Below are 140253 nucleotides of genomic sequence, written 5' to 3' on the forward strand. Positions count from 1 at the left end.
AGGTTAAGAAACTACCCGTTTTGTATCTTTCTGCGTTATTGTACATGTTCTGTGTTTCACATTCTAATCAATCCAGTCCCTTTTGGCCACTTATAATATCTTTATAGAAGTGTTGTGTTATATTTTTGTCATTTCTGCTGCACTCTTGGCTCGCTCTTGAAAAAGAAAAATTTTTAACGCCAGTGAGGGTTTTACATTCATAATTAAACAATGTATAAAAGCCTCTTTGACAGAATCTGATTGCAGCTTCTCATGATAGGAATCTTTCTTTCTGGCTTTAAATAGCTTTATATCATTCACGAAAGAAGTTTCTGACGTATGTTTCACAGATTATTTGCCAACAAGTCATTTACAACCGTTACAAACACAGACACTTCTTTTTATTTATCATCGGGGAAACAGCGGGAATCATTTATGGCAGGCTGGCAGCTCCAGTTGTGAAGGATGCTGGTGGCTGGTGGTGATGGTAGGGGGTTCGGATGGCTGTTCGGGAGTATGACATGACTCCCGAGTGAGTCAGCATGATCTAAGACTGGGGGGGTCAGAGGATGTTGAGGGTAGGAGGCAGACTAGTCGCATGGAAACTCATTATAAGCGTTTGCAAAGCGGGTCAGAGCTGTGCAGCGTGCAGTCTTGTGAATGAGGAAGTGTTTGTGCTCTGGCCGCAGGGCTCGAACTGCTCCTATATCTGCCAGACCTCCACCACCCAAAGGTCTATCACCCAGGCTCACCTCCTTGCTGCCCCTTCTTCATCCAGCCCCCGCCACCCACCCCCTCACACAGTCCCCTCCCTTGCCATCTTTGTGGAGGTGCGCTGAATATCGAAGAGCCAGAAGCTGCATGGCTGGCTTACAAAGGATGCTCTCTTCTCTGTCTCCCGCACTCCGCGTCCTGTTCTGCTCTACATTCTCCCTTTACGCCAGGCTCCCCGTGCCCTCCTCCTCCTCCTCCTCCTCTTTTTCTCGTCTCCCTCTCAGTCTACGAGCTGCTTCGCTTTCTTCTCTGCACCTCTCGCTCTCCTCTCCGTTTCTTCACCGTCACCCCCGTGACTCTCAGCCTCCAAAGCCTCCTCGCCGTATTTGTTTCACAAAACCTTCCATCTTCTCCTCGCTGCACCGCCTCCCCTCCTTTCTCTCCGTCTCTCTCTCTTTCCAGAAAAGCATCTATTATTAACACACACCTCTGGCTCTCGCCAAAGACTGAACCTCGGTTCAGGCCAAGCTCCTCAGCATTTTTAATCACCCGTAATGAGCGAGAAATAATTTAAAAAAATAATAAATCAGTGCTTGAATGCAGCGTGTTTGGGTGATAGCGGTTCATTTATGTCCTCCACAGTCTCCGTGCGGCTCTTTCTTAACAGGTTTTCCCTACGCAAGGCTTTTTTATTAGAGGCACACCAGCACATTCATGTATAGCAAGTATGAAGAAGAAAAAAATCAATCAGGCAGCATGAAACCACCAAAATACACCGTGAATCAGAGCTCGTATTGCAAGGGGGGATAATGCACTTCATGTCAGTCCTGATATCACGGAGTCGTTACTGTAACTGTAGAAATTAGTCATGCGCAAGTTCCCACTGCGGAGGTTGTGTTTAACCTCTCCTGCGGCAGGATTTTTTTCTTTTTTTTGCAGAGGCTGCTGTCGGAGGGCACAGGCACGGCGCTGCTGTCAGATGACTGAGGAGATACGCAGGCGAGGGGCGTCCCCGGTGACAAACGTGGCCTCTTTTCATCATCCGCTTCCCTCCTCTCTTTGAACAAATACAAAGGCTCAGAGCCAACTACTACTCTGGGCTGCAGAGCTCCAAGAGAACTAAGGGATTCAGCTATTATTTTGTCCGGAAACAGGGCTCTAATTGCAGGGGAAGATGAACCAGAGAAGCTGAAAATGAGATGAATCTACCCCCTCATTTTTATTTTTGTGGTGTTTTTTGGTTTTTAAATCACTGGTTTATTTATACTGGTAAACATCAAACAGAAACAACAGCAAAAAACCAAGAGCAGACGTCCTCCCAGTCACCGTTTCTCTTACATTTCATTTGATTTACATTGGTTGTCATCGGCGTGACACGGTCACTTCAGTAAGTTAGGGGGGGGGAAAAACACAAACAAAGCAAAAACATGAAAATGAATCATTCCCCTGGATCCACGCGTAACAACAGATTACTTCCCGCACCTTGTCACGCTGTGGGTGTTGGCTCAATCGTCGCTCAAATCAGTCGTGACAGGAATCCTATCAGAGTTGAGTCTTCGTGTAATTACGTGATAAAAATGTATCGATTCAAACCGGAGGGCAGTATTAGGCTGAGTCGACTTGTGCCACACGCACGCACACACACGCACACACACACACAAGGAAATGCTGCATTGTGCTGTGTCTGAGGGTGGGCTGGGTGGGGATGAAAAGATAGAGGGCTGTCAGTCTACTACATTCTTTTCCTACACCTCTGGGATGTAAAGCACATTCGTAATCTCTCCAAAACCACATCCAAAGTAATTAAGACATGTCACTGTCTGCAGAGCTGGAGACAAGAATCGTGTAGTCTACAGAGATTGTATCACTTTAAGTAACAGGCAATGAGATTGTTAAGTATAATAACCCCATCCCCTGTGCGATGCTTCTGTTATAATACAGTATTGTCCAGGTTACTGCATTCGATACCACATGAACACTTATGGTCGTACTGAGATATATAGCATCTCACACAACTAAAACATGTTTTGTTTTGTTTTGTACATGAAGTTCGATTTATACATTGTTGTGCCTTTCATCAAAGTTTGATCAAACTCTGTTATAAAGAAGACTTTGATAGGTTATAAGGTAGAAAACAAATGTGAAACTTTTCCCGTAAACCCTGTGTCGCCTGCCTTCTCCCAGATATACGAGAGAAGCCTACAGGTCCTTCAACAAAGAGCGCAAAAGCTCCGAAACAACAACACAAAAAACAAAACAAAAAAAACCCCCATGGCGTAAAATCCTGTCTGCTCACCACGGGCCACAAATCCAATCCAGCAATCCGAGAGAGCGCAGGTAGCAAAACTTCAAAATCATAAAGTGCTCTCCAGAAGCCACTCAGACCTCGAGAGCTTGTCCCTGGCCCGGCGAATGTTTGTTGTGCTCTCGAGCTGCGGCAGCTCTCCGCTCATTGACAGGCTGCGTTTGGAGCGCAGGCTGGCCCCGGTTTTTGGGTAGGCCACGTAGCAGCGCTCCGCGTACGACTCCGCGTTGAACGAGTGCCTGCGGTTCACCCTCGCCCCTCCTGCGGGAACAGTCATGTATTGTCGAGCGACTTGATGGGGCCGCGGCGCCCTGGGGACGGCAGTCAACTTGGTGGGCTGGCCCGGTACGGCGAGAGTGACGGCTTGGGCCGTTTTCACTTCCGACGAGTTATTCCGGTTCATGTTGTCGAGCTCGACATCTGCTTCAGCTCGGCGAGCCTCAGAGGGTTTTGTCGGAGCGGTCGAATGCTTGGGTCTCGGAGTGCCCGGGGAGGCTGGGTGCCAGCTGTGACTTCCAGCTGATGTAGAGACCGTGCAGTCGGGGACGGACGGTTTCGTGGATGCCACCACGACAGGCGGTCGCTGCTTGGCTGGCTCCGGGGCAGGCAGGGCGACACGGAGGCAGTCCTTGTCATTCTTCTCTGGCCGCAGAACCTGCTTAGAGAGGGACTTGGGAATCCCACAGCCCTGTAGCTGTCCATCACTGCTCAGTGACCTAATATCCCCCATCTCTAGCGCCTGACAGGAGACAGGGAGAAGGCGAGAGCGAGAGGAATGAAAGCAAATTATGAGACACGCATTTCAATACAGACAGAACTAATAAGGATTAAAAGAACAAAATGTGAGGAATCGTCGCCCGCTGACCTTATCGGCATCCCCTTGGTTACACACCCGATAACGCACAATGAGGAAGATGATAAAAGCGAGCACAGACGCCACGATAATCCCTCCGATGATAACCACAATGGTACCACCGAGAAACTGGGACTGCATGAAATGGCATCTCAGGTACTGCGGCTCGGTGGTAAAGTGGACGCAGCCAATCACCCTGGTGGCGGTCAGCGAGGTCACCTGGTCGTCATAGATGGCCAACACGCACAAGTCGTAGTGCGTACCAGCCGCCAGGTTGTTTACTAAGATGCTCTTACTGGTCGGGGGTATCATCCTGTAAGAAGAAGAAGAAGAAGAAGAAGAAGAAAAGGCTTTGTGACTGTTCCGACATACTTTAGATTAGAGAAGGCTGAATTAAAGGAGACAGAGCAAATCAGATTATCAGCCTTATTGTTTTGTAGGGATAAAAATGACATGACAATCATTTATCTCTCAGGGGGCTATTTACGATCTGTCTAAGCGTAATCTTTTGTGACATTTGATTTATTCTCTCAAACATCATTACAGATAAAAGGTTGCTCCGGTAGCTGGGGACACGCGGATCCCCCCGTTTGTTCACAACATCAAGATTACAGGACGGGACGCAACTCTTTAATGTCTCTTTAATTCCGCGGCCGCGGCTGAAACGCCATATGTGTTCCTGACTTTGAAGTTCATTTAGGGAGGAAAAAAAAGGGTGGCAGTGGGGTATCTTGCGAAATGATCCTATCATATCACGGTGATTAGCACAAAATATGCGGTGAAAGGGTGCAGAGATGAAAGTATCCTGTGTACGCCAGTTCCTCAGATGGGCATGTGTGAAGCCTCTGATGCTTCTTTTTGGTAAAAACTGTGGAAGACTAGTCTTTCATCTTCCTATGAGTCCGCAGCTTAGTGCTGACATTCTGTTTTGATTTTGTTGATTAAGCATTATCAAGCTTTCGCACGTCGTAAATGACACACTCCAGCAAGGGGAGATTACGAGTCGAAGAATGAGAAGTCAGATACAGCGCATTAGTCTATCTTCCCGATAGGATTAATAGACGCCACAAATAATCGCGTCGACAGCCAGGTCCATTCCTTAATGACTAAACATCCAAAGTGATTTAGAGATTCAAAGAACGCCGTGAAGGTAAAACAAGGGCCGTGGAACGCATACATATGCTTAGATTCAGCTTTAAAGTTTGTCGGGCAGTAAGAAAAGGAGCTTTTTCTTCTTCACATCTGCTCACCTGTACACCAGTGAATCATCGTACGTCCCATTATATTGGATCTGAAACATGCGGATTCCAGGAATACTCCTGTGGAAGTTGAACTTGACCAGAGCTGAGGTCGAGGTGGCCTCAGCAATTACTACTTTCTTCTCCTGGCTCGTCTTTGCGTTCCCCAGAGGCACCCCTCCTGCCTCTGCCCCCGTCTTGGTCACCGTGGCGATATCTGATGAGCCGGGGTCACGCTCCTGCTCCTCGATTGTGTTATTGGTGATGTGAGGGAGTTTGGTAATGACCAGCTTTACTGCACCGTGGGCCTCTCCGGCTGGGTTGGAAGCCACACAGGTAAAGGAACCTGAAACAAAAACCAAACAGATTAACTTTCTCCTGCCTTAAATTCATCACAATGTACAAATAAACCATGTGGGTCAGAAATGTGTAATAGAGAGGTTGGCAAAGAACCAATTATATATATTATTAGTTCCAATTTCTTCTGTTGAATCTATCAGAAAATGCTAAAGATGATACTTATTTGTGCAACAACAACATCTACAGAAGATGAACAAGTCATAACCTTAAGAAATAACAGGAAAAATCAGCAAAGACCTGTTAGATGCATCTGGATGTTCAGCTAATCCATTTACTGTCCAAGCCATTTCTGATACACTTCAGTGGAAATGTGACTGCCAATAAGCCCTTCTTAAGGAAGGGAAATGGGGAGAAAAGTCTGAGGTTTGCCAAATTACACAAGAACCAAACTGAAAGTCAGTGGCAACAGGTCTTATGGAGTGCCAAATCCAAATTTGAAAAATGTGGCTCCAATTTTTGACAATATAGAGGAGGTCAGGAGAGAAGTACAACAGTGACCGTCTACAGCCATCTATAGTAGGACCTGTACACCTCCAGGACACTGGGGCGTGCAGCTCAGCTGACCCTTCTCACCCTGGACACAGTCTGTTTGACCTGCTCCCCTCAGGCAGGAGGCTCCGGTCCATTCGCACCAGAACCTCTCGCCATAAGAACAGTTTCTTCCCCTCTGCTGTTGGACTCATGAACAATAACCGTATGACTGTTCCCACCACTAACACATGACCCTACGCTGTGTTCACTGCATCATGCCATGTTTGGCACTGATCACCACCTGCACTCATGTATATATCTATCTACTTAGCACTTTTAATTCTTATTCTTATTTTTGTTTTTATGTCTATATAAGCGTTATATGACAGTATGTTTGCACTAAGTACCGCAGCAATTTCCTAATGTTGTAAACCTGCTCAACATTTGGCAATAAAACCCTTTCTGATTCTGATTCTAAAACATCTCTAAAACATGGTGGAGGCTCTGCATTTAGCCACTTTTGTGGATCTTCTAAACATTTGTGGATATATAAATGCAGAAAGGTACCCTAACATTCTGATCCATCGTGCAATACATGAGCCGGTGCAGTAAAAGCATAGCTAAACAGAAAAATACACACAATAGAACACTATCAGTCATGGAAGGACCTCGACATTACTGAAGCAGTGTGAGCTAATCTTGACAGAGAACAGAATAAAAGGGGAAAAAAAAAACATCCAAAGAAGAGCTTTGAATGTCCTTCAAGAAGCCCAGAGAACTATTCATGAAGACTACTTAAAGAAATGACAAGAAGTCGCGTAGAGAGTTCAGGCTGTGTTGAAGAATAAAGGTGACCAAACATTGACTTTCAACTTTGTTACAATTGTACAAACTCTATTAGTTCCTCATAGTCTGTATTTCCATATATAATTACACTTGCTTCACTAAGTCACTGCACCTGTTTCCAATTTTCCTAACCAAATATAAAGAAATGAGGAGTGGCTCAAGACATTTGCACAGTAGTGTATATTCTCTTGTGCACTGTGATCATTGTACAACTTCCTCGTCTGCTTGGTGTAACGGTTGTGCAGACAAACCAGAGTGGTCACAAACAAAGCACAGAGCCATGCATACTCTCTGTGTTTCTGAATTATACATTACTCTGACCTTAGAGGATCCTCTGGCTCTGCTGATGTGAATTATAACACCAGAATAAACTGAAATGGAGGTAGTGGGATATTTTTCACCTGCCTTTTTGTCCGTTCTTTCCATCCTGTACAAATTTATGCTTGGCTATATTTGTTTTTTACTGACTTTGTGTAAAAAATTCTTTGGATACAAGGCAAAAACTGCAGTTTTTCAAATGGTCCCCTGAGGCTGACTCCAAAAGGCTAGTCAGTGATAAACTCCCATGCTGAAATGTGACTATTTCCAGCAAAAACACATCAAATAAATTGAATTTAAAAACAAACAATCAAAGGTTACAAAAACAGTTCAGTCCTTCTAGCTGATTTCCACATTCATGATAACTGTGCAGTTTTCAAATTGTGCATTTTTAGGGGTCAGTCTGTGCGGACAGATGGTTGCCAAGACAGGCGGATATAGCCAGCAGCTCTCTACGAGGCTTCGCCGTAAACAATTTAAATGAGTGAACTGGACCAGACTTGATGTTTATGGTGTTGGTGCTTTTCACTGCGCTCTTAATGCAAATATCTGACAAATAAAAGTGCTTTCTGTGTGCCTAATTGGACTAACAGATCGTCCAAGAAGTCTGTGCTCCGCGAGTCAAATTCTGGTATTTCATTTTTATGTTACTTAGCACTAATTACCAGATATGCGATCTGTGCAAAACACCCATCCAGTCTGTTCTCTCAACAGTAGCTTTTACTTACCACCCCCCTCCCCTCTTATTTATGGTCACTTCTGGCTTCAGACTGGAAACATTGGAAAAACATCACCAAGCTCTCTCCAAAGGAAAACAAACTCAGCCTTCCAGCCCTTATAGACTAATTAATACAAAATATCTAATCTTTCTAGTGTTGTACTTGAAAAGCTTCTGCTTTGAATCAGGACAGTTCTAAGGACTACCTCGGGATAAGTACCCACTGTGGAAGTCCTGAGCAACTAGATATCAAATTCCAAGTTTTTTTTACCTATGCAGCACTAACAGAAACTCTAAAATGATGTAATAGTCAGCCAGCGGCTGGTAATACAGCGTCACCTCTTGCTGTGGTTTTTTATTTTTCTTTCTAATCCTGTTTCGGTCTCTGCACGTTCTGTCCACATCGCTTCACCGTGGTCGACACCTCGTATCAAACTGATGAACATTGCTAGTGAAGATTTTTTTTAACATTTCGCTTTGATGAGTCCAAATCACATCATGTATCTTGTGTTGCACATAAGCTCAACACAGCCTGGACTCCACTATCGGTTCACCTCTCTGAGCTTTCGTGCCATTTTTAAGGCTAGCGTGGGGAGGTCTGTGTTTCATGCCAAATGTTTCACCAGCTGGAGTTTATAATGGCAGTAGCTTTTGATAGTTTTGCTTGTGTGTTTGATCAGTCAACACTTACATCTAGACTAGTCACACAGCACGACCCGTCACTCCAACTTCCTTCAAAGCTAAAGCAGAGACAGTACTTACACCGGCACAAGGAGCTTAAAAAGGACCTTTAGCTTCGGCTGCTGGCGATAGTGAATACGAATGTGTTTCAAGGTGTTAGACACTGTTTCTGGAAAATTTCAGGTATCTAAAATGTTAATTGTTAACAAGTAAAAGTGTCAAAACACATTTCTTTGCAAACAGATGCATATGACAGGAACTTTGCCACGAATCAGCATACAGGCACGTCTCCACACTCAAAACTTTATCACCCGGTGTAGGTAAATACTACAGCCTTCCATGCTTATGTGCAAGCAAACAACTAATTCCGCTCCGTCAACAACATAAAAGCCCAGTCAGTGCAGTGTAAACAGACCGGAGTCCTTGACAGTGCTGATTAGGATGTCCAGCGTGCCGTCGGTGTGGACTACAGCCCTGGAGGAGTTGGACATAAGGCGTCCATCAGGTGCAATCCAGTGGATAATGGGGTCAGGGTCGCCCCTAGCCTTGCAGCGCAGAGTCACACTCTGACCCTCCAAAGCTCGCAGCTCCTGAGGCAAAGGGAGGAACAGGCAATCAGAGCGAGAGCTTCTTTGAACACCAATTAGATAACGACCCTGATCAAAACTGAAAAACACAAATTACACACAGAAGTACTTTTGTGCTGCACGGTGTGGCTTTGATATTATTATTAATGCCGTTATTGATGATGTTGCGTTTCACAATCTCATTCCCCGCGAATGTAATCAGCAATTGATCATTGTCACGTTACTGAATTAGCATTATTATAACGGGAAGATCATCAATGAGACAGCACATCGCAGCTCGTACGCTTGAGTCCAAATATAAGTTAATTTACTCTGCAATTATGCAAAATAGGTCTGCTGAATGTAAATGAGATGATATATCTGTAGTTCTTTTGCAAGGATTTGATCAGATAATTTTGTTTGGATGCATGAATCAAGGATTGAATCAGCTTCCACTGTGTATTGAGAGCTGCACTGCGGTTCCATCGCTAAACTGCAAATAGCTTTATTAAAATTGAAAATCTGACCAAAGAACTCCTCTAAAAACACCATCAGGTGCTGCAGTGTGATTTCATTTTTTAAGCACTTTATTTGTTATGATTTGCGAGCTGAGTGGCCCAGATGAGTCCCACAACTCTTGTAAGAGTTCTCTGAATCACAAAGCTAATATTTGGTGTTACAGTCAAAGGCAGCAAATAGTGCAACCTTGGATTAACTAAGGCACATTACGATGTGTGGCTCAGAGTGAAGCACTACAGAATATTGCGTCTTAACGGTCCACAGCTTAACTCGAGGACGTACCTGAGAGTACCTGGTGATGAGAGGAGGCTCGCACAGGAACTCCTCTTCCGAAACAGTCCAGAAATAGCGTCCGGCGAGGTGTTGCGGTGAAGCACAGGTCTCCAGATCATCCTCCCTCTGCAACCTCCGCAGCCAAAGAAGCTCACAGTTACACCTCAGTGGGTTCCCCCCAAAGCTCAGTGCGAACGACGTAGGCCCCATTTTCCCAGATGTTGCCAGGACCCCGGCTCTCTGGAAAATTGGATCAGGAGGAAGCTTCTGGAGCTTGTTGGAGGTCACATCCAATCGCTTAAGCTTCTGCAACCCAGAGAAGGTGCCCTCTGGGATGTAGCTGAGCATGTTGTGATCCAAATTGAGCGTATGGAGATTGGACATCCTCTGAATGGCCACCCAGGGGGCGCTTTCCAAGTTGTTGTAAGACAGGTCCAGCTCCTCCAGTGCTGTCAGGTCATTAAAGGCCCCGCTTTGGATGTGGGTGAGCTGGTTGTTGTTGAGGATGAGGTGGTGCAGCTTGGACATGCCGCTGAAGGTGTCGTTGTTGATGCGGGTAAGCCGGTTGCTGTCGAGGTGAAGGGCTCGTAGGTTCTCCAGATCTCTGAACGCGTGAGGTGCGATGGAGCCAATAGTGTTCCGAGACAGAGTCAGATCCACCAGCTTGGTCATGTTTGCAAAGTCTTTGCGTTTGATGCTGGTTACAAAGTTATCCCCGAGACGCATCTCCACCGTGTGCCTGTCAATGTTAGGGGGCACAAACAGAAGCCCCTTCTTGTCACACAGCGTGGCCAAATTAGGGTTAAGCACCTGGCAGACGCAGCGTTTGGGACAGATTTGAACTTTGTGGGCCTTCACAGCCACGCCGAGGACGATCAGATACACCAGGAGAGACTCCATTTGGCTTGTCATCAGGTTGATGCGCCTAAAAAATGAACGAATGAGAGACAGAGATGATCAAGCCGTTTGTGAAAATGGCAACGAATGCAAACCCTGAGATCTATAATTCAAGCTGGGCAAAATCACATTTAAAATAGGAAAGAAAAATGGGCGATCCTGCTCTGCAAAGTTAAAGATTTTCCACTAGGCTGCAAACACTATTACTGTCAGCTCATAGCTTTCGTTTTTATAGCGCAAAGTCTGAGCAAGAGGCTAAGCAAATCGATGCCTGAACAAACAATAAATGCTGCACCATTAGACATGAAACTAATTAGTCACCTGCCGACTTGAGAGTGAAACATCCCTGGTAGTCATGTAAGATTTTTGTGACAGCTCTCCTTCTAAGCCCCTACTCCTCTGATCATACTTTTTTTTAAATATATGATCATGCCAGTCCTTTTATGTTTGTGCACAGAAGGATAAAAGTCTAGACTGGCAGTCCAGGGTCTCATCAGAATCATCCTGATATCTCCCAGGATCATATCGCCAATAGGAAGGGATGATTGGGCCCTGTGCCTCAGTGAAGATGTGCTATGCCTTGTTATTGATTTTCTCTCTTCTCTCCCTGATGCTGCTCTTACTTATGACACAGCTGAGATGTGGGGGGAATAAGGAGGGATCCATTTGATGCATCCCGAGACATTGTCGGGGATATAGCATCTCATAAAAGTAAGACTTTGGAGATCAGATGTACCAGAGCAAGAGTGACAGAAGTCGAACATGGTTTTGGTTGAACATGCAATATTCAGCCCTCTGCGTGTCCAATTACAGCACACAGAAAGGGACACCAATCAAATCAAACACAGAGAACAAGAGATCCAATCCCACAACCTGGGTGAAAATCCAAAGGCCGACCTTTAAATGCAGACGAGAACGGCTGATTTATGATTACAGCTTCCTGTGGTAATGCCTCTATTGTCCGTGTTGGGACTCTAAGAGTGTGCAGAAGAAAAAAAAACACTTAAAAAAAAAATCCAGCCTTAGCAGAGAGGCCTGTCAACCGAGTGCCTTCATGTTTCAAAAGATTCTGTTGCACTGGAGCGGTGACACACAACTCCCAGTGTAATAACCTTGATAGAGTGAGAATGAAGAAAAGATCATAGAGTAAAGAAAACAGCAGACAGGACAGGTGTGATACCCTGCCATGCGAGGGCATGCGGTGCCATCCGCTGACAGCTGGGTAAAACGTATTACAGCCCTAACGAGGAGGCAGGAACCATTCCTTTTAAAATGGGCCATAATGGGAAGGGGAGGAATGATATTGTTGGAGACAGAGAGCGAGAGAGAGAGCACGCTGGGTATGACATTTCCATGAACGCTGCTGATGAAGCAGCGGCGAATAAATGTCTTTTTCTGACCCATTTTTACACGGGACAACGTTACCAAATCCCACAAGATGCGTGCGGGGAGCCGCGGTGCACCGATCTGAGCTGGCGAGAAATGGACCGTGGGATCATTATTTAATGTTGTCATGACTCTCTTTAAAGAGAGCAGATGACTTCACCGTGAAGCAGTGCTGCGAAGCCGTGTGTAGTGCTTTCCAAGTACGCGTGCGAACCGTCTACTTTTTATGTGCGCGCACAAGCGTGAGAGGACAGCCTGCCTAAGTGTGTTCACGTTGGTGTGCCAACCACCTTCTGCTCTGACTCTGAATGGTACGGCCTCTGGTTGTGCAATGAGGCAGAGAGGACCTGCTACTTCCAGACTCGAATGGCGCTCAAGACACGATATTGATTCGCTCTGTGGAGATGAGGCTTCTTCTTTCTATTTTTTTTTTTTTTTTTTCATGGCTGAAAACTCAGCCAAACGTGAAGAGAACGGTTGCAACGGTAATCTCTACAAAATTTGTTCTGTGAGGACAAAAGGACAGCCGCTCGCTGCTTAGATGGGCCAGGAAATATCTCTTACTGTCTCCTCAATTTGCATTTAATTACTGGTCTTCCACAGAGATTTGCATAACAGGTTCACTCATCAGGTACACGAACAAATAAGTAGATGATCAATCAATGTATTCATCAATCCCACACTTCATCTTCAAATGTCAACCTACCCCCCAAAACCTCGCAGAAAATCATTATCCACTAGGTCGGCCTGTTCATTATAGTGGAGCGACTTGGGAGGGCCACAAATAAACAAGAAAACAGATAATCTAGTGATGCATTAACCATAATCTCCTTCTTAGTCAATCAAGTGTTCGTTTACTACCTCCAAGCAGGTCTTTTCACCCTCGGAGAACAGAGCAGACTGACAGCACACTCCCACACATAAGCAAACGCACCAGTGGGTGGGGATTTGTGCCTAATAGAGCCAGATCACTACACAGCAACCCCCCTTCCTCATCCCCAGCTACAGAGACACATTCATGTGCAGCAGCAGCAGCAGTAGCAGTTAACAGTAGGAGAGGGTATCTATAGCCTCCCTGGGGTAGCATTGGCCAAGAAAAACCTTATGCAGCACGCTGCATGCCAATCCGGCCGGTGAGGTCATGGGGGATATGTTTTCAGATGGTCTAACTTATGCTGGAGCTCATGTGAGAAAGCCTCTGCAATCCGCGTCTGGGCAGGAAATCAGGGAAAGCATCCCTGCGAGGAGGGGAAGATAATGAGATGAAGTCTGCCAGCGTCTCCACGCAGGTCGGCACAACGGCAACGGCGGTGGCATCTCGGTTCGCGTCTCACCTGAGTTGGCCGGTGGGAGGTGGTGGAGGGTGTAGAGGCCGAACATTTGCTACACTGCCAAAAATATATATATATAAGCTGTGTTGTGTCAAGGAGGTAAACTGATGCTGCAACGTGACGGTAAAACGGTATCGACAAAACAGTGAAACAGCTCCTCATCCTGCCTGCTTTTATGAGAGCAAATGGAGCCGCAGCATCTGCTGAAGTGGATCATATTTTGACTGAGCTGGTAGAAATTCTATTTTGTCGGGTAAACGCTCGTGTAGGTAAGAGCAGCAGACCAAACATCGATGCTGTGAAGCACCATCCAACTCGCTAACACATATGAATGTGGCCATGTGCTGTGACACCCTGGCTTCCTTTCGTTTTTCTTTTTTTTTCTTACAGAGTCTGCAAATGTTAGAACGTGATAGCTCTTTGGGTGACAGCCTTGATGCCATGGCAACACCGCAAACGTCAGTTTTAGGGTGAGATGTAATCAGTGGCTGATTTTTTTTTTTTCTTCTTCAGATAACCTAATATTATTTAGAACAAAGAGTCCTCTCCGAAGGAAAAGGACCTTGACAACTCTTTTGCTCGAAGGCCAGAGCAGACCCACTGTAGCATTTCTGATGAGGAGATTGTGCACTCAGCTAATTCTGGATTGAATTGGATTTTTTTTTTCCCAGTCTTGCACGTAATAAAAGCCAAAATGACTTGATGGGGAAATCTGATGCAGATTAAATGATTTCTCAGCCCGTGAGTGCATGTCTATCCATCCACATGCGTGCCAGACGGACGGCATACTAAGCAGACCCAGCTGCATCAACAGAAGTGCAGTTCATCAGCATTTACATCGCCTTCTTGTAATTTTTCCCCCTTCATCACAAGAAATTCACCTTGATACACTAGACACCTCGTGACCGCGGCGTATAAGCACTTTGCATATTCTTCTTTGAGCATTTCACTGAAGCAGGTGACAGATTTTAAATTCCGATCACCGATTTGTGATCTTAATTCTTGCACCGTTGCGACGTGCCCTGAAGTGATGGGCTTATGACCTGGGATTGTCTTCTGGTAGAAGGGGAACACAGAATCCTCAAACACTAAGTCTGAATATCAATGTGGCCTCCTCAAGTCGAATATTCTGCACGATACATAACAGGCAGGTGTGCAGATACTCACATCTGTCAGTTCCAAAGTGAATTTCGGGTAAAGGAAGTGCAAAAACACTTCTATTGGTGACAGCACGACTCCCTCGTGTTATCATTTACATGTGTGTGAGGGGAAGGGGGGCAGCCATCAGCCATAATGAGATCTCCGCACCTTCTGACTCATTTTCCTTCTTTCAAAGACCCCCAGGATACTGGATTTCTACCTCATGTAGCAGCACTAGCCAAATTTTTTTTAAAAAAAAGCTTAATAATGCATAAATCTCCTTTACCTTATTAAGTTGTGTAACCATAAGGCATCTCTCACATACTACACATGTGAAGCAGGTGTGCAAGTTTGTGTGAGCCATATCTCAGTTTCAGATCTGGATGCAAGCACTTCTCCAGTGGGGGGAAAAAAGCTACACAAAACCTAATTTGTGGGGAGACAAATTTGGGTCAGCGAGTGTGGAGCCGGTCTGCAGAAAAGCCCGGGTGCTGAGGAGCCACACATCACTCCTCCTCCGTCAGTGAAAGGAAGCAGCACATAAGCACCAACATTTGAGTGCATTCACAGAGCACAGAGAGCAAATAGAAGCAGCAAAATGAGGCGTGGGCCTTGTTTCACTGGTGTAGCAGTTACAATCATGCCTCGGGCACTCATGAATAATAAGATACATGATAACTAACACTCCTCACTAGACAGGACTATTATACCTCATCCTTTATAAAAAACAAAATCACTAGGACCATTTCCCCCATAACACCTCCTCCTCATCCCACAGACTTACATCCTGTTATCAGTTTAGGCTCATTTAGACTTTATCACAGCTTAATTACTGATGAGGAATTTGCATATCACTTATGGGTTTGACCAGAGCACACCAGAGACAAATCTCTCTAAAACACACAAGAAAACACAAAACACATGCAATAAATCAGCTTTTTCCTGCACATGAATCACAGCCACCACGGCCATTATTCTCAGTTTCACCTATATCAGGGGGGAGGAAAAAAGCAGCACCAAACACATACAAGTGGATACTAAAAATAAATTTAAAAAAATGTTCCTTGGCATGTGAGGAGATTTTTTTTTGACCTTGCGGTACAGGTCCTGGGCTGGTGGGGTTACAGCCACAACCCATGTCACAAGGGAAAATCTGAGCGCATTCAGACGGGTCCTAAGAGAACTACTTCAAGTCAATATTTCGCTTCTTGAAAGACAGACTCTGCAAAAGAGTTCACACGCTCCAATTCACACCAAAAGCAGCCTGTAAAATACTGGTTTTTATTATTTTACCTTGTAGCTGAAACATGGAGCCAAGTCAAAGGAGGGTGGGTTTGAGCTTATTTCCTCCCAAGGGGGCTGGCGGCATACCGAGAGTGGCTTGCCTTAAAAAAAGAAATGTGCTGCCTGGAGATAATTCAGGTGTCCCGAAACACGCGTCTTGGTTCCTACAGCATGTGACGGCCTGCGAAACCAGCGATGCCCTTCAAGAAATCCATAACCAGCAGATAAAGGACGGCTCCTTTGCGATCCTGTGTGAGCGGTAAAATGTTACTCTTATTCCCCCTATCGAAAAAAAAGGACTAGACCACAGGCAACCCCCCCAAACAAACAGGGGAAAAAAAACCCACACACAAGCTGAAGGGTCCCGGCGCGGCTCTGAAGCTGCAGCTGTATAGGGATCGTCTCTACTGCGCATCCGCCTGGATGCAGCTCCAGAAGAGAAAACGCCTCTGTAGCTTTGTAGCGACGGGCAGCTTTAACATCTACAGCAGCGCTGTGAGCGACTGCTGCTTCCGCTGCTGCTGCCGCTACTGTGCTCAATCCGGCCAGATGTTCGTATCGCTTTCACGGGCTTTCGCTGGCGACGCAGGGTTCAGCGTGAGTTAATCCAGATTGATTGAAGGGTTGCTGTCGTAATATATCCCCTCCCCTACCCCTTCCCCTCCTTACTGCCCCCGGACTACTGTCAACCACCGACCCGGCTCCATTTCTGACCAGAGGTGTTGTGCTCGGAATGGTAATCGGTGCGCTCTGAGCTGCACAGAGACCATTTGTGTGCACAGACAGATGCAGTGCCTCCCAGCCTATCTCATAGGCAGGCATCATCATTTATTCATGGAGACTGAACTCTGCTGCACGAACGTTGAGTAGATTGAGCTTCTGATATTCTCTAAGAATTCAATTTGATTAAATGAAGAAGAAAAAAAAATATGGGGCTGAGATGCTGATGCAGATTCAGACATGCAGGACATGAAGGCTAAGAAAGCCAGGCAACAACAAGCAGCCCGTAGGCTTAAACAAGACTGGTATTGAAAAATCCATCCATTCCCTTGGATCAAACCTCTGCTGCTGCAGGTGCTTCTAGTGGGTGAACGCCAAAAATAGGCTATAGCTGAACAATGCTGCATGTATTACATAGATTATTGGCAAGAAAGTGTTGAGTTGGCTGAAAGAGAAAGGCCCGGCTCCCCCGTGGGTCTGCTTGGCGCTGGACCCATCCCTATCTGATGCAATGATCCTATGGCCTTTTGTGCAAGTTGGCAAAGTAGCCTATATGTGCACAAGTGTATTCAAGTGCAGCAGCACTTTTGCTCCTGTAAGAACAATGACCCATACCACCCCAGGGCCTTACAGCACTTTGAAATAGGTGTTTGTTGTCATCCAAAAGAATTACCCTGAGGATCTCTACTCTAGATCAATAACTCCATCCAGTTACAACACACCCACTTGAGATCAATATGAATAGCCTAAGTGGTTTAAGCATTCACTGTTATCCAGAACTGGAAGGGCATGAGCTTTTTGGACCACGTGTGTGTTTGTGCACGAACTGTACATGTATGAAAACATGTCACACTATGACTTTATTGTCTCGAGAGATTTGCAGAATCAATGCATCCTTGTGAGCATGATTCATTTTTTTTAAACCAGCCACATCAAGAACATGTTAGCATTTTGCTGGTGGGAAGTGTTAATGTCAAGCTTGCATCATGAGCTCACAGTTGGTGATATGAAATGACACTGACATGTCTTAGGCTTTTTGTGATGCGTTCCTTTACTGTTGTGATTCAGACTTTCCTTCTTCGCTTTTCTTTCTTTCTTTCACTGGTGCATGTCCCTCAGGAACCGCTGGTATGTGAGGCTGTCCGCCCGCTCGCCGGTCCGGCTCTTTTTCTCCAAAAACAGGACCACGGTGTCCAGTGGAGGGTCAGCGATGCTGCGACTCGACAGGGTCTCTGTGATCCCCAGCAGCTCGCGCACGCATGCAGAGATGACCTGCGGGGTACACGGCGGGATTTAAGAAAGCACGCTTAATGTTTACATTATCTAACCTTATTTAATAAAGTTGTCCCACTAAGAGGGAGAGGACAATCTTGTATAACGGGGAGAAAGGTTACAGGGTTACACTCATAAAAACTGATGTATCAAATGACTTACAGGTCAAACCAAAAAATAATTATGACTTAACAGCGTGTACACGCTTCTTTGCCGAGACTGTTTTTCTCCATACCACTCATACCACAGTTTATGCTTCCTGGGAGTTTAGCAGAGTTGAATGGCACATTTAGCCAATTTAGTTATGACCCCAGAAATACAGATTAGAAAAAACTGTCACTGTAACTGTAAACAGCCTATATTGGATAGAGCTGATCTGAGTGTGTTTTCTGGCAGTGATGTTTACAGCACACGCTTTAATTGGATGCCGCGCTGCTCTGAGAGAAAAAAAAGAAAGAAAGCCAAACATGTGCTGTTATTTTGTGGTGCTTCCAGTCAACTTGTAGTAGTGCATACTGCAGAGATTTCTAACACAACTGAAGGTGGTTATAACAGTTATTTTTTTACACTGTTTTCTGGCTTTTTATGTGTTATATCGTCGAAGAAAGATATAACGCCTTTATAACCTCCCAACACATCTTAAGGGAGATCAATTACACCTTTACCCATGTTTTGACCTTTATAAAGGGGATAATATATGTATGAGTAATCCCTATGAACCTTTAGAGTGCTCTAGACTTTTTCTGCTCTTGGCTCTGTACAATGGCAGTGGGACAGGATGTTCTCAGTATGGCCATCCGAGGCCTTAGATGATAGGAAAGATGGATGCAGTCACTGTGATATCAACTAGAACATTTTCACCCTCATCATGTTGGTGTTTTGAAGCCAGCTGTGACTGAGAAACCAACTTATCACTGACAATTTGTCAGGCAACTTCCTCGAAAATCCTCCTTTCTTACTTTTACACAGAATCTTTTTTACAAAATGATCTGAAACAAGGGACTGAGTCCTAAAACTCATCAGGAAAGAACTGCTACATTCTATTTTCCCATAGACTTCAATACAACTAAAACCTTTTTTGAAGCTGCCCCCTTTTACTGGTCATTTGCTGGTCATTAAAATATATAAGATTAATTGCATTAAATAGTTCATTTTTTAGACTCAGAAGCTGTCTCAATCTTTGATACTATCTACACTCAATCAATCAGCCAATTAAGTGGCAGCAATTTAATGCATTTTAGGCATATAGACATGGTAAAGATGACCTGCAGAAGTTCAAGCTGAGCGTGGTTGTTGGTGCCAGAAGGGGTTGGTCTAACTCTTTCAGAAACTGCTGATCTAATGGGTTTTTTCCTGGACAACCAGAGAATGGTTCAAAAAAGAGAAAATATGGACGAAAATGTTTTGCTGATATAAGAGGTCAGAGGAGAAGGGCCAGGCTACTATGAAGCTATGAAGGTAACAGTAATACCAAACTCATTACAATAGGGTGCAGAAGAGCATCTCTAAATGCACACCATGTTGAACCTTGAAGCAGACTGGTTACAGCAGCAGAAGACCACACCAGGTGCCACTCCTGTCAGCTAGGACCAGGAAACTGAGGCTACAATTCCCATGGGATTACCAGAATAGGACAACAGAAAACTGAAATTTAAGTCTTAGGCAAACAGATCTGGCTTCCGAGCTAGGCAGCCCTACCCACCTGCTGCTCATACCATTTGTTTACAAGTGCCAGCCATTCAGAGGAAAGATGGCTGTTTCAGAGAGAGAGTGACCTTAAAGACTGTACTAATACGCAGTATAAGATAAATAGGAATTTGCGTAATCCGCGAATGCTTTCGAAGAATCTAACAACAAAATTATAGTGCGTTAACTTAGCATGACAGATCCCCTTTAAGTGATGTGTCACCAACCCTTTGTGTTTTTAAATGCATAACCTGACTCTATTAAGCCATATATCAAATTTTTATATATAAATAGGGCAAGGTGATAAAAATGGCGTTGCTTATTTAGCATCTCGTATTACTTACTTGGCAAGTTCTAGTCAACAACTAGAACTAATGCCTCTTTTTAATACCTGCATGTGTTTAAAATCTGTGACTCCCAGTCTTGGCAAGTAGATGCAATTCACGTAAATAAGCTTTCTTCCACTTATGAGGTTGTCCGTGAAACATGCCTGCGACAGAAAGACGTAATAAAGTGAGAAGCTTAAGAAGTGAACTGATTCAATGGAGGCTAACTAGCTTCTTTTTTCAGTTTGTCAATGTTGTCACTTAAGGTGACAACACCTTAAGGTTTAACTTACTTTATATTGCGGAAATCCTAAAGACTCAATCCATCTCGCAACATCATGACAATCCCACTGTAGGAACTCCATGTTGCCTCTAAGCGTGTTGCCATGGAAACTGTTACCTGGCACCAGGCGTTAATAAGCGTTTACTTCGAAACTTTTTATAAAATCACTTTTATTTTTATTTTGTCCTAAGAAAGTACCGGGCCTTGTATTTACGGCAAGGGACATCTTTAACACAGAAGTTTGAAAACAGTTTTCTCCTTATCCTTTTTTTCCAGGATCAATCAAGTGTCACCGACGGCTCAACTGCTATGGCTTTGTTTTCCTTGCCACAGCCAATCAGTGTCTCGTCATTTAGGGTGGCTGGTATACCGCGCAGAACGATTGGCTTTTAAGTTAAGTATATCCCGCCCACACTGAAAGGAATCGACGAATGGTTGCGCGCGCAGTTTTCGTTGATCCACACATCATCCGCATTGGTTCTCCTCGTTCACATCCACACCAGGGAAAGGTTGTAGATTGGCGAAAAGCGCAGCTTCGTATTCACCGATCTGCCCTCTGGAACGCTTCTCAAGCTCAAGTTCTCTTTGCACTCCAACGTCTCCTGGGTCGGTTGAAGGGCTTCGGAGCAGGAAAAAAGGCACTGCACTCTCCACAATGGCGGCAATTCTCCGATCCCTTTTAAATAAGAAGGTAGAGTAAAATAATGAACGTGCAATATACAACTGTTTGTTTGGTTTATGCACCAAACTCGGCTAACAACCTGCGCTGTTAGCTAGCAAAGTCACACGTTGTACACAGTCCACTCCTCCTTTTTGCAAGTACATGGCAATATATTATATATATATTGGTTAGCTAACACCAGGCTTTATTTACATCACGTGGACAGATATGGCACGTCAGTGGATCATTCAGACGTGCCTCTTGTGAGACCTTGCACAGACAGCGATTTAAAAGCTCTAAATAATGGTCTGATATGTCATTTCTCACAGGCCCCCCTCCAGCTGGGTCGTATGTGCTACTCATCCTCCTCAGTGGTAAGAGCCATCACTCAGGACCTTTTATAGCTTAGCAGTGGTTACGTGTCATGCGCTAAGGGCCGTCTCTTCTGATTGTCAGAAGAGTATGCTTGTTTACTTTTGTCAGATTGTGTTACAGCATGACATTTGTTTATAACAGAGTAATATTTGCCTTATTGGAAAAACATATGTGTGTGTGTGTGCGTGTGTGTGTGTATTTCGGTGAAGTTTTTCTGATTGAATTAGCATAATTTCTAAATGATTTTATTTATCACTTCGAAGTGAGTCTTGGCTAAGAAAGCACAGGATGTCAGACTAAATTCCGAAGCCTTCCACCAAAACCTCAAAAGAGGCAATTCCTTTGCTCATTACAACATTCATTTCTTTGATTATGTTTATTATGCATGTTTTTAATATTTTTTGGCTAGTGTTTGAAACCTCAGTCAAAAGTATATCCATCACATCCAGTCAGAGACATCAATTTTTACAGTTTGAATATTAGCTTTTAAGACATCAATGTCAAATGGCCCGTTAAAGGATGCCGTCCACCCCATAGAAGAAAATGCAAAGTGGGAAAACTGCAGAGAGGGAAGTTATAATTACTTTTAAATGTATTTTGCAGCAAAGAGCATTGTGTTGCAAGTCATCATTAACAATATATCACTTCAGGAGAGTGGTTGGCTCGGTGTACATGGAGGTCAATATTTGATCACCTTTATTCTTTAACACAGCCTGAACTCTCTTAGGCAGCTTTCTTGTAATTTCTTTAAGTAGTCTTCAGGAATACTTCTCTAGGCTTCTTGAACGACATCAAAGCTCTTCTTTGGATTTTGGCTACCTTTTATTCTGTTCTCTGTCAAGACAATCCCACACTGCTTCAATAACGCTGAGGCCGGGCTCTGGGGAAGCCAGTCCATGACTGATGGTGTTCCATTGTGTGTAGGTGTGTGTTTGCGGGGTTTTTCTTCCTAACCTTTCTAACTTTTACTACATTGACAGTTTATATGGGATCATTGTCATGCTGAAAAATGAAGCTTTTGCCAATCCAAAGCTTTCCAGTGTTGAATAGTGGAACAAATCCTGATGGTACTTTTCTTAAGGACATACTGTTCATCTACTGCTGTAGATAATGTTTAGGCCTGCCACTTATTCTTTTGTCTTCCAGTTGTTGAGTTTCCTCTAATTTTTTCAAGGGAACAGTTCGCAACATGCCAAGATATGAGAAGTTTTGGGCTAATGGCTCTTTAAGAATCACCTTGTAGGTGCAAAAATACTATTTGATGCCAGTTTTATCAGTTTTTCATTGACTCCGCTACAGAAGTAGGAACAAATTATGTGTTTTTGTAACAGGCTACGAGTAACATTCTTCTGGAAAGACTGGACTGTAGCCAGTGTATAAAGAAAAACTTTGTAAGAGTTTCAAAAAGCCCGGAGAACTATTGCTCAAGACTATTCTAAAAAAAACTCAAATAAAATGAATAAATAAATAAATATGTCTCTTCGGTAGCAAAATATAAAGAAAAGTGGCTCAGGACTCTTGCACATTTTATATATGTTAAAGTTTAATAGATTCCCGGTGGTATTTTGTCTTTTTTTTTTTTGCTCAAACTGAAGCTGTCTATTAGGGCTGGGTATCGTCACTGATTTCTAGAATCGATTCAATTCTGATTCACAAGGTCCCGAATCGATTCGATCCACGATTCGATTTAATTCGATTCGATTCGATTTGAATCTGGGAAATTTTGACAGTCAGAAATATTATAATTTATTATAATTCAGATCAGCACATTTACAGCAGATGCCTTTGTGTCAAAGTAGCTGAAGATAAAACACAGAAAAACATGAAGGCGATTTTCCTGGCCTGGGATTTTATAAAAATATTCTGCAGTACATCAAAAATGAAAGAAAACCATTAATCAACACATGAACGTTACCTCTGAAGTTACAGCAGTTTTATTAGAGACACGGCTAAGCGTTTTGCATTTTGCATAATTTTAAAAAGTTTAAATTTGTTCAGTATTGAACGGCAGAAATTAGGTTTTCTTTTCGGAAGTATATAAAACGAAAAAAAAAACGTTGGCCGACAGCGCTGTAAACAACGGTAGACTTGTGCATAACAACCAAGCGAATAATGAAGAAAACAGATTTTTAGACGGGAAACTGTTCTTGAAGTACAGAGAGAAAGAGAGAGAGAGAGAGAGAGCTGTGCATCGTGGTCGAAGCAAAACAGTAAAAGTCAGAGTGAATACATGACGATGTTTATGTGAAGCGTAGTTTGGATCTTCTTTTGCTGCTGGTTCGGTCAATATTGTTTGGAGAGACATCAAACTAACAGCTTTAGAATCGGCGCATAAAGGGCGTGAACACAAAGCGCGGACCCGCCGACAGATCAGAATCAGCGAGCTTTCAGCCCGACTGTGAGAAAGGCGACATCTAACTGATTCTGATCCGCGGGTCGCGCTGTGTGTTTAAGGCTTTGTGCAGAATCCGTGTTCCTGCTCTCGTTTACTGTCTTAGCTGTTTGGTGGTTGTTGAAATTTTGTGAGATTTCACCAGAGATTCTGGCATTTCGGGCAAAATAAATTTATATTAAAAAATCGATTCAGGATTTTAATGAATCGATTTTACGTTATCCAAGCCAAAATCGATTTTAATCGATAAATCGATTATAAAAACCCACCCCTACTGTCTATTTTTCTGTCAGCCGACTGCTGCAGTGCTAATGGATATAGACCTTGACTTTTCCAGTGCATACGCACTGTATACTAAAAATCTATCTTGAGTTAGGAGGAGGAATGGGATTGGAACACGGGTAATGTAGCATGGAAGATGTACAGCTTTGCTTGGAAATGTCTGAGGCAAACTTAAATTAAACAATTCAAAATGAAGCTGTAACACAGCTGAGTGCGTGCAAAGTGAAGTAGAGCAAAATGCCTTGGAAAATAACTGCATACGTTGTGGTGATGAATGGATGCGATGGCGACTGATGCATCCACATTGAATCATATGCTTCTTTGATCGTCTAGCCCACCACCAAGCTGTTCATCGATGGCAAGTTTGTCGAGTCCAACACGTCTGAGTGGCTTGACATCCACAACCCTGTAAGTATTCATAGATGAACTGTGCCCAACCTGCACAGAGGCTGGAGTAATGCGATCTGGCTGCAAGTATACAGTGTAAAATTTGTTGTAGCAACTTGTGAATATCGGATGGAATAAATAAGTCCTGATTTGTCAAATTTTAATTGCCTAATATGTAAAACGACAGAAATCTGAGCCCAGTCTACACAACCCGTCATGTTTTATATCCTCCAAGAGACGAGCCTAGTGTATAGCTTGTCAGATACAAGCCTCTTGCAAAACAGTGATGAACGATTGTAGCATGAAAAGATATTCATCTACTTCCACCGCATAAGGATAAAAAAAAAGTTTTTTGTTATTAATATTAATGAAATGATGCACATGCAAATAATGACTTCTCCTGCTCTCAGTTTACTTGTCTGATTGTCTTCATGGACCGTGTCCTGTTCTGCAGGCCACTAATGAAGTGGTGGGACGTGTTCCTAAAGCTACACAGGAGGAGATGCTGGCAGCTGTGGACTCCTGCTCCAGAGCCTTTCGCTCCTGGTCCGAGACCTCCATCCTCAGCCGGCAGCAGATCTTCCTGCGCTACCAACAGCTCATCAAGGACAACATTGTAGGGAGATGGGTCACATGTATGTCAAAGTAATTTATTGATTTTGTTGAAATAATTCTCTCCAAATTCTTCTTCTAACATTTCAGAAAGAGCTGGCTAAGATCATCACTTTGGAACAGGGCAAAACTCTGGCTGATGCAGAGGGAGACGTATTTAGAGGACTGCGTAAGTAACGCATCGACTCGACTTTTAGTCTTCTTTTGGCGTCCTGATTAGATTAGTCCTGCTGTAGATATAGATAAGATCAAATTCCTCAAGTGAAGCAGTTTATACAACAGTCAACACTCTATGCAAAAAGGGACATTCAGCTTTAATTTAAAAGTGGACAGTAGTAATAGTTGGGCCATATTAGAGGCTTTAACCGCTTTTAATAAGGCTTTAGTTCCAAGAAGAAAAAGGCTGCAATGCTTTTGCAGCAGTACCATAATAACTCCTGATGTTAAAGTGTGTTCCTGTCTTCTGTAAAACACTTTTCACACTATGCTTTTAGTTGCACTCTATTTAAAGATAATTATGCAGCTTCCCTTGCTGAGGTGCACTCGTTCATTCTGGCAGCCTTGCATCAACAGGAATCATGTTTGGAAATTAAGGGCTGTGTGCGGTTGCAGACGAAGGAATTAATTTTTGTTTATTACAACACGCAGCTGCCAAGTAATTTTTTTTTTCTTTCTTTTTTTTTTTTTCTTCTTGGTGTTGATGCCAGTTTCAGGGTGCCTAAATTATTCTGGCAGGCTAACTTTTCTATTATCAGCTGAAAGACAGGCTGCATGTGCAGGTGCGCTGCAAGTACCGGGGCTAATGGTGCTTGAAATACTTACAAGTTTTATTACAGTTTTTTCATGGGAAATGGAGCTGGCAGGCTTTTTTTTTCTTTAATCTTAAGAGGCAAATGTGTAAATTTCAATAATGGACTCATCAGTTAACTGTGTATGTGTTATTTCAGATTGCTTATCTAGGCACTTTGTTATTGGCTGACTTCCTAAATCCTTTTCTCGCTCATTCCTCAGAGGTGGTTGAACACGCCTGCAGCATTACATCCCTCATGCTGGGGGAAACCTTACCCTCCATCACCAAGGACATGGACACCTTCACCTACCGCCTGCCCATCGGAGTGTGTGCCGGCATCGCACCTTTCAACTTCCCCGCCATGATTCCTCTGTGGATGTTCCCTATCGGGATGGTGTGCGGCAACACCTACCTGATGAAGCCCTCTGAGCGAGTCCCAGGCTGCACCATGCTTTTGGCCAAAATGCTCCAGGATGCCGGAGCACCAGATGGTACAGTCAACATAATCCACGGACAGCATGCAGGTGAGTGCGTAATTCCCTGCTCATTGAGGAGCTCACAGTCTGTGTGTGTCGTAAACAATAGAGAAAGGTCCAAGGATGAGTCAAACATTAATCATATACCCTTCTGGCAATATGTAGATAAGATATTTCCATAAACTGTGCAGCCTATATCTGTAAGTAATCTACAGGCACTGTTGAAGCAGGAGAATTTGAATCTCCGTATCAGTGCTCGTACATTGTGCCCTGAGGGTGTGACACAGAAGAACAGAAAATATTGACTTTTTTCCTTGTTTGTGCAGCGGTAAACTTCGTCTGTGACCACCCGGCCATCAAAGCCATCAGTTTTGTGGGCTCCAACCAGGCTGGAGAATACATCTACGAGCGGGGCTCAAAGAATGGCAAGAGAGTGCAGTCCAACATGGTATTCACAGACCGAATATGCTCCTCTTACACTGGCAGTGTTTAGATGGCACATGGTGACAGTAAATAATGGGGCAAGAATCAGCTGCCTCTCCAGTCAGGTCTTTGTCCTTGGTTGAAGTCCAACTCTTAATTGCTTTGGACAGCAGCTGGCAGCTGTAGTCCTCGTCCTGCTCTGAAGCTGGGTGACTTCGGTGTAACAAGATATAAACCAGCTTCTTGTGCTGGTTAGAGTGGCGCTTGAGTATGTAGAGCGACGCCTGTGAATCAAGTCCTTGACTGACACAACAGCAGCAAAATAAGAGCAAAAAGCGCACCTAATAGTACGTCTGTTGTGCCATCTGGGAAGAAAAATTAACAATTATTTGCAAAAATAAAGAAATAGTTGGGTGGATTGCAGGTATGTTGGTCTTGAGCTGGGAAACATACCTGCCAGATCTCACCTATAGTAAGTCCGTGTCTGGGAAATCCTGATGGAACTTAGTTTTCATTTATTCATTTATTTTTTTAGACTATTTGTAAAAATTGTTATTACTAATATGAATGAAGATGGGTAGTGGTCTATTTCCTATTGCTGTTACCAAGACAGTGATTAAATCCTCTGCTGTCAGTCACTAGGATTTGTAGCATATGTGATTAGCGCTCTTATGTCTCCGTTTGATGTTCTGCACTCTTTTGGACTGAAATCATACAGATTTTGTGTCCTACATATTGCATTTAGGGTGCCAAGAACCATGGTGTGGTGATGCCTGATGCCAACAAAGAGAACACCATCAACCAGCTAGTGGGCGCTGCTTTTGGAGCAGCTGGTCAGCGCTGCATGGCTCTCTCCACTGCTATTTTTGTTGGGGAGTCTCGTGAATGGCTCCCAGAGCTGGTGCAACGCTCTAAATCGCTCCGTGTAAACTCAGGTAACTTGTTGCGTAACCATATCACCATGAAAAATAAATAATAGGGGTGCAACGATACACAAAATTCACGGTTCGGTTCGATACTTTGGTGTCACGGTTCGATATTTTTTTGATACAAAAAAAATGTTCATGCCTTTTTAATTTGTCATTTATTAAAATTATAAATATATATTTTAACTCAAAAGTACAGTTTTTAAATTTAATGTTGCTGAAACAACAAAGGGATAAATAAATAAATCTATCTGATCGAGAATCACTCATCTTACCTTCAGGATCATACTTCACATGAAGACCAAAATAGTTCCATACCCCAGATCTGAATGAGGGTGGGGGGGGTTCAATTTGCCATGTTGCAAGGAGAGCTCAACTTCTGTCTCGCTAGCTTGCCCTGCGCTCAGTGAATCTGCGTTCGACTACTCCGCCTAGGCTGCACTGTCAAGCGCAGATCCACTGAGCGCTCAACACAGACAACATCGTCAAATTAAAAATTTTGTATTGTTCGATACATATGCGTACCAAACCAAAAGCACTGTATCGAACGGTTCAATATCGATACGAGTATCGTTGCACCCCTAATAAATAAATGACGTCAGTTGGCATGCATACTGCCGTTTTTCTTACACGTCAAAATGTGTGTTTTAGGTGATCAGCCTGGGGCAGATGTGGGTCCTTTGATCACCCCAGAAGCCAAAGCCAGGGTAGAGTCTCTGATCCAGAGTGGGGTTGATGAAGGTGCCAAGCTGCTGCTGGACGGGAGAAACGTTAAAGTCAAAGGATATGAAAATGGAAACTTTGTAGGACCTACCATCTTAGCTGGTGTTATGGTGAGCTGAGAACTTTTAATTTGGGTCAGACGCTATTAAAGTAATGTTACACTAAACTGTCTAGAATGTTTTAATGTAATAACTTTCTTTTGTTTTTGGTAGGTGCTGTAATTATCTGAGGCAAAAATAAACGATCGCTTCAATCAGTTCAGTGTCTTTGATTAGGGTTGTTGGAAATGAAACAAAATCAGTCCTCATCTCCTTGAATGTGACCACAGATTTTGATTCTCCCCTCCTGCTGAGCACATCTTTAGAACAGACCTCAGTGAAAATTCTGATTTTTGCCTTTAAAAGTAGATTTAAAGATGCTTTTATTCGTAAGCCAGCAAGTTTGAATCTTCAACGAGCAGCCCTCTCAGCATGAGAGTCCCCCTTGATCCGTTCTGGTTTCTGGTTATAAGTGTTGAGTGTCACACATAGCTGACCTTAAAATAGAAAGTAGCTAAAAGTGCTGTGAAATGCATTTAAAGCAGTTTTTCACCTTTCTTCCCCAACACAAAACCTGCTCGTGCTTTGTTCTGTTCGTAGAGTTTGAAATCCTGATCGTGATCCCTCTGCTGTTCTTTTCAGCCCAACATGAAATGTTACAAAGAAGAGATCTTTGGACCGGTCCTTGTTGTCCTGGAGGCCGACAGCCTGGACGAAGCCATTTCTTTAATCAACCGAAACCCTTATGGTAACGGCACGGCCATCTTTACCACCAACGGAGCCACAGCTCGCAAATACACGCACGAGGTGGACGTCGGCCAGGTGGGAGACTTTAAAACATGAAGCTCTTTGTTCGCCGAAGATATAGTTTTCAAACGAGCGTGTTAACCGGCCACCTTTGTGGTATTTCAGGCCACGGTGAGTCACCTGTTTGAGCCTTGGATGAGTAAGCGGGTTTGCGTGGGAGGCGCTTTATTTCTGAAAAAGTAAAGCAGACATGTGAAGTGGGAATGTTTTTATTGGAGTGAAGTTGGTTTTACACTGCCAGCTGAAACTATGTCATATATTACCTGCCAATGCATTAAAACGTGGACAGATCCCAAATGTGTGGATTAGTGCAGCAGGAGCCAAGTTGTAGTTCATTTTTGGACTGGCTGATGATTGAATGCTAGTCCAGTGGTGCTGATAGGCTTCTTAAATGTATATTCACGGGTTTGTTTTTATTGAAACTGTATGTTGATCTTGGATTTTAAACACCAGGCTTTACTCCCTTTGTAAGCTGGTCAAATTAAACAAATTATGCTCTGATCCTTGTTGTATTTCTAGCCTGCAGTAGATTTGTGTCTTCATAATCCACACGTGCGTTTTTATAGATTGGTGTGAATGTGCCCATCCCCGTCCCGCTCCCCATGTTCTCCTTCACTGGCTCCAGAGGTTCATTCAGGGGAGATACCAACTTCTATGGCAAGCAGGTAAATAGCAGAAGTAGTTTATTATCCCCTCAGATCATTGCTGTTCCCTCCACTGAAGTATTGAAAGGGCACAATGCAGACACTTTGTCATGTGCTAGATGGCTCACTGACATATCTGTTATCACTTTACCACTAGGGCATCCAATTCTACACTCAGATCAAGACTATTACGTCGCAGTGGAAGGCTGAGGATGCCACTCTGACAAGCCCGGCTGTCACAATGCCAACCATGGGACGCTAAGCTAAACTGACAGTGCATCTAACCTTCAGAGACTTCTTACATGCCTTAAGAAGCCCAACGAGGGATTGGAAGTGGTTACGATATCTTTTGATTGGTCAAATGTTCATACTGAGGACGATTACGTAGTGACTGTGCAGCAAAGAAAACGAATGTCAGGATTTACAAAGTAAAACAAATACCGGTCACAATTTACATCTTTAGAAGTGAAGATAAAAAAATGGACTTAATCAGTGATGCTGTGAATCTGTACATTGGTTTATGGTTTGTTTTTTTTTGAATCCATTTTTCTCCTCACTTCCTGTACAGAGCAGTGGGATCATGACTTCATAGCGGCTAGTCCTTTTTCATGATCCGTTGAGTGCTGTGAAAGCACAAAGATCAGCGATTCTGACGCTGAGTAGTTACAGCAAATGTCTTCCACTGTTGTCCCCTGTGTGTTTCATTAGCTTCATCGGTTCAATATGAGAATAGGCAAAAGCCTACATGAGAACATGCACACAGACATTTCCTCACTTCAGTGAAACTGACATAATGGTTGCAGCGCTTGATCAGTGTACCCTGCTGTATACTGTCCAATGTGGAGATTAGTGTGCGTGTCAAATTAAAGTTCACAGTTTTATACTGTACTGTCATAGTATTGGTCATGGGTTAAATATATTTTATATCAAATATATTCTTTATTAACCATTATGGTGGGATTTATAGTATGAAACTGTTAGTGCTGCAGTTAGTGTGGCTACTTGACTGAATAAAGCCACTATAACAGGACTCAGTTGTGGTGTGATTTCTGTTGAAATAATTCCGTTTTTGTTCATGTATTCATATAATGATAATAATAATACTAATAATGAGCTCCGAAGATGAAAAGCAGGTTGCAACTTTGAACTTGCAGTAATTTTCCACTCAAAGCGATCCTGTTGTTTTGAATCCCTGTCAAAGGTTAGCATTAGAGAGGATGCTTCCACAAGCAGAAAATTAAGCACTGGGCGTCCTCCCATTCACATGACTGAGCAAACAAGCTGTTTATTGTTCTTGACACCAGCGTGTTATGCGAGCTCAGCACGAGACCAAAAACACTGCCGCTGACGTCACTGGGAGTCAGCTGTGAACAGCGTGCTGCTAGCCGGACATCATGGTGAGCCTCTGTGGTGTTTTCGCGTTTAGTAAGGCATAATTAGGGCAGCTGCTAATTCTCTGTGGTGTAATTAACTGTCATGTGTGTTTTTAAGAATTCCCTTAAAGTTTTAATATTATGTTATGATTCCGCAGTGCTGTCTGCTTGACATTAGCTTGTTCTCAAACTTCACTGGCTAGCTTTCTGCAACACTTCAGTCATGCGAGTTATCCGATAGCTGGCGAAAACTAATACAAATGGGATGTTAAATAAGAGTCAGCGCTGTTAACTTTCAGCCTAACTTCAGTTATCAGTCGTACGCAGGGTAGTGTTAACAAGTAAGATAAGAAAACTGGAAAGTTGGGATAATGTTATCGCTACATGTTCAAACGAAAGACAGTAAATGTTAATGCAGGCTATTTAAAACATTAGCGGCCATCACACATGCACGTTATTACTTTTGTTTGCTAGCTTAACCAGCCTAATGGATACCCTTCCAAACTGAGTTTGATTTCTTGAAACACTGATGTGCTGTGTGTAGCAAGCCAGTAAATATTAATATGGACTATATACACTTACCGGCCACTTCACTTACTAGTACCGGTGTTGTGCCAAAAAGTGATTGCCTGCCAAAAACTGATTTCCAATGTTTGCGTGTATTTTTTATGTGTAATATCTTTACGTATGTTGGTAAATAGACTTCGGTGAACAGCGTTTACAAAGGGGCTATATATGGAATTAAAAAATTAGCTGTTTTTTCAAGTATCTTTACAACTCTGTGTTATTGTACTTACATTATAACCAATCCGGTCCTTTATCCCCACTTTAAATATTTTTACAGAACTATTGTAATATTTGAGCCATTTCTGCTGTCCAACTACTTCTTACAAAAGACATTTTTAATGTTAATTCGATTTTTTTTTTATATAAAAGTCACTGCCAAAAACTGATTGCGGCTTCTACCCTGTTACACTAATGTTGTTTGTTTCTCAATATGACTTTATGTCATCCATGAGGGATGCATTTGACATATGTTTCACATATTATAGCCCAACAAGTTACTTATAGCAATTTAAATACGAGCAATCAGTTTTTGGCAAATACCGGAAATCACTTTTTGGCAGACAATCACTTTTTGGCACAACACCGGCCACTTCACTTACTAGTACCGGATTGGACTCCCTTTTGTCTTTAGATCTGCCTTAATTCTTCATGGCGTAGATTCATCAAAGTGCTGGAAACTTTCCTAATAGATGTTTGTCCATATTGACATGACAGCATCCCACTGTTGCGGTTCCTATTCCACCACATCCTAAATGTGCTTTATTAAATTGAAGTCTGGTGAGTGTGAAAGCCGTTTGAGTACAGGGAACTCGCTGTCTTGGCATGTTCCAGAAACCAGATGAGTACACTGTGGTCACAAAGGGATGAGTTTGGTCAGTGACAATACTAAGGTGCCCAAAGTGTGGTAGGAAAACATCCCCCACACCATTCTTTGGTTGTTTCATGTCTGATTCTTGGTGAGTGTGTGTGAGATGTTGCTTCAGTTTTCCACTCTTGACTGACAGGAGTGGCATCTGGTGTAGTCTTCTCCTGCTGTTGCCCATCTGCTTGAAGGTTTGATGGGTCGTAACGAGTGGGCATTTGAGTTGACTGTTGCTTTCCTATGAGCTCCAAGCAGTTTGGCAATTCTCTGACATTTTTGTCCGGAGAACTGCCATTCATTGGATATTTCCTCTTATTCGGATCATTCTCTGTAACTCTTAAATATGATCATATGGGAAAATACCAGTAGACACACACACACAAACACACACATTTGTATGCTCCTCTTACAATCTGAAATTGCATATAACATTCTATATGTTTGTCTTTCCTGTTTTATTTTTTTTTATCACAATTTCAGACCAACTTTAAAACAATTTTTTAGCCTTTATTCCCATTGAAGTGTAACATCAAAAACCAAGTTGTGATTGCAAATGATTACACCAAACTTGCAAGCACACTGGTTGTGATGTTTAATCTATGCAGATTGGTTCAGAGCAGATATTGAGACTACAAATAAAAATTGCCTCACCCTGTTTTTTTGAAAAACTCACAGACGAGCATTTCTTTTTACTGTGTTCATTTTGGTAACTTGCTCCAAATCATAGCACATGTACAATCTCTGAAATTAAAAAGTGAAATTTGCATTTAGAAGAAGTAACATTTCTGATGTTAAATATCCCCGGTCTGTTAAATTTTGTTGCAATTAGTGCAACATTGTCTCAGCAGGGTTTCTTATAGGAGGGTTTCATAATTGTGCACTTCTGTAAAAAGATGTTGAGACTTGCTCCAGTTGCCAGACATGTATCGATTGAACATCAAGATCAAAGACAACCAATTTAAGTTCAACAGGGTGAAATTTTTATGCTTCTTAAATGTTCTGCTGGAGTTGACTAAGCAGGTAAGGAAGTTGAGATCTATTATCTCTGGGGTTGGTTGAAAGGTATGACGGGGTGTGGTCAAACACAGTAGGTGTAAATCACTTAATTGCTTCCTACCACTCTGTAGCTTGTCACGCTGTAATTTAACATCTCCCAGTACTAGCCAGGAGCAGTTGTGGAGCACTTCAAAACAATTTAAGCTCTGTTTGTTTTTCATCCTCCAGAATGAAGATGAAGCCTGCCGTGCCGCTTCTCCTCCTGGCCCTGCTCGCTGTCACAGGGCTGAGCCAAGCCCAACTTGGGAACTCTTTCCTGGATTTCTCCTGGATCCTTCCCAGTCTCAGTCGGCCGGCGAACCACAGCCGCATCTTCTACGCGGTGATGTTTGATGCAGGGAGCACGGGGACACGCATTCATGTGTACACCTTCATCCAGAGCGACTCAGGTAATACAGGCCAGAGGTGTCTCTTTTAGCCTGTTCTCTTCCCTATATTTATTTATTTACTTAGGTTAGCGGCGTTATGTGCTTAATACAGGAAGAGTGACATGTGATGACTGCAGGCTGCCTGCAGAAAGCCTAGCATAAATATTCTAAGGGTTTTTCTCACAATGTAAAGAGTAGCGGGTAGACCTCTGGTGCTGTATTAAAAAAACTGAAGTGCTGTGCAGCTTAAGTAGCACGCTTCAGGTGAACTGAAGTGAATATCTATACTTGCAGTTCTCTTAAATCCATAAATGCTCACTTCAAGGTGCATAGGTAATTTCAGTTATAATCCTATTTGGTCAGATTTAAGTCAGTGTCTCATCTTAAACATGGCTATATGTACACTAAGCAGATTTATACCTCCCTAAATTCATTTAAGAGGTTCTATATGTGACGTGGGTGGCTCTTGTGTCTTTCAGAGCAGCTCCCCATGTTGGACAATGAGATGTTTCATTCCATAAAGCCCGGCTTGTCGGCATATGTCGACGTCCCTGAAACGGTGAGTTCAGCGTTTCCTCTGATCAGTTGCATTGAGTTGGAGGGTGCACTCATTCAGACATTCCCGCTGCCAGAAATGAAAGTAAGTGAGAAATGCGAAATGACAACCAAGTCAGGCCCAGCTGACATAACACTAAGTGTCATCTCAGCTCTCAGCAGTCACTCTGTGGTCAGTAGACTTTTCGGCTGCTCGGCGGTGATTGTTGCTTCTGTTTAAAAGGCTGGAGAAACAGTGAGGATGCTGTTAAAGGTAGCCAAGAGGACGGTGCCTCGTGTGGAGTGGAAGAGAACTCCTTTGGTCCTCAGAGCCACGGCTGGACTTCGGCTGCTGCCCGCACAGAAAGCTCAGGCTCTTCTGGACCAGGTAAGAGTGCACTGTCTCGTACTGAGACCTTATTGAGAGGCCTGAGACGGCAATTACACAATACAAGCATTGTGTAGAGTGCAGTTCTTTATCATATGGGAGTTGTTTGGCGCTACAATGTCTGACACCATCGTGAAAAAAAACCCCAACAACCTATTATCCAACAAAGCAGCAGGGAGAAAAGGAAAGTGCTGTGGCAGGTATTACAGAGACAGGAGGGGAAGTATTGTTATCAGAGAGCAGGAGATTAGTGTGGAAGGCTCTTGTGGAGGGGATAAGATAGTAACGGATAGCCCTGGGGCACCTTGAATGATAAATGATACTTTATTAATCCCCCCCAGGGGAAATAATTAATCCCTTCAAGCGGAGGGCACCTCTGGATGAGCTACCATTACAGTAGATAACATTAAGGCCATCTCATTGTTGTTTTCTTTTGCTCCTAGTTGCGCTTAAATCTCCCTTTCTCTTGCCCGTCTCGCCCTCTTTTCCTCAGGTTCAACACGTGTTTGACGAGTCTCCTTTTTTGGTGTCAGACGACGGCGTCAGCATAATGAACGGCAAAAAGGAAGGTAACGTCTGCCCGCCCTCTGCCCCGACAAGCAACACATCCGTGAGATATCACGGCAGCTGTTGTCCTCTCTGAGGTGTTTTGCAGGTGGCATCGGTGATCTGTCTGCCCGTTTTTAGCGTGCTGTGCAGTTTCCGTAAAGAATCGTTGTTTACTGCAGGCATGAACCGAAATTGCTGAAGATTACAGCAGTGTTTTGTGATGACACTTAAGAAAACGAAATGGCATATTACCACAAAGATGAGAGTCTGTAATTATGCGGTGCAAAAATACTATTGTCTGTTGTGCCGTTGTGTAATTGATTAGTCAGCGTTTCAGCCTCGTTTATGCAAAATTAGTGTCTTAAATGGTCTTTGTTTTCACCTGAAATTACAGGTTTCTGTTATCTTGCTTTTCTTTTGTGCTAATTTTGTAAATGTAGGACTCCTGGCTTGGATATCGCTGAACTTTCTAACAGGCAAGTACACTGCATTAAACAGTAAAACATTTGTACCTCTTTTTCATACTTCATATTCAGGTTTAACTTTGTATCTAAAGGTGTCGTCGCGTTATCACACCTCACGTTCACAAATAGAGGCTAAATGTGTCCGACTATGAATTTCCTGCCTACAGGAGTGCTCTGATCTTTATCAGATAGGATCCAGCGATTTTATACTTTGGCTTGTACATGTTTGCCAAATAGGCCTTTTGAAGATAACATCGCAGGTGTAACTGATTCGGTCCTTTGTGTTGTGGTTTCTGGATTAAAGTGTGACTTTTTTTTTAGGTCACCTGAAAGCGCGAAGCAAGAAGACAGTGGGAATATTGGATCTGGGAGGAGGATCAACGCAAATCACTTTCCTGCCCAAACTGAGGGTCAGTTGTTTGAGCACTTGAGAGAAATCTGTCTGATCTGTAACCTTTGGTGATAGTAACCCTCTGTGCTCTCTGTATTCCACTGTAGAAAACCACTGAAAGTGCTCCTGCTGCTGACTACACTGCTAAGTTTGATGTCTTAAACTCAACATTTGAATTGTACACTCATAGGTAACTGTTTCAGAAACGACTGTATGCTTCATGAGACATAATACAGTGTGAATGAATAAGAATTTGCTTCTTAAATTCACATTCAAGATCATTTCCATATTTTCCTTTTTCACATTTAAAATTAGCCTCAAGTTCTGACACTGACTCTGTGACTTCACTCGGATCTGTGTTTAATTAGGTAAACGTCTTGTATCTGTTTAGTAGAGGTGGGAATCACCATACATCCCACAATACGATATTATCACGATACTTAACGCACGATACGATATTATTGCAATTTAAAATATTTTGCGATAGTCAGTTTCTGTACATAAACTTTATCAATATTCATTTTATCTAATATCAAAGTCTCACACTCAGTCTTTCTCTCATTTCAGTTTTATTGTTGACAAACTGAACGGTTTGTATTACAGTCTAGTCCAACTTAACTGAACGCAACCATCTGGTACAATTATAGCTATTCTGAACTATGCAATTCATGAAAACTATGCAGCCCCTTCAGCAACTGAAGAATTTGAAAGTAAATTAAAATAAAATATAATTTTACATTAAATAAAAAAGTTTTAAACTTAATTAAAATAAAACATGTCTTAAATTAAAATAAGTAAACTGTCATGTTTATTGCTGCCAAAAAAAAAGTTAAACACATTTGGACAGTGAAGGAATGTCAGGATTCTTGCTCAGAAAAAGGATCAACATGCTCTGAAGTCAGAGCACAAAAACCTTTTTTGTAACAAAATATCAATTTCTGCTGTCCCTGTATCGATACATTATTAGCAAACAAAATATCACGATGCTACACAGTATCGATTTTTTTCCCCCACCCCTAGTGTTTAGTCATTAGGATGTGTATTATAGGCAAACACCACTTGTTTGCCTTCTTTTGAGGATGACTTCTTTGTTACATGCACAGTCTGTTTCTGCTTGGTTTTCCAAGTGTGTAACAATTCTTTAACTTCATGCAGCTATCTTGGAAATGGACTGATGGCGGCACGATTGGCCACACTGGGAGCTCTGGGTGCAGAAGGTACTGTGCTGTACATGAACTAAAAGTGTTTCTTTGCCATTATTCATGTCAGTGTCATCATCGCACGTCACTGATGGATACTGAGAAGAAGGTGGGTCAGTTCAAATGGTTTCTTTTTTAGATTTTCCAAATCTCGAGAAGGAAAAGTAAAGAAAGATTTTTGTGAGATGTAGTTTTCTGTTATAAATGATTCTGGCCCTGAGATGCACTGAGATGAATCACTGAAGTGCTTCAGAGAAAATTGTGTTAGTGACTGCCTGAGTTTTTTTGAGTCATTCTATGACCACGGTAACCTTGTGTGAAGCTGTTGAACCAGTCACGAGTTTAAACAAGCGGTGTCTGCGCTGTCACAGGGTTGGAGTGGCAGGTTTTTAAAAGTTCCTGTCTGCCAAAGAAGTTCAGGGATGAATGGAGCTTTGGAGGTCTAACCTATCAAGTGAGCGGGGACCCAGATGGTATGATCCCATTTACTTATAACAAGCTGTGAGCAGATGAAACCCAAAGCTAATGTTTGCAAGGAAGAACTCAAAAAATGTCAAAAAAATTTTTTCTTGGGTTTTACAAAAGATCTTATCTGTTACCAGATGTTTACAGTCAGTTACGAGCAAAATACATGATACGAAATTTAAATATTAGCAGCAATATGAGCAAAAATATGAGGGCTCACTTGAATGAACATAAGATGCTGATGCTGTTTTTCTTTCCCCTCCAGGTTACACAGGATACAAGCTTTGTTATCAGGAAGTACTTAAGGTGGTGAAGGGGATTATTCATCAGCCGTACGAGCTTGAAGACACCAATGTTTTTTATGCATTCTCCTATTACTTTGACAGAGCTGTGGATGCGGGCCTTATCGGTTAGTGAGCACACACACACACACACACCCTTGTACACACCTTATATAATTATACAGACCCAGTAGGGTGTCATTACCCATTCCAGCGCTAGACATAGGCAGGGAAATGTGAGTCACTTGCACCTGTCTCGGGGGATTTGATGAGCTATAGGTGTGTAGGTATTAAAGAAATTGCTATTCTCTGCCAGTCCAAGCTGAAAGGCCACAAGCTCTATTACTAGTATTATGGAAATGTACATGTAGACCTGCTCTTGTAATGAATGGTGTAGCATTTTTAAATGCGAGTAAGATGACCTCAGTCACCTCCGTTGCAGATGAGGTCCACGGAGGGATGCTGGAGGTCAGAGACTTCAAGAAGAGAGCCAAAGAGGGTGAGATGGGCGAAGGAATGCATCATTACTATGACAGATCTGCAGCTCCCTGTACTTGAGACGCAGTGTGCATCTCAATGGAGCTCATTTCTATCTGAAATCTTGCCCTCATCCACAGCAGAATACAGATGACTGATTATTCCTAACACCTAACAGCCCTTATTTATCCTTTTCTCTGCTTAGTGTGCAATAAGATGACCAAGTACCCTCCCATCCACCCTTTCCTGTGTATGGACATGACTTACATCACTTGTCTATTGAAGGATGGGTTTGGCTTTAAAGAGAACACAGTTTTGCAGGTGAGGCAGCATTGTGTAATAAAATTAACAGGGTTCTGGCCTTGGTTATAAGAATGCAAACGAAGCAGTGCACCCAACGCACAAGGCTGCGCGGCTTTATGAATTCAGCTATTTATGTTTAGTTCAAACTTGCAGATGAATCATAAGATGGAAACCTATCAAAAGACACAAGCAGTGTTTCAAATAAAAAGGTTTAAAATAGCTCCTCACACTTCACAGCATCCTACCTTTTTATGTTTGAAAATTCACTATGTGCACTTAAAAAAACAGCAGATAAGTGTGCTACCAGAAGTTGCAGGGTGAGTTGCATTTCAGGAACCCTCCCCAGGGACTGGGAACCTTTGGATGGACTCTGTGCATTTCCACAGTAGAGAACTGGGCCAAAAATGTTATTTTCTGATAGTTTCATGGCACTTACATTCTAAAGCATATATTAACACCTCCACACAGCCATGCAGGAAGAATGAAGCACAGACAGATTTAGTGCTAGTAAGAAACACTGGTTGCAGCCAGTGGTAATATTCAATCTGCCTTTTTCGGCTGAGAGGTAAAAACTGCAGGCTTAATCTTGCTTGGGGCACCAGCTATAGGCCAGACCTTTTCAAGAAAACTACTGGGTCCAGAAATGGCATCAAAAATGATTGGGCTGCTGTAAGAAACTGACCAATGAGATTCTGTCTGCTTTGATCATTTTCTTATTTACCCAACTTTCGCTATATAATGCTATCAGATGTAACACCAAAAGAAAAGTGTCTCTGCACTAGTATTGCATCAGTGGAAATGAGATAAAAGACCTTCAGCTCTGACACACAGAGGAAGCCAGTGTAACCTGCAGGTTGTAAAAACAGTGGTTGCTTTTATATCTGTCAGCGGGATAACCTTCCCAGTCTCTGAGGGCCTTTAGACTGCAGAGGAAACACAAGCAACCGATGATTTGAAGGGATCTGTGGACTCCTTGGAAAAAAAAATTGTAAAAAGTTGGGAGTACTTTGAGTAGAAACTTGTCTGTGTCAATTTTCTTTTAATAAAACAAAGGAAAAGAGGCACTTTTACACAAAAAAATTCCATTACCTTTTTTATTTCAGTAAATACAAAAATCCTTTGAGTGATTTGGTGTTTTGTTTTTTTTTTCCATCCTTAGCTAACCAAGAAAGTGAATAACGTGGAGGCTAGCTGGGCACTGGGTGCTACATTGGATCACTTCCACTACCTGAAGATTCACTGAGAAGTGAGGAGCGTACACTGACAACGAGAAGCTGATTTTAGGTGGCGCTCACTAACCACACTACCTTATCTAAGAGCAGCAGACAGCTGGTGTTGGTTTTATAAGGGCAGAACTAACCTCATGAGTAATTCTTAATTTCTTTTAAAAAGCAATTATTCTCAAGTGTTAATATATTGAGCTATATATGAGCAATGCATTGCCCTACTCGGAGAACAAGTGAAGCACGAGGCTGAATGAAACATTTTACCAATAACACACTCTGTTAATGCACCTCTGGGGATTAGTGGATATAGAATTTATTAGAGATAGATGTTTTCTATTTTACTAAGGCTGATAAACAGAGAGGCCTGGCTTGTTAAGTCATGTAATACCAGCATTTACATGCAGCATTTGATTAACTGTGCTTGAGTGGTTTTTAATGTCAGGTGTTTCGTTATTAGTAAAAGAATAATGGCTATAATGGGTGTCTGGTACATTTAAATTAAACTTATCAGCCGTTGAGGTTTTGGGGTACTTATTTTTCATTAACAACCATCACTGCATTTCAGTGTTTACAATGATGAAGCACATAAGCATTCCTGGTCATTATAGTTTCATAAACTAGCAAAACCCGTCTCAGTATTTCTTTGGGAGTCTTTGTTCTCAAAAACACGAGGAAAAAAAAAAATGTTTGTACAAACTTTGCCATTTCACGCTTATTAAAATAAAACCATCACTGGTTGCTAATTACAAATATCTACAAGGGTCTACAGGTCTGAAAGTCATCTTTTTACAGATACATATCTATATGTAGTCCACTGTGGCAGTCAGCCCAGTGCTGCTGCAACGCGCAGTGTGTGATGTTTGTTGTGAAGGTGGACTACAGCAGAGCAACTACATCTTCTCCATATGCATGGCCCTCCGTTGTCATGGTCACCAGTTCATGCGGTTGAGAGAGAACTACCACAGAGTCTGCAGAGCCTACACAAACACAAAGGAAAGTTCAAAGAGGATGTTATTCACCCCGTATGTATTTAAAATAACATGAAGGTGCAGACATTGTAAAATCAAACCAAGCGCTTTCAGCCTTTGTGCTGATGAAGCCGTTCTGGAATTTCTGCAATCGGGACATAGTTGTATGCAGCTGGGATGTTTCCAGGTTTTCCAGTCACACGTCTGAACTACATCACCTGGCTCTTCAGTGTTCAAATAATTTTAATTTTATTTATATCGCACCAAATCACAACAACAGTCACCTCAAGGCACGTTATATAGTAAGATAAAGAGCCTTCAGTAATAGAAAAACCCAAAAATCAGACCGCGAGAATGAAAAACTCCCTTTTAGTAAAGGGAGTAAAAAAACCAGACTCAGGGAGGGGGGAGTCATCTGTTGTGACTGGCTGGGGATCAGGGGAGAGAGACCGGACAAATAAAGAGATCCAAGAATGAATAAGAACTAATGATTAAATGTAGGATGTGTATAAACATAGAATGAAAAAGAAACACTCAGTGCATTATGTGAAGCCCCCAGGAGCCTCGACCTATTGCAAAGGTCACCTGATCCAGACATAACTATAAGGTTTATCAAAAATAGTGTTAAGTTTGATCTTTAAAGCAGAGAGTCTGCAGAGAGCTGTGGTTGGCACTGACACTTTGGTCATTGCTTATGTGAACTATGTCATCAACACAGTCCCATAACCATTTACACAGGCGCTTGAATCGCAGTCTTTTCTTATTTACCAAGTAAAAAAAAAATACTGGCAGCCACCAGTGCAATAACTGCTTGAGTTATCGCGTTCAGATGATTTTCTGAAAGCTTAACCTCTGACCTTGATCTTGAGGTCAAGGTCAAGAGTTGTGGTAGATGCACCTATGGTATGAATTTTAGAATCCCATGTCGCCTTGATCTTGAGTAATCGTGTCCACATCGCCCACCTGTGCTGCGGGGTGATGACAATACCGCATCAGCATTTTATGGCTGATTGGTTAAAAAAAACAAAAAACAAAACCTGAGAGGTGGGCGAACACTCAAAACAAAACTAACATGCAAGCAGCGGTGCTACACTAGTGAATTTATTATTACCAGCATGAGGTTATCGATGTTATTTACAAATTCGTTTTTAATCTTATTTATTTAACAGGTACAATGCAAAGAGTGGCAGCTGAACTGCTGGAAACAGCCTAAATGTGAAATTTCAGAGACATGAAAACTCGAGCAAACACAAGTCTACACAGCCTGAGTGTAGCCGCCGTTATCAAAAGACTCATTCCCTGAAAAACACTTAATGGGACATTAGTGACACCACAAGTTGACTCAGCATCCCTGACATTAACAGAACATTACGAGCTTCACCAAATGAGAGTTTACTGCAGGGCTACAGCATTGTCAGATGTGTTAGGTGTTTTTTAAATCCACTCTTTATGAACTGCCTTTTTTTTCCCTGTCATACTTGTTCAAACGCCTACCTGGTGATCTCAGCATGGCGTGGTGAAGATTCATGGGTTCCACGGTTGTTGTCATGGTGACCATATTGTCTCCATTCTCACCGTCTGCCTCCAGCAGGCTGCTCTGTGTCAGAGCCTCTCCTGTCAGTTGCACACAGACATCAAACTTTTTGTTTTTCCCCAAACCTCAACACAAGAGAGAGCACATTTAGAGTGATCCGTCATCTTTATAGAAACCAGGACTAAACCTGCAGCCTCGATGTGATCACCACAGGCCAGTGCTGCTTAGAAAATGATGCTCTGAAGTTAAAAAATAACTGATAAAAACTTGAAATCTAGATTTAGATAGTCAGGCCTCTTCCGGGGCGCGGAGGGCCCTCGGGCCTCCGGCCTCTGTGCCTGCGGCTCGGTTCACTCTGGCACAGCTGGCTGCCGGCGGAGCCGGCGGGCACGCCGGTGCAGCCCCCTCTAGTTTCTGCCCGGTGGCTACTGGGTGACCCCTCGTCTGGGTATCCTCAGCCCTTCCCATGAAGGTGGCACGGATGCCCCTCCGGTGGTCCTCCTTGGGCTCTTGCACTCTGGGACCTCTGGATGTCTGGGGCCTGGATCTCCTCCATGCCTGCTTCATGCCCTGAGGGACAGGGCTATGGCTCTCTACATCCTCTTGCAGACCATTACATGGGGAAACCATTTGAATACAAGCGCGCCGACCCACACAGGTGTGCACACAGGTGTTCACTGTTTGTAGACTTAAATCACACCTTTCTTGGCTGCTACTTCAAAGCACATTGTGCGCTGTCTGTCCTGCGTGCTGCACAACAACATTCAATATTTAGTATTTACTGCTGTTTACACTTAGCTAGATTAATGCGATGGTGTTGTGTATAGTATGTTGCTTTGTTTTGTTTTTTTGTTTTTTTTGCTTGTTTTCTATTCTTTTTCTCTCAACAGGTGATCCCGGAGAAATTTTTTTTCCCCCCTTTCTCACTGTCCCTCTCCCCTTCTGTTTTTCTTTTCCTTCCTCTTTCTTTCTCCCTTTCCTATCCTTCACTCATGTCTGTCCCGTCTGTAACAACTGAAAATAAAATAAAATAAATAATAAAAACAAAGGTCGATCAAATGGACCAATACGGCAATGCCATGATGATCCATTTGGCAAAATAAATCCATTGGGTATCCTTGTTGGTCTTCAGACAACAATTCTGACGGCTAAAGAACCAAATGGGACAGGCAAAAAAAAAAGAAAAAAAAAAAAAAAGAAAAAAAGAAATCTAGATTTCTAGAATGCGTTCTGTATAAATGTTGATTTTTGTTTGCTTATTCTACTTATTCACACTCAATTTAATAATTAATCCAGTACCTCTTGTCATGTATAAATAACAGAAACTACCAGGCTGTTGTGCAACTGCATCTTCCTTTGCACTGCTTTTACAAAAGACTGGCCTCTTTGGGGAGGCTGACCCGAATAAATCTGCTGTTTATAATTAGAGCTTTGGCAGCGCTTCCTCTGCGGTGATTCAGCTGCTGTGCTTCCCTGCTGCTACAGAGATGTGACAAGGAGGCAAATGTGCTGTCTGCTGTCATTGTTTCATGCTAAAAATGAATTTAAGCTTATTTTGTTCAATTGTTCCAGATGCTGGAATGTGAAAAGCTCAATGAACGATCCTTTTAATCTGAAAGGTACTGAAAATGATACCGAGAATAGAGCCAGGAGTGACTGTTGGAAGATTGGAAGATTAACCGTATATATTCACTCAATTATCTCAGCAATTTCTAAGGTGAATGCATTTCAATAAAGCAAGATGATGTTATTTTAACTTGGTGATTAAAGACTTCTTAGAGGATCTGACCCCATCACAAAAAGCCCAAGACTTCGTTTTTTTTCCCCCTGCAGCAGCGTTTTGCTGTCTCTGCTTTTTCTTATTTGAAGCTATGTTCATTCTAAAACAATTCAGCTACCGGGCCTGAAGAATAAAAATGTGAATGATACATTTTTAAGTGCTAGAAGTCATTAACAATTCAGGAAATGTTCCTAAATGTAAATTAAAGCAACACCATCTCTATGCAGACTTTAAAATGTATGGGCAGCTTGAAGCTACATAATCCAAGGATTAGCATATCCACCCACCACACTGGGTGGGTGTTTGTGTGCGCTTGTGTGTGTGTGAGTGAGTAAGACAGACAAAGGGAGAAAGACCTGTTTCTCTGCTTTCACTACTGAGTCCCTCCTCTCCGTGTCTCTTCCTCATGTGGACGTTTCTGCTGCCCGACTGAGAAAAAGTCTTCCCACAGATCCCACACACATGAGGCTTCTCACCTGGGAAGAACGCACACAGACACCAAGCAAAACTTTATTCTTCTTCTGAACTGCTGCAGGACGCCGTCTACAAGGCGCGCTGCTTTACACTTTATCTGTAGCGCACTAATTACAAAGGAGCGCACTGCTGCGCAGCTGTGAACTTGTCCCACTCACCAGAATGCACGAGCATGTGTTTTCGTAGACTGGAATACTCTGCAAAGGATCGCCCACAGCCATCTGCTTCACACAGAAAAGGCTTCTCTCCTGAAAGCAGCCACCCACCACAAATATACATATTGTTTACCCCCGCATTACAAAGCCCCAATTAAACTCTTATTTTTGCAGAAAGTATCAGATGCGGATGCGTTCAAAGGGATGCGTTGAATGGCCCCGACGCGCTGGAAATTACAATAAACTGCAGCTTTGTTGTTGTCGTTTCTGAAAGCCGCGATGACCAAAATAACCCAGATAAGTCAGCTACGGCTCATTCTTCCAGATATACAGGCGGAAACTAAGCACAGGTCACCTAACTGACTGTGGAGCACGCCATCAGAAACCTTAATGCCACCTTAAATAAAATATGACAGAGTAGTGTTACTGATTGCAGCAGTAAAATGGAGGAGCCAGTGCTGCTGACTCTTCAAATCTCCAGCATTGACTCTGCATAGGAAGCATTAAATGAGCAGAGTCAAATGGCCTTAGTTAGTTATTGCTTCCAGAACATTTGGGCTTTTAAACGCAGGGGTCCGTCCTGCTTTCCCCACCTGTGTGTGTGCGTCTGTGGTTCTTCAAGTTTCCAGCAGTGGTGAACCTCTTGCCACAGTTCGTCTCCTTGCAAATGAAGGGCTTCTCGCCGTTGTGAGTCCTCATGTGAACCTGCAGCCTCTGCAGCACGTAGAAACTCTTCCCGCAGCCTTCTGCGCCGCACCTGAACATCCGGTCATTCCTGCGAGCCGAGATAAGATGACAAACAAACCTCGACGTCTCTCGTGCACATGCTTCGTTGGTTAAAGCTCGCCACAAGGTCAGACGGGGTAGCCTCAAACAGATCTGCTACGCTGGTATTAACAGAGCTCCTGCCATACAGCTGGAGAAACTCCTGTTGCACAGCAGTGCTTTCTGCTCCCTGCCTCCCCAACAAATAAAGCAGCAACCTTTTCCCGAGCTGCCATTACTCCTTTCATTGTGGCTGTAAAACACCTGTGCAGTTTAAAGCCAACACCTCCAGCTTACATTTTACAACTGCTGAACAAGCCTAGTGCCTTTTGTACTCGAAAAACATCACACAGAATAGCTTGAAGACCGAGCTCACCCTGCCCTTGAGGGTACTTCAGGAGGGCAGAACGTGTCTGGACAGCAGCCTGTTACACATCTTACACCAAATCTTATACTAGAACATGAAGATTAAAGTTGCAGGAACCAAAGACGCTCAGGAGGACTTGATTGCTCACCATTACAACTTAAAAATAACACTAATTTCTGGCATTACATAGCTCAACAAATAACCAAGATACCATGATACACACAAATTTGTTCTTTTCTGCACTTTTGTTGGGCTCTAGCTTACTTTGTGGTGTCTACATCAGCTGCTTGAATCTTTTTGTCTGACTTGCATCTATACTTTACAGATATTACAGGCATGTAATTTTCTAATATCACATTTCACAGTTGGTGCACGCGTTCCTGTGTGTAATGAAATGTGTACACCAACAACCCTGTAGTATTTTCTAATTTGAAAAATGCGTCCACATTATCAGAATTTGCACACTTGAGCAACATCCCCTATGCTTGAACCACTGCTGGATAAGGCACACCCCCCCCCCCCCCCCCCCCCCCCCCCCCCCCGTGCTGTCTGTGCGATGCGTTACCTGTGTGTTTTGAGGTGATATTTGAAATGAGCGGGCCAGGTGAAGGTCTTGCAGCAGCCCTCAAACGAGCAGCGCATCTGCTTGGAGAGGGGGCGGCTCGTTCTGGCAGAGAGGTCTCGTTTGTCCCCGTCTGCTATCAGACTGTGTGTGTGGTCACCTAGGCAACCGGGAGAGGAAAGTGAGCGAGGTGATGCGGTAAACAATCCAGCAGCGAGAGTGTCCCCGGCCTCTGGAGCATACCTCTATAAAAGCTAATCACCGGTTACTGACTGAGACTTGCAACCAAAACAAAACTCAGAGATGAATGAAATCAGTCCCATTTAACCCGACCACGCTCCACGCTTATCTGCTGCAGTTTAGTTTGTGCTGGTGTCTGCTGGAAAGCACCTGTAACTGATATCCTGCTGCTGAAAGAAACTAATCTAATCTGATGGAAGTTAGATTTAGATGCAGTAGGTTCAGAGCCCCTGTGCTGCCATCCTGCATCACAAACCTCCACTACACTCAGTGATTTTGCACTTCTCCCCTCCCAAGTGAGTACTGTGGCTCAAACTACCCCCATATGTCTGATACACCCCCCGCTTGACTTTGACTTCTGCCCAGCAGACAGCTGGAGAAACTCCTGTTGCTATCAGCCTCAAAGATCCGAGGACATGCGCTAGCCAGCTGTCCCTGATCCTGAGTCACATTTACAGCCAGAATCTGAAGCAGAAGAAGAAACCAGTGTTGTGCAACACGCTGCCTGCTTCCTGTACTGATCAATTAGCAGCTTGAAGACCCCGGCATTAGGTGATGAAGGTGCCAAAGCAATTAATCTTGCTGAGGATCTGTCAATCCAAAGAAGGGGAGGGTGGCCTTGAAGGGCTTGTTTCACACGGCTGAATTACTAGCTGCTCTCGCTTGATCTTGATACAGATACAACAAAGTCAAAGATAACTGTGCTGAGAAATGTCAGCTGTATTAAAAGAGTGTATCTGACTATGTGAAAACCTGTAAGTAAAGAAGAATGCACAGAGTAACATAACCACTTTTAAGAGACAAAGTGCAGATTTTAAGACACTTGACAGCTTTTCCATTTTACCTGAAAATCTATTTTCAACACAAAAAAAAACAACACAGCACAAACAATAATGCCTTCTCGTTACCACTTGATTTGTTTGTGCACATCATCACAAACATGTAAAATAAATCCCGGTCAGGTCCAGATGGGAGGAAACAAACCCGGGGCTGGGCAGAGATACGAAGTAAACTTCTTACACTCCCATATCACTTTTCAACATGAACCTCCAGCTGCAATTCGACTCAGAAGTGGGGGGTTCAAAGATCAGAGATGTAGCTAGGAGTCATGGAGCCTTAAATGTCATGGGTAAACGCTTTATCTAACAGGCGGCCTGTGGAGGCGACTTAAAATGGTTTGCGATGTAGTCCTGACTCCTGGTGCGGGTCAGCAGCGCTGTGGAGCGTCTGTTTCAGATCAGAGCAGAGGCTTTACAGTATGATAAGATAAACGTGTGGACGGACGCCGATAAATAAGCAACAGGTCGAGACGTCACGCGGGAGAGGACGGTAAACAAGTCGACGATCAAAGCAGTTTGAGCTTGCGAGACCTGGACGAGCGTTTAATAGCTATTTAGAGATTTTTCTAAGTGTAGCGTCGCATTACTTTCAAACAGATGGTAGAAAGTTGAAAAGAAGAGGGGAAACATGAGGCTACAGCCAGCAGCTGTTGTCACACTGGATTCTGTGACCGCTGAGACTCAAAGGCCACCACAGCCTTATTTTATGACAGCTTAACGAATGCTGTATTGAAAAGGAGTTGATGAATATACAGTAACAGGTTTTGGTTAACAGCTATTAAACTATTTCCTGTCTATAACCGCACTTGCTGGCAGATTTACACTTTTCTGAACCAGGTTCAACAAATAAGATCTAATCTGTGAAGCATCGAGCCTCCGTCCCTCCCACTTCTTCTCTTTGTGCACATCTAAGTGGCTCCTGTTCTTCGCTTATATTTGTGCAGACATGAGTGATATCGATTTACTTATATAACTCTCGGCAATAAAGCAAACACGATATTTCAGAACCATCAGCTATTTTTATTTTCTGCAATATAACATCTTCCTAATGGCTTGATCGCACGTGTGTCCCCAGGCCCGACCTCCTGCCACCCCACATTTTTACTAAATCATCAGCGACATAACACAACCACAGGCGCTGGATTCTGATTACCGCTTCGTTATATTGTGACATTTACAGCTCTACTAAATATCTGCCGTCGCACTCGTACATCAGTCAAAGACAAAGCTACAAATTCCTTTTGATCGGGAGACTCGAGAGGAGAATTTTGGGACCCAGTTTTAGTCAGAGTTGATTACACCACGTTTTCATCTCTTCGCTGACCTCATTTCTCTTCTGTCTTTGATCCCTGCTACCAAAATATACGCCGCTTCCTCTACACAGCCGTTACGTCTTGGTTTTTTCCCCCCAGTTTTATTCTCAAACCTGATATTAAATCCCAAATAGCTGCCTACAGAGCACACGCCAGTAGCAGCGCTCACATCCAATGAGTGTTGTTTTAATATTGTTTCAAAAAGAGCATATTTGACATAACTTTAAGGTGTAAAAGATCCCTGGAAGAATTCTTTACCGTTCGTGACACTTGCAGCTCTGGCGTCCTGGCTGGCCTTGGCATCCTTCGCTAGCTGAGCCCGTGTGGCGGCGATCAAGCTGTCATGTGCCAGCTCTTGTACCCGCAGATACCAGGGAGCGCTGCCATCTATTCCGTAGTCCCCCGATGGGACCCCCTCATCTTCATCATCCCCGGCGCCATCTGCGGCGAAGATCAGGGACTCTGAGGAGGCTGTAATGCCTGACAGGGGGGGAAAAAAAGAAAAGGGTCGGGATGAGAGTAACTGAAATAGAAGACAGCTGCAGTATATCTCTGAGGCGCTCTAGGTCACTTCTATTTATTTATTATCGTTCTTTCAATGCTGCTCGGCAAGCGGGAGGAAGTTTTCAACAGACCCCCAAAGAGAAATATAAGAAAACATGACAATCCTTTCTTCAGGGACTGATTACATTTAATAAACAAGTAATTCTGTCCAGTGAAAGGTCTCTCCATCACGTCTCACTGAATCACAGAACACAGCGCGCTGCACAAAAGGTGTATGTGAGGAGACCAAAATTAATTTTTTGACTCTCCTGCCAAGGCCCGATGAACCAAGAGAATGTGCCTGCCAAGGCTCATTTCTTCAAGCCAAAATATTTTTTCTTTTTTGAATGAAAAATGTGTCACCCCGTTTCTTTTTGGCGCTGTGTGGGGAATTTGGAAGACAGAAAGTGCAGACACAAGACGGGATTTCGACTTTTTATATGAAACTTTGCTTGTCAATTAACAGTAATATTACTTTTTTTTTTTATATAGAAAGCAAATGTTAGAAGATACACACTGATTGGACACTTTATTAGGTACACCTTGTTGGACCCACTTTTTGATTCAGATCTGTCTTAATTCTTCATGGCACAGATTCATTAAATCGTTGGAAACGATTTTGGTCCATATTGACATGACAGCATCGCACAGCTTCTGCAGATTACAATTCTCCTGTTCGACCACATCCCAGCGATGCTCTGCTGGTTTGAGAGATGGTGACTGTGGAGGTCATTCGAGTACAGTGAACTCATCGTCAGGTTCAAGAAAGCTGTTTGAGATGATCTGAGCTTTGTGACACGTTATCCTCCTGGAATCAGATGATGGCTACACTGTGGTCATAAAGGGATGGACATGATTAGCAACAATACTCAGGCGGGCTGTGGAGCTTAAATTAGGGATGCAACGATACCAATTTTTTCAAACCGATACGATACTGATACTTGGATCTGAGTACTTGCCGATACCGAGTACAAAAACCAATACTTCTACCACACACACACACACAAATGCAATTAATTGGAAGACAGGTTTTATTTTATTCTCTGCCGATAAAAAATAATATCTTAATAAAAATGACCACAAAAAAATTTCAAGTGAAAAATAAGCTCTTCTGTTAAATTATTGCAGAGTCTCCACATTGTAATTTTACAAAATATCACTGAACTATTGGCACTGTCTCGAGCTTTCAGAATAATAAATAAACACTTCTGTTTGGAATAAAATAAATACAAATTAGGTTTGAGAATAAAATAAACTTTTAAATTGTTGCAGAGTGTCCATATTATAAACAAACGAACAAAATAACGAAAGTATTTGGCATTGATGAACGAAATCCTCATCTGCCCGTGGATCATCAGTCCACTGTGCCGTTAAACCAAGGACTGACATCGCACACACTGCTTGTCTTTACCTCTTTAGAAAGTTTTGGCACCATTATCTCCCTGATGTGTGGGCGGCTGGGAATTTCATATCGCGGCTCGAGTATGCTGAGAAGACGGTGCAATCCTATGTTTTCCACGACCGGCATTGGCTGGTCATCCAGAGCGATAAAATGAGTCAGAGCCTCTGTTATTTTAACTGCCCGTGGATTTTCTCTTGACATTTTTCTTCGCTTTTCCAAAACCTGAGTTAAAGTTGGCTGTTCCACACTGCTGACATTTTGTTTAGCCTAGCTACAGCAGCCTCCAGTTTCTCTTTTTTTACTCGTCTAACCCTGTGCCTGTTTAGCGCGGGATGTCCCCTAGTGGCCAATCTAAAAAACTACAACAAAAATGACAATCCACCCTCTGATTAATGAAATAAGTTAGTATCGGTTCGTGGTATCGGTTAACTTTTACGAGTTAACCGATACCACATTTTTACAGTATCGGTCCCGATACCCGATACCAGTATCGGTATCAGTGCATCCCTAGCTTAAATGATGCTTAAATGGTACTAAGGGGCTAAAAGTGCGCCAAGAAAATATCCCCCGCTCCATGTGTTCATCCTGCCAGCACTACTAGCCTGAACCACTGTTACAAGGCAGGATGGACACATGCTTTCATGTTATTTTCTCCAAATTCTCACCCTACCATTTGAATGTCGCTGCAGAAATCAAGACTCATATGACCAAGCAACACTTTTCTAATCTTCTATTGTTCAATTTTGGTGAGGCTGTGTGAACTGCAAACTTGTTTTCCTGTTCTCAGCTGACAAGCGTGATACCTAGTGCGGTCTTCTGCTGCTGTAGCCCATCTGATTCAAGGTTCAACAGGTTTTGCTTTCAGAGATGCTCTTCTGCTCTTGGCTGCAGCGAGTGGTTATTTAAGCTATTGATACTTTCCTATCTGCTTGAAGCAGTCTGGACATTCTTCTCTGACCTTTGACACCAACAAGGCATTTTCACCCAGAGAATTCCTGCTTGCTGGATATTTTCTTATTTTCAGACCATTCTCTATAGAGATCGAAAATGTTACGTCAAAACCGCAAAGGATTGTAGGTACGAGTGGCAAGCGGTACTAGCGCACGCAGGCTTTCACATGGAAACAGTCACATAGCGATAAAAAGAAACAAAAAATGGCAAGAAACTGTTGTATTATTAACTGCAATAGCCGGTCACATGACAGCCACGGGAAGCCGACGGGTAAAGAGATCGGTTGTTATCGGATTACGTCGTGGAAGAGAAATTGTTTAAGCGTTTCCGAAGTAACAAAGTGCTGACGGATGGCCTGGATTGCAGCCATTCGAAGACCAAATATAACGTTTCAGAACACTCCAGCTCACATGTTAGTCTGCTCCAAGCATTCCCACAAAAGTCAGTCTTCTGTTGTAGTTATTACGTCATTTATCGTAACATAATTGTTGATGTAGGTTAAAAATAAGTCATATTGATTTGAATTGAATTCGTTGTGCTATGCTGCTTTGTTCACTGTGGCTTTGCGGGCTAATGTTTGTTGTGCTTTGTAGGAAAATCAGCCTACAAAATGCTGGAATGTGATCCAGACTGGGCCCCTCTACCAACCTGGGTCAGACCGAGTTTAAAGCTGCTACCACAGCGAGATTTGATTGGTTAAGAGAGAGAGCAAGATCAAAACAGCCACGAAAAGTCCGCATATATGTGCCCAAGTGTTGTATTGAAGCAAGCAAGTGATGAATAACTGTTTTCCAGTATGTTGTTTTGATATCACAAGTTATTTTTTTATTTATTTTTTTGCATTGTTGATTTGTTTTTCACCGAAGCAGCTAATAAAGCATGATGTAATACAATTTTGCCTCTTTCTTGTAAGATTCTATAATAGAATGAAACAATAATGCCATTTATAAATAAAGACAATCAATTGAATGAATTAAGAAACACTTATTTTATATCTATTGGATCTGAAAACGTTGTGAAACGACAAATAGATTGCGTTGGCCTGTACAGGAGATAAAGAAAAAACAAAATTACAACAGTAATTCCCAAAGTAAACTGGACCTGGGCTTGTTGCAGGGATCTGAAGTTACTAAACATTTTGTGAGTGTATGCACTCACACTTAGGACCATATAATAATAAATATGTGCGTGATGAAAGTTGGGCAGCACGCTAACGTCCTTACTCCACTCTGTATGCTCGTATGGGTCTGACCCTTTCACTCCTTTGATTTTTTTTCTCGTGCTTTTTTTTGCCTTTTCGTCACGTCTGTCTTTGTACGGACCTGCCGTGTTCTCGTTTTGTACATAACTGTTTTTGGGGCAAATAAAATGCAAGTATAGATTAATGCAGAATTAATGGTTACCGGTGCTGGAAATGCTAGCGCTTGATGCAGTGTTTTGATTTTGCTGCCACTCGTACCTACAATGCAACGCGCGAAAGTCATGTGGTCTGTCGATCTCAATAAACACTAGAGAAGGTTTTGTGGGGAAAATCCCAGCAAATCAGCAGGTTCTGAAATACTGAGATCAGCCTGGCTGGCACTAACAACCAGGCCACATTCAAAGTTGCTTATCCTTTCTTCTCCATTCTGTTGCTGTTTGAACACCAGCAGGTCGTCTTGGTCATGTCCACATGCCCAAATGCACCGAGGTACTGCCATGTGATTGGATGATTAAATATTTGTGTTAACAAGCAGTAGAACAGGTGTTCCTAACAAAGTGGCCAGTGGGTGTAGAACCAAAGGATTAACGTTACTTTGCTGTCCTGCAAAGGAAGAAATCGTGAGTCACAAAAATAAATTCAAGCATGTGAACTAAAGAACATGGATGCCAAGTGTGGCAAAAACGTAATTCAGACTTTGGCAGAGACAAACGACGTCCCTTTAATGTTCGTTTACCTTTTGCAAGGTTCAGCAGGACATAGGAAGTGTTGTCTGACTGCTGTAAGTCATGGAGGATGGGCGGGGGGCTTGAGGCCCGTGGGTGAGAGTGCGTCTGGACTACTAATGAGCTTTGCTCCGACACGCCTCCAAACTCTGTCAGGGAGGGGGAACTCTCAGGCTCGTGGCTTAGGCCTCCATCTGGGAGAGGAAATCAGTTATTGTGTCAAATTGAAAACACATTGACTGTAAAGTAATAGCAAACAGTAAATAATCAGTGAGCTGTTTACGCAGATATGACAAGTGCACTGTACTGATTTAATAGCACAAATATAAACTAGCAGACATGAACATACTATAAACAAGGCAAATACTGATTTAAAATAACTAAATGTATTCAGTGTGTGTATGAGACTTCAAGAGGGCACAAAATAGAACTTGATAAGCAACACTGAATGCAAATATAGCCTTCATTTACAATCAGTGCTGTCTGCTCTTTTAGATCTGCCCCTCTTATTCAAGGTAGATTAATAAAAAATAGAAATAAATCATAGACACATTGTGTCACAAAGAATATCTGTCCTTCCAAATTGAAGCATCTCTAGCAGGCGCTTTTCTTTCTTTTCTTAGAGAGGATTTATCGTCTTTTTCACCGCTTTCCAGGTTTCAAATATAGACGGTTAAATGCACCAGTGCAAATCTGAAGGGATAGAGATATTCTGAAAACAATCAGAATGCTGTGAAGAACTGTTCTTATTGCCAAGGGTCTTCTAAATGCTTATTTTCATGTGACAAAAATTTTAATTAGCAACAAATTTCATGTTTTCTCACAAAGTAGTGCATTTGAAATTAACAATGTGGCACACGTATTTATGTGACTATTCCACACACAAAGGCCGGCTGTAGCTAGTGCCACTCATATACACTCGTATATGATTCAGTAAGTGCTCAGCGCCGCAGCCATCACTCACTACAGACAATTACACCTACATTTTCTTTCTAAATGACACAGATGGGAAATGGCAGAGATTGTTGGTTAGGTATCTTTTGTCTTCTATTCTTCTTCATCATTATCATCATCATCATCTTCTATTAAAGAACAAGAATCTATGATTAAAGCTGTGACCGGTGTATCAGTTTAACAGAAATTGTGCAGGTACATGTATCAATGTTGGTGTGAATATACACTGCTAAAAAAAACATAAAATAAAAACAAAAGAACACTTGGAAAACACATCAGTGGAGGGAAAAAAAGTGCTGGATATCTATACTGGTGTTGAGTGGGTAATGTGTCAAGTGGTCAAGGCGATGGACTAAAAATCCACTGGGATCTCCCCGCACAGGTTCGAATCCTGTCGACAATGGTCAGCTATTTTTTTTTAGTGCAGGGATAGCTCAGTAGGTAGCAGGGTCACCCCATGATCGGAAGGCCGGGAATTTGAATCCACTGAACAGCTACGCTGAGGTACCCCTGAACAAGGTACCGTCCCTACACACTGCTCCCCGGGCGCCTGATCAGTGGCTCACCGCTGCTTCACTGAGTGAATGGTTAAATGCAGAGAGAGTAATTTCCCCACAGGGATCAATAAAGTATACATTATTATCATTATCATTATTATTATGTGCTTGTATGTATGCTTGACAACGTTGGGGTATGCTCCCAATGAGATGACAGGATGTGTCTTGGGGGAGACCTCCTCCCAGTTTAGGACCAGGGCATCACTGAGCTTTAGGACAGTCTGAGGTGAAACCAGAGGTATTCTATTGGGTTTTGGTCCAGTTAAAGGAATGAGACTGCCTGCATATCTTCACCACATAAAACCAGGCATTGTTGTGCACCAGGAGGATCCCAGGACCCACTGCACCAGCATAGGGTCTGACAATCCAATGATTTCATCCCAATACCTAATGGCAGTCAGGGTGTCATTGGCTAAGCTCTAGAGGTCTGTGTGTCCTTCCAGAGACATGCTAATGATATATCAATGGTGCCAGGCAGTGAGCACAGGGCCTACTAGAGCACATCAGGCCACCCTCATGAAGTCTGTTTCTGATTGTCTGGTCAGAGACATTCACACCAGTGGCCTGCTGGAGGTCAATTTGTAGCTCTGGCAGTATCCATCCTGTTCCTTCCACAAAGGAGCAGATACCAATCCTGCTGATGGATTAGGGACCTTCTACGCCTGTCCAGCTTTCCTACAGTAAACGCCTGTCTCCATAACAAGGTAGGACTCTGGTAGTAATATTACTAGACAATGAAAGAAAACCCGAAAACGATTGGATGTAGTAATGAAAGATGTGGCACGAATATCACTACTCTGCCCAATAGTGGACAAGACAACAGAAGTGAGCATGTGCTCACCTGTGAGCTCCAGCGGGGTGCACAGGGAGCTCTCAGCAGGGGCCAGCAGAGGCAGGCAGCAGTGTTTGGACTCCGAGTCCTCCAGACCCTGCACCAATGGGATGGACGCGTTCTGCACAAACTGCACCAGCAGCTGAGTGATGGGGAAGGAGAAGAGGCACAGCATGAAAAAAAAGATGAATCTCGTGTGTTATTTAACAGATCCCTGCACCACAAAGTGCTCTCCCTTCGGAGGGCGAAAATGATGGAAAGCTTACCTCTGGTTTGGAGTCAAGCTCATCAGAAAGCATGGGTCACCCTGTGTGGAACCTGCAGGGCGAAATAACAACACTGAGCTATTAAACGAAAACACTCGTCAGTATAAGTGGCTCGAGCACAATGACAACAACACACACCTCAAATGTGACCTGGTGAACGGCAGAATCTGTCAGTCATAAGCTCGGGCTGCAGGTCATCTTCCAGTCAAATCCATGGTACGAGCTCTGCGGTCAACAACAAGACAAAGCTGTCAGGTAAACCTCCGGAGGTTTTTGGTAAACACAAAGAGCCACTGTATGCTCGGCAACTGCAGCTAAGTGTAGCCAAACCTCGATAAAATCCATCTAAACTGTTCTGGATAAAAACAGGCATTTGGCACACTGCCTGTTTACCTAGCTAGCAGAGCTAGCACCTAGCCACCGGAGCTATTTTCCCAAATGATGGATCCCCGCTGACGACACACTAGACAGCTATACAATTCCGTTAATTCTCCGGTGACATTAAACAGTTTACCTTGCAATAGATGTGTATGCAGGACAAAGCGTAAGAGCAACTTAATGTATATTTATCTCCAAAGAGCAGGTTTGGGCTACGGAGGCTCAGATACATCAATTTTAAGACACTTCCGCGTTTTCAGTAAGAACGATTCTGTGTCATTGATGCCATCTAGCGGTAGAGATGTGTAATTGAATGTAAAAACTGACCACTTAGTCAGTTCAATAGCTTATTGGCTTCATTGTTCCCTTTTAGAAATAAATATATCAGAGGTAAAAAGCTTAAGTTGAACGGTTTGGAGTAAAAGTTAGAGGACCGTGGATATGTGCAGAGGAAGAATACTGGGTATGCTGGACAAAGGATGTTGAAGATAGAGCCACCAGGCAAGAGGAAAAGAGGAAGATCAAGTAGTGAAGGAAGACATGGCGAGGTATGGTGTGATAGAGCAGGATGCTAGGGATAGGGTGAGATGGAGAATGTTGACCCGTGAAGACTGCAGCTGAATGACGAAGAGTCCCTGGTGGTGACATGCAGTACATTTTACATAAAAATAAATAAGATATTAGCATACAGTTAGTTTTAGACTACCATAGAGCAAGTATCAATGGCAACAGGGTCTACAGGATCTAAAGCTTGAAAAAAGTGACTGTTTTACTGGGATATACTGATCACATTTGTTTGGCACTGGATTATTAACATTTAAAAACAGTGTTCATGTTCATTACATATCAAGTAATGGGCCACCTTTAAAAGCAGTAGGTGTAAAGCCTGAGTTCCAACTAAAATGAAAGAAACGACAGCTACCCTCTGTTTGTGTCTTATTTTCATGTCATGAAAGCAGAGATTTATTTTTAACCACTTCCTTTTTCCATGCTCAGCTCTTGTGAGGAGAGAGGTGTGCTGAAAGAAACGCAACACGTTTCATTGTTTCTAATCTTGTTTCCAGCTGAGATTATACAATTCAATGTTTTCCTCACTATGTGACCTCTGAGTGCTGTTTTAAATGTCAACCAAGCAGCAGTACCATTCAAATGGACATGTTTAATTGTAGAAAGGAAAAAAAGAAAAACCACAGCAGCTTCTTTGGAAAGACATTTATTACACAAACAATGAGTCTCTAACTTAAAATGTACAAAAAAAGAGCCCTAAAGCATGTAACATCAAACCTTTTCAGTCTTAGTTTATAAGATCTTTGAATGATATAGCTGAAGTGTTTTAAAACAAGTTACTTATAACAAGTCTCATGTCCTCAGAGGTTTTAAGACGTAAAACTTAAAAATTTCCCACTTTGGAAAGTCTCACGAGGACTTCAACAACTTCCTCTATTTACATTTTATAAAGGAAAAAAAAAAGACAGCGAGCTAGGCACATCACATTCAGTCTGCATAATCCTAAAAATATATATTTGAGCTGATATTTAAATCTATTTTTATCCATCGTTGTTGCTGGTGTACTACTGAAACTGAAACCAGCATCTTTAAAGTGACAAGGCAGACTGAAATGCACTGAGGAACCAAAGCTGCCAGTACTCAACTCAAAATCCAGTGTTACCAAACTGTACTGCTCTACAAGCTGACCGTTTAACAAAGAAAAAAAAACTGCAGTCACGCAACATGATCAGGAACACAGCATGTGGCATACACACTAGTATCATCAGAAACTTAAATAGTCCATTACACAAGCACATCTGCACAAAAAGGAACTTCTTCCACACAAAGAAACCTGGACAGCGACATGATAACGGCAACGACTACGCACGAGCAGGTAGCAACAAGTACATGTAAAGAAAGCACAGAGCGTTTTTGTGCTATTTTCAGCCGAAAGTTCAGTGACCTTTTCATATGTGATTTATTCCACTGGCAGCGAACCAGCCTCAAAACAGCTAGAACTTCAGAAGAACGCCGTCCTGACATTTTTAAGATTTTTGTCTTTCTTGTTTCTGACCTGCGCAGTGAACCGTTAAGAAAACAAACTCAAAATTTATCCTAGAATCATTTACAGCCGAGGACAAATCGGTCAAGAGTGTTTTAAACAATTTCATAAACTCGGGTAAAAGTGTGAGGTGGAAACCTGGTCCAAGGAAAAATAAAGGGAATTCTGCAAAGACAGCACCTGAAAGTACAGAAGATAGTGGGACAGTGGTAAAATGATAGTATTTGCTGTTGGCTGAGGGGAGTTAAAAAAACAAAGAGCAAAATCGTAGCGGCCATCCTGCTGCTCGAGTATCTCAATAAGGCTTTCACCAAGAACATAGAGTAGACAAATTACTGATCTAGCATTGCAAAGCCATATGAAAAGTTAGATATATAGGCTATGGTGTGGAAGAATTTAGTTTTCTTCCATTTATTAAAAAAATGAATTCATAACTGAATGGTGGGTCTGTTAACATCTACTGATTTTAGACCATATAATCCAGTCATCATATTTAGCTTGTTATTGTAGAAAAGTTTAGAATGTCACTGTGACACTGCCTCGACATCTCGTCTGTGGTTATTACAGAAAGTCAGTGGAAACTTATATGAGCCAAATGCATCAAACAAGGCGACACATGGAGCTTATTTGAGATAAAGTGGGAGCAAATAACTGATTACAAGTCAGGAATTTCATTTAGAGCCAAAGCGACTTCAAAACAACTTATTCTCAATACAGCTGTCTCGAGTACAAAGGATCTGAAAGAGCAGACTCAAAGGTCAGGAAAATACTCCAAACTGTTGCATGCTGGACGATAAGGTCACAAACAATCGCAGAAGGATCAGAGGGGGCGGGGTGGGAAGCTGTGTTGTGTATTACAAAGTTGACTTTTACAGACTGTTTTACAAGGCCATGAGCTGAAGAGTTTCAAAACTCATCTGAACTTTGTTGCAGATTATATGGAAAATATGATTTCCGAGGGTCAAGCAGTCATTTATCCAGCCACAATAACCACAGCACTCTCAGTAGGAGAGATGCTAAGCCACTAAATCCTTACAAGATTGTTGATGCAGATGCATTTGTATCTGTGTTGCTGACAGTGAAATTGGTGCACTGCAGTAAGAAAGTGGGTGGAGTAAGTTGGATGACCTCAAAGTCTTAAATGCAACCTAAAAGGCTGGATGTCAGATAGCGCAACCTCCCTAAACTCACATTATAAATTTGGTTTGGGAGTAGCTTAAGAAGGAAGCAAATCAAAGAATTTACTGTGTTCACTTTAGAAACTTGTAATCTGCAGCTGGCACTTCCCCCAGAGTCAAAATATCTGTGATTTTGAGAATTGAGGACAAAAGTGTTTACATGTTCGCCTACTGATTTTGAGAATTGAGGACAAAAGTGTTTACATGTTCGCCTACTGATAAAACACAAGATGTAGGCTGAGAGCACTCCAAGTAAGCAAATACATGACAAATGTGCAACAATACAGACGTCATGTTTTTTGTTTTTTTGTTTTGCAGAGTACCAACAATTCATTCAAGAAAGAAACCAAACCTCTGAGTTTTTGTTTGTGTGACAGACACCTCCACGTTTTATGGTAACATTTTAAATAAACCGTATTCATGCTTAGATGGCAAGTTTAAACAGAAGGTATATAAAAGTATCCCTCTGCACTAAGAGACAATTTTAAGTCAACGTAAGCACTGTAGGAACAGAACCATCACATCAAATATTACACAATCACATGCACAATGTACAAAAACACATTTAACACTGCAGAAACTATCAGTAATAGAAAAGATGAAAATGTTATTTATTGTTATACTACATAAGTCATATGTATAGATTAGTAGTGTGCTTATGTGTTGCGATACACTTCATGTAAAAACAAAACAAAACAAAACAAAAAAAGCTACAGTACCATAGCTGCCATCAAATTCTGTCCAGAAATTGCTTCAGAGCTACTTTTACATTTCTTAGTGCAAATGCAAAGTTATCTGACATACACTGGGTTTGGATTTTAAGGCCATGATTACAAAAGAGAAACTTAAACTTAACTGTACATTAAAAATATCTGGATTTTGAAAGGCCATGTATGCACAACGACTGGTCTTCATCAAGAGTTCTAAAAGATGGGGTTTTTATTAGTGGACTAAAAAAAAATTACAATAAAAAGTTGGAAAAAAGTAGCTCTATAAACACATGTAAACATACAGGAAAACTCTGCTCTTGAAGGCAGTCAATATTGAAATATTAATATTACGCCCATGTGTTGTTTACACTCAAACAGGCCTTAACTACAAGTGGAAAAAGCCAAAAACGAAAACATTTACAAAGGGATGTCAGGGAAGCATTTAAATGGCCATGAAGACGGTTCACACAGGAACATCTGCCATCAACATGATGGGAAAGATGAAGTTTAACTGTCAACTGGCCAGACCATAACTTTCAACTCACATTTTCCAAATTGAGCTTCAACAAAAGACACTGTGTAGGCACATGTAAGTCTGACTATGCTGACAGGCGAAGAAGCCCTGAACACATTCAGTGTGACATAAGAGACTTTACGCAACTGTAACTGCTGCATGAACTCAATTGGACTTGAATTTCACTGTCAACTTCGTGTCTGTCGAGCAACGCAAAAGACAACTACCATGAATGATGCAAGTAATTTTTGCAACAAGACATATGATCAGACTGATTTATACATAGATTCTCTTTTCAAACACCTTCTCATGTTGTATCCAGATTTAAATGACCAGTGTCAAGATTTAAATTAAGCTTTGTTGTACTACAACTCCACTGAGAGAAGAAATTCTTAGAGCTTCTGAGTTTTGATTGCTAAAATTGTCACCAGCACGGAGACAGCTTCAGTGGAAGAGATCTAGTCCGGCTCAGTGAGGAAGAACATTGAGCTGCGTCTGCCTTATTTGGTCCCCAACACAACAAGCCAAAAGTAGTCCAGCAGTCAGCACTTGAAGTATGTGGCTGTCCAAAGCTGTCTTTTTTGCAGCGTGTCCTTCGCGGACAGGCTGTTGACCCACACATTGCGTTTTTCACCTTTTTTTTTAAAGACTTCTAAAAAAAGACATACACTACAGGCTGACAGCAACAGCCTACAGCAAAGTGTACAATGTCCACAGAAAAATTTATAAGGGTATTTTTGTATTTTCAATTTATAATCTTAGCACACCGACTGCTTCTTTCAATAAATATTCCCCCTCATACAGGTGCACACCACATGTGCACGTTGGTGGCCAGCTGGCCGCCTCCTATAATGTTACAACGAGTGCGACTCTTAAATGAGAGACAATAAAAAGTCAACACCAACTTTTTTTTTTTAGGTTAGCTTGGTGTGTCAGGGCCCTAAGGCAGCCGGCAGCCTAAATGTAGGCCACAGCATGCTGCCTATCTGAGAGTCCGGGGGGTGGGTGTGTATTGTGGGGCACGCATTACTTTCGGTCCATCTGTCTCTGCATGCAACCAACCCCCAATCCTTGTCTTCCTTCCCATCTCAAGTCTATAGGATTACTATAAAGGCCTAGTTCAGGTCTAATCTGCTTTTAAACTGGACTGAACAGAACTCTCTTTCTCATTCTCTGTCTTCTTCCAAAAGAGTGGCCTGCAGTTTAACACAGATGCTGGTGTCTCCGCTCCGCAGAGCCTGAAGAAAGAGGTCTGTTTGTTTTTTCAGCCGGTCTATGTCGTTCTGCGTGCGCTGGTTCTGCTTGAGGAGCTCCTTGGTACGGAGTGTGATGTCTAGCAGGCCAGATTTGCTCAGGATGTTGTAAGTGTTGCAGAAGCGCTTCCTTCTTGTGTCAGCATCGCCGTCACTGTCGTTACCTTCGCTCAGTGAGACGACCGCTGGGGAAACAGGGAATGCGCGGCTTTTGGATCCAGGAGCATGACTGAAAGACAGCAAAGTCGTACAGTCTGCCTCGCTGACAGCCGATGAAGGCCTCTCCCTCACAGGAGTGGTGTTGGTTTCTCCTGTTGAGAGACATGATCTGCTCTGGAGCAAAGGAGACATTGTGGTGGGGGTTACAGGAAGACCAGGAGTGGTTGGGCCAGAGTTACCAGCACTATTACATGAACTTCTCTGTGGCTTCTCTCGCTGACAGTGTTCCCGAGTGATGGAGGTCAAAGTACTACTTTTCTCTGACCCTGAAGAAGAAGAGGAGGAGTAAGTTGAGGGGGCAGTTCCTCTTCCTGAGGAGCTAGAGCTGTCCCCGGGATGTGGGGCAATCTTTGGGTAGGATTTTAGGATTGGAAAATACTTCTTAGGGCGTCTGTGTTTAGAGTTGGCCTCTTTGGTGCCTGAGGAAGCTTGACGAGAAACCACAGGCTGGATAAAGACCACCTGAGGCTGCTGAACCACCTCCACAGTTGGACTAAACCCCCAGGGCTTCAGAGCAGGAGGATTCTCTCCAGGCTGCAAACAACAAGAGGAATATTGAAAGCTCTGAAAATCAGGTCAGCATCACAGCTCATACAGTTCCTTAAGGAGCTCCTGAGTGCTCACATAGCAACCAGTTCTTGTGTGATCATCTCATTTCTTTCTGAAGAGTACCCACACAGTACGAGTCTACACACCACACTTTAACCCAAAAAGGACATATTTATGAGACAGCTGTCATTCTCCAGTTGCCATCACTAGCAGAATCTCCAGTCTTCAGTGGGTTTAAGCAGTTTTCACACACAACCTTGGGACAATGTTGGAAGAATCAGGTCAAAACATCATCCTAAGTCCATTTCAAATGTGCTCTCATTACAGGAAATAAAATGATACAGTGTTATAGGTGTAGGCGCCGGAGCTAATACACATGACACCCACTCGCTGAGGTTACACTATGCAAATACCTGTGCGCAATCAAGCATCACACAGTGCTCTACTAGGTTACCAATCATTTAATGTTTGACCTGACCACTTCTGACTTTGTGTTCTCACATGTGCCCCCGTCTGCTAGAAAAGCTCAAAGCTACAGAACATGTGTGAAAATGGTTTTAGAAACCACAGAATTGCAGTTAGCAAATAAAGTTTTCGTTTCGCTTTTCTCAGTAGCTCCCCCATATTCTCTGTCACACATTTTCACACATCCAGTTACTTGCCATCTCTGGGGGCACTGAAATGAATCTTTTGCACAAAAATATCACTAAATTAACTTCCTTGTCAATATAGATGGCCTGGCCCACCAATTTCTGACTTTAATGTCAGGCCCTGACATGTGGCTCATTCCTTAGGAGAAAAACAAGTTTGACCCTATCAGTGCACCAGAATTTATTATTTCTGCTAAAAATAAACTGGAAAAACAAGGCAAAAAAATAACCTTGAGATGCACACAGTTACATTTTATGAAGACAAATCCTTGAAAGCTGTACTTTATCGAAACACCATGTTGGTATCACCGAAACACAATTAAGAGCAACACCACTATTCCTAATGAAATTCTTCAGATGCCATAAGAAAATTGAATATTGTGGTTTTATAATTAAGCCTTTCCCCAAATTACCTGCTTGAGCAGGACATTGTTCATGATGATCATGGGAGAGAGCCCACCCACCACTGCAAGTCCAGAAGGGTGGGTCCGTGAGCCAGTGGTCCGTGGTCCCTGCTGTACAACAGGGTGTGGTGAATCCTCAGAATCTGTGGTGTCCATCGTGCTCATGTGCTCTGAGCTCGCATCTATAGATCAGACAGAAGGGGTTAATTGGGGTTCAATTCAAATTAAATGCCATCTTCAGAAACACTTCAATATTTTGATATGAAGGAGTGTAACTAAACCTGAAAAGCCAGAGTCTCTCTCTGAATCAGCTTGGGAGCCTCCAGGCTTCATGATGACAGGAAGGTTTCCTGCCCTGGTGTGATTCTCTGCCTTCCTCTTTGTGGTCATCGCTCTTCCCGCAGCACTGACAAGGTCCAGCTCTCCGCAAGCTTTCACAAAACTACATCAGCACATAAAAGGCGAAAGCTGGGACAACACTAAGCAGGCCCTCTTTACATAGAAATGGCAGGACATAAAGTTGTAAAGTCACAAATAGACACTGTTGGTCATCTTTTTAGCTGACGCGACCAGTTACATAGACATAAAGTTTTTTTAAGACTGTAATAAACAACTCCCTCTTCTTGGTGTGGGTGCTTTAGATTCATTTGACCTCATTAAACAATTCCAGCTGAATTTATAAGAACACAAACCCACAATATTAGCCATTGGGTCATCTTTTATTTATATTTCACCCAAAACGTGTGTGATTAACGTAACTAAATGGAAATACAAGAAAACTTCGCCTGCATAAAATATAAATGTCAAATTATTCAGCTGCACCTAATCTACATATATAAATACAGTCACTACATAAAGCTATTCTTACTGTGCATAAGATGAAGGGTAGTTCTTTGGGATAAATAACTACCGTTTAAAGTAACTTACAATAAGACAAAGAACATTTATGAAACGCAAAATAGACGACCTCATTATTACAGTCAGGATTTGGGTTAGCTACGTTAAGCTAACCAACTAGCTAGCCATTGTTTACGCTAACCAACGGTTGATAGCCAAGCTAACGTCAGAGCGTCAACTCGCACTAGTACTAATAGTGACAGTATACACACAAACAAAAACGCAAAACGTTTAAAACTTCGAATACACCTACTTCGTCCTTGGGGCTGCTTAAACGTCGTAGTCCTTAAAGCCGACGTATACGACCGTATATCCGGGTAGAGGCTATAGCTGCAACTCAACAACTTCTCTTCGGTGGGGTCGCTGGTGCTGCTGCCCAGATACGTTGACTAAACTCGCTGGTCCACGGTACCGTACACGAGACAGACCGCCCCTCCCTGCCCTGTTTGCTCGGTCACATGCGGAGCACGGTGGCAGCCGCCTATAGCAGATAGGCTTAATTATCCCCTTTGAGGTTCAAAGTCAAAAGCTGGTAACCGATGGTGGATGAGTTTCTGATCACCTCATATAGCAGCCATTGTTCAAATACGTCGAAATGCAAAGGACGATATATTCGTTAGAGCCACTGTGCCATATTTGGTAGTTAAAGGCGTGCCCTTGTCTGGAGTGTCAGCAACGTCACGTTCTCTTAGCTACAGTGCCCGCCCAACAGAGACTTCTCCTGCCTCTGATTGGACAGTGGCGCCAGCAGCTGAAAAACGTGACCGCTGCCAAATGTGTGGCAAGTTAAGGACATTGTGTTCGCTGTGCAGTTAGAGGTGTACTGTACAGCGTAGGCATCTCAAATGCACCGTTGGGGAATCCAGTGACGTGAGAGTGATCTGTTAGGCTATATTACATAATATCGTGGCTGGCCTGCAGCTAACCCAAGGAGCTCAAGTCTCCTCTGCGGCATGTCTGAAGAAATAAACAAAAGACGAGAACGAACAAGAGGCCTCGAGTATGCTGTATATGAGTAGACAAAGCTACACAATCTCATAAGAGAAGGAAAATGCTCATGTGTAAACATTTAAAATAATTTGATAGAAAAACTTGTAAAACAACAGCCAAAAACAAAACGTGGTTTATTCTTGGATACAATTGTGACCAAAAGGATAACATGAAAAGTTAAAACTACTTTTATAATCTTAATTTGAATGCAATTTGTGCAGAGTAATGGCTATAAGGTTCTTGTTTGCATTGCCCGTGACCCCAGTAAGAAAAGGGGGTTGTCAAGCTGAAGAATGAATCCTAATAAACTTAGTTAGCTTAGGAGGCAACGGAGACTTGGGAGGGAGCTGACAAGTACCAGCAAGCCAAGCAGAGTACATTCATGGGAGTGGCTGAAGAAAAACCCAGGTGTGGAAGGAGTTCAGTGAGACCATGGACCTGGACTTTCATTCAGCCTTGAAGTGATTCTAGCAAACAGTTAGGCAACTAAGGAGAACAAAGAGGCTTCCAGTGTACATTGTATATTGTGCTGCTGACTACACATGGCATCATCCAGACATTGCTCAAGTGTTGTCCATCATATTTGACAACCACCAGTCTTTAGGCCTGTGTAACTGGGGACTTCTTCACTTGGTCCCCTATCGTCACCATGGTTGTCACAAAGTGGCGGATAAGTGGCGGATAGGATAACTGCCATGGTCACATGTCTTCAATACCTCAATAGCCAGGTCGTGGAGTACTTCAAAGATCTCCTCAATTCAACTGACACACCTGCAGTGGAAGCTGAGACTGAGGACAAAGAGGACAACTTCCCACATCCCTGTGGCTGAGGTCACTGTGGTAGTTAAACAACTCCTTAATGGCAGGGTTTCCAGGGTGGATGAGATTCACCCTGAGTTTCTCAAGGCTCTAAATATTGTGGAGTTGTTGACATTAGGTGGACGTCAGGAGCAGTCACACTGAACTAGCAGATTGGGGTGGTGGTTCTTCTCATTACGAAAGGGGGCTGGTACATGTGTTCCAACTTTTGGGGGATCACCCTTCTCAGCTTTGCTTGGAAGGAGGAAAGATGTGGTTTTTGTTCTTGTCGTGGAATACTGGACCAGCTCTTTATCCTCTGAAGGATATTCAAAGGTGCGTGGGAGTTTGTTCAGTCTACATGTGGTAGACTTGGGGAAGGGATTCAGCTGTGTCCCTATGCATGTCCTGTAAGGAGTATGGGGTACCAGGAATGATTTTATATATTCTGATTATCTGTTCCATGTATAACTCTGGTGAGAGCTTGGGTCACATTACCAGTCATGAGTCAGAGTTTTTCTCTGTGGATGTGGGACTGCACAACACTGGCTGCCATTTGACACCATTTCTGTTTATGGACAAAATTTCAATGTATGGCCAAGGCATGGAAGGTGTTGTCAGAATGTCATCTCTGCTTTTTGCAGATGATGTGAGTCTGTTGGCTTCAATGTGCAGAAACCTTCAGCTCACACGGAGGCAGGTTGCAGCCAAATGTGAAGCAGCTGGGAGGAGAATTAGATCCAGAAAAGGGTTGAGTGCTCACTCCAGGTGACGTCCTGTTAGTCCTATGTTAACATGTTTTAATAACTTTTCGTTTGGGGACTTTGGGGACTACACATTCTGTTTTAATATTTGCTTAAAATGCATTTAAACATAATTCAGAAACATTTTTGAAACTTCTAACTGCTCAATTTTTGTTTGTTTTTGGGGGGTTTTTTGAGGGGGGGGGCATAAAGAGAGTAATACATGGTACTTATTTCTCATCTATGAATTCATAATTCAGTGATGACTGATTCAATTCATTAAATGCTTGCTCCTTGTCTAGTGAGCTTGATAATCCACATTTGTGAAATACTATATAAGGAAGCGTTCCTTTCAACCACACTCACATGAACCTGAAAGGCCCTGTATGCAATACAAATAAGTGAATAACAGTACGGTGGCACGGTGGTTAGCACTGTTGCTGCACAGCAAGAAGGTCCTGAGTTCAATTCCACCATCAGGCCGGGGTCTTTCTGTGTGGAGATTGCATGTTCTCCCCGTGTTTGCGTGGGTTCCTTCCGGGTAGTCCGGCTTCCACTTCCATGCACTTAGTGGGGATAGGTTAATTGATTAATGCAAATTGCCCATAGGTGTGAATGGTTGTCTGTCTGTGTGTGTTAGCTCTGCGACAGACTGGCAACCTCTCCAGCGTGTACCCTGCCTCTCGCCCTATGACAGCTGGGATAGGCTCCCGCGATCCTGGGAAGGATACGCAGAAGTGAATGGATGGACAGTACTCTCCTGTTCTTTGCACACTGTTTTCTGCAGATAAAGATCTTATAGTGTCCTCACATTACAGACCCTAATCGTCTGCAAATCTAGATAACAGAGAAGGGGTTTAGATTTTTTTTTTTAAGAATTGGAGTGGGTTTTATTTCATGACCTTATTATGTTTCACAGTAAAGCACCATTCGTGTATTCGGTGTTCATGACAAAAAAACAAAAATACTGACTCATGCATATAAAGAATTATCCTAAGTTTGCTGACTCTTTGTTAAATTATGCAATAGTTTTCTTGTGATTCTTAGCCATTTTGTGCATTTTCTGTCCCTGCATAGTCGATTTTGGTCAGAGAATAACTAGAAAATCAGTACTTTAAAACAAATGACTATGTGCCAATGTACTAATACATTCTATACTAACCAGAAACAACATTAAAACCAGGTAAGGACATGAAAAGTGGATAATATTGATTGTCTTATTTTAGTGGAAACTTTGAGTATTGGACTTTTCCAGGAACCACTTAGGTACATGGCAATCACATGCCTCGCAGTTTCACTCCAAAACATAATTTTCATGGGATTGGTTCAAGAAATGCACACAAAAAATATTATAAAAGAAACGAAGAACTTCCCCCATGTTTAAACTCTTTAGATCCAATCTTGTGGAATACCTACCAGATGGACTGATCAAGCCCGTGTCACAGAAGTCCCACCGTGCAACCCAGAGATTCGTGGATCCCTGGGAAGCATCAGTCGGACCTACACATTACAATTTCGTGCCTGAAAACTGGGGACCGGAAAAGACTTCTATCCTATTCTTTAAGTGATGAAACTCACAGGCATGTTGCAGTGAGCAATTACCAGTCAGTCAGGCACAGCAGTAATTTCGTCTTTGACAGCCTAATACAACTTCCTAAATTGCCTAGAGGTGCAGCATGCACACACGGACGTGTGCAATATTTCTTTTTTAAACATGCAATACACTATACAAAAAGAAAACAAGCATCATTTTTGATTTTTTTGGTTTGCCTAGCTTCTCCAACACATGAATTATGTCTTTTTCATCCCAGCAAATATGTTTTATTTTATATTCCCTGAAATCTTAGCCTGATGATGTTACTGTCAGTTATTGTTAAATTGACAAAACAATTCACGATACAGAATGTTTTTTAAACAAGCGATTTATTCAATTTTTTATTCTGAGCAAACAACAACAAGTTAATTTTCATTTAAACACTTCATCCAACAGCCAAATTGTGTGTTTGTGTGCGCTCATTCAGCATGGGTTAGTCTGTTGGCCAATGTGTTTGTTTGTGTCTGACATTATATACACTATGTGGAACTTTCTGAATCTGTTCCTCAAAACTGTTCCTAAAACCTGATGCTGGGGACTTTTACTCGCTCTCACTCTCGGTAAGTTCACTGTCCTCGCTGAGAGAAGAATCCTAACTGTCCAATCACAGTTCTTGTGCCCAGTGACAGCACTGACAGAAACTCCCCTCTTTTCACTCTCTGTGCAGAGCAGTTTATACACCACTCTGCATTTATTCATTATTTATTCAAATCTGTCTGTCTTCCAGAATGTGTCTTTCGTCCCTTCCCCTCCCCTCCAGCAGGTCACCCCTACCTGAGTCTGGTTTTTCTTTTAAAATGGAGTTTTTCCTTCCCACTGTCTCCAAGCGCTTGCTCATAAAGATTCGTCTGATGTTTGGGATTTTCTCTCTATTTTTTTTATACAATATAAAGCACATCAAAGTGGCTGCTGTTGTGATTTGGTGTTATATAAGTAAAACTGAATTGATCCAAAGTTAGTATAAGTTCATATTAGTGGTTGGTTTGACTGTGTATACACACCACCACCCAGTGCTCTCGAAACATTAACACAGTTCCTGCTCCAACACGCCTGATTCAAAAGATCACCTGGGTATTATATGTTGTAACAGCTTGATAACAAGACAATCATTGGATCAATGGTAGCAGGGTTGCACCTAAAGCAATCAGTTTCCATAACAACAGAACCTCTGCTTTAGTTTTTGCCCCAAGAAAAGTGATCTAACTGCATAATGTTTCCCTGAGGCAAGAAACCCCTAAAAAATGCTGTTTTAGGAAACTAATTATATCATAATCTATTTACAAACAACCAAATATACTTCTTTATATATTTGTGTACATGCTCGTAGTTTTTAATGTATTTTTTAAATTTAAACATGTGTAAAAATAATATTAGTCTTGGCAGTAGCTGGCACCACATCCAATGTGGATTTTGTTTCTGACAAGAGTGCTTCGCCACCAGGTCAAAGGTCAGTCCCTCATCTCCTCCTCATTTTACTGAACAATAAGAAGCTCTCAATTTACCGGTCGATCTACGTCCCTACCCTCACCTATGGCCACGAGCTGTGGGTAGTGACCGAAAGAACGAGATCGCGGATACAAGCGGCAGAAATGAGCTTCCTCCGAAGGGTGGCTGGCCTCTCCCTTAGAGATAGGGTGAGAAGTTCAGTCATCCGGGAGGGGCTCAGAGTAAAGCCGCTGCTGCTCCACATCGAAAGGAGCCAGCTGAGGTGGTTCGGGCATCTGACAAGGATGCCTTCTGGGCGCCTCCTAGGTGAGGTGTTCCGGGCATGTCCCACCGGGAGGAGGCCCCGGGGCAGACCCAGGACACGCTGGAGAGATTATATCTCTCGGCTGGCCTGGGAACGTCTTGGTGTTCCCCCGGATAAGCTGGAGGAGGTGGCTAGGGAGAGGGAGGTCTGGGCCTCCCTGCTTAGGCTGCTGCCCCCACGACCCAGCCTCGGATAAAGCGGATGAAGATGGATGGATAGGTTGCCTTCAGTCATTAAATGAAATGGACACTGCAATAACCCCAAAAATTCTGGTTTGTTGTTTGAGGTTAACACCACGCCACAGAGTGTTCCCCACATTTCCTCCTATCACAGCTGGGACAGACTCCGATCAGAAAAAGATAATTTTTCATGATGAAAACATGATATAGGATTAAAATAATAATAATAATGACTTGGCTCGGGGGGTTTTCTCACTTTTTATATATTTATTTTTATTTTTAGTCATTGTGAACAAAATAGATACATATATAAATATTCTTTTATATACAAATGGCACAAAAATGCAGACAGCAGAATAAAAATCACAAAGACACCACATGCCATTAATCTGACAAGTTAATAAACACTTAAGGGATGGATTTAGGCTTTAAACCTGGTTGAAAAGCTCAAAGCATTCCAGCCATTATCTCTGATCCTATTCTGTATGTGTTCTGTATACTGTGTCTGTTTTGAAAACGGAACACAGCAGCAAGCTTAAAGTGAAAAGATAAATAGATGAAAATGGAAAAATGGAGGCCATGGCCAAAGGAATCTGTACACATCCAGGGTTAGGGTTGCTTTGGTGATTACTCAGCAAAAACAAAACAAAACAAAACAGTATATAAGTTATAAAATATATGGGAATGGATGGAGATATGTGATGTTCACCACTCCATATTCACCACTGTTAATTTTACTTTGGGCAGGTGCAAATCAGCGAAGAGGGATCTTCTTGTCTGGAACTGGCACCTAAAAAGACAGAAACATACGAATGAAGGGGTTAAATTTCTATTTTAAATAAAGATGTTCTTAATTGCTTGTGTCCTATCCCGCTCCACCTATAAAACTCTGGATGTTAAAGTCAATATGAGACTGGAGAGTATAAAAAGCTTCCTCAGATGACAAAATGGAAAGTTTTCACCTTGTTTTGTGTCCACTTGTGAAGAAAAATAGTCCTGAAGTTTTACAGGTGTTTATTTAACATTAAAAAGCAGAAACCACCCAAACACTGCATCCAATGCTTGCCCCTTTCAAGACAACTTGAGCATATGTAGAGCCATTCCCTCTTATATGTTAGATGTCTATGAGGTTGAGTGTTTTTTTAACGTCACATCCCAAACTAATCCTCAAATTTCAAATGGGATTTGAATGCTATGATACCCACTAATGTGCTAAATTCAATCTCAGCCCTGCACATCACCACTAAGTTGGCAGTTTTGATATTTTACGATTGATTACAAAACAAGCCGGCAGCGCCTGCGAGGTCAGACAGCGCCACGGTCTAAAGTGAAGTTTCTCAGAAATTAAAGGTAAATCATCCTCCTGGACAAACAAAGTCAACACTCAAACGTTCGCTAAACGTTCACGTGACGACATCAAAGAGAATGTTTATGTCCCTCAAGTTGCAAATATAATTCAGCCTTCTGAATCTGATGGAAAAAATTAAAGCTGTGCTGCAACTGTGTGGTCCCCTGACCACTAAACAGTGGGTTGCGAGACAGCAGCTCTCCAGGCCTGAGTTACGGCGTACAAATCATGACCAGAACAGGCAGAACACCGAGACCACACGTGTTCCTCGGCTGCTTTTGTTTGAAAAACCTGCAGACCACCACCAAGCAGACAAACTGAAGTCCAAAGGGTGCTTTTTAGTAGGGGGATTTTGGTAATGGTAAGACCAGGAAACCACAACTTCAAACTTAAAATAAAAAGTAAAAAAAATAAATAAAACAACCTAAGTTATTTTCAAGCCAGTACTTAAAAGACCCAACTCAGTCACTGCCAGTGTTGGGAAGGTTACTTTTAAAATGTATTCCATTACAGAATACAGAATACATGCCTCAAAATGTATTCTGTAACATATTCCATTACGTTACTCAATGAGAGTAACGTATTCTGAATACTTTGGATTACTTAATATATTATCATGCTGTTTACAACTACATGAATGTACTATTGCTGTGATTTATTACTGTTACTGAAGGTCCGCGGCTCCGAACCGTAGTAAAGGGACCTCTGGCTAATACGGTGGGTTCGTGTCGGCTCGTAGCCGAAAACTAGCTTTACTTTGTTGTCTGGGTCAACTTTGCTAGCGAGAGACAGAGAGAGGCGTTGAAAGGCTGCTCCAACTGAACTTATTGTTTTTGGAGGAAAACACGAACACGGTGTACAGTCGAGTCTTAATAGCTTACTTACAACTGGGCTCGTCAGGCTCTCTTCTTGGCTGCAGTGGTTATTATTATATTTACATGCTTCCAGCTCCTGTTTGTGCTCGATGACAGCTCGTACTTTTCCTTTTTCTCCCTCCCTTGCTCACAGACACATAACGGGTATGACAGTCCATTCTCCCTGCAGCACGGACTACTCTGCCTATGATGCTACATTCTTTAGAGCTATACCTGTAGCATTCTGCCTTTTAGCTTAGCACAACAACAACAAAAAGGCCTCTCTCACCCAGGAAACACGCAGAGAGAGAGCGTCATCCTGTAACCATGGCAACCGTAACGCTGCAGCCTGGAACAACAGAACGTAGCGGTCAAACAAAACCCAAACAGTCCTGACCCGCCACAATATGAAACAGGGAAGTACCGCCGTGTAATCCATTTATTTCAACAAAGTAACTGTATTCTAAATACCACCTTTTTAAACGGTAACTGTAACGGAATACAGTTACTCATATTTTGTATTTTAAATACGTAACGGCGGTACATGTATTCCGTTACTCCCCAACACTGGTCACTGCAGATCCTACTGGCTCTGATGATATGATCACCGTGCTCAGCTGAAGCTAGTATCAAGTTTAAAAACTCATATCTTCTTGAGGCTTTTAAATTGAAATTCCCTTCTTGTGTTACCACAGTTCAGAGTGTTGGGAAGGTTACTTTTAAAATGTATTCCATTACAGAATACAGAATACATGCCCCAAAATGTATTCTGTAACGTATTCCGTTACGTTACTCAATGAGAGTAACGTATTCTGAATACTTTGGATTACTTAATATATTATCATGCTGTTTACAACTACGTGAATGTACAATTGCTGTGATTTATTACTGTTACTGAAGGTCCGCGGCTCCGAACCATAGTAAAGGGACCTCTGGCTAATACGGTGGGTTCTGTGTCGGGCTCGTAGCTGAAAACTAGCTTTACTTTGTTGTCTGGGTCAATTTTGCTAGCGAGAGACAGAGAGAGGCGTTGAAAGGCTGCTCCAACGGAACTTATTGTTTCGGAGGAAAACACGAACACAGTGTACAGTCGAGTCTTAATAGCTTACTTACAACTGGGCTCGTCAGGCACTCTTCTTGGCTGCAGTGGTTATTATTATATTTACATGCTTCCAGCTCCCGTTTTTGCTCGATGACAGCTCGTACTTTTCCTTTTTCTCCCTCCTCGCGCTCACAGACACATAACGTGTATGGCAGTCCATTCTCCCTGCAGCACGGACTACACTGCCTATGATGCTACATTCTTTAGAGCTATACCTGTAGCATTCTGCCTATTAGCTTAGCACAACAACAACAAAAAAGCGCTCTCTCACCCAGGAAACACACACAGAGAGAGCGTCACCCTGTAACCATGGCAACCGTAACGCTGCCACCTGGAACAACAGAACGTAGCTGTCAAACAAAACCCAAACAGTCCTGACCCGCCACAATATGAAACAGGAAAGTACCGCCGTGTAATCCATTAATTTCAACAAAGTAACTGTATTCTAAATAACACCTTTTTAAACGGTAACTGTAACTGTGGTGTAATCTATATTGATGTACATCATGCGCCACTAGGCGGCAGTACTTACCATCTAGTCAGGAAATGGTGGTATGTGATTAGCACGAGAGTAAGCTAAAATAAAGATGGTTGTTGCTCCACGTTATCGCTTGAGCGGGTAGTTTTATTCAAGAGCCCAACACAACATGGTGTCAGAAGTGCACTCGCTCTAAGCGGTGAACTGAGAAAATTGAAAAGAAAGTCAGCTTGGCGATCGGCTAGCGACAAACATGACGGAGCAAGCAGCAGCTCTACCAGCGGCAACTGGCCCGGTTATGGCAGCTCCACCAGCGGCTACTTTCACCATCAAGCCACCGGAACCGTTCGACTTCGCAAAGCCCCAGGAATGGGAGAAGTGGATCAGACGTTTCGAGCGTTTTAGAATGGCAAGTAATCTGAACAGTTCAACGGATGCTAACCAAGTGAACACATTAGTTTACTGCATGGGTGATGAGGCTGACGACGTGCTAAGGGGACTTGACCTAACAGACGGGCAGCGCCAGCAGTACGATGCGGTCAGAAATGCATTTGATAGACATTTTGTCCCCAGAAAGAATGTGATTTATGAAAGAGCAAAGTTTAATAAGCGAGTACAACAGCCATCAGAAACAGTTGACTCCTTCATAACAGCTCTATATGCTCTCGCTGAAAACTGTGAATATGGTGAACTTCACGATGAACTTTTGAGGGATAGGCTCGTTGTGGGTCTTAAAGATTTATCACTGTCAGAGAGAATGCAGCTCAACAAAGATTTGACCCTAACCAAAGCTATCACAATGGCGAGACAATCTGAGGAAATAAAAAGACAGCAAACTGACCTAAGAGGTGAAAGCAGCACTGGCAAAACAGCCGTGGATGCCGTGCATGTCAGAAAATCACAGCCAAATAAATTCAGAAGCAGAGAGCAAAAGCAGTTCAAGCCACAAAAACCACAAACGACAAAACAAGAGAAAAAAACATGTTCTAAATGTGGAAAAGCACCGATCCACCCAGCAGCACAGTGCCCAGCTAAAAATGCAGAATGCCACAACTGTGGGAAACGTGGACACTACGGGAGAGTTTGTAGGTCTACAACTGTGTATGAGGTGGCAGACAGTGCAGATGGACTTTTCCTAGGTGAACTGGATTCAGGAGAAGACCCGTGGCTTGCTAACATCTGCGTGAGAGGCAAAAGCATGACATTTAAATTAGACTCGGGGGCAGATGTCACAGCTATCTCAGAGGAGACATTCAAAGACATTAAGCAGCCAAATGAACATTTGCAAAAAGCTGAAAAGCCACTGTATGGACCAGGAGGTGCAGCACTGACCGTGCTTGGGTCCACAAAGGAAGACATTTCCTACAGTGACAGGAGCACTACAGAGACAATCTACGTAGTCAGAAATCTGCGCGTAGCTCTCTTAAGCAGGACAGCTTCTGTGAGACTGAAACTAATTGCCCGAATGGACAATGTTGACCTTGAGACAGTGAAGAAAGCGTACCCGAAACTATGTGATGGGCTTGGGCTTGTTCAAAAACCATACACGATTAAGCTGAAGCCTGACGCTAAACCTTATTCACTGAAAGTGCCAAGGCGTGTTCCACTGCCACTACTGGGCAAAGTCAAAACAGAGCTGGAGAGGATGGAACAGTTGGGAGTAATCAGTCGTGTGGAAGAGCCCACAGACTGGTGTTGCGGCATGGTCGTAGCCCCCAAAAAGGACAAAGAGAAAGTCCGTATCTGTGTGGACATGACACCATTAAATGAGTCAGTGTGTCGTGAAAGATATATCCTTCCCTCTGTAGACCAAACATTAGGCATGCTCACAGGTGCGCAGTATTTCTCCAAGCTCGATGCTAACATGGGCTTTTGGCAAATACCGCTGTCCAAAGAATCTGCTCTCCTCACCACATTTATTACGCCATTTGGTAGGTACCATTTCAATCGTTTGCCATTTGGTATTTCCAGTGCACCAGAGCATTTCCAAAACATGATGGTGACGGAAGTAACAGCTGGCCTCGCGGGAGTCGTGTGCCACATGGACGACATCCTGGTCTGGGGATCCACGAGAGAGGAGCACGACATGAGACTCCATGCTGTCCTCGACCGTGCAGAGAAGGCGGGCGTCACCCTGAACATGTCAAAATGTGAGTTTGGCAAAAGAGCAGTGAAATTCTTAGGATTCATTGTGTCATCTGAAGGCATGAGTCCTGACCCTGACAAAACTAGTGCGGTGCAGAATATGAAAGAGCCAAGCACCGTGAGTGAGCTTAGGAGCTTCTTAGGAATGGTGAATCAACTGGGAAAATTCATCCCAAACCTCTCCGAAAAAGACAAACCACTGAGAGACTTGCTTTCAACTAAAAACACGTGGTACTGGGGGCATGAGCAACAAAACGCGTTTAGCAGTTTAAAAGAAGAACTGTCATCCGCTCCAGTACTGCAGCTTTATGACCCAAACAAACCCCAAAAGATCTCAGCAGATGCCTCTTCATACGGGTTGGGGGCAGTTTTACTACAGAAAGACAATGACGTGTGGTCACCAGTCGCGTATGCCTCACGATCATTGACAGCCACAGAGCAGCGCTATGCTCAGCTGGAAAAAGAAGCACTGGCGCTCACCTGGGCCTGTGAAAGATTCAGTGACTTTATTCTAGGGCTGCACTTTGAGCTTGAGACTGACCATAAGCCACTTGTGAGCCTACTTGGAGGACAAGCCTTGGATTTGCTTCCACCACGGATACAGAGATTCCGCATGCGCCTAATGAGGTATTCTTACACTATAAGGCACATTCCAGGCAAAAGCCTCACCACAGCCGACACGCTGTCACGGTCACCGCTGGCAGGCAGCGTGATGCCCAGAGACAATGATCTTATGGAGGACACCGATATTTACGTCGACGCGGTGCTGGAGGGCCTTCCTACTAGCAGCAAATACCTTACAGATCTCCGTGAGCAGCTACAGTCTGACAGCGTCTGTTCCCAAGTCATGAAGTTCTGTGCAGAGGGCTGGCCGGACAGGAACCAGCTGCAGGGAGTGGTAAAACACTACTGGTCCGAAAGAGCAGTTCTGAGTGTACACAATGGACTACTGCTGCGAGGCGCGAGGTTGGTCATACCTGCAAACATGCGAAATGCAGTTTTGGACAAAATACACGAGGGACACCAAGGGGTAGTTAAGTGTAGAGAACGTGCCCGACAAGCAGTGTGGTGGCCAGGCTTAAGTAATCAGATCAGTGAACTTGTCCTTAAGTGCAGGTTGTGCATACAGGAGAGAGTTAACGCGAGGGAACCTCTTATGCCCACACATTTACCTGAGAGGCCATGGCAGAATTTAGGAGCTGATTTGTTCACACTAAAAGACAAAAGCTATCTGTTGGTAGTAGATTATTTCTCGAGATATGTAGAGATTGCTCAACTCAGCCCAACTCGTTCAGCCAATGTGATTGTGCATTTAAAGTCAATGTTTGCACGCCATGGCATACCTGAAGCATTGATTACTGATAATGGCCCACAATTTGCATGTCAAGAAATGAGAGACTTTGCAAAGGACTACTGTTTTGAGCATGTCACCAGTAGTCCCAGGTACCCACAGAGCAACGGCGAGGCGGAGAGGGGCGTCCAGACCATCAAGAATCTCCTCAAAAAAGCTAGCGATCCATACAAGGCATTGCTGGCATACAGAACAACAGCACTGGCGAATGGCTACAGCCCGGCTCAACTTCTCATGGGACGCAGGCTTCGTACTACCTTGCCAATGCTTCCTGAAACCTTACAGCCCTGTCTGCCTGATTTTCAGCAGATTTGTCGTGCAGAGAGAGAGAAAAGGCTGAGACAAACCGAATGTTTTAACAAAAGACATAGAACAAGAGAACTGGATAAATTGTTGCCAGGGCAACCAGTCTGGATCACGGATGCAAAAGCACAGGGCACAGTGACATCAGTCCACCCAACTCCGCGATCATACATCATCAGTGGACCCCAAGGGACAATCAGAAGGAACCGCAGTCATCTTGTGCCGATCCTGCAAACAGAGACTCAAACCGAAGCAAAACAGATCCAGTCCACTCCTACAGAGACTGTTTCTGAGCCAAGCGCACCACATACACCAGGTGTGGTTAGAACCCGGTCTGGTAGGGAAGTGATTAAACCGAAAAGACTTGATCTGTGAAGCTAATTGTTTGAAAAAGGGAAAAGTTGTATTTCAAATGCTAAGTTGTGGTTTTGAGAATAGCATGTTTAAAAGGTAAAATGGTTGGACATATGTTACAAGAGAAAAGAAAGTGTTTATGAAAATACCAAGTTTATGTTTCCTGAAATGCGGGGGTATGTCTGTATTGAAAAAAAAATATTATGCAGTTATGTTTTGTTTGAAGAGCAAAAGAATGTACCAGCCTAACTTCAGTAAGGGGGATGTGGTGTAATCTATATTGATGTACATCATGCGCCACTAGGCGGCAGTACTTACCATCTAGTCAGGAAATGGTGGTATGTGATTAGCACGAGAGTAAGCTAAAATAAAGATGGTTGTTGCTCCACGTTATCGCTTGAGCGGGTAGTTTTATTCAAGAGCCCAACACAACAGTAACGGAATACAGTTACTCATATTTTGTATTTTAAATACGTAACGGCGGTACATGTATTCCGTTACTCCCCAACACTGCAGTTCAGACAGTGACAAAATTAATTTCTCCTTTACTAATGAGGCTGTGACTTTGGAAGACATCTAAGCGATTCACCCAGCGGAGACTGCTCAGACTACATTTGCACACCTCACCTCTTATGTTAGTTTCACCCAATGCAATTTTGCCCTAAAAAGAAAAAAAAAAGATTGCGGATTTCATCTTTCGCTCCATGAATTTATTTGATAATAAGAGTTCCTTTCAGGAGGTGATGAAAAGACAAGCCTATTATGTTAGCGATTTCTGCGTGCAACAGAGGCAGAGAGCTACTTAGTGGCATCGTTTCTTTTGTTTACCTGCAGAACAGACACAGATGTCTTTCCAAATCTCACACCGGCCATTAGTAACCAAGGTTTTCTGTTATGAATTTGAAGCATCAAGCTCATGTTCGGAGGCACATTTTTGAAAAATTTGAATGGATGAGGAGGCCATTATGCAGAGCAACTTCATAAGGTGCCACCTGATGCTGTTGGTTACAATGTACCCATTTCACTCTTTGAGGCAAAGTTGTAATTGTGCATTAATTTACTGCTCGTTACATAATAATTCCCCTTGTAAAAAAATCAATAATAAAAGAAAAAAGCACAGAGAGAGAGAGAGAGCTGGTAGTGTCTCTGATCTGTCTGTAAAATGATGGCTCTGCTGTTGCTCTGGGACTGAACTGCTTGGATTTATTGAAATCCTGATAAATAAAATGTATCTTCCCCTGCGCAGAGGTTAGATTTGAACATGTTGTCAGATGCAATTTCAAAGTTAGAGTGGACGTTATCCCCAAATGCCAGAAAAAAAATAAACCTATGAGTTTGTGCAAACATAGTGAAGAGTTGTGCGCTCAGAGGCTCGGCTGCCTGCTGTAACTAAGAATGTAGATATAGAAGCCTCGGCGCTTCCTCGTGCATATTTTTTCTCTCCGATAGAAGATTTTTAAACTTAACCTTCAGACTATCAGTAACCCTGGACTATTGCAAATACTTCGCGACCTTACAGAAGCACAGACTCATCAGAAGTACTTGTTGAATTTATCCAGGGTCATCAAAGGGAAGAGCAACACGGCAGCACCCAGACTATTATGATATTACTTAGCTTTGCTGCCCTTGGTGGTCTGGCAAAGGGGAGGAAACACTGATGAATGTTGCTGTAAATGCCCAAACATTATTTAAAAAGAAAAGTGTGTGTGAGTGCCACAGGGGAGCAATCACTCTCTTACTTTCTACAGCCATTTCTTGGTACGTTTCCTCCTCCGAGGTCTGCTCTCAGTGGACTTGCTGCTGCTGCTGCTGCAGGAGAAAGACGTCAGAAATATTGAGGCGTTCAATTCTCATAGACAAAACACTCATTACTCACTGTGTTACTTACTGACTTAATTACTGATCTTTCATAGTACTGAAGATTCTCAGGGTCTCTAAGAGAAGAAACAAACCACAGACACATTTAGAAGTCAGCTGTGGCATAACTAATAATCTTGGATCTAGTGTTTAATAGAAAGATGAGGTTATCAGTAAAGGACCTGCATTGGCACTGCTGATGTTCTAGAAATGTGAGCTCCACCATGGGCTGTTCTTGGGAAGAAATCTTCAGCTGAGAAAATAAAAAAGAAGAAGCTGAAACTCTACATGAAGGTAAACACTGAATCCAAACAGAAAATATTTCTCCAATACTGGCTTCGCTTCAGTGGATTCCCATTAAATCTGGAATCAAATTTAAACTCTTTCTCAAGGTCTTGAATAATCAGGCGCCATCATATCTTGAAGACCTCATCATACCATATCAACCCCACTCACACTGCTGGCTTACTTAAGGTTTCTATGGTATTTAAAAGTAGAATGGGATGCAGAGCCTTCAGCTTTCAGGCCACTCTGCAGAACCAGTTTGGAGGCAGGAGACAAACACCCTCTCTATTTTTAATATTAAGCTTAAGACTTTCCTTTTTGATAAACCTTATAGTTTGGGCTCGATCAGGTGATCCTTAACCCTCCCTTAGTTATGTTTCAATAGGCCGAATCACCTTTTTCGACTCTGTCTTATACACTGCTCTGCATATCATCATTACTTGTTTTTAATCTCTGACTCTCTGCTACATGGTCACACAACCGATCACAGCAGATGGCTATCCCTCCCTGAGCCTGGTTTGCCAGAAGTTTCTTTCTGTTAAAAGGGATTTTTTCCCTCCCACCGTCACCAATTGTTTGCTCACAGGGGGTCGTCTGAATGTTGGGGTTTTCTTGCTAATATTGTAGGGTCTTTTTCTAACAATAAAGTGCCTTGAGGCGACTGTTGTTGTAGTGTTACATAAATACAATCAATGTGAACAGAACTTGATTCACCTGCAGAGTGGCGTTGCGTTCGAGGGTAGGAAGGCACTTGAATTCCTCGCCCGAACAGTAACCAGAGCATCGGCGAACCACCACACAGTGAGGTACGTAGATGTTCTCCACCGACTGGGGGTACTCATCGTACACATACACCAGCTGGTCCATGACCTGACACGAGCACTTTGCCATCACCTCAGACAACTGAATTACTACATAAGAGGTTGGATCTTAATCTTTAAGTCATTTGCAGCAGGTAGGAGAGCCTTTTCAGTGGGCCATGATAAAGAGCATCACTCTTACCTGTATTGGGACCCCCTTCATCTGACATCTGCAAATAATAAAAATAATTCAATTTATTTTGTTTTTTTTAAAGAGCCAAACATTGTTGGAGATAATACAGGACCAGCAAATAGCCAGGAGCCTAGAAGTTGCTAGATCAATACAGATATTGATAAGACCTATAATAATACCTATACCAACTATCTCTCTATCTATCTATGAATGTCAGTATGTAGCCCACTGAATTGTGTTAAACTAAAATATCTTGGGGGTGGGGGGGTGGGGGGGAACAAATAGATATGAGACATGCACTATGAAAAATGTCTCAACCATGTTGTGTTGAATATCCCATCTGTTTGATTAATAATCTATGGCATGTCAAGTTACAGTACACGATGAAACTAGAAACCGTTCCTCCAAGACCATGGTGCTACATGTAAGATATAACAGACCATCAACACAGGACTACATAAAGCATGTTTGTATGAGATTTAAACTACATAATGTGACCTAAAGTCCTGGCCATGTATTTACTTGGTATAAGATCATTATCAATATTAGCAGCATTGCACAGCACTTGAGGAGACTTTCTCTAGTGAGAACCAGGCATGGTGGAAATGGTTTTCATTGCAGCTACGGAGCACCCTCTGGTGTAAAGATAAAACTAGTGCAGGCACGTTGACGAGATAATAAAAAAGGATGACGCAATATGGTGTGAGGAGCGCACTGCTGTGCGGCTGAAAAGCGGCAGGGGAAAAAAAAAAAGCTGTAAAATGAGCCAGCAAACAACAGCAGTGCTTCTGATTTCTCAATTGGTCGCAAGAAGGTTTATTATCACGCGGTCAAAAAAGCCTTGAAAACATGCAAAGAATAACAGTGAAGAATAGCTGCTGAGAATAGCTGAGCATTCTCTCGTGGGACTGTTACACACTAACCACAGCCAAAGTAAAAGCGATGCTGAAAAAGTGAAAAGTAAAATGTGACACAGCATGAATTTTCTGAAGTTCTCACAGCCCGGCCTGCAGACTCAGGGCTGGCAAAATTCCCGATTTTTTTGGAGCCACAAATTGGGGCGTGCACAGTTGATCTTGGCTCTCTTCTGCCTTTTGAATGTAAGAGATCTCTTTCTCTTTTTTAAACTTCTCTCGTGGCCTCATAACCCTGCGAACACGGATGGGAACGGAGTCCTAATCTCACACACAGACACCGCTTCTATAGCTCAGGCAGTATAAAAGAGCATAATTTAACGAGTTGGCTTCTGCCAAGAGTTGTTAAATGTGCCGCAGCATCCACCAGTTGGACCAGCTGCATACAACAGCTGTATTCAGCCATGACGTGCTGCGAACAACACAGTGCATTGATTAGGTTTGTAATTTATGAGGAAAGGAAGGGGACAGATTCATAAATGGCCTCCGGTCAGACTAAATCTGTGACCCATAATGGGATTCATAATAATGGTACTAACCAGTGGTTCTGTCTCACGCAGTCTGCATAGCACAAAGGAGATCTTCGTTAGTCTAATGCAATATTTTTGAAGGTGACGCTAAAGTCTTCTTCAACTCACACATCCCAGAAGCTTTTGGGAATGGATACTAAAACTATTCTGCAGTGTGTTAAAAAAACCAACAAACCCTACACCTTATCACTGTAACGGATACTCGTTGTACGCTTAGCGCCCTGCTGGGTGATACTAAATGTGCCTGTGTGGCCTCGGGTATGAAGCTGCACACCAAGAAGAAGTAACCAAGGGAAAATCACGCAGAAAATGTCACGACCTCCCTCATAACAGCCAGGGAACATGCAAATCGCATGCAAAATTACAGCTTGTGAGCGCGGTTTCAGCCACATTACAGCCTCTAGCTGAGCTCTGGGGCCCGTAGCTTTAAATCTGTCTGTGTACATGAGCAACACATCTGACGCTAGTTACGTCTACACAGATTATTGGTAACCCACTATGAATGCAGATAGTGCATTCACTGTGGGGGTACAGCTGTTTTATGCTGTCACACGTGGAATCAAGTGAAAAGTCGGGAAAAAAAGAACAACGTTAATTCTCTTTAACTTCACTAAACTCCAGCCAGAGAGATTCAATCTCATGTTTAGCCCGCTTTAACTTTGATAAATAATGCAGTGATGGGTCTTAAACCCTTACCTTAAAAGGAAAAATGAAAAGAAAAAAAGAGAGAATATCCTATTGGTGGTGGAGTTACCTGCGCAGGTACCCGCTGAAGGACCAGCAGAAGCTGCAGGATTCCGAGGAAAGTTTGCATGCTGCTGCTGCCGGGAATGAGTTCCTGCTATCCTCTAGTCGGCCAGAAAGAAATGAAAATGTTGAAGGGAGAGCGGAGAAGCGGCTGGAGCTTTTATAACGAGCACAGTCCAGCTGCGCGAGCCAGGCTGCGATGAAAAGCGCGCGCCAGCATGGCTGATATATACTCTATACGCTTACCATTAACCGGTGACTGTTGCAAAAAAGAATTCAAGAGAAGTGGTGATGTAAAATCAGTCCGTCCTGTCGCTTACGTACACACCAGTCCCTGGGGAAATGATCCTAATGAAGCCTCGTGACTGTTTCAGAAGTCAGTCGAATACATTTATACAAGTTTCCAACCTTCTCTCATTTCTTTATATTTTGTTCCAAACTTTTTTCTCCATTCTTTGGACACTGGCTGCTTTTTCACTCGTTTTCAGTCCAGTTCTTGCACCTGACCATTTTCAGTGGAAAGTTTTGGTTGTTTGTTAAACCACTTAACGCTGACCTGTGAATCATTAAACCATAAAAAATTAAAAACAACTTGATAAAGAACCAGTTTTAAATTGTATCCTATAGGCTCTGTCGTATTTATTTTATAAATATTTCTAGTTTCTTTTAGAAATCCATTAATTCTCTTTCACTTATCCTTTGCTTTCATAATTAAATAAAATATGCTTGTGTATTTGCTGTCGCAGGGCTAGAGGCGGGGTGCACCTAAATTGCATTAACTCCGTTTCTGTTTTATATTTTTCATTTCCATGTATGTTTGCACATGTTTTAATAAAATCACTGCATCTATTAACTTTTTGAGGAGCAACATCTAAACAAATGAGGGGTGACTCAACTTTTGCATAGTATTGTACATACAAAAATGATAATCATCTTATGCAATTTATCAGCCTACATCACAACACACAAGCATATTCTATTTAATTATGAAAGCAAATAAAAGTCAGTGAAGTGTCATCTCTAAATTACGATACACTTAAATTCTTCAGATATCCCAAAGCTGTTTCAGCTGCTGACCACAACAAATATTGAAGTTAATCACCCAGAGTTCATAGCATCATATAAGCAGCGCTTTATATGCTGTGCTTAATAAAAAAAATATATGTGCTGTGTCAACAGATTTTTTTTATGTTACTAGGCAGCCATCAATAACAATACAGGAATACACTCAGTCATGTCAGCGGTTCAATGAAATCTACAGATTTCAATGAAAATCTACAGATTTCAATGAAAATCTACAGATTTCAATGAAAATCTACAGAAGTTCAAACCTTGCTTCAGAATGAGGAAGAAAAGTGAATGAGTCAGTTGGTGACGCCAGAATGGTTCTGGTGAGTATTTGAAAAACTTGATTTTCCCACACAACCAAGTCTAGGGTTTACAGAGAATGAGGCAAAAATAAAAAAAATCCAGCATTTGTTTTCTGAGTGAAAGGTCTTGTCGAGGTCTGAGGGGAATTAACAGTGTTTGAGCTGTTAGAAAGCTAACAGTAACTCAAATAACCACTTCTTGCCATCTGCATACAAGGAGAAGAGCATATCTGAATGCACAGCACGTTGAGCTTTGAAGCAGACGAGCAACAGCAGCAGAAGACCAAACCGAATGCAAGCTAAGAACAGGAAAGGCTCAACAAAATTAGGCCAAAGAAGCCTGGGCATTGATTGCGTGGTCCGTTTCTGCTGCAACATTTTGATGGCAACAACCGAATAATGCAGTTATGCAATTTACTTTGAGTGACAACTACAATGACGTCTGCACAGAACAAATCTGTTAATAGATTTGTCACATTACATATATTTTAAACCAAGCACTAACTCAGACTTGATGCTGCCTTGTGTAGTGGATTAAATGCTCAATGAAAATAAATGAATGTGAGTTTCATTTATATAGCGCCAAATTACAACAGTTATATTATAAGGTAAAGAGTACAGTAATACAGAGAAAACCCCAACAATCAGATGACCAACTATGTGTAAGCGCTTTGGCAAAAGTGGGAAGGAAAAACTCCCTAGCTGGTTTACAACTATTCTTTCAAGAATTTATCTCAAAAACTCTTGAAAGATTTTTTTTTTTTTTTTTTAATTTTTGTTTCAATGTTCCAGATTTCTTGGATTTCCAAGCATGACATTCCTGTGATTTGATGTTAAAGAGATCTAATGCTTTATTCAGGCTCGATTACAATATGGAAATACTAACTGGCACAGCACAGGGAGCACAAGGTGTATCTCTACTGATGTGGCTCCACTTCTGGATCTGGTTGTTAGTTTGAGAAGTTTATGGCTCCCAAACATTGTTTATGCACTCGGGGCCTTCGAGTGTTGCGTGTTTAGTCTTGGCACACATGCAGCAGACCTCAGGTTATCAGCACTGATGCGACAGGAATGAACAGAATGTCTCAGAGCTACCCTTTCGCCACGTGTATGTGCACTTATGTGTGGCTGTTATCAGGATGTGTCTACTTTAGCTGGTATATAAATGTCTTGTATTACTTTACACAACAGCTGCTCTCTTGCAGTTTGCTGATCACGGAAGAGGATTAGGGCCACTGGGGAAAAAAAAAGTGGGCACATCTTTTTTTCCCTTCTTTTCCTGAATTCTGAGTAAAAAGTCAGAATTCTGAGGTTAAAGTCAAAAATCTGAGAAAAAAGTCCGAATTCAGACTTTTTTCTCAGAATTCTGAGATTAGTCAGAATTCTGAGATTAAAGTCAGAATTCGGACTTTTTTTCTCAGAATTCTGAAAAAAAATAATTTTGATGAAAAAGTCTGAATTCTGAGAAAAAAAGTCCGAATTCTGACTTTAATCTCAGAATTCTGACTAATCTCAGAATTCTGAGAAAAAAGTCTGAATTCGGACTTTTTTCTCAGATTTTTTTCCCAGTGGCCCTAATCCTCTTCCGTAGCTGATCCTCCTACTTACAGTTAACGTTGATTTCCTGATTACACGCATGTCCGCGTGACCCACAAGTGCCGCGAGCTAGCCACATCACCCTTCTTGTTCTCCAATTCTGCAGGGCATGGAAAACAAGCAGGGAGCTGCCCTTACATTTATAAGGCGGGCTCAGAAGTGCTTTCACAGCCACTGTGATTTATGGGATACTTAGTCTGGTGCGTTCTGAAAAATAGCCTCTGTGGAGGCGATACCAAAGACGGAGGATGTGTTCCCTCTCACCACAAAACTGATGTTGGTCTTGTTGTGTATTTTTGCTCTTCAGAGAAAAATTACATTCAAATCTTAAATGAACAATGATAATGGTTTTGTTATTTTAAAAAGAAAGCAAATATAGTGTACTCACCAAGCCTAGCACAGGCCTACGATGCAAGTTCCAACTTCATATATTCATATATTTGTGGATACTTCAAGGCAGCTTTGCCTTCTTATTGACTTCTTATTATATGACTTCTTATTTGTCTCGTATACTAAGTCCTTTTGTAGCCCTTCAATTCATCCATTGTATGAACTGAAGTGTAATTTCCCTTCCTTCTAAAACACCTTTATTTTGACTGGCTGCCTCTTGCAAACAGAAGGTTTGAATGGCTTCCATGCCGACAGCCACAGCTCTATGGCTAAAATGACTGCATAAGGGCCGTCTGATCTCATTAACGTCAAAGATTTTGAGTATAGAAAAAAGTGAAGCCTGAGCTTTTGGCTCACATTACTTGCACATATGGTGAAAATGATAAAAAGTCATAAACGATCCTCTTTGATCAAATAAAGATTTTGTGTAATGACCACTTACTGCAATCTAAAAGGAAGGGCTGAACCAATATCTGGGGAGTCCCCTTTCCAAGTTCCCACCTAGGCTTCCAAATCAGATAGACAAGAGGTCAGACAAAGAGACGGACAGCTGCTGTTTCCTGTCTCTGGGAACCACGCTGATACTCCAGTCCCACTTCTATTCAGGGGAACGTGGGGTTTCCCTCAGCTGCAGCAGAGGGAGCAGGTGGGACAGCGCTGCTCTGTATGTGCAGATGTGGGCAAGTCTGTTTTTAGTTGATGTTCAGTAAAGGATCATTCATGTACGATCAAACTTCTGTGCCTGAGCATTCACCAAAGCTTTCACTTTACTCTTCAACTTGAAATGACGGCTTACTGCCGTCACTAAAGAAAATGAAAAAGAAACAAATGCACACCTTCCAGTTTCATCTGCATCACTCAGTGTTTATTCCTGCGACTGAAATCCAAACATTTGATTTCCCACAATTTTGTTTGCCAGTCTTGATATACAGGTGCATTGTGGGTAAATGCTACTGGTTCCCAAGCCGTCAGACAGAGCAGCACTGAGTGATTAATGTGACCCAAAAGGCCAAACAGATGTGACTCGGTTCCAGGACATGCAGGCATTAACAGTGTGTCGGGGCAGGGCTGAATAAGAACATAACCTACACCGTCATCTAAACACAGTGCAGCGCGAGTGCAGAGGCAGTGGATGTAACTCAATTTCTTCATTTTTCTTTTTTAATCCCAGAACTACACAAACATCCTCCTGTCAGTCTGGATATTTATTTACAAAACATTACAGTTACCACTTTTCATGGGAGAAAAATCACTGAAAGCATGTTTGACTGTGTATTTCCACAGGGTTTGAGGACTACAGAACAACACGATAAAACACCACACACACAGAAATCTTCTCAGTTACTCAGCCTGATTACACTTCATCAATATTGCGTACGTGTGGGCGAATACTTTGCATCACGCTGACCCACTAAACAGAAGCAGGAAGCGTGGCTTGTGACCAAAATAAATGACTTGCACAGCAGCATTTTCTGTAAGCCTGCTGACAAATCAATGACTAAGTTTACCTTGGTAGTGACTAGAAACTTTTCAGTGGATTGTGCGACTCACTTTAAGTGCAAAAACAGTACAGGAAAATAAAAAACAAAACAAAACAAAAAACAGGAGGTGTGGATCAGAGTGAGAGAAGAACATACAGATTTAGCATCTCGCTAAATGAGGCTTTAACAGAAGACGCAGCTTCGTGGAGCTCAGACATTATTCCAGATTTAATAGAGCGAGAGTTCCTGTGCAAAAATATTCAGAATGCTGAAAAATCCAAACATCTGCTCTTTTCTTTTGATACTCTTTCCAAAACTCTGCTCGCCTGATCAAACAGTCAAATAAAAACACATACAATAACTGTAAGGTTGATGACCTGACATTAAAAACACGTTGAGCTGTTTGTGTCGTTAAGAGTGAACTTCAAGTGTTGTGATGTTATGTTACAGATTACTGAAATGTTGGAATAATATATTCTACTTCTCTGTAGAGAAGGCTCTCTTCATCAGTGGAGGAGGGGTCTTTCCTGCTTCATACAAAGACTCGGGAGGAGGGGAGCTCAAGCAGCACCAGTCTGGGATTCGCCCCATCTGGTTGTAGTAGTCCCGTGACACAGACCTGCTGCCTAGGATGTCCTGAAGGGCTCCAAAGATGGCACCTGGTGAGGAGTTTACAAATGTTACAAGAGGAGCCACAAACTTTTTTTTTTTCTTCTTACTTAAAAGTAGAAAAATGCGGACAGTGTGTTTTATCAGAAGTGATGATTGTGATGGATTTTTTAATCCACAAGCCTTCACTTCAGCATGAATATTCAATTTAATTTCATATCTGACCTCCAAGCCACGCAGTGCAGTTGGGCTTTGCAGGGGGAGAATGAATACGGAAGCTCTTGCTGGCCAGCACGTTACTGTATTTGGGTTTCTCCACCAGGAGGCGAATCTCTGCCAGCAGGCGGTGCAGGAAGCCGGGCAGCATGGCGGTGCCTCCGATCACCACCAGGTTCTCAGAGAGCACTTTACGGGTGTCGATGGGGCACTAAAACAAACGCAAACAGATATTTTGAAGAAAAAAAAAAAAACTGGTGGAAAACATCTGTTCCGACTGCTGCCATGGGGAAAAGAGGCAGGAGGTGGGAGTCATCCCAGCATTACAGAAGGATTCTGGTAAAATGGGCTGACCCAGACTAAAACAACATGATACATAACAGGAACTGTGACGTTATTGCGAGTGGTCTCAGGGGAGCTGCAATACATCAAAACATTATGAGCAGTTCACTATCGTGTAACATCAGACGTAAACGTTTACATCATTACAGTAAAAGTGTGAAGCTGTGTGAAGTCGACTGTTTGGGTTTATGAGTTTAAATAGGCTGTTCTGGACTGACTGGATCCCCGTAGTGAAGAGCAACAATGCTTTTAGTTGCATTGAATGGTTGCAGCACAGCAGCCAAACAAAGTCAAACTGCACAGCCCGTTTAACTGCTGGATAATGTGCAGAGCGACGCTGCGGGGGTTGCTAACTTCCTCCAGCCAGAGATACTAAAGGTTCAGTAAAGGAGAGCAAGGAACAAACTAAAATCCACCACTCGGAAAGATCAATGAAGCAAAAACAAAAGAATTATGAAACATACATTATAGTACATAACACACTGAGCTGAAGCACACCAAAACGTGTGAACAAACGTTGTAGAATCGACGGGCGGGACTGTGTGCAATAGATTAGGCTGACAGAGATCACTCCCACCTTCACTATTCCCAATCTAACAGATGTTTTATCAAAATCTGGTCATGTTGGTCACGGGTGGTGCTAATACTCAGTTTAACTCAATTTTAAACTATATCAAATGAGATACTAGTAATAACAAGAGCATGTAGAGTGCAACTCCCCCAAACTTTGATGTCTGATAATGGGTGTATCACAACATACTTTTGAAACTTTTACAAAAGCTTGCTTTTTGTAACCACATGCTGATGTATGACCTCTGACTGACCTTGAGTAACAACCTAAAATGGTATTTTTTATGATTTTTACCCAAATGATTCAAAAAGCTGTAAACACTTTAGATTTCAAAATGCTCCATGCTGTTTGACCTTGCCCTAACACTGAAGGTCAAGGTCAAACTCTCAGCCAAACTAGGTACTCGTGTTCCCCAAGTAAGAAGGAGAGTGAGAATAGCATCATGCTATGATACAGAGCTGACAGTGATGGTACAGGGGTCTGGAACTAAATGGGATTTACTAACAAGCTCAGAATCAGTAAATGCCTGGACAAACTGCGATGCTCCTCGTATTTAGGAAAAATTAATTCAATCTGAGAGAGCTGACAGAACCTTCCTCTTATAAAAACAAGGCTAGCAGGGGCAAGCAAACACATTTTAAGTTGCCCTGTGTTTACAGTCGCTGCACTCCAGTCATGGCTCATAGAGCAGGATCTTTAAAAGTGTTGGCTCACTTTAATGTGTTTAATGCAAATGCATCCAAATCCAAAACATTAGATGTAATAAGGCAGCGTTGTGTAAGTAGTGACACCGGCAACCTCTGGAAAGCTTATCAACTCCTTTTTTTCCCTTTTGTTTTACAGGAGCAGCAAGTTTGAGTATTTTGCTTTGGTGGGAGTTTCCAGTGCTGATGGGTTTTACAAAACAAAAAATGCCACAGTTTCCACTTCAAGTCAATGTAACACTCATTATCGTTTTTAAAACACGTCTGCAGTCATCAAGTTGGAACCGCATTCGTTTCTGTTCTCCAGTAAGTGACAAACAGCTGCCACGGGTTGTTAGAGGACTGCACTAAACACACTTAAAGAAAACCTGTTCACGAATGGTAGACAAGGGAAAGTGAGACAGGACAAAACAAGCATCACATGACTTTCACTGTTCACTGGGGAAAAGATTTCAGTGCTGGACAAAGTGAGCACTTGTGCGCAAAGAGTATTTGGAGCTGTGTTTACACCTACAGGCCAGTGGTTCAGGGAATCAAGGAAGCCTTTTAGGTGAAAAGGGAAAGACCATCTCTGAACCGAGGAGGGTGCCTAGGGTACATTATTCAATATCTTACAATGCTGTGATTACAGTCACTCCCTAACTCTCTGTGAATGGCACTCTTGGAGATTGATCAGTGGTCATGACAATTTGCATATTGACAATCATGAAACTGAGCTCATTGATAGTGGTGCTGGTTTCACTCGTTATGCAAATATACTGTTTATAAAGTTGGAGAAACCTGCAGACAGCTGAGACTGAAGGAGTCACTCGGATGAGTGAAAAACTGCTTCCCCTAGAGGTGGAAATCACCAGACAGCTGACGATACAACATTAACACAATACTTCACTCGTGATAATATATTACCGCAATTTTTAACATTTCGCAATAAGCTGAGTAATTCAGTGACACCATCATCTTTTTCAACTGCAAATTATTTCCTCCAAGTTTAACTTCCCAGTATCTGTTTTATCCAATAAGATAATTTTAGCTCACTTAGGTTATGTCTTGCTGCATAATGCGACTGTAAAGCACACCAACACCGAGTAAAACCTGCCATAAATGTTGCCATAAGACAGAGTAGGTTTGCTATTCGTCTACAATTGAAAGGGGTCAAGTTGCACAGATTGCAATTATATGCAATCTGTTTCTGATAATACACCAATTACATCTGTTGCTGCCTACATATGCAGAAATCACATTTAACAGCAGTTCACTTTTAAAATATACATTTTTCCTTAGTAACCTTTGTGCTCTTCAGGAATAACAAAAATGCAACCAGCTGAAAGCCAGCTGAGTTGAGTTCCCTCGAGATGTGGTCACTGATAAAGACTGAGTGAGAACTGTAAAATAGACTTGTGATGTAAAGTGGTTGTGAAAAAATGTAGTAAAATCTGCATCAATCAGCCAATTTTCCTATTTCTCTTTTCCCGTTTGATTTATGATGATGAATCAGCACTTGGAGAAGCCGATGCTGCAGCAGAGGACAAGTGTGACTGCTGGCTCTGAAACGAATCCAGCCATGAAAAACTTCAGGAAAAGCCACCACTGCTGAAGCAGAGACTTTTTTGGTGTTTGGCACTACTATCATTACACAGTTTTGGGGCAATACAGTTTCAAAGTCAGTGGTAGTGGTAAACTGTCAAGTTTACGAAACCGTGTAGTCACCACAAGTTGCGGGGGGGAAAAAAATGTAGTAAAATCTGGAGGCAACCACCAATTTATTTATTTCTTTTTAAATGCAAGGGGTTTTTGTGTGTGACTGAGGACGTATGACGCCTTTTGTATGGCCTGCTTAAACAACGTGCTAACCTTATTTACAATCAACATTGTATGGATGTAATAATGATGCTAAAGATACAGAGGGCTGTTAAAAAATAAAAAGAAAGTTTATCCAGGTCATTTTACTTTAAGTCAGTTTACTAAAAGTGAGTGATAGATTGGCAACGGTTGCAATCACTCCATTGTAAGATGGTGAAAGATGGACCCTTAGGCCTCCTCCTCGATTCACAGATGGTCTTTCCCTTTTCACGTAAATGGCCTCCTTGACTCCACGCTCAAACCAGTGTTCCTCCCTGTCCAGATTGGATGTTTTTTAGTAGAGGCTACGTCCAGAAACAACTTCCAAAGATTACCTGGATGATTGATCATGCATCAAAACATGTGGAGTGAAAGCTTTTCTTAAAACGACTAGCCTAAGCTAGTATGATCTCTGCTGTTAGTGGTCCTCATGACCACAATTTATACCAAGGTATAAATAGTACTTTCAGTAAGTATCAGCACAGATAATATATTAACGATACACATTACTATGACTAAACAAGAAACTTGTCTTTACCTTAACCAGAGTATCGAGTATCAGAGTGGCCACACTCTTCTCCTCGTTGTCCTGTTCAAACAGAATCTCCATCACTGAGTCCCTGGAAAAAAAGGAGAAAATGGCTTTATGACACCAACTAAATGACAGTTAATAATAACAGCAAGCTGAGGGTGATCACACAGTCGTTTAAAATATAAGAACACGTGGAAATACCTGAAGCTGTATAACGTTACAGGAAAACAGAAGACTCTCTCTGTCTAACTCTTTCTTTAAGCAGACTATGACAGCATACCTGATGGATCCTTTGATATGCAGGATTTTCTCTCCATCAAGCGGGTAATCGACATCTGGAGGATGGGCGGGCCGCTATAAACACATTTAAAAGTGTTTCATTAAAAAGTGCAGCATTTGTCATTTACTCAGCACAAATGTTTGGGCAGTTGTGGTAAGCAGCATACAAAGAGCTGACTTACCTCTGCTGTGCCATCCAAGTTAAATTTGGCTTCTTGGATTTTGAGGCCTCTTTGCAGGTCACTGACAAAGCAAGTTCTCACTGCAGGAAACAAAACAGCACTGGCGGTCACATAACCAAACTAGCAGACAAGAATGTTTGTGACCAAGCATAAGGAGTTGAAGTATTTTCCTTTCACTCCTTCCATAACTGTGGTTTAAGTTCATGACTTACAATGAATTAAAAAGACATAAAGACCCAAATAAGCCTAAATGAAACATTTATTACATAGCTGACAACCCCATTTTGCAGCACAGTCTCAGTAAATTATGCTTTTGCATCATTATAAAAATAAGTGGATGGGTGTTTCGCCTATTCTTAATCCTTCATTGTCCCAGAAAAAAGCCACACAAAATGCAAAGGAATTTTTCACTTGCCAAAAAATTAAAAGACACACTTTCGTGTATCAACAAAAAGGCTGTAGCCTCCACATCCTGGAAACACAGACAGGTCTCAAACTGTTCTCAGAGTAAAAACAAGGACTGCTGTTGATTAGAAAATGTAGGTCAACCTCGCTGCAAGAATATTCCAGGGGATGAAGGATGGACAGACACATTTGTTTGTGTATAGACTGTCCGTGGTGCTCAAGGATGGCATAAATAAGGAATGTCAGTCAAACCTACCCTTGATGTCTTCCACTGTTTCTTCTGGGATAGTCCCTGGTTAAGAGATTAAAAATGGAATATAAGAAATGAACATTCAGTTTCTTGAATTTACTTATGCATCAATCAGCCAATTTTCCTATTTCTCTTTCCCGTTTGATTTATGATGCTGAATCAGCACTTGGAGAAGCCGATACTGCAGCAGAGGACAAGTGTGACTGCTGGGTCTGAAACGAATCCAGCTATGAAAAACTTCAGGAAGAGCCACCACTGCTGAAGCAGAGACTTTTTTGGTGTTTGGTGCACTACTATCATTACACAGTTTTGGGGCAATACAGTTTCAAAGTCAGTGGTAGGGAGTTAATTACAGAGATCTTAGTGGCTTTGTGCTCACTGCAGAGATGTTTTATTACCCATCTAGGCAGACACCCTGTTGTCTTTTTAAATTATATATATATATATATATATATATGCACATCTTTTCTCATTCTGCTGCAGCTGTAGATCTCACAGCTCAACTCAATATACTCAGTCTGGTTGCCTCCATCAAGAAAAAGTGTGGAGAGAATCTCTAAAATAGACTGTATGCATAATGCATAATTCACAAACTGAAAAAGCGATTCACTCAAATGTCACACAGAAACAAGTTCTTCCTATGAATAGTAAATGCTACATAATGGGTCACAGCCATTATATTCTTCTATTCTTGGCACTGTAAAAACCAATCAGCAGTCCATAACAGAGTTATGCCTTCACAAGTGTCCCCATTTAAAAGAAGAGGACAGACGGTGCGTGCTGACTTTCAGTATTTACCAATGGCGGCTTGTACGCTCTGCCCTGTGGTTGTGTCTGTGTCCACGGTGCACTGTTCCACGAGAAAGCTGTCTAACTCCCTACAATAAACAAACACATGCATTTTATGCAACGAAACAAGAGATTGAAATGATTCAATTCAACAGTCAAAGATTTTCAATCATTATGCAGGAAAGAGAGACTCAGATGGATTATTTTCTCAGTTAAAATCATACAAATCACTACACTGATACTGTTAGAACCTTTAGTACTTACTTATGGATGGCTTTTCCTCCCAGAGGCAAAGCTTCCCAGGCTGGCAAAATAGGAGTACACTCACAAACCTGATTTCCAGAGTTAAGATCAGCATCATAAATGTCCTAGACCTGAAGCTAACAGTACAATAATGCCTGCCAAATAGTAAATATGTGTAAGATGCATTATTAAAACATATAGCATGTATATAGCAGACCATATTGTTCACTGTTCTAGAGACCACACTCATGATGGGAAAAGGATACGGGCAGCACCAGCGTCTCTGTGTAACCACAGTCCATCACGAGTGCAGAGTTGATGCCTAAAGTCATGATGGCCATGAGGTGACTGGGAGCAAATAGCACAGATGGCACCTAGAAAATGAAATCATTCATGGAGTAAAACTTTAGAAATTCCTCTACCAACTAAAATTTCCTTGTTAACATAATCATTTTGTTTATCAGTTATTAGATTGTTCTAGTTTATTATAAAGTTTAGGTGGAAATTATGTAAAATTCATAAACAGGTTGTTAAAGTGTTGAACATGATATGTAGATTAGGCTACTATCTATTACCCATCTGACAATGCAATTGCCACTGATAACAGTCATTTATGAGTCAGGCATCTAATTACTCTGACTATTATTTCCTATTATCCATTACATAGAGCATACTCAATGATGCCATGACTTTCATACACAACCTTGAGCATGAACTACAAAAAAACAAACAAACAAAAAAAAAAAACTTAAATATGAGGCACCAATAGGCAAAATAATTTGTCTGCATCAAGTAACAGTAGTTATCATAATAAATGCATTAGTTACCTCTTCTAAATCAGGTCAAATTAATTAAATATAAGGAGGGATTTAAACAAGAGCTAATTTTAAGTGGATTACACTGTGATCATCAAGTGTGGTTTTAGCTCAGCTGCAGGAGGAGAGACGAAGCGCAGCAGTTCAAGGAACTAGGGCAGGTAGAATGACGGGGACACCTGCTGTTCTCTGCTAATCAACTTTTGTGCACTCGTGTGCCAAGAACTTGATGACACACATCAAGACCTCAAAGCTTATGCTTCCATGACAGCTGTGCACCAAACTGAGAAAAGAAATCTTTCCTGACTTGTTGTTTAGAGTTGATGGTGCTCTGTCGTGTTGGGTCTTTGTTTTTCTTTATTAACTGGTCTGATCCCAGCACGTGTCTCTGCTTTCGTACCTCAAACTGTTTGAAGAAAACCTTTGTGAGTGTCTCCCTGAAGTGGGATGGGCAGAGGATGGACTCGATGATGACCACTCTTCTGTCGCGAGGGTTCACCAGAAGGTGCCTAATGAGGCAAATGGGAAAACAAACTCTGATGTGATGTAGTCGCATGAAAAAAATAACTACAATAACTTAGTCATTTATTGGAGAAGAATCTCACCTGAAGTACAGTATGTGGATAAACTCTTTGAGGATGACATAAAGCTCTTCTGTATTGATGTTGTACTGAACCACTTTGACTGCCTGAATATGAGAAATCAAATACCAAATATTTTTGTTTATTCCATTTCCACAAATCATTCTACATAATTCCACTAAGCAGAACACGGCAGACTCTCACTTGCTGCTGTCCCGGTTTGCGGATCTCGCTCGGAATTATGAACCTGGGCCCCGTTTCCCCTGCAAAGCCACATCTGTGAGAAAAGGAAGCTGTCAGCTGGCATAATAGGAGATGCTGAAAATATCAATATTTATATAATAATCATTACCAGTAACTGTTTTAAATACTATAATTTTAGGTCCCTCAAACTTTATGAAAACCAAAAACGTATTTCTAAAGACACAGTCATTTAATAAAAAGAGCAAAGGCACCACAGTTTAGTTGTAAATAAAACAACAGTGCATATTTGTGTTGGATGTTCTGTGGCAGTAACTGCAAACAAAGACGACAGTATTTAAAAATAATAATAACAGTCCTCTTGATCTTCACATGACTTAATGTCTGTTTGCCTTCCAGCAAAATACAACAAAAATGACACTGAAATGCTTTCAGTAAATAAAGATTCATTTGCTCACTATAAATACCCGTTAATATACAACACATGTGAGGACTGGCGGTAAAGTTACAGACGCAACGTTTAGATTGTTTAGACATATGCAGAGGAGGGATGGTGGACAAAGGATGTTGATAATGGAGCTGCCAGGGAAGATGTAGTGAAGGAGGACACGCAGAGAGTTGGTGTGACAGCGCTAGGCAGTCCTAGAAATAGGCTATGAGAGACGGCAGGTGATCTGCTGTGGCGAGCTCTAAAACAAGCAGCCGAAAGAAGAAGGTTTAAGGTCTAATGAGAGAGCTTTTAAATTATTAAATTAGCATCGATAGCACTTGGCATTAACTTAAAAAAATGCTAGCTGAATGCTGACAGTTACTTAACCTAGCCTAGCATTGGCTACGTGGCTAACAAGCTAGCCCCCATCAGCATTCACTACTAAAACTGTAGTAGGTTTTTTGGGGTCAAATGTAACGATGTGTTAGACTTTAAGTCTTCAGTTCCCTAAAATACACCTATAGTTGAGAGGCGGGCGAGTTATTATAGAAAACAAAGATGCATAGCATATTTTGCTAGCTGAGTGGCTCTATTAGCAGGGCGGGCTAACGGTTGATACTCACTTTGTGTATGCTGCTCCTAAGTCAATAACAATCGCAGTCTTCTCTCCTCCGCTTCCGAGCCCATCAAATAATGGCATTTTAAAAGCTGCGTCGGCTTTGGACGAAAACTGTACGTATAATTAGCGCCAGCAGCCTCAGATTAGCATCCCACTACAGGTCTGTTGTCTTCCTGTTGGACTGGGCGGGGCCTTCAGAAAGTAGTGACATCACGCGAGGAGGGTGCCTGATCAAAATGCGCTTAACTCAGTATAATTTAAGAATAACGCCAAAATAATGTTTTGCTTGCAGAGCAGTTATTGAAACCAGTGTTAAAATTGATGTACATTCGATTTTAAGAGAATTAAACACGTTTTTTTTAAAATTCTGTGAGACTCGAGTGTAGCGATAAAATGAAAAAAAAAAACCCCGATTAAAAAACAAACAAACTATTTGATAAAAATAATTTGAAATAAACTCTGTTTAGGTGGAGGTAGCCTGAAACAGGAACATGCAGAGAGAAAGCAGACTTCTTGCAACTAAATCTACTCCCGAAACTGTCAAAATCAGTTGTAACACCGGTAAACTTTGTATTCAACCATTCAGATGCCAATAATGATCAAATGTTGCTCTCTTATATACCAAGCGATCGCCACAACAGGCGGATCCACAAACAAATGCGGGGCTATTTAATTTAGAATTAGAGGTGTGAACTGATAGAACAACCTCCAACTCTATATTTTTATTATCTGAGTTCAGTAGGTTTTCGTATATATATATATATATATATATATATATAATTTATTTTAAATTTACCACATACTAGGCATAATTGGTACAACATCTCAGTTCATTCATGTCTGAAATAAGCCGTTTTAGTTCTCTATATCTTCACCTTTAAACCACATTATTCTGATTGGCTGCTCCTTGCAAACACAAGTTTTGAGCAGCAGGTGAGATGTGCTTCTGTACTCACAGCCAGAGGTATGTGACTCAAATGATCACTAGATCCGTGCCATAGATCCAATAGCAAGTAAATACAGGGCCACGACTGCTGAACCTGAGACTTTTACCCTATAAAGGCACCTTGTAGGGAAGAGCAGTCTGTCATGATTTATGAAATGAGACATAATCAATTTGAAAATTCTGAACACATCTTAATGATCACCCAATTACTGTCATCTTTTACTCTTTACAACAATTAGTTAACCCAACAAAACACACCGAAGTACCGATCGTATGGAGCTAGTATCGATCCAATACCAATTCCAGTGTTGGAATTGGTATTGGATTGATATTTGGATTGAACATCTCAAATGATCACATTAAGGCTATCTTCTTCTACTAAGAGAAAAAACCTTTAGTGATCACTTATATGTCAGGAGTATCGGAACAGCTGAGACGCATTTTTTCTAAACACGCTGCGCCAAAAACTGGACCACCCCAAAGAGGCCCATAAGTACTGCTTTTAATCTAATGTAGCCCAATGCATCTGGCTTCTGTGACAATTAAAGTGAATTCATAAATATTTTTATTAAGAACTCGAGAACTTGTCCACTCTCTTTTCACACAGAGGAGCAGCCGAGCAGATTTAAGTGGGGGGAGCTGTCTATTCAGCACCACCACCAGCATGAAGTGACCCTTTGGGAACAACTGCACAAGTCTGCATTAGAGACAAAACAGAAAAAAAGAAAGAAGTGACAGAAGCATCTGAACATTTGAATCAGAGCACTGGCTGTCAGTTCATGATAAATCTTGCAGATTTGGAGCATTTGGTGGCAGCACTTCAGAAGCAGGCGGAGGTACGTAGGCTGACTTTGAGTCAGTGACGCTGAGCTGCACAACAACAAGCCTCTCCAACATCTTGCCTTCCACAGCGCTGAATTTGTGTGCGTGTCCGACTCTCGTTTTTCTTCGCGCACTGCGAGAGAAGCTCCGCGTCCTCCGAGCAAAGAAACCCGTCATGAACTCCACAAGGTAACACTCTATTTTTAGCTCTGCGCGACTTTAATTCTTGCCTAATGCAAAATCTCGCTTTCGACACCCGAATGTGATGGGTGATGCGCCTTGGGGGAATGCATCGGTGCCCGTGAGCCTATGCATCGCTCCTTTCTGTGCAGACTCGAGAAGTATGATTCAACACCGCAGTGTGAATTTTGTTTACAACCCAAATTCTCGGGTGATCGTGTTGTCATGTGGGGGACTGCATGAGCGTACCGGCTGAGTGTATCAACTGTATTGATTCCGTGAAAGGCAGGATAGTGGTTTATCCTGTAACATGCAGTTCTGTGCATCATCACTGCTGGGAAAGAATTTCACTCAGACGCTCGTCTGACTCAGGCAATAAGAAAGGTGTCAACCCTGCATGTACTAGCCATCTCTCTCATTTTAACAGCAGTGATTGATCATTAGTTGGCCTTTGTTATCACATCAAATAAAGCAGCAAACATGGTACGTGATTTTCTTTAAATGTCTTTAAATCCAGTGTGCAATTGGACTGTGAGCACACACACATCCTTTCTGAGGAACGCTCTGCTTTGAGCTGGATGCAGTTGAGTGGAAATGTACAAATCTTTCATGGAGCCATCTGAAGAGGATCCTAGAGGATAGAAAACCTGGTGCTATTTATAGGTGAAGTGTGGAGGGGTGCTGAGGATTGCTGTGTCAGGTTCCCTCTCTTTCTCTCTCTGCTTCTCTCTCCCACTGAGCAGCTCCTTCTGTTTATACAAAACCGAACAAAAGAGTCAGAGATGAAAGGGAATTTCATCCGCATTAAGAAAAGAAAAAAATGCAAGCGCAACATCAAAGCAAAGGCAGGCAGAAATGCTCTGTTAATCCTCTTCTCTGTGGTTATCAATGGCGATCTCAAATTAAACACAGTTTGGATTCTGACCCTTTAATCTACAGTTGAAAAACTTTCTAACTTGGCCCTGCTGGGTGTCCGTCTCCATTCTCAAGCACCGCCACCGTTGCTTTGTCCATGTCTGTATATGTCAGCTGGGAGACAAGGCGTGGAAGTTGTAGGTAGGGATTGGTTACACCTCTGTTAAGCCTGTTAGCATGTGTCATTTCTGTTCACTGTCAGCAGGCACTGAGAAGAGCCAGAGATGCTGATGCTTGGGATGCTCCATCACCTCCTACTGACTGGGACGTGTCTCTGTGTCTACGGAGCCCCGTTAAATCTCCCACACTTCAGCCCTACGCAGGCCGGCTCCTGTGAAGGACTGTGTGCCAGCTCGGTAACAACCACCGGGTCGACACATGCTACAGATTTAAAACCTACACCATCAGATTCCAGACATGAGAGTGACCTGACAGTGAATGTAGGTGGAGGAGGAGGGACTGGCCCACATGAACGACCCAGGGGGACTGATGCAGTGACGCAGACAGAAAATGGGGACAGTCTTGATGGAAGATCTAGGCTGAGTGAGGCTGGTGGAGAGGGATGGAGCCAAAGCGCCGAGATAGAGAAGATCGGGAGCACATCTGAGATGAGAGACTCTGAGAAGCAGTCAGAGTCTGTGGATTCAGAGAGCAAAAAGGAGGATGCACCAGTTCACGGTGAGCATTTAAGTCCAACAGGTGGGACAGAGCAGTCGGACATGGACACCAGTACCCGAAAAAGGACTCCAAGTAGATTACTGACCTCCACTTCAGCACCATCACACCTGCAGACTTCGTACAGCCAAAAGAGTAACCCCGCTGGAGCATATGGGACAAAAAGCTTTGATTCTCACTGGGACAAAGACACAGAAAGAAGTTTGCCAGAACCTCCAAATCCCTCTGTTTCCCTCTGGACCCAGACCTCCCACAGTCCCACCCCTCATGTTTTTACCCATCAGACCTCTTCACCTTTGGCAATTTGGGGCCACGACAGCACAACTATGTCCTCACTACCAGACCCATTTTTACCTGAAATCGGACCGAGCCTGATACCCAGAGAGGATGGCCCAGAAAGTCTGTGGACTGAAGCAGCAAGACCCGGCGGAGGTAAGGCAGGACAGTTATGCAATTAATTTTACCATAAAATAGGCATGCACAGTTTAATTTTATTGGGGTGGCACGCCCTCTACTCCCTGATTGTTCATCAGTTGCACATGTGCACACTAAAAAGTCACAGTATGCCTTCAAAGTGTGCGAGGTATTGCTCCACAGTAATCGTCACCCCAGTAAGAATTCGTTCCAACAACATTCCAGCTTGCTAGATTTCGCAGGGTTTCATAGGGCTTCATTAAAAAGTATGGCAGAAATAGGAATGACATATCCAGCAGTGGATTTTGCCTTTGATGATTGGCAAAGAAGGCGCTTCCTTTTGCAGACTCCACTTTGAACCCCAGCTGGGACCCATGGCAGTCTAATTACTTTCTATTCTTGACTCGAGTCTGAAAAAAGAGAACACACACACACACAAGCCTGGAAAAGGCTGGTGGCAAGGTACGTTATACAGCTCCGTGGAGGAGTCAGCCCCCTCCTCTGTCTCTCTCTCTCTCTATATATATATATAAACATATATATAAATATATATGTATATATATGTTTAGCCCCGAATGTCCTCTCACTCCTTCTCACCCTTCATATTCTCCATTCAGGCTATTGTGAAAGGGCCAAGCTGATTCAGTGAGTCAGGACAGGGAATTGGATTAAAGACGTCTGTCTGAGCCAGTGTGCGTCCATGTGAGGATTGTCTGTTTGATGAGACTTTCTCCCAATGGCAAACTCAACTCCCAAAATAGTCTTATGTAAAAGGATTGCAGCGTTCAGAAGCATTTTTCCACCTCCTTCAGAATGCTTTGGACTAAAGGTAGTAACAGTTTCTCTTGTAACAGCCCCCCTTCCTGTGTGCTAGCCTCTTATCTCAAAAGAACATTTTTTTCCAAACCATCTTCTTTTCATTGTGCCTTTGCTGCATTGTTTTGAAGTAGTTTATAATGAGAAAGCTGCGTGAGCAAAGAAGCTGTTTCAAAGGGCCGCTTTCTGTCATAAATACTACATAAGCTACAGTATGTGCTGAATACAGCTGCTGCTTCTCTGTAGAAAACATACATTTTTAATTTTAGCAGTCAGCTGAATTGTGTGTAGAGAGACAGCGAGACGCCTGCCTCGTCGTCATTTGTCTTCGTTCAGTCAATAAATAAAAGCCAGCTGATCGGAAAACGTTCCAATTAGATTGTTGCTACACACAGTGATTTTCCATGTGACTCTGAGCTTGTCTTGGCACCACCTGCAGCGGAAACTGCCCTCCCAATGCCCCAGGATGAATCCACAGAGGCCACAATGTCATCGGAGGCTCTCCCTCTCATCTTTGAGCCTTTTGAAGACATCACATCTGAGAGTGCGACGGCGGCGGCAGCAGCACCGGTCACCCATGTGTCAGGCAGCAGCCGGCCCAGAGGGCTTCCTCGGTCAGAGGCAGGTCTGGACCAGCTGGTCACCGTAGAGAGTGACAGAGACGGTCCATCACATGCCTCACCCGTCCTTATTCCAGACTGGACGTCACCTTGGCAGACATCTGGCAGCGAGCTCCTAGAGCCATTCAGTTCCTCGGGTCCATCTGCTTCTCAGCAGCAAGTCAGAACTGAGCCGGACGACCGTTCGGAGAAAGGTGAGACAGATGATGTGGCACGACCCGAATGTGGATATTAGATCATATGGAATCATGATATAAAATCATACATATAGTTTGTGTGTAATGTGTAAATGTGTCATATAAATAAAATCAACATTGCCATTCAGGGTTTTTTTTGTCAAGATTTAGTCAATTTCCTACAAATTAAAAGTATTTCACGCTGGTGCCAAAGTAGAACTATAATAGGGATCAGAAATTTTAACCATTCAACAACACTGAACATTTTCTCTGTGTGAAGACGCCTCGGTGGGTTTCACGTTTACATTTACCCTTTCTAAGCTTGCTTCTTGCCAGACTCCGTCTGACGCTGACAAAGTGGTTGAATCTTTCATCACTACCACTTCATTGTGGCATGAATTGACCCAACAGCTGCAGAGACAGCAGTATTGTATACTGTGCACGGCTTTTGAAGTTGCGCACTTGCAAACATGTACAGCTGTGCTCACACTGCTCCTGCTGTCCTCTCATTCTGTTTTTCATTTAGCAAACGTAGTGTCTGCGAGGACGCTAAACCTGAAAGACAACGTGTCCTCGGCCGGCCCCTCCCTCTCATCTTTCCAGCAAGCAATGACAATGGTAACCATGACAACCCATCAGCCAGCACACAAATCCACATCAGAGGAGATGGACTCTGAGGGTAGGACAATTTTTTTAAATGCCACCTACAAGCCACTCCATTTGCGATGGAGTGGCTTGATGTTCATGTTCAGTCATAACGCGTGTCCCTCTGTACATCCTCCAACGCTCCCGGATGATTTTTCTTTATTCTCCACAGAGGACCTGGAAGATGACTTTGAGAACTCGGAGGAATCGGTGGAAGAAGACAGTGAAGAAGACCAAACAGAAACATCGAAAACATCCTCGACGCAGCCTCCATACAGTCTCATCCCACCACCTCCCGTCTGGGTTCAACGCAACCAGGGGCTGAGTATGAGAACACAATTTCTAACCCATGTTTTTAATCAGCAGTGGGACATAACTTTTAGTATTAGCACTTCTGCAAACATGTGTTGCCCTCTTATAAAATACCTACAAAAATAAAGATATTTTCAGCTTATCAATTTTCAGATGAGTTGCTCTGATAAACGAATGTCTCTTTTCTCCCAGTGCGTAGCTGGGTGGAGCTAATCAGAGAAAAGGTAAGCCTACCCTCTGCTGTCTGTAAAAAAGGTCAATTTTTCTTTTACCTCGCCATGAGGCGACGGATGACTCACTGATATATCTTTTTCTCTTGAGCCGCCAGGGTTTTCTTTAAGGTGCATACTGTAAATATTTGTTACATGTTCATAGTTTTCAGTGGGTTGCACAGTTAAAATAGTTTGATGACGATCAAAATATAGAATAAAGAATGCTTAGGTCATCTTTCATAATCAACTACAGTATGTTAGCTAATCTGTATAGGGTTGGGGGTGGATAAGCGGGAGGTGGCGGCTGGGGAGAGGGAGGTCTGGCCTTCTCTGCTGAGACTGCTGCCCCCATGACCCAGCCCTTGATAAGTGGAAGATGGTGAAAGATGATGGATGGATAGGTTAGGGTTTGACCTCTATGCCATCACCCTCTACAGGCGGGTTACGTGTCCGGGATGTTGGCCCCTGTGGGTATCGGTATCACAGGGGCCCTGCTAATTGTTGGCGCCCTCTACAGCATCAGGATGATTCACCGCAAGAGGAGGAACAGCTTTAAACACCAGAGGAGGAAGGTCAGACAGCAGGAGGTCAATAATTTACTTTCTTTTTTTCACTCGTTATTGTTGACCGGTCACATGGAGCAGGTCTCCGTGGATCTTAAATGCATAAGCTCAACCTTAAAATGATTTTTCCCTCTCCAGCAACCCCGAGAACCCGGCACCAGCCGTCAGGACCAAGCCATGCTGCTGGCCGACAGCTCCGAGGACGAATTCTGATGAGAACCTTTTGGGCCTCTTTTGTTGGTGACCAGCCGCCATTGCTCCTAAACTGGATGTTTAGCAAACACCCCCATCGCTACTGCATCTCCACTTACCCTGGGGCTGTTTGGGTATGACTCCTCTGATCCACTGAAAGGGACTGAGCATAGGGCAGTATTTGCATAGGTGGCGCACAGGTCAACCAGGCACCCACCTCCCTTTCTGAAATTATCTGAGCACTTGTCTAAATGTTGTCAGATGCTGCTGAGTCTAAGAGTGTGGTAGGATTGGTGTTTTCCACCTTTTTTGACAACAAAAATAACTAAATAAATAAAAATAATAATGCATTGAGGGAGCGGTATTCGTAGGATGGAAGTGTTGCTGGCAAATTAATAGGGGGGATGTGAAAGCCAGCATGTTTTCCCGTCAAGTTATACATTGAATGAAAAGTGACGTGACACAAATAATGTAAATACATTACATGTAGTACATGTAGCTGACTGGGGGTCAGTTGTGTTAGTGTAAATAAAGTCTTGTGTATTCCTAGACTTCAATCATTTTGGGAAAACTGCTAATTTACAGGAAGCTGGATTAGATCACTGGAAGCATATCTGTCTGTAAACTGAAACTAACAGCTAGCCTAGCTTGGTCCAACGATAACAAACATGTTGGCTAACATTTCCAGAACTCACTACGAAATCAATCTTTAAAAAAACAATAGAAGAAATTTAAAGTATTAGTGTCCTCTAAATTATTTTCTAACCATCAGAGTTAGGCAAGCTTCAGGCAAAGGTAAGCTAAAAGCTACTGAGCTAAAAAAGCTACAGGACTGTGCAAAAGTCTTGATACGCCCTGCATTTCTTACTATTTTGCAATGAATTTGGGAAACAGGTAGTGTTTTATTTAAAGCTGCAAACAGCTTGAACTCTCTTAAGCAGCTTTCTTGTTATTTAAGTTTTCAGGAACAGTTCTCCAGGCTTCTTGAAGGACATTCAACGCTCTTCTTTGGATGTTGGCTGCCTTTTGTTCTGTTCAATAATGTTGCTGTCCAGGCTGTGAGAAGCCCGATCCACAACTGATAGTATTACTCTGTCAGGTATGCTTTTACTGCATTGCTAGAAAAAAAATTAAGCTGTGGCTCTGACAGTACTTTGGCATCCCATCAATTTTGACAAGATCCGCAAAACTACAGGCTGAAACGCTGCCTCAAACCACGACAGAACGCGGTTAAGTGATTGTTGGACACTTATTTTTGCATCTTTCTTCTGACCTCTGTGGTATTTATTGATAATTAACCAAAATCTGAAGATTTTCATTCATCACTCCGTAAGACCTCTTGCCAATGATTTTCAGTCCAGCTCTTGCATACCTCGGTCTTTTCTTCCTTTTCCCCCCTTCCTTAAAAATAGCTTCTTGATAGCTACAGAGAGCACTAAGATCATTTCTGATGAGGCTTCAATGAAGATGGATCAACTGAAGGCCCGGGTCTTTGCTGGATTTTTCCGATTTCTTAAGGACAGTCTGCCACTTCTTTTTTCCTCAAATATTTTAAGGCCACACTGAACACCATGCCAAGACATGCCAGTATTTTTTTGCTAATAGCTCTTTAGGAGTCACCTTGTTGGTCTAAAAATACTGTTTCATATCTGTCAAACTGGAAATGGAAACAAATCAAGTGACAGGCTGCTATTAACAAACTGCCTAAAAGTACAATTTAAATTGGTTCTTCGCTCAAAGTTGTCTATTAAACTGATTAATCTCTTGAGTTAGGTGCCTTTTTTATTCTTGAATGATTCATAGTCAGTATTACAAAATGAATATTCCTCTGAAAATGGTCAGGTAGAAGGACTGGACTGAAATTAAGTGAAAAAGCAGCCAATTTCATGCCAAAGAAAAGCCTGGAGAACCTCTAAAAAAATAAAGTCTGTCTGTCTGGCTGCTTGGAAATAAATACAAAGAAATGAAGCGTAGCTCAAGAGCTTTGCAAAGTACTAGAAGTCTCTACCATCTATATTATCTTCACACACACTTGACAGACATCATAGTAGTATTAAACTCTTTTCCAACTCTTCTTAACCTCCTAGGACCTGGCGTCCACATATGCGGACATCACATTTTTGGTTATTTAGACCCAAATACTCAATTTTGCTCTACAAGGGCCTGATATCCACTTACGAGGACATTATACTGCTACTCTTCTGTCGAAATTCTAAACGAATATCCTCATTTGTGGCTCTCATTTTTCTTAGAAACAAAAATTAAGTAAAAAAACCCAAAATCTGGTAATTCTTTGTTTTTACATTCATCAGGCCCCGATATGCCCAAATATCAAAGAGGAATTAAAGATGCATGCTCTAGAAGAGTTTGGGTCTTAGGAGGTTAAGGAAGTAAATGAGCATTTTCTCCCAAAATGTCAAACTATTCCCGATAGAACCTGTCACATTTGCTTGGTTTAAAGTGTGAAATTTGTGCAAATGCAAACGTTTTATTGAAAGCCATCTGTTCATATTAGTTGCTGTGAGAAACACGTGCAAAATACCACCGTCCTATAAAAGTATGTAGCATAATGCGATATGAACTCACTGCCACTTACAACTCCATTTTTGTCCCCAAGTGCACGACTGAGCCTCAGTCGATACATACGCTGACTTGCTGCAGAGATTTCCCATAAATTAAGTGTTCCTATTGGCTGGAAGAGCACAAACACGAGACAAGAAAGCAGATTCATATTTCCGTGTGTGCTGATCTGCTGCTGACAACGTGAAGTGTTTTGTCGGACACTCTCGAACCAGAATTTTACCTTGCTTGGACAAAATGAGCAGAAGTCAGGTTAAGTTTAAAATCTCGTTTTTGAAAGATAAGTTCAAGAAACTTCTCTGCTGCAGTCCAGACAGAAAAGAGGCACAAAGCAGTTCTAGGTATTTGATGCACATTTGTTATCCCAATGTTAATAAAGTGTCTTTTGTTTGGGAAAAAAAAACATTTTCTGTAACTTCATGAATCATCTGACATGCTTAATGAACAAATGCCTGTTCATACAATATAATACTGTTTTAGGGTATGTGTGATGTAAAATGGTAGACTCTTTTCCCCCCTCTTGATGTGGATGTGATCAAATAAACAGCTCTTTTTGATGTCTGATTGTGACTTCTTTTTTTGACACACAGATACAGCCGCTTCAGACAGCAGACGAGACAACCCAGTTTTACAGCATTAAAAAAAAGAAAAGAAAAAAAAAATCTAATAATTTATTTCTGTGTTCTTTTTCCACATTAAATAAAAGCTATTGGACATTTCCAGATCAAAAAATAAATCAAGAGGGGACAGGAAGAGGAACAGAGAAAAACAGACATGCAAAGAAAAGAAAAACAAATCTTTTGCTCTCCTCTTTTCACACTTCGTAGATGGTAGAAAGGCTGCAGAAAGCCTCTGTGGACCAGCTGCTCGCTTGTGTGGTTTTGTGTCACACATCGACTGCCAAAACAAATGCTAATTATAATTATCTGATCAATGAACTTACGTCAACTGAGAAATTAAGGGTTATAAATTTAGGATTTCATTCACCCGAGGTCATGACGGCACAGTGGATGATCAGGATGAAGGGAGGTGAAAAAACAACTGTTTCTGATGTCATTTCAGGGCAAAACTGAGTCTCTGAGAGAAAACTGGGTAATGGATGCAACGCCACAAGGCACAGCTCCAAACTGATTATTGATGACGAAGCCCTTCGGTCTGTGAGCGTGATCTGAACACAGCCACTGTGGCAGGCTGTAATGCCCATATAAACCCTAATGGAACCGCGACAGTTTGGCATGACTGAGGCAAAGAGACCCAGTTCCTTCAAAACTGAAAACACCTCTGTTTGAAAGAGGAAGATGGGTGGGACCTCCAGAATAAACCACAAGCAGTTTGATAAAAATCTAAACAGTGTCTGATGAGCAGCAAAGGTAATAGTTGGCGTTCGGGGATCTATAGATTGTTTTTGTACTTTCACATCATCTCTGGATGGGGTTAAAGTAGCACAGAAATTAAAAATAAAAATCAAATCTGATAAATCAACACAATTCGCCCCAAACCCAACAGATGACCAAAAAAAACCCCCAACATGCTTTCAATATATTCAACGAAAAGAACAACACTCGTATACAAATCTGCAAAAACAAAAAACAAAACTTGTCCATTGTTCCAAATGCATACAGACACAAACTTACATAGACAGACCATTATGTGGGTGGCGACTCTGTAAACATCTACTCTCCCTTCCAGTCCTCGGCTCCTGGGGTGTAACCAGCTCAGCTCAGTGGTTGAAAAGGGGGAATAAACCCTAATACATTAAAACTCCCTGTGAATGTTTGCTGAAAGCATGTGTCTGTTCTGGTGCAGCAGATTTTAAAAAAGAAAGAAAGAATTGAAATAGTGCCACATGGCAGCCCGCTGTGGTGCTTTCTACTTTCAATATTGTGGAGAAAAAGCACACAGATGCCCAATTGCATAATTTCTTCTTGCGTTTGCAACCTGTGAAAAAAAGAGGTTTTTTCGCCCATCAACAACCACTGCAATCCGTCTTTCTGCCTTCGCTACAACACCAAGCACTAACCCTACTCCTGAAAAATAAGGGTCCACTTTTTTTTTGTTCCTTCCTGTATCTAACAAGGAGTTCTTGTTGTCCTTATAAGGCCAAAACAAAATGGCAGCACCTTTTAGAGGCTCGATTTTCCTGTACGGGGCAGGGACAGGGTGAGGTGGGGGACTCTGAAAGTAGAGACGTAAAGGTCTAACAGAACATGATCCACACCATTGTCAAAAACAGCAGGAGACACACATTCATACTCACGCATACACACTGCAGCAAATCTCCAAAGAAGTGCATCTGACCTTTGTTCAAGCGAGCTTTCTTTGCCGCTTTAGTGTGTCGTCGGACTGCCCGGGTGCATCCGTTCGCAGGAAAGGAGATCTTAGAATGTTATAGCGAGGTTGGCGGTGCGTCGGGTTAACGCGCCCGGGAAGTGCATTGCGGACTCGGTCGCTTGAGAGCGGCATGAGGTTATACAGGTGTCAAGTAGACAAATGGAAACAAAGTTAAAGTGAACAGAAGAATAAAATATGATCTGGTAAGAATACTTCTCAATTTTTCGCCTTTTTTAAATTTAAATTGCACGCACACAGCACACTCATACAGGAATCCAGCATACGTAACACTTTGTCTCGGATCTCGCGCTTTGGTGGACCGGAAGCGGCTGCAGAGGTTTGCCCACTCAGCGGGCAGATCGCTGTGGCCGTGGCTGTCGGCGCTGATAGGTTTGAGTGGCACTCACGACGAGGAGATTCGGGCTAATATTGCAAATTAATAGGAGAGGAGAGGTCGTACCACACCGTCATCGGTGAGGAGTCTCTTTTAAACATGCTGTATTCTCCTTTTTGTTTTGAGAGGGGGGATTTTCCAGTAGCTGGCAGTGCATTTGGGAGGAAAAAAATAAGTTATGATCTGCAAAAAAACAAGCAAACAGAAAAAAAACTCCTCACCCATGTCCTGTCTAGGTTTGACAATGACGACATGAAGCTTAAAAAGGTCCACGAGTTGCGCAAAGTTTGAGGTGCTAATGGAGTGATTTGTTTCAATCAGCTGCTCTGCACCAACATGCGTACACAAACACAGGATGGGCTTCTTGGAGAGGGAGTTGGGGATTGGCCTCAGTCTGAGTTAATCGACACGCTCTTATTCCCGCACTCACATCGAAACAAAAAGCATGCGTATCTTTACAGGCTTTAGTCCTGGGGGCTGAGGCAGGTGATGGAAGCAGCAGCAGCAGAAAGGGGGAGGGGGTGCTGCACCTGCTGGACAGGATGGGGAGACAAAATCATACCAAGCACGCGCAGTCATACAAACGTGTTCTTCACTCGCTCACAGTGAAACCAAATGAGAGAAAAAAAAGCCACTTGCTTTCTGAAAAACACCAGGCGGTACAAACACACAAACTATAGCTTTTTCCGTCCCCCTGCCCAACATATAAGGTTAAAAAAAGAGAAAACAAAACAAAAATGAACTCCACAAATATCTTCCCAGTCTGTGTTTACCGCTCCACTTCCTTGTTTCATGTGGTGATGATTTTTTTTTTAAAGTTTTTTCCTTGTGTTTTTTAAAAGTCTGCTTTGTCCCAGGTTCTGCAGGATTTTGGTGTGGTGCCTTGTCCTTTTTGTCTTGTTATTTTTTCGTAGGGGGTCGGGGGTGGAGTCTGGATGCACATCCTCGCTTGAGCTGCCTCGCACCTGGTCGAACAGGCGCCCCCGAGCTTCCAAGGTCGCAATGTCCCCCATTCGATGAGGTCGCCCTCGCTCGCCCCGCCCTCGTCACAGAAGGCAGCGGGAGACCCCCCCGTCGTGTAACACCTGGTGGGATTTCAGTCCGTTTCTGCCTAAACGCTTGTTCAGAGGTCAAGGATAAAAGGAGGGTGTGTCTGCTTGTTTTATGCATACTTATGTGCATACTCCTTGGACACAGGTATATGTGTAAGTGTGTGTAGGTGTCTGTATGTGTGACTATAAGAGTGAAATGACCAGGGCAGAGCTGAGGCCGTCAAGCTGATAAGTGTTCGAGGTGAACAGCACCTGCTGTCCCGTCCTCCTCCCGTCCCTTCTGTTTTCTGCTAGCGGAGCCACAGTTTGAGCCGCAGCGCGTCCACTCCGTTCAGGTAGTATCTGAAGAGCCGCTTGTCTCTGACAAAACCCAAGTTTTCGTAGAGCTTCAGGGCTGATTTGTTGGTGATCTCAGTCTCCAATACAACCTGGGAACACACAAATGAGTGCGTGAGTGAGCTGACTGAATTTTGGAGCCTGTATTTGTTATTTGGTCGTTCGTGATTGTTTGGACTTGAACTCTTTACCTGAAGAATAAAAAAAAGTTAACGATACTGAAAATGAACTCGTTTGCCATCATGGGATCAACATAAAATTTCCTCTCTTTTTCACCATACACTGCCTTTACTTGGCCCCATTTTTCAGCCATTCGAGACTGATTTGCTGTTAAACAAACCTCACTCCCTTGCTCCTAACCTGCTAGCTCCAGGCCTTTTCTAGACAGGAGGGCTGATCAGTCACCGCTGTGGTGGTCCTCAATATTAGCCCCTCTAACCAGAACAGATGAAAAGCTGGTACATCTGCTACTAATTTGAGCAACAGCCCAGTCCAAGACAGTGGAGGTCCAGCAAATCCACAGGATAAGACTCTTATAAACATTGCAAAGAGCATATTTCTCCCATATTGAATTCTCTTTATTGGGCCCCTGTCAAATCCAGAATTAAATTTCAAATCCATCTCCTCACACACAAGGTCTTAAAAAAAAAAAAATCAGGCCTCATCTTATCTTAAAGACTCTCAACAGAGCACTTCACTTCGCTCTCAGACCCCAGGCTTACTTGTGGCTCCTAGGATATTTAAAAGTAGAATGGGAGGCAGAGCCTTCAGCTCTCAGCCCCTCTTCTGTGAAACCAACTCCCAATTTGGATTCAGGAGACAGTCTCTACTTTTAAGTTTAACATTTCCTTCTTGATAAAGCATATATAGTTAGGGTTTCTTCCTGTTAAAGGGGAGTTTTTCTTTCTCACTGTCACCAATGCTTGCTCATAAGAGGCTGTTGGAGTATTTTCTGTATTATCGCGGGGTCTCTGAGGTGACTCTTGCTGTGATTTAATGTTATATAAATGAAATGAAATTAACAGTTGAAATATTTTCAGGGGACAGCAAACACTTTAGACATCAGTATTAGGGATGGGTACTGGTATCCGGTGCCATGATGGCACCGGTTCTGACATAAACGGTAGTAACCAGACCGAAAAGCAGCGCACATTTCGGTGCTTTATTTCGGTGCTTTTTTTTCCTGAGCTGTGATACACTTTAGATTCTAGCCAATCATTTTACGTTTCCGAGGATAGTAGGCGGGTCCAGGTACGTCCGTTCTTTTAGAGCAGAGCTACAGATTAAAAATGCCCAAAGCGAAGCGGTCAAAAGTCTGGCTGTACTTCACAGCAAAATATGCAAACTCAGCAGCCTGCAACAAGTGCTTTAAGCTGATACTGTGATACTGTCAAAGGAGGTAACACCTCAAATCTGATGAAACACCTGGCGACGCATAGCGTTTTTTTTAAAAGCCGAAAAATGCGCCGTATTTGATAGCTTGCTGCGAGACTTCACATCGAACACATCTACTGCGGGTGTGGTGCCTGTTATCGGACCCGGAGTTAGCAACATCCCCCAAAAACCCGAAGAGGAGAGTCCTGGCCCCTAGCCCTGCCAGTGTATCCGAAATGATGACGGATGATGATGCAGCAGCAGCCGTTCTTCTCTGCGTGAGTAGCTTAATGTTGTTCGTGTGTAATTTACGTTGAGTAGGCTAACCACGTTATTACATTAATGCATGTAAGGTGAACTAGCAAACACCGTCGTAGCTACATGCAGCTGTCTTCTTGTTTGATGGCAGATACTCCCTTCACCCAGGCCAAAAACGCTAAAATGACCAAAGACAACCTGGGAAACAGCTAAACATGAGAGGTTTTTGGACAAAGTTTGTGTTTTTTCCATTGTTTAAGCACTGCTTCCAGCCAAGAGTGATGCCATATATGCCCTATAGCTGCAGAAAAGGCTAACATTGTTATCTTTTTACAAAAAAACAGCTGAACATGAGAGGTTTTTGGACCAATTTTGTGTTCTCCATTCTTTAAGCACCGGTTTGAGCACCGTTTAAGCACCGGCACCGTTTCAAAAGTACCGGTTTGGCACCGGTATCGGATAAAACCTAAACGATACCCATCCCTAATCAATATGCACTTGTACAGTATATAGTGACAGCGTTTCCTCACCTTAGAAACCTTCAACTGCAACTGTGACCAATAAATACTCAAACTCTAAACCTACCTTACTTGTGTGTTATATCTTGGTAGCTAACAAGCTGTAGGTGCAATATTTAAGTTGCTATTGCAAATCACTGCTTTTATAAGAGAAGATATTTGGATAGAAAGCACGAGCACAGGACACTGAAGACCCACCCACACATTTGCTTGCAGTTACTTGATCTTTTTTTAAATAAGTAAAAACATATCCTATAAAAACATGTACCGTTTGTGTGTACACATTCAAAGCACTGGACATTGCTGGGTTGTATCAGAGTGTCAGCTCTTTGGTCTCAACCAGCAAAGAGACTGAAGAAATCGTAACGCTGTATCACATGTTTCATCTTCTAAGGAATTCAAAGTCTGCAAAGGAAGCAGCGTGCATGTTTGGCTTTTCAGGGAGAGGCAGAGCATATGAAATAGTTTATAGTAGAAGATCAAGGTTACCAGCTAGTTTAGATAAGTGAAGGACAGCCCAGGAAAACTGGACCTTGAAATAAAAACGACTTTAAACAGCTATAAATGTTCTCTCTTTCTTTTTGTGTTCCTTTCAGAAAACCTACAACTTAGAATGGAATGCCAACAGTGTAACATGTGCTTATACTATTGATTTTATGTAGGATGCATATTTTCACAGTACGACTGAATATGCTGGCACTCTGGCTTGAATAACGGCTCTTATGTAATGTGTGCAAACGTGTTAAAGTTTGGTTCATAAACAGCGCCACTGGGTCTAGCTCGCTTACCTCGTCGCAGTCGCCCTCCACCATGGCATAGATGGCCTTTTTCACCAGATTAGTACCTGAAACAAAAGAGTGGACTCCAAGTAAGAAGCTAAACCCATGTATGGCCTCCATCTCCAATATATTAAAGTATAATGTTACTCATCACTCTGAGTGCAGAGTCTATCTAAATGGTGCATTTGCATAAACAGATTTGGTTGCCCGGGACAGCAGAGAAGACGGTGAAGGGAGAGACTGAATATTCTGAAGAGGAGCGCCGAGATCTCACCGATGCTTTTCCTTCTGTGTTTCGAATCCACGGCCAGCATGGCAATGTAGCCTCGACGAAACATCTTCTTATGCATGTCAAGCTTACATACAATGGCTCCGACACACTCCTGCTCCACCATGGCCTGCGAGAAATGCACACACACAGCAAAAAATACACGCTCAGTGGTTACGAGGGTCCACTGGGGTGGCCGCTGACAGCCTAGCAACCATTCCTCTGAAGTTCCTGTCATCCTGCCAGTTCAGCTGGCTCCACGTGCTGACCTCTGACCTTTTTTTTTTTTTTTTTAATAGCACTTCCTCTTCTGTCACATGTGGTGATCCAGCCAAAACTGGAAATGGGATGTTTTGGACCTTGATGGCCACAGAATTTAAAGAAGGCAGGCCAGTGTTTTCAAAGCAGAAAATGCTACCATGACACAGCACATGCAGAGGAAAACTTGAGGCACATTACTCTCTGCTAATACTGACATTAGGATTTTATAATTGCTTTACGTTACAAATCTGTACATATATGAGTGGGCTGGCACATTACTTGATTCATTAATAACCTAAAAAACTGAATCAATGTTGGATCTGTAACAGCAGAAGACAGGTCGTTTACTGCCTGCCAGCAGTAAAATAGAAACAAAGCTTATGAGCTGAAATGTTATTGACATGTGTGTGCTTTAGCTTCAGTACACGTCAGCTCTGACAGCCTTGGATGTACAGGGACATGTGGTGAAAAACAAAGCTGTCACACCCAACTCCTATAATGCTCCTGCAACTCAGAGTAACCAGTCAGACTTCATAACTGTGAGCGGTGCGTTCAATCTACTACTTACCAGAAAGCAGAGCTGCGGCCAGTTGTGGATGAAGTACCTGTACGTGTAAATTGAATAAGGCTCAGATAAGTCCTTGGTGATCAGTCTCATGATCCACGGCATCTGAAGTTCAGACTCGTAGCGGACATAGCGGATGCCGTGGTTATCCCCGGGGGAATCGCTCAAGTCGAGCCGGGCGAGCTCCTCGGCCGGCGGCTGCTGCAGGTCAGCCTGGCTCTCCTCGCCGCCGGGCCCAGCAGCGTCCGGCTGCTCGTCACTCGAAGGTCTAGAGGGCGGCGTGTGGTCCAACTCTTTCCCCGCTTCGCAGGCCGCCTCAGCTGTAGTGAAACCCGGCATCCCGTTCACGCTATTGTTACCATGAGGAGAGTGACTGCCGTTTTTGGAACAGGGGCTGTGGCCTTCGTGTTGGCAGTGCTCACTATTGTTCCTAGCGGCAGGAGCCTCCTCGTTGCTGCCAATGCTGTTGTCACAGTTGTCTACGGACGATCTGGGATTGTCAGGCCGGTTTCCTACGTGCTGGTGGCTGTCAGGGTCCTCTGAGGGGCTTGCCAAGCCGTTCAACTGCTGCTGCTCTCGGGCTTGCATTTTAAGGTGAAGCGCCGCCGGGCTAGCTCGCGCTAGCATGTTTTTCTGCTTCTTCTTGACCGACCTTTTGACTTCGTTTACCGACTGCGACTTCGTCCCTGTACCGGCAGGCACACACTGCTCCCCGTGGCACGCCGGCTCTCCGTCTTCCACCGCCGGTTCCGCGCTCCCAGCCGCGGGGAAAAGAGGAATTTCAGCCGGGGATGCAGGCAGTGCGCTACTAGGCCCAGGCGGCACTGTGGCCATCCCACTGCATTAAGGTGGTGATTGACACTTGGGAAACGTTGAACACAATTTCATCCACAAGGCGAAGGCATATAAAACCAATGTACGAGCTAGTTCATCGAATATTGCATAAATCCAGGGTTTTCTGGGGCGATAACGTTTCCGCTGGCGATGGTTGTCGCTGCTTTCTCCTCGATTTCCCTGCTGCCGCAAAGTGCCGTCGCAGCAAACGCCATTGCAACGGCATTCATACACGTTTTACGACAGTAGTGTAAAGCATGACTGTTGTACGGTTTTCCCCACTTCCATTGCCCCCTGCCCCCCCGAGCCTCTTTTTGGTCATCCTTGCACTTGCACCTTGCGAAACTTTTTATATTGTTTGTCAAATTTATCTAACCAGTCAATATTGATATTTACCTCCTTCTGTTCGCCTTTATGTTCTGTCTGCTTTAAATAATACATGTGTTTGTGTCGTAACCTGCATTGCCACACTGTACTCACAACATTGTGGTAATGCAGACCTCTTCAACACTGGCGAAGTCAAAGGTGACTGAAGAAGTCCTTTTGCTGCCCTGTTAAACCCAAGAACATATCCTTCCTTACCAGCAGAGGGCGCCAAACCGAAGCTTTAGCATATGGAATAGTTTTGTAAGCGCAACAACAGCAATACTGCATTTTCTCCACAAGATGTCGCCATTCGACCAGTTTGTCGCTTCATCCTGCAAAGATGGTGCAAGTTTGTGCGCGTATGTCCAGCAGTATCCAATCATGGCCTACTGTCCTTTCCAGAAGCATACTGTAGGCTGCTGTTAATTCATCATTCCCAGGATGCTGTGAAGCAGGAAAACCACAACTCTGCAGCAGTTCATATTACACATAACATGATAATAATACATAATAATTACATTTGTTTTCTGTTTATATTTACATTTAACCATTCCCTTATGTTCCTTAGGAACATATTCATATTCTTCTTTCACTTTTATTACATTTATTTCCTTTGAAGGTTTCATTTTTCCTTAACCTTTATTAGACACAAAAGTACAGAGAGCTGACAGAGAAGCATGGAAAGAGTGGAGGGAATGACATGCAGGAAATGGTCCGGGGCAAGCCTCAGTAGCAGCCTTTGGCATACGGATCACCTGCTCAACCACAAAACCTATATATTGTAAATGGACTGGTTCTTATATAGCGCTTTTCTACTCTTCTGAGCACTCAAAGCGCTTTACACAACTTGTGCATTCACCCATTCACACAAGCACATTGTTCTAAGTGCTTTCTAAGTAGCATTCACACACATTCATACTCCGATGGATGCATCGGAGAGCAATTTGGGGTTAATATCTTGCCCAAGGATATTTGGCATGCAGACTAAGGGAATCGAACCACCAACCTTCCGATCAGTAGATGACCTGCTCTACCGCCTGAGCTGCAGCCACCCCGATACATACGTTTGTCTTTGTAATCAAAATAGTCTAGCACAGGTCACATTAGAGGAATAATCTCCAGATAAAATTTGCCAGGTGCACAAGTCTAAGTCATGAGTTTGAGTATTGGAACAGAGTTTGTGATATCATTTGCCAAGAAACCCCCCAGAAAATAACAACCAAAAACAAAAAGTTTACAGGAGGCAGCAGCCTGCCTGTGGAGAGCGAGAGGAGAGAGATCGTGTGTCAGCATAGGAAGGAGAAGACAACAACGCAGAAGACTGCACAGGGGTCCTTCCCCTGTTACACTGTGAGGGTGAACACAAAGTGTGAGGTCACTGAAACTCAAATGTAGCGACAGGAAGTCAAGTGATTCAGAAAAATGTTGTTACTGTAGTTTTCTGTTGCACACAATAGGCCATGTTTTATTACCACAGTACCTGTTTCTGAGTATTGATGCTCCTCATGCCCTGTTAACTGTGCATCTTTGTGTCACCACGTGCTTTTCCCCTCACAAAACACACAAATTTAGGTAAGCCTGAAATCAGCATGACATTACAGAGTATTAACGCTGATATTTTTAAAATAGCAGTACAGTGCTCTAATTATTCAGTGTCAGCAGGAATTCATAGGACAAGAACTTCAGGAAATGAGAAGATAAATTATGCATTTCTAGTATCCACACAGATTCTGACCAAATATTTATATATTTTGATTCCCCTTATCTGTAATGTTGTTTTTGGTGGCGATGACTTATTTATTTGAATCAAAGGTTTTGGGTGAGTTCACTCTAAGAGCTGTAAAAACTGTAATGCTTAGCTCTTGTCAAAGACATAAAGCTTATCCTTTCCACAAGGTGTTCTTTAACAAGATAAATGAGATAAGATGTGTCTTTTAAAAAAAACTTCCAGCATCTCAAAACAGACAAAATGGGTGAAATCAACCATCAGTGTTTGTGTTACATCTTCATCCTTTGGCTGCTTCTCTTTAGCGGTCGCCACAGCAGATCATCTTCCTCCAACTCACCGTATCCCTACCACACTCCTCTGTAACACCAACCCTCTGGATGTCCTCCTTCACTACATCCATGAGCCTCCTCTGTGGTCTTCCTCTTTTCCTCCTGCCTGGCAGCTCCATCTTCAGCATCATATTTGTCTTGCCTGCCAGGACGAAAGTTTGCTTTCTTCTCCTTAAAGTCCTCCTTTTTCTGTAATCGATGGTCAACATTTTGGATGTTTCTTCTTGCTCTACGTCTCTTCCTTACCTTGACAGATATTCCGGCTTTTTCTCAGTTTTTCTGGCAGATTTCTTGCAACATTTATGCTCCTCTTAAGTGGAGGGAATTTCAAATGAATTCAAATCTGCAGCAAAAACACTGTGACCTGCTGTACCTTTCCAAAAATCCTTTAAATCACGCATCAAAATTCAGCTTCTGTGTTGATGACTAAATAGTTTCCACAAGACACATATAGGTGTCTTTCCTCTGCATCCATATATCCTTACTCTTGTTCCTCTCAACTTCCATAAATATGTTTTCCAAAATCAAAATTATTGGCTCGCACCTGTGGCCGCAGAACACAATTTAAACTACGCTGCACATGAAAGTTCTTTATTTTGTTCACAAAGACGTGCCCTACTAATATTTGCTCAAACTGTGGACAGTTTTACCAAAACGAGGCAAGGATTTGAAAATCGTCTGGCAGTATCGCTCTGTAGCGCCCTCCAGCTGTAGCTCCGGGTACTCTGAAGTGGATCGCTTTCTCACAAAGACACAGTTGAGTCCAGTCGTCCTGCCACAACCAGACCATGACACAAAAGGTCTAAGTGGGAGCGCTAGATGCTAGAGAGCCTGACTTTGCTCTTTCATGCGAACACAGATTGATCTTTCAGTCGTCGTCTGTCCTACACAGCTACCATGAACATACGTGAGTTTTGAAAGGGAGTCATATTTTATGTATAAATATACATTACAGAGAAAGAGGCCGAGATAGGAGGGCGAGAGAGAGAGACGTCTCTTTTAAAGCTAAGCCTTGGGGCTGAGAACTCTCTGAAGAGCTGGAATCAGACATGCACAATCAGTTCCCCTCTTCAAATCTCCTTTGCAGGCCTATCTACTTGAACAGGCTTCTCTTAATTACTTTCTCTATCACTTATGCGAGCCGAGGCTGGGACGAGGAGCAGCAGCGTCTCTGCCAGAGACATTTGGCTGGTTTGAACCCATATTTTTATAGGCCTATCTTCTTTCTCACAAGCCTGTCCCACACCTTCTCCCCGCACCACCACCACAGCCGCCGCAGCCACCGCCACCTTTCTTCCCTCCTTGCCTTGCTTTCATTGCACGCTGCTCTTGTCTTTCCGTGGCTCTCCCCTATTCCAAATATCTCCAGGGTGTCAGTTGCGTCATGTGACTGGTGCGCTTGCGATTACAGCAGTTGGCAGACGTGCTAATCTATGAGGAAGAACCCAAAATATCTGGAGAGAAAAATGACAGCATGTAAAAGAAGCGTAAGGTCAGTATGGAGATCAGCGTAGAGCGAGAACACGGTAAAGACAACTCAGGGTTGACACTGAAACCCGAATTCCCTCCTCTTTCAAATCTCTCCGCCTGTCTTCCTGTCTGTCTGAACCGCTCTCAGGGGCTTGAGGCCAAACTTTGGACCCCCTCCTCCCCTCCTCTCTCATGCTCCTGCCTGTCACATTGGCTTGCTCTCCTCACTCTGCTCACTTCCCTGTGTCCTCCTTCTCCTTCTTCTCCTTCTTCGATTTTTTTTTCTTCTCTTTTTGTCTGGCGTCTGGTCCACTAGAGCTGTATTTAATTAGTTTCTGTTGGGTTAATTAGGGGCTAAAGTTAGGGGGTCGGACCAGAACAAAAGCGGGTCAGGCTGGACGGATGCAGGTGCTCAGGAGTGGTTGCCAGATTCCACCGTTCAGATTAAGATGGCCTTGAATTGTCTGGAGTATTGGAGAGCAGGCGAGCCACTAGTAAATCGCAAGGAGGGGAGGTTTTCCACCTCACACGGGACGGTGGGCTCCATATGTAACCACGGCAGCATCACCGTTCTTGTTTATATGAATTTCAGCATCATTTCTACGCCTGTGCCACGCCGGCATTCATCAGAGTTGGTCCAATGTATGGCGCGTGCAAATGATGTCCTCGCCAGTCTGTTGTATGTTCTCATTCATATCACTGCCCGCCACCATGCGCCCCCCACCCCCAACCCTTTTTTCCCCAGCAGTGCCAGCTATACCCTGCTACTTTGGCTTGTGTGGAATTAGAAGAAAATATGTGAGGAGGACATCAAATGACCAAACCAAGCAAGTGAAGCATACATAAAATGGGCAGCAGCAGCCTTTGAAGTGTACATCAGTGGTCCGAGTGAAGTGATCACATAAATTAAACGCATAAAGACAGAAAGCAGTGTGGATGTGAGTATAGACTGCTGCGCTTTCATCTCACCTGTTTACTAACTGTTCTTTTTGGCACGTTGTTTGAAACTCACACATGCTGTATGCAGCTCATACACCGCAAAAGTAAAAGAAAGACACCATTCGACTTTTTTGAAAGGGAAGGAGAGGGAGAGGAGAGAGGAGAAACGAGAGGAGAGGGATCTCTGGCATGGCTGGAGCCCCTCAGTGTGTGAGGGTCCTGGGGCCCTTTAGACAGGCGCCAGCCCAGCAGGGAAGCAGAGACAATCACGCAGCACCAGATTCAATGCACAGAGATTGAGGGATGGGAGAGAGATGAGGAGTCACAGAGGGGTAGATTGAAGGGGGAGCGGGACAAAGAGGACAGCTGAGAAAGGTGGAGGACACGACAAGGAGACGAGTGGGAAGGGTCCAGGTAGAAATGGAAGGAGCGCAGAGCGAACGAGCTAAAAAGAATTGGACGGAGAGGGGGAGAATGACAGCGCAGATCAAGAGGAGAAGTAAAAGGAAGAAAGAGCGAGCCTGACAGAGATAGCATATATTCCCTCTGTAACAGTCTTTATCACCAGCCCAGATCGTGGCGTATGAACAGTGATCCAAGTCAACCATCTGCTGAGGCTAGATAAGCCTGGGAGAGCTGGGTATTGAGCTGTCACTCAGGGAGGAGTGCAGAAAAGGGAAGAAAGGAGGGGAGAGAGAGAAACAGAAGAGAAATAAAGACGGGACAGGAGAGAGATGGAGAAGAAGGAGGGAGGGAGGGAAGGAGGGAGGTGTCTGCGCAAGGTAGGAAAAATGAAAGGAGAAGATTTGCGCGGAGTGGAGAGCACCCGTCTTGTTAGAGAAAGACTTAACGTCAACTAGATGTCCAGCCCCGTCCCGTCTGATCTCCAATAATCCTTCAGTTAATAAGAGGAACAATAAAAGTGTTTTCTTTCTCGCCAGCCTACACGTCCCACACGCACACATATATCACGCCGTGAGACGCATCGACTCGCATCACTCCTCATCACGCTAATGATGACAGGATGTTTGTTTGTTTTCTGTCACTGGCAGCGTGTGCATATTCACATTTGTCACGTTGTAAACTTCTAATCACGAAACAGGGCTTCTTGCCATTTCAAACAAATCTGCAATTCGCTTATATTAATGTGCAAAAATGTGGGGGGGAGCCGTGTCCCCGTGAACGTCACCTCCATTGGTCGGGAAGATCCCAACGCTGGTTTAAAAAATAAATTCTGTCCTCATTTACTTGATGTTTGTTTGATTTCCTTCAAGCGAATCAATCCCAGTTTTATATGCATGGATCTGTGCATTTATAGTGTGATACCCTGGTAGATATAGGGGGGTGAATTAAGGCCAGGAGGGGGGTCAGGCCCGGGAGTGGGGGTTAGGAGGGGATTAGCTGAGGCCGGTTGGATCATTTTACAGCCGGAGGACCCCCCCCCTTCACCCTCTGCAGTCTCCTGGACAATAAGGATTAAACTCCTCTTGTTCCTCAACTCTGGAAAACGGCAGGGCGACAAAGACACTATTCCTCCTGGGTCCCCTGGCTGTGGCTGGGAGCTAAGGAAAGGAGAGGAGGGTGGGAGGGAAGAAGTGATGGAGTGAAGGGAAGGAGGAAGGGAGGGAGGAAGAGGCAGGGGGTCCGTCATAAAATTAATCCCTTCACAATTTCCTCTGGGTGCAAAGTGAGATATGAGGCAGACATGTCTAATGAAATGCTACAGTCATCTAAGGACACAGTGATAAAAGCATATATTAAACTAATGGAGCCCGTCATTAGTGGCTCTATTAAGCGGATCGAGATAGCGCGCTCTCTTTTGGTGATCTGCGTGGAAGATTAATCAATTCTAAGAAAAGCCCACCTTCTCACAGTTTCCTATTTTAATGCTCTTGGCATTTATGTGGCAATATTTTAGTTACGTTACCCATAATCCTCGGAGCTGGAACTATTCACTATCTGTTGTTTATATTACTTTTTTTGCTCACTTTCATGCTTAGCTCGGGACACAGACTGGAATCATAGGTAGGCCAGGCTCCAGATGAACGTAACATTCATATTAACACACTTATAAAGCTCAGTCAGTAATGTATTAAATCCACAGAGTGTATATAAACAGTGGGCATAGCCAGGTCACGTGGTTTTTTTTGCCCCATCCTGATTGCCGCTTTTTGAAACCAGACATCTCCATCATGGGATGGATCTAATCTGGCTCATATATTAGCCCCTTCTTGATCACAGTGAAAGTTTATTATCGTTGCCCTTCTGGAGACTCACGGAGATCGTAATATACAAAATGAACATCATGCTGTCGTTCATATGACGTCAGAGTAGCGATTGAAGTGCGTCATGAATGTCTTTTACTGGTACTTCCATCTTATTTCTTAAATCTGCACAAAAACTTCAGTCGAAAAGTTTTTTCTGCACTGTTAGTACCTCAACAGGTCATTTCTATGCTTCAGTTTTTCTACAGATGGAACAAATACAGTATAAAGTGATGATCAGCTGTGTCTTATATCAATGGCTTAACTTTAAATTAACAGTACAATGTTCAGCAACTTAATGGTAACAAATCCCAAAATGTCTACACATGCTGTCAGATTGGCACGATCTGATATCGTCGTGTTGGTGTTGTTCCCAGATCATCATACTAAATGTTGTTCCAGGATCAACATTGCAAGTGACCAATCAGAATGTTGTGACGTCATACTTTTGCGACTTCGGGAAAAACCGCCGTAAAACAAAAAACTGTACTTAAGCTGCGGGAAACCGCCTCTGTCCGCCGATCAACGGACCCTAACCCTGACCCTAACCCTTTAATAAACGGTAAGCGGAACTGATATTGTCCTTGCAACATTGGAATTTCATAAATGCACGAATGGGTTGGCGTGCAAAAGAATAACGTCACAACAATGTGATTGGTCACTTGCAATGTTGGACCTGGAACAACATTTTCACGATGATCTGGGGACAACACCAACACGACGATATCAGATCATCCGTCAGATTGATACACATGTTTCCAGTCTTTTTCCTGAGCTAAGCTGGCTTCCAAAATGTCAAAGTTATTGATTCCAAATTAAATCGCTGGACATAAAACCCAGGTGCAATATATCATTTGGGTCCTCTGCGAATAAAAAAAGTATCCTGAGCTAAATAAGTCAAAGGATAAATCCTGTGTAAAAGCCCAGTGTTGAGCACAGTGCGATCATAGCCTGAGGCATGGCGATTAGGAAAGCTTAGATGTCAAAGAGTCCACCCAAGGACGTACTACTGGGCTCAGTTTGTGGCACGGTGCCCTCCTTGTTTGCACTTACAATTACTGTTTCGTCTGCTTTGGGGATGAAGGACAAAAGTAATTCTGTGATGTTGTGATGCAGAGTATCCAATTTACTGGTCAACGACCAAGTGAGAGGAACATAAAAGAGAAAGACAAAAGAAACAGAAGTCCATGGGTTTTAATCTGAGAATAAAAAAACAGAAAAGAAAAAGAAAGAAATGAGGGAGTCATAGAAATGAAAAGAGAAAAAGGCTGAGGAGGAGGGCAAGCAGCACAACAGAACCAGGGGGAGTAAGAGGAGAGAGGAGAGGAGGGGCATTTCTTACAAAAAGGGGTTTCTTTTTTTTTTACTTATAGGGAAAAAGAGCAAAAGAAAAGCCTCTTCTTGCCTCCTGGATGCAGTGTCAAACCCAATCAGTGTCTGGTCTGGCAGTGCTGCTTGTCTCCCAGGCACCAGCTCACAATGGAGGAGAGCCTGGGCCGCCACACCTCTCACTTCCAATCTGCCTCCTCCAGGACAGGCCTGAAAGCGGGGAGGGACAACAATGCACCTCAAATGTTCAAATTCTCATAAAAAAAAAAGTGCCTATGTGGTGAGAATTGGATTAGCTAGTAAAAGAAAGAAGAAAAAAAAAGCACTCTGGTAGCTTTAGATCAGTTCATGCTGACTTGGACAGTTAATATCAGTTTTTATTGTTAAAAAGCTGGAATAAGTGGGGCTTAGGATAAATGTCTGGGTGTAGGTAGGGGTATTGTTCTTAAAGATTTCCCGAGCAAGAACGGGGTCTTAGTGTCACGGTGTATATACGTAAAAGCCAAACACAAACATGGATAAACCGCAACGACGATTACAACCACCAACAATCCCTGAGCTGCGGAGTCCTGCGCTAATAAACGTGAGCAGCAAGGTCTGATCCTTAAAAACCTCGCCACTCAAAAAAAAAAATGTCTGTCTTGAATAGACACCCCCTTAAATGGTATTGTTGAGCAAATCCGGTATTAAAAGGAAAGGGTTACTCTGCGTTTAGACTCTTGAAGACTTTAGTTAAGCCAGTGCCGCTGCCACTTTCGCAGCGCGGCTTCATCGGGCCCAAGTAAACCTGTCTCTCGGCGGCGATTGGCTGAAGGCGAAGGGGCCATCTTTTTCACACGCTTCATCCCTCGCCACCACACCAACCCCAAAGCCCCCCCCTTTCCTCCCAACACCCCCGGCTAGTGTTTACCCGTCATCAAACAATGGCTGGTTACTGGCAATTAAACAGCATTTTCCGAGGAATCCGCTGCTCTGGTCTAATGGCATTACTGTTGGATGATTCAATCCTTGAATAGTCAACAGGATTTTGCCTCTCACCAGGAAAAATACTGCTTCATCGAATTACCCGTATTACATAGATTTACCCAAAGCTTATGATTCAGGGTTCACAGATTACCGCTTTTCTAAAGATGGCTGGAGAAAGGCGCGATAGGCTGGGAGAGTGATGACTCCGGTGCCTCCAAGCTGGCCCCTGCCTTTCACTGGCACACTTTTCCCCAGAAGGCTGCTTATCCAGAACGCTTTGCAGATTTGGAGAGATTATTAATTTATGTGAATGCAAACACTTTTCTTTTGTGCTTCGCTCTTCTTGCTTGAACTTTATCATCTTAGACGACGCGAGAACCAGTAGCACGCGCGCACGACATACACACAAGTACAGGCTAGACACAAAGATATAGGAGCCAAGCTGCACATTGTGCCCTTTGACCTTCCGTGGGTCGAGTCGAGCCGGGCAGCTCGAGGAACCGGGAAGATTGGCCAAGTCCATTATCTCACAATGAAGGGCTAATTACCAGGCCTGCAAGCCTCAAATCACACGGCAGCAGACTGCCTGTCTCTGTCCTCCGCTCACCCAACATCTTAATTGCTCTTTTATTCTTTCTCTGTTTTTTACTGTGCCTCTCTCCCCGACTCACTCCTTCGTCGCCTCAGCCATTTCACACATAAAAGCAAGATGCTAATTGCCTGCTATGGAAATATTGGGCCTGTGATTAGCCAGGCAGAAGGTTTGGCTGGCCTGTCTCTGTGTGAAACAGTGTCGAGCCAGCATGCCCGATGCAAAAAAAAATGTTTAAAAAATAGAAAAGTGCGGTAGTCAGCGGTGAAAGGAAATTCATTTTTCCCATCACTCGCATGCGGAGCAGGGTTGAAAGCATGAGGACTGTTATTGTGCTCCAGTGGCAATTTGTCAGACTGCTATGTTGGCAAAAAGTTGACAGAAAATCAGCTTGAGCAAAATTACAGAGAAGTTATTTCAATTACTTTTAGGCTAAGTTGGTGTTTTTCTGTGACATTGACATTATAAGGTTTAAATATTTGGACTACATTCAGTTAATAAAGAGGTGGGCTTTGGGAGTGGGAGGGCACCAGGTTGATACCAGCCGGTTCTCACTCCCGAGGCGTAACATGCCGACGTTTTGTCACATCCTGCGGCGTTCTTGAAGAACGCGAAAGGAGGCCTTCGGCGTTGTTATGGTACGCGGCGGGTTATGGCTGAAATCCAGTGCAATGACGCTCCCGCGGTAATAGACGTTCCAGCCCTGTATTCCAGCCCTAAACCTAACCTTATCCCTAGCCCTAACCATAACCTTTTTCCTGACCTTAACCAGGACTTTGAAGATGTTAAATAGCGTGTTTCTAAGTGATTTGAAGAAAAAGAGTGAACATGTGTCCATATGGTTCTCATATTTCCTCATTTTTCCGAGGTCATCATTTAGGAACGTGGTGGGTAGCCGAAAACGTAATATGTTGACGATTTGTCACCTAGCGCAAAATGTTAGGCTTTGGGAGTGAGAACGTGTTGTTGATACACATGATTGATCGTGTTCAGGTAAAGTGTTGCTATCTCCAATGATTTATTCGCCCGAGGCCTTTATTAAGTTCTCCCCCTTGTGACCCTCTGATTTATTATCTCATTCACTAAGTAGTTTGCTGATAATGGCCACACATAATCATCTAACAAGACAACAGGGGTTTGTTAATGGACTCCATCTAGAGATCCATATACATATGGAAATGAGACCCAGTGGGGGAATTTGCAGGACCCACTTCCAGCTTCTGTGCCATCTAACAGCTTATTTTCAAAATATTTTCTCCAATTAAACCTCAACATGGCGAGGAAAATGCGTTTTGTAAGCGTGCGTGTATGTGCTTTGTCATATTGTATCCGTAAACTAGCTAAACACTGCTTCCTTGGGAACCTCGAGCTCTTTTCTGCGCACTTCAAATTGTGCTTGGTTATTTTGATAACTCATTCAAAGAAAGTCACCTGCCATTTGACCTTGGTTTTTGTCCCAACCAGCGCGCTTTCAAAAAACCTTGGCGGATATTGAAATGCTCTTTCAGACAAGTTCTCTTTGCAGTGGCTCCTCAAGAGCTTTGTCCAAGATGTTGGAAAAGCTGGAGATGGTGGTGAGGGGGGGGAAGGCTGCTTTTTTCCCAACAGTGGCAGCGGTGGAGTGGCAGCGGTAGTGCAATGATTGGTGGTGACGGCGGCAGTGGTGGTGGGGAATTTGGGGACAGAGAGGGGTGCAGGTCGGCTGTTCAAAGGCTGGCTTTTTACATTGTTGGTCAGTTGGGGATTAAGGTCCTCTGTGCAGCAGAATAGCCCCTCTAATTAAAAAGGATAAGAAGGCAGAAAAATAGCGAGAGGCACGGGAGGAAGCAAAGAAAGAGGGAGAGGGGAGAGCAAATTTGCAGAGAAAAGAAAGAAAAGAAAAACTGTTTTCAGTGTCACTCCCGCAGCCGGGCCCATCAATTCAGACTGGATTAACTTTACACTCCTCCTCCTCATTTCTCTCTGCCACTCTCTCTCCCCAGTCTCTTTCTATCGAGCAGTTTCCGAACTTTGCTCTCCACATGCACTTTAATCTTTTGAATGCGTGCTTTCAAAGCATTTAGTTGACCTCATAAAGAGCTTCACCTGTATATTTCTGGGACAATCTTACAGGAAAACTTCCCGTGTCATAGCTAAAGATGATGTAACAGTTTACCTAATATATAAGCAAAACAAACCAAAACCATAGCCAGGAGCTAAAACCAATTACCAGCACCAGTTTCATTCTGCTAAAGGCTTGAATTTGTGTGTTAGGCTGCATTGTGTGTTCGCTGCTCACTATTTGCCATCATCAGAATGTGAATAGAGAAGGCTGTGTGCTGTGCCCCAGATGCTGGCTGTCAGTAGGTGGGCTGTTTGCCGTGGGGATGCCAGGTTGTGTTTTTGTTTGGCCCTCCTCTGTCCCGCCTGCCTCCCTCCCCTCAACCGGTGGGGGGTCCTGGGCTCCTGGGGCCAGTCCCTGCTGACCAATACCCAGGTATGAGGCCTCTCAGTTTGGCTAACACTATAGCCACAGGCCGTGGGAGGTTAACGAGGTACCAGCAGGCACTAGGCATTCAACTCTCCCATGGGGAAACCACAAGTGGTGGATGTATCTCAATGAAGGGCATGAATATGATGTGATATTAGCTATGACAGCCATGAGGCAGTGGACTATAATGGGAAAATGGTAATACTGTGCTGCAGGTGCAATATGAAGCACGGCACTGACACCAAACTATCAAAGAAGAATCTCCAAAAATCACCGGAAAAGTACATGTAGCCAAACCACGCTAGCATTTAAAGGTGTTAAAATTTGCTATTTTATTTAATGTATTGTTGCAATAATTGGATTTTGTCATGTAAATCTGAGCATGGCAATAAGTCCCCAGCCACACAGGCCTGGAGACTGGTTCTCTACCATCTATCAACCACTGTTTGCTAGGGAAAGTCCTCCCTGATCAGCTGGCAAGTGCTTGTTAGAGGTTGATGGTAGTTTCTGGGAAATCAGCTGCCTAAAACAGTCCTAAAGGCCTAAGGTCTGATCAGAGGTTATGTGTATTCTCTTACTGGGGGGGCAAATGTCTAATAGCAATTCCTTTGGTCACTAGTACCTAGCTGTAGTCACTCTGCAAATCTTTTGTTAACTACTAGCTGAGCAGTTTGCAAGTGCAAGTTTGTCTCTGGTTTGCATCCTGTAAGTTGTACTACCACTCGGCTAGCAGTTGGCCAATGTTTGCAGACAACCCAGCATCTTCCATGCAAACTACGAGTGACCTCAGCAAAGCAATCATAAGGAGGTTTTTGATGTAGCGCCATCTTTGGTGCCAATTTTACCTGGCAACAGCCAGCAACCTCTAGCAACTATTTACCAACCAGTTGGGGAGCAAAAGTTTTTCTCTCCCAACCAATAAGACACAAAAAGCTCTATACACTTTTTTTTTTTTGCCAGTGTGACTTCACATTTGAGTTGCTGGAAAACAGCTCCCCCTCACAGGATAAGAAGGTTTTTGTCTCTGTTGTTCAGCTGCTGAGCAGAGCCTTCTGTTAATACAATAGTTAAATATCGAGGGACGCTCGGTTTGTCTTCTTGTAATCATCAATACGTGTATGGCTTCTTCCACAATGCCTATCAATAAATTTATCATTGTCAGGTGCAGATGGCAAAAGAAAAAAAAAATCACGATAATGTCCAATATAGTTTCTCCCCCATCAGTGTGTAACAGATGGGATTGACAGAGTGGGCCAAGTCATTGATTTGACCTTGATTTAGGCCTAGACCACTGAAGTGAGAGGCAGTCAGAGGAAATAAAGATTAAGAATATTAATCCATGAAGCGATACAATTTGGTATATTGTGTTTACATCATGGAAATGTTACATTTACCCCCATTTATACCCCATAAATTAGAGATCAAACTCTTTCATTAGATTGTGATTATGATATTTTTAAACAAATGTTTAATATTTAAAGTCTGTCACCCTGATGTACAAGGAACAAACAAATGGGTGCTGGAAAAGAGAAGTGGCAGCAGCTCAACATACTTCCCTCATGCCAGCGTTATCCAGTACACTCTGAGAGAGAGCAGCGTTGCAGTCCCACGATTCTTAGCCTTCAATTCGTCTCCCTAACAGCAGGAGAAACCGTGACTGCGTCGATTCGCCGGGAGACAGGGGGAGGGCATATTGCCACAGACATTAACAAGCGACTTCACCTTTTAACAACCACGGCTCCGTTTAGCTGAAACGCTCCCCAGGGCTGTTAGATATTTTCCGATGAATTATATATCAGAGCTGAAGATGAAAGGACTCTGCGTGAGCCAAGAACATCGCTGTGGGACAACAAGGAGACCAGATATTTAAGCCCGGTGAGGCTGTTTGTTTTAGCGTGCATCCATGAAGGCAGAAAATGGGAAAACTCCACGGCCTGCAGTGAAACTGTAAAGGCTATATAGAGGTTTGGAAAGATCCAGAAATGACCAAAGTAGGCACTTTATAAAAAAAGGAAAAAATAAGGGTAAAATCACAGTTTTATTTATTTATTTATTTATTGATTTTAAAGCCTTTATGCAAGGAATTGACACGAATGGTGCTGAGATTTGCTGTAGCAGCACACAGAGTGCAGGCCTTATTGATTTCAGGCTTGTCTAACAACCCAGCAGCCTCGCAGTCTGTTCATCTGGCACATAGACTCCTAATTAGTTGTCTAACCTGCTGTTTGTTTGGGAGCATCAATCAAAGCATTCATTTAGGGATGAGGAGGCCAAAGTTTTGTCGGAAACTGATGATTTTTTTTTTTTAATCCAAACCGAACTGGGATCCGGGATTAAGCCCGAGCACAACAGATGAGCGAAAAGAAAAGAGCATAGAGGGATTATCTTTAGTGGTAATCTAATCCCGAAATGCAACCTGCACCTCCTTCCTACAACCACAGAATTTTTTTAAGCACACACATTGCTCAGGATTTGACTGTAGGGAGTGGGGGCGCAAAGTTTCAACCAACATTTACATTTATTTTTTCTTCATATGTTCTTCATGGGGTTACACAGAATCAAACAACAACAGATCTCTCTGAAATTATTATTATTATTATTATTATTATTATTATTATTTGTTTTTCTTATTTTTTAATATTTTGTCTTCAGCCTTCATGTCAATCCATCTACTATAATTGTGTCATAATAGCACAGCTGGTTCATTGTAATATTTGATGGTCACAGCACTGATGGCAACACACCTTAGCCAATAAATACCATGCCATATTTTACCTGTGTCAAAATATATCGACGTATATGTAATTACATTATTTTTTAAATTCCCTTTGCTGGGCATCAGCGATGCTTCTGAGCCAGCAATAGGCCACTTTTCTCCAGCTGCATCTTTTGATACCCCCCTGCCCATCATATTTTGTCTCATTTCCATTGGCTGCTAAAATTCTTCGCCCCCTCCATCTCTTCCTTCCTTCCTTCCTTCCTCTCTCTCTCCCTCTCACACAAGTTCTTTCAGCATAAATACCGAGCATCTCTCGGTATTATCCACATCCAAAGGTTTACCGCAGGCACATAAATCCTTCACGCGCCCATGACCAAAAACCGAGCGCCTAACAACTGAAGTAAGTGGTCCATTTAACTTCCGCCGTTAATTTAGATTGACTCTTCTTTTTTAATTATTATTATTTTTTAATTGACAATGAAAGCCACTGGGAGCTGCTTGCCATGAAGCTAGCCTACAGGGAGATAATTGAGGAGGCGTGTTCAGGGGGAAACTTTTTTCCCTGTCTTGCCTCTGCCGGGCTGCACGCCTGAAGCAAAGACGCAGTGAGCCGAGGAATAGCGGGACTGTGGAGCAGTCCGCAACTTGTGGACGTTTCAGTAGAAGCCTTGGATAGAATTAAGCTGAAACACATCGAAATCAGTTTGTTTTTTGTATCTTATTCAGGGGGAAAGCCCCTCAGATTATTTATAATAATAACAACAACAATAATAATAATAATAATAATTATTATTATTATTATATATTACAGCTTTAATTACGACCTGCCTGATTTGTTTTTTTTCTGTTATAGCAGTGCATTAAAAAAACTTTGTTCAATAATAATAATAATAATAATAATAATAATAATAATAATGATAATGATAACAGAGGCCCACATGAGCGTTTGTCAGTTTGGGAAAGTGAGTTGTGCGGCTGGTTGTGATGGGGTTTGGGGGTAGGGGGGGGGGGGGGGGTGTCTGGCAGTCAGCTGGTCTGATAAATACAATGCCAGTCTTTGTTTTATTTTCGTGACGCAGAAAATTAAGGAAGCCTGAATGCGGAGTCGTGGCTGGCGTCCTGTAATCAGGCCAGCGCGTGCCGTCCGGATTATCTCGTTAATTTCTTACAGAAGGAAGAAAAAGGGGAGGAAAAAAAATATACCAGCCAATAATAATTAAATATCCAGGCAGGGTATTTATTATTGAACGGGGTTTAAATAAAGCGACAGATTGAGCACAGGAGTGGCCGTTATGTTGGCTGTATAAAAACGAGGGGTCCGGCTTTATAGAAGAGAGGAGCGCCCCGAGTCCTCGTAAAACTTGTAAAACTTATTCTACAGGTGTAAGTGGAAACGAGAGGCCTCGGACCGGCTGCAGATATCTGCGGAAGTTAGCCCAATATATTAGCAATTAATAAAATATTAAGGGGTGCTTATCATCTGATCAAAGAGTAAGTATGTCTTTAACAAGACCCTCGAAGTAAAACTGTCACATAATGCAAAATGTTTTTTCTTTTTTTTCCTTTATTCGATTTTTAATTTAATGTATTTTTATGTTTATATTTGTGCAATTTAAGAGGGTTTTTTTTGAATGGCTAAAATATTTTTTTAAATAGCTTCCACGTGAGGTTGAAATTAAAATGCTATTTTTTTATTGGGGGGGGGGGGGGGGGGGGGTTGTTGTTGTTGTTGTTTTGCTCGTAAAATTGACCTCCTCTAAAATGATTGACCATCAACAGAGAAGGCTATCTCTTTGTTTGTTTAGATTAAGTCCTTCTCTCTAATCAACACGTTTCGATAGTCTCACCTTTCCAAATCTAATTACCGGGAGCGATTCATTAAGGAAAGAGTGTGTGTGTGTGTGTGTGTGTGTCCATACTCCAAGGAGGAGTTTCAACCTTCACTTTGGGGTAAATGTCTCCGTGTTTCAAATCATCTGTCCTTCGTATTTTAATGTCGTTACATTTGAATGCTCAGGGAGGTTTTTAATGGAAACAAACAAAGGGCCGGTATAAAGAAGTAAAGGTGCTCGGTTGTGTTTGAATGAGCTGCTCAGTTTGCAGCGCTGGCATCTTTTGTTTGTTCCCTGAAGGCTTTTGTTATCAGCATTACTTATCGGTCAACACTGGGCTTTGTCTCTGCAAATGTCCCCCAATCAGCTGTCTATTTAGCTTCGCCCAACCTGTGGGTCTATGCTAATTGTGAGCCCGGTTGGGGCCCAGTGTGTGCGCGCATTTTAACGACAATGTTTTGTTTTCGGTGGGTACTAGTAGAGGAGGAGCGGAGTGTGTTTCAGGGGTGGGGAGTTGGAGGGAGGTGTGTGGGGCGGGGCTATAGTAGCAGTGTGTGTGTGTGTGAGGAGAGGGGAGGCACTGCGTATGGGGGGGTTGATGGCGTAAACGCCTGTCAGCCAGACAGAGCATCTTCAGTCTGGTACGGACAGCTGGGGGTCTCCACTTTGCTTTAAGAGCACTGCCAGTTTAAGAGGACGCCCACTTCTTTAAACCCGGAGCTCTGCGCACGGAGCGCGTAAAAATTAGCGGACTGATTTCAAGAACTCACTTTAAAAAGAAAGAAAGAGGGCGAAAAATGGTTATGTCTCACTTCAGATTCGCCTGGACGACTTGACTCAGTAAACAGAGACGCGACCGGATTTAAAAATAAATAAAAACAACCCTCTCTTCTGAGATATTTCTCTTATTTCTTTCCATTGGTGCTCCTTTGACCGCACTCAGCATGATGTCCTATTTGAAGCAACCGCCCTACACGATGAACGGACTGAGCTTATCTACCTCAGGAATGGACCTGCTGCATCCTTCCGTGGGATACCAAGGTAATATACCCTGTAAGCCCGCAACCACTTCACGATAGAAAAAAAAAGCTGTCTCTTAAGGTGTCCAGCAGGTTTAAAACATTTAACAGAATGCTGAGTTATCTCAGCTGGTAGTTGTATTTAATGCTCAGGTGAGGATACGGAACAGGCGACATTTCTAGGTGAGAAGTTGCTGGATTCAAATCGTGCTAAAAGTCAGGATGTGCCAATAATCGCTGTTTTCCTCCCCATTTCTTATCAGGAACCCCCCGCAAACAGAGAAGGGAGAGGACGACCTTCACTCGGGCCCAGCTCGACGTGCTGGAGAATCTGTTCAACAAGACTCGGTACCCGGACATCTTCATGAGAGAGGAGGTGGCCTTAAAGATCAACCTGCCTGAATCCAGAGTGCAAGTAAGTCATGAGCTGATAGCGCGAGCCTGCCGAAGGAGGTCGATATTTGGTAATTGTGTCAGTGAGAGGTGAGAGAGGCTCTCCATTCACAGGAGAGGTTGACAACAACACCTCTGAGACTGTATTATTACTTCCTCATTTATTCCCACTGGGAATGTGCTCACGTGTAATTCTAAAATAGGCTATATTTTCCTCGCATTTCTATTTAATTATGGCCCATACTACTCCTACAGGGAAGTGAGATAATGAGAAAAACAGCTCATTTTCGTATTTACCCCACTGCGGTTACGTGTTCAATATTTTAATGTGTGAATTCTTTATTTATTTTAACATTATTTTTCATTATTGCATTTAAAAGAAAATGATACCTATAATAATCCCAGTAATTCTCTCTCAGGTGTGGTTTAAAAACCGACGGGCCAAACATCGCCAGCAGGCCCAGCAAACCCAGACTGGCGTGCAGAACAAGGCTGTCAGCAGGCCGGTGAAAAAGAAAGGCTCGCCAGTCCGAGAGGCCAGCTCAGAGAGCGGAGCCAGCGGCCAGTTCACGCCGCCTTCGAGCACCTCAGTCCCGGCTGTGAGCAGCAGTGCGGCTCCCGTGTCCATCTGGAGCCCTGCTTCCATCTCCCCGCTCTCAGACCCACTGTCTACCTCCTCCTCCTCCTGCATGCAGCGCTCGTACCCCATGACTTACACCCAGGCGACGGGCTACAACCAGGGTTACACGGGCTCCTCGTCCTACTTCACGGGGATGGACTGCAGCTCCTACCTTTCGCCCATGCACCACCAGCTCTCCGCCGCAGGCTCTGCCATGAGCCCCATGAGCAGCAACGGGGTGTCTAGCCACCTGAGCCCGGCGTCGTCCCTCTCCTCCTCGGCGTATGGACCAGCGGGGCTCGGGTTCAGTGGCTCTGCAGACTGCCTGGACTACAAGGACCAAACAGCCTCCTCGTGGAAGCTCAATTTCAACGCGGACTGTCTGGATTACAAAGACCAATCAGCGTGGAAATTCCAAGTGTTGTGAGGGGTACAAAATAAACGGACAGCTGTCGTTAACTGCAGACTGTACAGGCAAATTAAAGCCCAAGGTTTGGAGAGCCAAGTGTGACGTTTCCCCCCCTTCACACACGACCACAGGCCCTAACTTCTACCTCGGGGCAAAGCATAGACGAGGACTGGCGGGCGGCTGTCTCGCGTGTTGGGCTAACTTATTAAAAATACACGGACTTCTTAACTTTGATCAAGGGAACGGAACAAATTTGTTAACCAAAAGTGAGGAAAAGGATCAAGAGATCGAAAGATCCGAATCCTAACTTGGTTGAGTTTGAGGGACAGACCATGTTTTCTCCTTAGCTACTCAAAGACTCCCTTCTTGTCCTTTTTTTGTTTTTATTATTCATTTTGCTGGATCGCCGAAGAGCCCCTCTGATGAAAGCGCTGCGCAGGAGAACGTGTGTTTGCGCTGTGAGTGAGAGCAGCTCTGAACATGAACCTGGATGCATTATTTAATTTATGAGAAAATATGTGGAAGTTACAAGACAATCAGTCCATGTGCGTGTGAGCATAAAATCCCTGATGTGTTTATTTTGCCCTTGTGTCTGTGTTTTTTTGTACAACCTGTATGCAATTGCGCTTTGCGCAAAACCCGTGTGCCACGAGCCAGCTGTGAATTTGATAGTTTTTTTTAATGTCTCGGGTGTTGTTGATAAATTATTATAAGGAGATATTAGTTAAATAAAATAGGGAGTGTACGATTAATGAAGCAAGCAGTGAGGGATTTCACTCGAGCTGTAAAGGGCGGGGGGTGGGGGGCAACAAACGAACACACTAAAATCCCAATAAAAACAACTTCAACTGATCCACCTCGGCTGCACTTGTGCATCCATCTGATCCATTTCTTGTGTTTCTTTCTTCTTTTATCACGTGTTTCATCGAGAGAAAAAAACCACACTATTCTATCGCCTCCGTTTATCCGGTTCAGACCTGACTGCCATCGTTTGCAGTTAATTATCTGAATTGTGGTTTCTTACTGCTGATCACAGCTGCCTACACAGTTCACCGTGTCTGTCACAACTACCCGGGGAAGGAGGAATTTGAATTATGACAGAGCTATGTTAATCCCGTCTCGTGAAAGCGGGTAATCCCAACATTTTCATTGACGCGCGCCACTGGCCCGTTCACACGGAGAAATGTGACACGGGCTGTGCTTGCTCAAGAGTCCAGGGGCAAACACGAGCGTAAAGACAGGTGGTGCGCAAAATGGTAAACGTCAGTTTGGTTCGGAGGGTGTGTTTTATCATCCGCTGAAACGCCAGTGCAAAAACAAATAACACAACAAAACACTCCCCTTCCTTAGAAATGAAGAAAAAGGGGAAAAGTAGTTTTCTCTAATTGAATATGTTGTAGGCCCAAACTCTGGAGGGTTTTCTTTAAAGACTGTGTTTAGAGAGCACACATGACTCATTTCGAAAATCATATTTACCCACAAACGCTTTTATGCTTTCCTTGGTCCCTGATGAAGTATTCACTCTCAGTGCGGTGTTATCACAGCCAGCATCATGTGCAGTTGCTGACATACTGGTTTGTGTATAGTGGTCTTAAACCTATAGCCAGCCGCTTTGGGGTTTAAGGAAGAGAGAGCCCGTGCGTGGATTAAATCATAGGAAGGCTGGTGTCACTCCTCTAATTAGGATGTCACATGAGATGTCAGAAGCTTCATTGAAATCTGTGGCTTTTTGCTGCCACTGAAGGGTTTTGTATTATTCAGTTAACCCCCAATTAGCACTAATTGATGCGCAATTATGCTTCCGCAGAGGAACAACTGCAGCCTTTTGAGCGCACGATAGGAATGACATTTCTCTTATCTATTTTTTTTTTTAAATACCTGTAACACTTTAAAGCTTCTGTGTTTTAATCAGATCGTTTGTAAAGACAAAAGGCTTGAAATTAGCACAGGCTCTAAAACCTAAATGCAGACGACATTCGTAAGATAAATAATAGATATTATTAAAAATGTAGAACAGCTGGGAAATGATGAGTTGAGGAAGAAAAAAATAATTTATAAGAATAGGGACAAAACATAATATGAGAAATGTTGATTATAATTTATGGAGAAAAATACCGAAACTGAGGTCTCAATATAATTTAATCCACGTATCTATAAAAACCGAATACAAATCAGTGCAAAAACCTGTTCCTAATAAATTGCAGTCTGGATTTTTATTTTTATCGGTCACAACAGTGTCAAAACTCCAACAGGTTTTATAATAAATGTTAGAAAAAAAGCAGTAAGTCAGTCTTCCTGCAGCGAGGGGGGCAACGGGGAGGGGGCCGGAGTATCCATTCGGTTTTAATTACGCACAAACGGCACTAAAGAGGACATATGGGCCAGACAGACGCGCTTCATTAATCCTCTCATCGCTTTTGAGGATGTTTAAGAATAATAATAATAAAAAGAGCCTCTTCTTGGCTGAGAAGCCCGCACATTTTGTCGACCCTCGCCCCGAGGCAGGGCTTTCCCCAAGCGGCACCACTTCATCTCGGCCAGGGATTTCCGGGTTTCCCCGCCGGCGAAGAGAAGAT

General features: G+C 42.9%; 11 protein-coding genes across 16 annotated transcripts; 4 read left to right on the forward strand and 7 right to left on the reverse strand.

Annotated features, from left to right (window-relative positions):
* Positions 1 to 979: 979 nt before the first annotated feature.
* On the reverse strand, positions 980 to 17710 carry lrfn5b (leucine rich repeat and fibronectin type III domain containing 5b). 2 transcript variants are annotated; one of them, XM_006793024.3, is made up of 6 exons: positions 17622 to 17710; positions 9851 to 10766; positions 8899 to 9073; positions 5102 to 5435; positions 3864 to 4164; positions 980 to 3737 (listed from the first exon to the last, which is right to left on the reverse strand). In XM_006793024.3, coding segments are annotated over exons 1-6 (2418 nt in total). In that variant the 5' UTR covers positions 17624 to 17710; the 3' UTR covers positions 980 to 3047. The 2 variants fall into 2 exon arrangements, with proteins under 2 accessions (XP_006793087.1, XP_087708832.1); XM_087852706.1 differs by lacking the exon at positions 17622 to 17710 and adding an exon at positions 16227 to 16602.
* LOC102792272 (sterile alpha motif domain-containing protein 15-like) lies at positions 10653 to 20567 on the reverse strand. The gene is made up of 4 exons (XM_006793022.3): positions 20177 to 20567; positions 19949 to 20047; positions 17622 to 17871; positions 10653 to 10766 (listed from the first exon to the last, which is right to left on the reverse strand). Exons 1-3 carry the CDS (start codon positions 20246 to 20248, stop codon positions 17698 to 17700), a joined length of 345 nt encoding a protein of 114 aa, XP_006793085.2. The 5' UTR covers positions 20249 to 20567; the 3' UTR covers positions 10653 to 10766; positions 17622 to 17697.
* A 3-nt stretch (positions 20568 to 20570) lies between these two features.
* On the forward strand, positions 20571 to 30732 carry aldh6a1 (aldehyde dehydrogenase 6 family, member A1). The gene is made up of 12 exons (XM_006793021.3): positions 20571 to 20857; positions 21157 to 21201; positions 24210 to 24284; positions 24718 to 24879; positions 24966 to 25044; positions 25887 to 26189; positions 26468 to 26589; positions 27310 to 27499; positions 28142 to 28323; positions 28894 to 29073; positions 29625 to 29723; positions 29860 to 30732. Exons 1-12 carry the CDS (start codon positions 20822 to 20824, stop codon positions 29962 to 29964), a joined length of 1578 nt encoding a protein of 525 aa, XP_006793084.2. The 5' UTR covers positions 20571 to 20821; the 3' UTR covers positions 29965 to 30732.
* Positions 30733 to 31026: 294 nt separating this feature from the next.
* entpd5b (ectonucleoside triphosphate diphosphohydrolase 5b) lies at positions 31027 to 41076 on the forward strand. Its single transcript, XM_087851824.1, has 14 exons — positions 31027 to 31099; positions 33729 to 33949; positions 34408 to 34487; positions 34707 to 34850; positions 35344 to 35419; positions 35840 to 35875; positions 36185 to 36273; positions 36362 to 36444; positions 37410 to 37471; positions 37825 to 37926; positions 38184 to 38327; positions 38642 to 38698; positions 38882 to 38997; positions 40139 to 41076. Exons 2-14 carry the CDS (start codon positions 33730 to 33732, stop codon positions 40220 to 40222), a joined length of 1293 nt encoding a protein of 430 aa, XP_087707950.1. The 5' UTR covers positions 31027 to 31099; position 33729; the 3' UTR covers positions 40223 to 41076.
* Positions 40060 to 57256, reverse strand: znf410 (zinc finger protein 410). Its single transcript, XM_006793027.3, has 12 exons — positions 57148 to 57256; positions 56772 to 56858; positions 56634 to 56685; positions 56377 to 56509; positions 54036 to 54218; positions 49461 to 49682; positions 46814 to 46970; positions 45710 to 45891; positions 45120 to 45209; positions 44844 to 44963; positions 42668 to 42787; positions 40060 to 41182 (listed from the first exon to the last, which is right to left on the reverse strand). Exons 3-12 carry the CDS (start codon positions 56664 to 56666, stop codon positions 41082 to 41084), a joined length of 1341 nt encoding a protein of 446 aa, XP_006793090.2. The 5' UTR covers positions 56667 to 56685; positions 56772 to 56858; positions 57148 to 57256; the 3' UTR covers positions 40060 to 41081.
* A 3564-nt stretch (positions 57257 to 60820) lies between these two features.
* On the reverse strand, positions 60821 to 65679 carry cipcb (CLOCK-interacting pacemaker b). Its single transcript, XM_006793028.3, is given in 4 exon segments — positions 60821 to 62638; positions 62640 to 63469; positions 64548 to 64720; positions 64820 to 65679. Coding segments are annotated over 4 exon segments (1161 nt in total). The 5' UTR covers positions 64929 to 65679; the 3' UTR covers positions 60821 to 62589.
* Positions 65680 to 71747: 6068 nt separating this feature from the next.
* Positions 71748 to 84846, reverse strand: pgfa (placental growth factor a). The gene is made up of 7 exons (XM_006793030.3): positions 84758 to 84846; positions 82569 to 82596; positions 82281 to 82477; positions 81464 to 81534; positions 81313 to 81358; positions 81164 to 81233; positions 71748 to 72279 (listed from the first exon to the last, which is right to left on the reverse strand). The coding sequence occupies exons 1-6, from the start codon at positions 84815 to 84817 to the stop codon at positions 81210 to 81212; spliced, it is 426 nt and encodes a 141-aa protein (XP_006793093.1). The 5' UTR covers positions 84818 to 84846; the 3' UTR covers positions 71748 to 72279; positions 81164 to 81209.
* A 4103-nt stretch (positions 84847 to 88949) lies between these two features.
* On the reverse strand, positions 88950 to 99384 carry actr10 (actin related protein 10). Its single transcript, XM_006793031.3, has 13 exons — positions 99199 to 99384; positions 98149 to 98221; positions 97969 to 98051; positions 97764 to 97872; positions 96815 to 96922; positions 96570 to 96637; positions 96315 to 96394; positions 95523 to 95558; positions 94862 to 94941; positions 94681 to 94754; positions 94407 to 94488; positions 90422 to 90623; positions 88950 to 90246 (listed from the first exon to the last, which is right to left on the reverse strand). The coding sequence occupies exons 1-13, from the start codon at positions 99273 to 99275 to the stop codon at positions 90065 to 90067; spliced, it is 1254 nt and encodes a 417-aa protein (XP_006793094.1). The 5' UTR covers positions 99276 to 99384; the 3' UTR covers positions 88950 to 90064.
* Positions 99385 to 100809: 1425 nt separating this feature from the next.
* armh4 (armadillo like helical domain containing 4) lies at positions 100810 to 109452 on the forward strand. Of its 3 annotated transcripts, none has more exons than XM_006793032.2 (8): positions 100810 to 101151; positions 102260 to 103164; positions 104402 to 104776; positions 105285 to 105437; positions 105576 to 105728; positions 105908 to 105939; positions 106365 to 106514; positions 106629 to 109452. In XM_006793032.2, the coding sequence occupies exons 2-8, from the start codon at positions 102282 to 102284 to the stop codon at positions 106701 to 106703; spliced, it is 1821 nt and encodes a 606-aa protein (XP_006793095.2). In that variant the 5' UTR covers positions 100810 to 101151; positions 102260 to 102281; the 3' UTR covers positions 106704 to 109452. The 3 variants fall into 3 exon arrangements, with proteins under 3 accessions (XP_006793095.2, XP_087708057.1, XP_087708056.1); XM_087851931.1 differs by having other exon boundaries at positions 106365 to 106499; XM_087851930.1 differs by having other exon boundaries at positions 102263 to 103164.
* Positions 109453 to 109812: 360 nt separating this feature from the next.
* Positions 109813 to 118436, reverse strand: naa30 (N-alpha-acetyltransferase 30, NatC catalytic subunit). The gene is made up of 4 exons (XM_006793033.3): positions 117402 to 118436; positions 116579 to 116702; positions 116314 to 116369; positions 109813 to 113467 (listed from the first exon to the last, which is right to left on the reverse strand). The coding sequence occupies exons 1-4, from the start codon at positions 118230 to 118232 to the stop codon at positions 113330 to 113332; spliced, it is 1149 nt and encodes a 382-aa protein (XP_006793096.1). The 5' UTR covers positions 118233 to 118436; the 3' UTR covers positions 109813 to 113329.
* Positions 118437 to 133677: 15241 nt separating this feature from the next.
* On the forward strand, positions 133678 to 138483 carry otx2b (orthodenticle homeobox 2b). Of its 3 annotated transcripts, none has more exons than XM_087852375.1 (4): positions 133678 to 133805; positions 136181 to 136278; positions 136520 to 136671; positions 137069 to 138483. In XM_087852375.1, exons 2-4 carry the CDS (start codon positions 136182 to 136184, stop codon positions 137693 to 137695), a joined length of 876 nt encoding a protein of 291 aa, XP_087708501.1. In that variant the 5' UTR covers positions 133678 to 133805; position 136181; the 3' UTR covers positions 137696 to 138483. The 3 variants fall into 3 exon arrangements, with proteins under 3 accessions (XP_087708501.1, XP_087708502.1, XP_087708500.1); XM_087852376.1 differs by lacking the exon at positions 133678 to 133805 and adding an exon at positions 134754 to 134896; XM_087852374.1 differs by lacking the exon at positions 133678 to 133805 and having other exon boundaries at positions 135846 to 136278; positions 137069 to 138482.
* The last annotated feature ends 1770 nt before the right edge of the window (positions 138484 to 140253 follow it).

This window comes from Neolamprologus brichardi, chromosome 15 (assembly GCF_056152115.1).
Source record: "Neolamprologus brichardi isolate AB-2024 chromosome 15, ASM5615211v1, whole genome shotgun sequence".
In the NCBI taxonomy this organism is placed as follows: domain Eukaryota; kingdom Metazoa; phylum Chordata; class Actinopteri; order Cichliformes; family Cichlidae; genus Neolamprologus; species Neolamprologus brichardi.

Coding starts and splice junctions, on each gene's coding strand:
- actr10 (XM_006793031.3), bottom strand. CDS start 99,275: ATGCCATTATTTGATGGGCTCGGAAGCGGAGGAGAGAAGACTGCGATT. Junction 97,873..97,968: donor ATCCACATACTGTACTTCAG/GTGAGATTCTTC, acceptor TTGCCTCATTAG/GCACCTTCTGGTGAACCCTC. Junction 94,942..95,522: donor AACAGTGGAAGACATCAAGG/GTAGGTTTGACT, acceptor TGTTTCCTGCAG/TGAGAACTTGCTTTGTCAGT.
- otx2b (XM_087852375.1), top strand. CDS start 136,182: ATGATGTCCTATTTGAAGCAACCGCCCTACACGATGAACGGACTGAGC. Junction 136,279..136,519: donor TCCTTCCGTGGGATACCAAG/GTAATATACCCT, acceptor ATTTCTTATCAG/GAACCCCCCGCAAACAGAGA. Junction 136,672..137,068: donor TGCCTGAATCCAGAGTGCAA/GTAAGTCATGAG, acceptor ATTCTCTCTCAG/GTGTGGTTTAAAAACCGACG.
- armh4 (XM_006793032.2), top strand. CDS start 102,282: ATGCTGATGCTTGGGATGCTCCATCACCTCCTACTGACTGGGACGTGT. Junction 104,777..105,284: donor GGACGACCGTTCGGAGAAAG/GTGAGACAGATG, acceptor TTTTTCATTTAG/CAAACGTAGTGTCTGCGAGG. Junction 105,729..105,907: donor TCAACGCAACCAGGGGCTGA/GTATGAGAACAC, acceptor CTTTTCTCCCAG/TGCGTAGCTGGGTGGAGCTA.
- lrfn5b (XM_087852706.1), bottom strand. CDS start 16,294: ATGCGCAGTAGAGACGATCCCTATACAGCTGCAGCTTCAGAGCCGCGC. Junction 4,165..5,101: donor GATGATTCACTGGTGTACAG/GTGAGCAGATGT, acceptor TTCTTCTTACAG/GATGATACCCCCGACCAGTA. Junction 3,738..3,863: donor ACCAAGGGGATGCCGATAAG/GTCAGCGGGCGA, acceptor GTCTCCTGTCAG/GCGCTAGAGATGGGGGATAT.
- naa30 (XM_006793033.3), bottom strand. CDS start 118,232: ATGGCCACAGTGCCGCCTGGGCCTAGTAGCGCACTGCCTGCATCCCCG. Junction 116,703..117,401: donor GGCCGCAGCTCTGCTTTCTG/GTAAGTAGTAGA, acceptor CATTTCTCGCAG/GCCATGGTGGAGCAGGAGTG. Junction 116,370..116,578: donor ACACAGAAGGAAAAGCATCG/GTGAGATCTCGG, acceptor CTTTTGTTTCAG/GTACTAATCTGGTGAAAAAG.
- LOC102792272 (XM_006793022.3), bottom strand. CDS start 20,248: ATGGAGTTCCTACAGTGGGATTGTCATGATGTTGCGAGATGGATTGAG. Junction 20,048..20,176: donor TAGGATTTCCGCAATATAAA/GTAAGTTAAACC, acceptor TTTCTGTCGCAG/GCATGTTTCACGGACAACCT. Junction 17,872..19,948: donor CAGATTTTAAACACATGCAG/GTATTAAAAAGA, acceptor TGTACCCCGCAG/GTCATCTCTGCATGCGTGCG.
- pgfa (XM_006793030.3), bottom strand. CDS start 84,817: ATGCAAACTTTCCTCGGAATCCTGCAGCTTCTGCTGGTCCTTCAGCGG. Junction 82,597..84,757: donor TTCAGCGGGTACCTGCGCAG/GTAACTCCACCA, acceptor TATTATTTGCAG/ATGTCAGATGAAGGGGGTCC. Junction 81,359..81,463: donor CATCAGCAGTGCCAATGCAG/GTCCTTTACTGA, acceptor TTCTTCTCTTAG/AGACCCTGAGAATCTTCAGT.
- entpd5b (XM_087851824.1), top strand. CDS start 33,730: ATGAAGATGAAGCCTGCCGTGCCGCTTCTCCTCCTGGCCCTGCTCGCT. Junction 34,851..35,343: donor CTCAGGCTCTTCTGGACCAG/GTAAGAGTGCAC, acceptor TCTTTTCCTCAG/GTTCAACACGTGTTTGACGA. Junction 35,876..36,184: donor ATCGCTGAACTTTCTAACAG/GCAAGTACACTG, acceptor CTTTTTTTTTAG/GTCACCTGAAAGCGCGAAGC.
- aldh6a1 (XM_006793021.3), top strand. CDS start 20,822: ATGGCGGCAATTCTCCGATCCCTTTTAAATAAGAAG. Junction 24,285..24,717: donor GGCTTGACATCCACAACCCT/GTAAGTATTCAT, acceptor CCTGTTCTGCAG/GCCACTAATGAAGTGGTGGG. Junction 29,074..29,624: donor ACGAGGTGGACGTCGGCCAG/GTGGGAGACTTT, acceptor GCGTTTTTATAG/ATTGGTGTGAATGTGCCCAT.
- znf410 (XM_006793027.3), bottom strand. CDS start 56,666: ATGCTTTCTGATGAGCTTGACTCCAAACCAGAG. Junction 54,219..56,376: donor CACCCCGCTGGAGCTCACAG/GTGAGCACATGC, acceptor TTCCTCTCCCAG/ATGGAGGCCTAAGCCACGAG. Junction 45,210..45,709: donor CCACAGACGCACACACACAG/GTGGGGAAAGCA, acceptor GGCTGCTTTCAG/GAGAGAAGCCTTTTCTGTGT.